General features: G+C 39.4%; 2 long non-coding RNA genes and 1 pseudogene across 4 annotated transcripts; 2 read left to right on the forward strand and 1 right to left on the reverse strand.

Annotated features, from left to right (window-relative positions):
• The first annotated feature begins 29,956 nt into the window (after window positions 1–29,956).
• On the forward strand, window positions 29,957–114,127 carry LOC148001091 (uncharacterized). Of its 2 annotated transcripts, XR_015638418.1 has the most exons (5): window positions 30,920–31,011; window positions 32,220–32,324; window positions 46,927–47,240; window positions 63,744–63,818; window positions 112,552–114,127. It is a non-coding gene; the product is annotated as an uncharacterized LOC148001091 (long non-coding RNA). The 2 variants fall into 2 exon arrangements; XR_015638417.1 differs by lacking the exons at window positions 32,220–32,324; window positions 63,744–63,818; window positions 112,552–114,127 and adding exons at window positions 29,957–30,326; window positions 53,840–54,079 and having other exon boundaries at window positions 30,824–31,011.
• LOC148001092 (uncharacterized) lies at window positions 44,929–80,233 on the reverse strand. 2 transcript variants are annotated; one of them, XR_015638419.1, is made up of 5 exons: window positions 80,094–80,233; window positions 51,023–51,134; window positions 49,871–50,050; window positions 49,179–49,239; window positions 44,929–46,383 (listed from the first exon to the last, which is right to left on the reverse strand). It is a non-coding gene; the product is annotated as an uncharacterized LOC148001092 (long non-coding RNA). The 2 variants fall into 2 exon arrangements; XR_015638420.1 differs by lacking the exon at window positions 49,179–49,239 and having other exon boundaries at window positions 80,094–80,206.
• Window positions 114,128–133,301: 19,174 nt separating the features above from the next.
• On the forward strand, window positions 133,302–134,689 carry Pes1-ps6 (pescadillo ribosomal biogenesis factor 1, pseudogene 6; annotated as a pseudogene).
• The last annotated feature ends 9,490 nt before the right edge of the window (window positions 134,690–144,179 follow it).

The raw sequence follows: 144,179 nt of genomic DNA on the forward strand, positions 1-144,179 counted from the left end.
TGTCGGGAATACAGATGTGCAGCCACACTCACGTTTGGATGTCTTTCATCCTTTGTCAAGGACAGACCCTTTCCTATCTTTCGCTTGTATTCTAAGTACAGTGTTTTTCTTTGGCTGGGTTTGTGGTTTTGTTTTGTTTTGTTTTTGTTTTTGTTTTCTTCTTTACCACTGAGTTGGAGAGAATTCTAAACATTAGCTGTTCGTCATGCCTGTGATTTTCTCTTTTCTCAGCTTTGTTAACTTGTCTTTTATGCTTCTCATGAGATTGTTCCTGGAGCAGATATTTTAAAATTTGAACATTTAAGTTTTAAATTTAAACTTGAAATTCTAAATTCAAAATATTGAATTTTGGTGATGACAACTGAACCAAGCTTTTCCAATTTGATTATTGTTATGATGTTAACTATAAGTTATGTTTTATATTCTTAGACTCTTCACATTTTTATCCTGGTTTTTCTTTTCCTTAAAGGTTTATTAGTACATTATACTTGAAGCTTGGTCTATTTTGAGTTGACATTATGCAAGCAACGAGACTGTGATTAAAGTTTTTGTACTGTTTTTGTTTGTGGATATTCAATCACTCCTGCACCATTCACTAAAAATTGTATTGTTTTGCACTTTCCTAAAAACCTGACTTGAGTGTTTTTAGGACGATTTTTGTATGTTTGACTCTGTCTCACTGTGTCTAGTCTTTAACCATGCATATTCACTCTCTCTCCCTCCCTTCCCCCATCCCTGTGTGTGTGTCTGTGTCTGTGTCTCAGTGTGTGTGTGTGTGTGTGTGTGTGTGTGTGTGTGTGTGTGTGTGTGTGTGTGTGTGTGTGTCTGGGTGTGTTTATATGTATATGGATACATCAACCTGCTTGGTCACAATCTACATCATAAGCATACAGTTCCCTGCGTAGAGGAATTTCTTTGTTTGTTTAGTGGTACGTGGGTTCTGGGGATGATAGAGCCTCAGGATGAAAGTCAGCCAGCCCCTATGCTTACAAGAATTACCAGGCTGCACTCCATCGTCCTCTGCCTTGTAGTTGTGAATACTGATCTTCGTAATTATTCTTAAAATTAGGCTAAGAAATTTCTCTTAGCTTACTTCTTGTATTTTTATAATTGCTTTAGAGATTTTAGTTCGGCTTTCTTTTCAAATTCTATATTAGTCTTTTGAATACCTCTGAAAAATTCCTACTGAGCCTATAAAAGAGCTACATTAAGCTTGTATATATAATTGGGAAAGATTTGAAAACTTCACCACGTTGAGGTTGATCCTGGGAAAACAACGCCTCCAGGTTTTCTTTAATTCCATTCGTGAGAACTGTGTGTTTGTCAATGTATAGGGCTCGTTATCGTTTTACTGAAACATATTGAAGTGTTTGGATTGGTAGTAAATAGCATTCTATTTTCGTGTTTAATGCCTATGTGTTTTTGTCAGTGAGTAGAAATACAATAGGCTTTTCTATTGTCATCATGGGAACTATTGACTGCATTTATTAGTTGTAGATTTGGAGAGAGGCTCTAGGAATTTTCATATGCCATATACAAACAAAAACTATTTTCTTTCTATATTTATTTGCATGCCCCTGTATTTTCATGTCCCCTCTGTTCTTTATTGCTATCCTAGATTATATAACAGCACACCGTATAACTGTGTGGTCATAGATATTCTTGCCATGTTCTGATACTTTCCTTCAACCATCAAACATAATTGATTCAAGAAAAGAAAGTATATTGTGTTTTCCATCTTTTGCTTAGTATATTATGTATATTTTTATATTATATACATATGGATATATTTATGTATTAGTGAATATATAAATCTGTCCTTCCTAACACGTCATGTCTCTTTACTCAATTGTCTTTTGTTTAGAGTATCTCCTTCTGTCATTCTGTTGACAAATTCCTTTATCTTCATTCGTTAAGAAGGTCTTGATTTTTTTTCTTCATCCCAAAGGATAGTTTTATTTGACAGTAGGTCTTGGGAACAACACTTCTTCAATGTTTAGGAAAAAAAGCCAAAAAAAAATGTTCTCCTTTCCTGTGATCCTTTAGGTTCAGCTGAGAAATCAGTAGCCATCGCAGGCCTTTTCCCCATTAGTTAAGGTGATCCCTTTCCTTGGCACTTTCAAGACATTTTTTTTCTTTATCATTTCCAAAATTGACAGCTAAGATGTTAAATTTCTTTAAGTTTATCCTGTTTGGGCTTCACTCAGATTCCTAAATCCATACACTTATGTCATTTGACAGACTTGGAAGAATTTTTAGGCATCATTTCCTGCTGAACTTTCATTCTTGTATTTCCCTCTAGGGAAGAGTAAAGATAGAAATATGAGTTGTCTCTTCACCCCACAGTCTGTGTGACTCACTGAGCTTAGTTTGTTATTGTTGTTTTCTGACTGGTTTTGTGTCATTTCTACTGTTCTATATTTCAGTTCACAGAGTCTCTCTCTTGTCTTTTTAGTGTTTACTTATTTTTATTTTAAGATATGGGTTTTTTTTCTGTTTTGTTTTTGGTTTGGTTTGGTTTTTTGTTTTGGCTTTATTTTTGGGGGGTTTTGTTGTTGTTTTGGGTTTTTTTGTTATGTTTTGTTTTGTTTGTGGGTTTTGTTTTGTTTTTCGGTATTTCAAGACAGGGTTTCCCTATGTTGCCCTGGCTGTCCTGGGACTTTTTCTGTAGACCAAGCTGGCCTCGAACTCACATCCACCTGCCTCTGCCTCCTGAGTGCTGGTATTAAAGAAGCATGACATCACTGCCTGGGGGAAATACGCTTCGAATTGAGATTAAACAGTCCCGCACCCGTGAGACCTATGAAGCATACCAATTACCAGCATGGTAAGACATGCAGAGAGGCCTATTGAGTGGGACTCACATGTCAACAGCAACCAACAGTTGTCTAATTGGACGTAAGGCCTATGCAACAGGAAAGAAACCATGCCTAGTACTGGAAACTTACTCAAGTATATAGGCCTAGATCTTACTATATAGAACAGCCTGGCCTTGAATTCTTAGAGATCTACCTTCTCAGCATTGAGCTCAAAGTTATATGCCACCACACCCAGCAAAGAAAAAATACAAACTTTTAAGTATTATCTTATGAGACCCTGTATTATATCCATACTTGTTTTCCATTGGCCGATCCTTTCTCTTTTCTGAAAGAAAAAGTTTGGAAGTTTCATTGTTTCTACCATTATGAAGACATAGAAATATAGGTTTATAACCAACACCCTAGTGAATACTCAAGGGCCCATTCTTTGAGAAAAAAGCGGTCCACAACACCTCTATACACACACACACACACACACACACACACACACACACACACACACACACACATGATCTTGACTGATATTTGTGGATATGACCTCATAAAATGGGTGATAATGGAAGTTTAGCTCTCCAGTAGTCCTCCTCCAACACCATCCAGTGAGGATACTCACCTAGAGTTTTAATTTCTTTTCCTATTAATGTGATAAAAACCACTCTTACAAAAGCAACCCAAGGGAGAAAGGGTTTATTTGGGCTTATTTAAAATTGAAGAATATAGTTCATTGGCGGAGAGGACAAGACAGTGGGCAGGGAAGGAATGACACTGAGAGAAGGAAGAATAGCTGGTCACATCATATATGTATTAAGGAAGGGGGGACTGAGAAGGAAGTGAGCTTAGAACATAACCCCTCAGACTAGGCCCTAATAGCTCATTCCCTAGCCAGGCTTGGTCTTCCAAATGTTCCACAACTTACCAGCACCTGGAGACCAAGTAATCAAACAGGTGAACCTATTAGGAATACTTTTCGTTTAAACTACAATACCTGGTTACCACCAAAGAAATTGATCTTTAGGACCTACATGTGGTTTCTACTCATTTCATGGTAGTTTTCTTATAAGTAGCTGTGGGTCAGGAAAATCCTGATGCTTCCATGGTTTTTGCTTCCTTTATCCCAGTGAAGGTATAGGGTACGTCATTGCTCCTTGCTCTGTGTGAGGGTCTAGGCTAGAATTACCACTTGAGTTTTGAGTTTTTCTGGGTTGAGTGAAAATTGACTACTTTTGTCTGTATTAGAAGTAATGATCTAAAAGTCTCCTTTCATGAGAACCTGTCACTCTCAGCATGCTTTAGTTGAAAAAGCAGATACTGTGTTTTCTTCTTACTTTCCTTTATGGATAACTACAAACACTTGGGGGATGGTGGCCCCAAACATGAGAAGGAAAATGAAACTCTAGATTACTACACTACGCCATAGTACAGGAGTTTCTGAGCTCCTTCGGATTTGCAGCCTTCTGCTGCATAGTGCAATCCCTTACAATGGTTATACACGTGGTTTGTAGGATTTTACTTCTGCTTGGCAGGAACAATAGAAAAAACACTAAGTTTCTTCATTTTAGGGGCAGAAGCTCAAGTTATTTCCTTTAATAGAACATTTCTGAAACTTTTAATTTTTCTATAATCTATATATCATTTAAAACTCTTTGTTATATTATATTTATTATATTATAGTGTGTGTGTGTGTGTGTGTGTGTATGTATTAATGTAGGTATGCATGCTACCGTGCCTGTGTAACAATCACAGGGCAACTCACAGGATTCGGTTCTCTCCTTCTACTGTGTGGGCATCAAGGACTGATTTTACTTTGACCATGTGGGTCCCAGGGAGTGACTCAGGTCGTCAGGCTTGGCAATGAGTGCCCTTGTCTTCTAAGCCATTTCACTGGCCCTACATATAATTTTATATAATTTTATATTTCTTGGGTTATTTATGCTTTACTGTGCTTCTGGTTATCATTCTTATATTTTTCTTAGGAAATACATACTTTTAAGGTGTTTCTATCAATATCGAACTCTATGCGTTATAAAAATACTAAGTAGAACAAAATTGAAGAAATTCCTAGAAGGATGGAAAAACGCAGGCCGTAGAGGCAGGTACGGAGATCGTAGAGGCAGGTACGGAGGTACAAAGACGGAGTCAGATGCGTGAGTTAACAGGCAAGGATGACTGGCACTCTCTTGGCTTAGCAGCAAGAAGTGGATGGCACAGTGCAGAGATCTGCTCATTAATTTAGGTTGTTTTAATATAATTTCTAGCTTCTTTAAGACACACAAAAGCACACTGATCAAATTTATGAGTACTGTTGGCTATAATCTCTATTTCAGGAACTCGAAGAAAAGCTTACAGAGTTCATGGGTCCACAGAGGACGGTGGGGAGGTACTTGTAAGTGGGAATGGGTGGAGAAACACAGCTCTCTGTTCTTGCTGTTATCTACATGGAAAAAAAAATCTACAACACTTCTAAGGATTTCGAGATGAGATTAGCAATGTCACCGACTGTAAGATCTTCAGATAAACGTCCATCACCGCATCACTAATGGACCATTAGAATTTGACATTTAAGAAAGCCCACAAAAATCTCACTTCAAAATGGTACCAAAAAAATGACCCTTTTACATAGAAATATAACAGAATATATGCAGGATTTATATGCTGAAATTGATAACTGTTAATGAAAGATATTTTTAAAATACAAATCAATGGGGAATTTTGTGAATTGGAAAGCTCAACGTTACATTGCCAGTTTTTCTCAATTTAAACTAGGGTTTTATAATTCCAATAAATGTCTCAGCAAGCTATTTAATGGAGATGCTTAAATATGGTAGCGTATATACATAAGAGTCACTTTAAAGTGTAAGTCTTAAATGATTTTTATTTTAGAAAACAAAAACAAAACAAAACCAATCAAAGCCTGTCAATACTTTTCTACTCTGTAGCGCCTTACACATGTTGGATTTTACTGTAGCTAAATAGATGTTTGCTCTATCTATGCAATAGATGTTTGCTCTATTCCTACTCTGCCACTTATACTTTATACATTAAAGTGACTTTGACTTCTGTTGCAAGAAGAAATGGAGAATACTAGCTTGTTGGGTATGCCATAAGATAGTTTCACAGCTGGGGACTTAAAGAAACTCATTTCCAACAGTTCTAGAAACCATGGGATCAAAATATCAGCAAGTTTGATTCCTTGTAAGGCCTCTCTCCTTGTCTTGCTGACAGTTGGCCTATGTCCATGTCCTTGCACGGTTCCCTCTCTGTGTCTGTGTTCCCCTGTATATACGTTGCCAGTAACATCTGGATTAGGGTTCACCTCCACAACAGATTTTAACTATTTACCTCTTTAAAGATGTTTTTACAAATGTAGCCAATCTTGGAGGTGGAGGCGAGAGGACACCAGTATGTAAGTTTGGGGAAAAAGAGTCTCACTTTAGTCAGACCCATATGTTTGTTATATTTAAAATGTCGATTAGGAAGAGAGGCTAGAATTTTTTTTTCCATTAAGTCTTCTTCACAGCCACTCCCAGCTGTGGATACCATCATGTGTATTTTTCCGGACCCCGGGAAAGGGTACATGCTCATGATGCCTGTACTGGCTGTCTTTGTGTGCCAACTTGAAGCAAGCTGGAGTTATCACAGAGAAATGAGCCTCAGTGGAGGAAATACTTCCACGAGACCCAGCTGTAAGGCATTTTCTCAATTAGTGATCAACAGGGGAGGGCCCAGCCCACTGTGGGTGGTGCCATCCCGGGCTGGTGGTCCTGGGTTCTATAAGAAAGCAAGCTGAGCAAGGCAGGGGCAGCAAACCAGTAAATAACATCCCTCCATGGCCTCAGCATCAGCTCCTGCTTCCTGACCTGCTTGAGTTCCAGTCCTGACTTCCTTTGGTGATGAACAGCGATGTGGAAGTGTGAGCTGAATAAACCCTTTTCCTCCTCCTGCCCCCCATTTAAATAAAAGGATAAACTCACTAGAATCTTTTTAAATAGAGGGGAAGCTGGTGGGTATCTGAAAACCTCCCCAATGGATTGAGCTATATTCTTATCCCTGAATCTTTATCATTAGGGTCCAATTGATGAATCAAACCGTGAAAGAAATAAAACATTTGGTTAGCACCAAATACTCATGGTTGATGTTCTATGAAAACAATAAGATCATAGTCCTTTTGAGGGAGAGATGCTGCAGGATGAGGGGGAAGGGTGGAATGAATGTGATGCTCTGAGTGTAGAGAAGCAGAAAGGGAGCAAATAACGACATGAATGGAGAAACTAATGGTCCAAGGATAACCAGGGAAGGATACCTCATGTAGAAGGAAGCACTGGACTCAAGCTGGCGTATTAGAGAGAGAATAAGAGGTCAGCATGGCTGGAATGCAAACAAGGAAGAAGTGGTGGTAATGGTATGAGAAAAGTGGGAAATGGGGAATGTAAAGAGGAATAGAACCAACTACGCCATGGCAGATAGGACCACGTGGATTTCAGGGCTTTGTTTTTTCTTTGTTTTTAGAATTTTTTCTTTTTTTTCTCCACGTTTATTAAATTGGGTATTTCTTATTTACATTTCAATTGTTATTCCCTTTCCCAGTTTCCCGGCCAACATCCCCCTAACCCCCCCTCCCCTTCTCTATAGGTGTTCCCCTCCCCATCCTCCCCCCCATTACCGCCCTCCCCTCAACAACTGGGGGTCCAGTCTTGGCAGGACCAAGGGCTTCCCCTTCCACTGGTGTTCTTACTAGGATATTCATTGCTACCTATGAGGTTGGAGCCCAGGGTCAGTCCATGTATAGTCTTTGGATAGTGGCTTAGTCCCTGGAAGCTCTGGTTGGTTGGCATTGTTGTACATATGGGGTCTCAAGCCCCTTCAAGCTCTTTCAGTCCTTTTTCTGATTCCTTCAACGGGGGTCCCTTTCTCAGTCCAGTGGTTTGCTGCTGGCATTCGACTATGTATTTGCCATATTCTGGCTGTGTCTCTCAGGAGAGATCTATATCCGGTTCCTGTCAGCCTACACTTCTTTACTTCATCCATCTTGTCTAATTGGGTGACTGTATATGTATGGGCCACATGTGGGGCAGGTTCTGAATGGGTGTTCCTTCAGACTCTGTTCTAAACTTTGCCTCCCTATTCCCTCCCAAGGGTATTCTTGTTCCCCTTTTAAAGAAGGAGTGAAGCATCCACATTTTGGTCATCCTTCTTGAGTTTCATGTGTTCTGTGCATCTAGGATAATTTGAGCATTTGGGCTAATAGCCACTTATCAATGAGTGCATACCATGTGTGTTTTTCTGTGATTGGGTTACCTCACTCAGGATGATATTTTCCAGTTCCATCCATTTGCCTATGAATTTCATAAAGTCATTGTTTTTGATAGCTGAGTAATATTCCATTGTGTAGATGTACCACATTTTCTGTATCCATTCCTCTGTTGAAGGGCATCTGGGTTCTTTCCAGCTTCTGACTATTATAAAGAAGGCTGCTATGAACATAGTGGAGCACGTGTCTTTTTTATATGTTGGGGCATCTTTTGGGTATATGCCCAAGAGAGGTATAGCTGGGTCCTCAGGTCCCAAAGTCCAATTTTCTAAGGAACCTCCAGACTGATTTCCAGAGTGGTTGTACCAGTCTGCAATCCCACCAACAATGGAGGAGTGTTCCTCTTTCTCCACATCCTCGCCAGCATCTGCTGTAGCTGGAGTTTTTGGTCTTAGCCATTCTGATTAGGTGAGTTGTCTTATGTTTTGACAAGTGCATTCTGTCGGCCATGTCAGGGTTATCCTGGAGGAAATTCATGGTACAAATACCAAGACATACGTAAAGAAAAGATGACGGCATACCTGTTTGTATGAGTTAGAAGCTGCAAGCAATTATAAGGGGGGAAAGACCCTTAAATACCATCCTAGTGATGTGCACTTGTAAGTTCAGCATTCCTGAGGAGTCAGGAGGGTTGAGAGTTCGACGGCTGCGTCCACTATGTAACATGTAGGTAGGCCCTGTTACCAAAGAAAGAAACCTTAAAGTAGCTGGCCAAGCATCCATACAAGCATCATTTCATGTTTACGAAGCTCTGCATTATGTCATCAGAGACATATGAGGGAGCTCCACAATCATCAGGGAATCAGACTTTATCCCACATTCTACTCTTGCATGATTGATCCATCTTACTTGCTAGTGCTTCAACCCTCAGATTGGAATTGCAAGGCATAGAGATCTCCCACATCTTTTCTAATAAGGAAGTCTCCTGACAGTCATCTAAGACATGTAATGGCCTTTCCCGGTCCTAGCTGGCAGCCTAGGTGATGCTTCAGCTGAACTATTTGCCTACAGTCTTCTTCCTCGGAAGAAGGAAAGACTTTTGTTATTTGGAGGTAACTAGCTGTTTCCACATGTTCTGCCCTCTAACCATGTTTACAGTATCTTTCAGAAATTGTACATTTACAGGGATTCAAGCTTGCAGTTCTGTTATGGATAAAATCCCACGATGATTCCACCAGAATTGCACCCAGAAACCCATAGAAAGTCTTTCACGCTTTCATAGAATAAAATTCTGTACCAGTTTCTAAATCTTCATTAAGGAAGTTGTCACTTCATCTCTGAGTAATGTGTGCCAGCTCTGTAGACTTTGAAGCTGTGTATATTTTACTTCTCCTCTCTGGGCATGCTGCTGTCATGAGACTGTGCTCTAGCTGCCCTGCTTGAAATAATAGAAATATAGAACAGAATCAAGGAAACTGGGATCAGTAAGCACAAGCCAGCCAGCTCACATAGATCCCCAAACAGGAGAGCATGGCTAGCCAAAATCAGGAGTTAGTGAACTCCTAGATGCCTGAACAATCTCACTTGCTTTTGTATATCATTGAGGGATGAGGGGTGCTGGCAAGCATTGTATTGACAATCGATAATTAGCACACATGTGATTAGAATTACTTCCTTATTATTTCAATGAATCAAATTTATCCCTGTAAAATACTTAAGTGGCCATATTGATTTGCAAAGTTCTGTTTAGGTTTTGATTTTACTGATATTGTAATACTGATATTGTAATACTGATATTGTAATAATTTTTCAATAAATTCTCACACTATGTCTGTCAACATATACATGTTGATTTATATATAATAACAAAGAAAAACATGATCGACTTATATAGTCAGATAGGCTCTGTCCTGTGCTTGGTGCAAGCAATCACAGGTTATCAGTTAAGTGTCTTATAATCTCTGTTAGGTTTCCCAAAAGGGAAACTTTCCCTTTTCTGTATCCGTAAAACTAAAGATTATCCTGATAAATCCCATTGCTAATAGAATAAGAAACGAATATATGACACATTTCACATTAAGAAAATGTAAATGTGATATAATTTAATGATATAAAGAAATAAAAGATTTTTAAAATCCAGTATAGTATAATCCCCACTTTTCAATCAAATTACTTATAATTAAAGGAACAATATATGTTCATGAAGATTTCTTTATTATTTTTTAAGCTGATGCATCCACTTGAGAAAAATATCCCTGTGGTATATACAACGCCAGGCAGCTCTCTTCCTTAGAGTTCTGAATTTTCTAATGCTCTTCCTTTTTGTTTTTGGGTTCAGCAGATTAAAAGGCACTTCGTCATTAAATGTCTTTGAAGATAGTTATCTGAAGATTTGACTTTGGGGTACAAATGTATGGGACCAATCTGTAACCGGGGAAGTGGTGGTATTGAGGAGTAATATTTGGACGAGAATTGCTGCAGGAGGAATTTCCTCCTTCAGACAAGCATCCATAGCAGATGGTGAGCCCTACTGGGAAATAAACACAAGTATTGGGAAAGGGAATACGGTGCTGTAGCAAATATAAGATCTGATGCAGCAGAAATCTCTCTCTGGAAACCGAAGTTAAAGTGCCCATTAATGTTTTATAAACACTTTTTCTATGGAAGAGCTAAAAATTAATAAAAAAGGAAGAAGAAGAGGAGTTGGATCACCTGATTTGTGCAGAAATACCTTAAAATTTGCTGGAGATTATTTCTCTATTATGCATAAAATCCTTACATTTACAAGACAAGTATTTATTTATGTTGTCTTTATATTTATTGTATTGTATTACACCTTATGTTAAGACACAGAATATGGCTATTAACGGTGTAATGAATTATATGTGGCTGGCCAGCATTATGTTCTAAGGACATAGGAGAAATTTGATCCAACAATGAAAAGGTAAAAAAAGTTAAATATTAAATATTTAAAGTATAATAGGGAAGATACATCCAATGTAAATAAAACATGAGCTTTGTGGCCAGCATCTTTTATATATAAAATGACTTTCAGTGAATCTATGACAAGATTAACATCAAGTTTACTGCAACAAGAGGTAGTCAGAATTGAGAGTAACAAAAAAGATCCTTCCCAAATAAAATCAATATCCACAATTAACACAAATATTTAGACACTGCTTGGGGTGAATTGCCCCACCTTCTCCCAACTCATATGTAGAAGTCATTACTTCAAGAACCACAGAATGGGACTATATTTGAAGATAAGGTTTTTAAAGAGGTAATTAATGTTAAGTGACCGTAATTTGAATGAGCTTTAATCTGATATGACTGGTGTTCTCATAAAGAGAGAGGGGACACAGGGAAGCAGGGAGAAGATGATCTTATTCATGCCTAAGAAAAGGGACTCAGAAGAAGTCTCTTGGAGCTGCTGGCACATAAATCTTTCCATTTTGCCTCCCCTCCCAAATTAAGTGGAAGTAAGTTTTAATTATTAAATCTCTGTAGGCTATGGTAATTGGTTATGGTGGCACTACCTATGTGATATAAATAACATCAAAATATGAAATTCTTTTAATGTATAAAAGCTAATTCTTGATACTATCATAATAAATACCTTAGAAAAAGCTATGCTGGGCTGAAGAGATAGCTCAGCTATTTAAATGACTGGAATACACACACACACACACACACACACACACACATATATATATATATATATATATATATATATATATATATATATATATATAGTGTGTGTATTCTTTTATATATGTTTTAAAAATAGTGTTACAATGTAGGTCATAGTCTGCAGTGCTTGGAAATTTCTCTACATGTTTCTGTGAAATATCCTTATATCCTCTTTTCTCAACTTAGCCCCACCATCTTCCTTCCATCAAAAAAAGCATGCAGATGTCATATGCCCCAAATCATATCTAGTCATAGTAAGTCTAAAACTGAAGCAAGTGTCTGAATTCGATGGACTTAAAATTCTTTTCATATTTCCTAAAACTCCCTTGGAGGGACTTTCTCCTTTCTTAATGAGCCAGTTGTTTTCATTAACCACTAATTACTTTCTCTAAGCATAGGGGTATATGTGACAAAGACAATGAAAGTGCATGGGAAAATACCACACTAAGAATTGGGAAATATTTCACCAAATAGCAAACATCCAGGAGATTATTGCCCCAAGTTCACAGAAAAAGGAAAGCATTTGTCTTGAAGTGTCATTATGCTACCATGAAGACTAAAGGCTTTCTCTAGTCCTATTCTTTTAGAAGCATGTCACTATGCCCTGTTCTATACCTTTCCTACAATCAAATTCATTCACCACTTAGTGTAAAAGCCTCACAAAAATATTTTTACCATATTACATTTGTTGAGTCAGAGTTTTGCTGTGTTAACGCCTTCAACAAGTATAGAGTGGACAGTTGGCCATCATCTCCCTGTCAAACACAATGCAGGTTGTGTGCTATGTACATGACAATAGTATATGATTAGTCCAACAACTTCCCAAAGCAAGCCATGCTTTAGTGAGACAAGAAACCTAGAAGCTACGATTTGGCTTCATTTCAATCTTTGAGAAAAGCTTCCCACCTACAAGGTTGTAAGAGTCGTAAACTTTCTGGCGGTGAGCATTTCAGAAGTTCAGAATGCTTAGGACAGTACTCTGAAACTGTTCACATAAACACAGAAGACATGTAAATTTAGACCATTTCAAAGAGTCAGCAGGGTGGTAAAGACTTAAATTAACTGGAAGGTAGATCCACCCTCACTAAGGGAATCTGATCGTTACCAGAGACTGTCATTGGTGATTCAGAACTAAAAGTTTCTGTCTAATCTTGCTTCCTCAGCAGAAAAGTTCACTAGGTAGACTAATAAAAGTGGGTCAGAAAAACAAGCTCCTTCGAGAACTTGGGGAACTCGGAAAATGCATGTCATGCTTCAAGTAGCCTGTGTCAGGTGTCAACTTAAAGACTTTCTTTTTTTAAATTATCTTTAATCATTTTTTACAGTCTAGTCCTTATCCCTCTCCTGGTCAATCCTCTGACAGTTCCTCATCCCATTCCTCCTTTCTTGTCTCCAAGAGGATGTCCCCACCTCTGCCAACCTGCCAGGCCTCCTCACTCCCTGGAGCCTCAAGTCTCTTGAGGGTTAGGTGCATCTTCTCTCTCTGAGGCCAGACAAGGCAATCATGAGTTTTGCAGGCAAAGGGATGGAACTAGAAAATATCATGCTGAGTGAGGTAACTTAGACCCAAAAGGACATGCATGGTATGTACTCACTGATAAGTGGATATTAGTCAAAAAAGTACAAAATACCCAGGATACAGTCCACAGAACTCAAGAAGGTTAACAAGCCAAAGGGACTAAGTGAGGAAGAAGAAGAATCCCACTTGGGAGGAAGAAGAAAGCAATTGTGTGTGATGTATGTGTGTGCGTGTGGGGGGTGATTTTAGAGGGAGGGAGGGAGGGATCTGGGCAGGAGAGGGGAGGGGAAGGGGAAAAGGGGTACATGATCAGGTATTTGTGGGGAGACAGGAGGGAAGCCCTGAGGGATGACAGAAAGACTGGAAACAGGCAACATCAGCAGGTATGAGGTGGGGGTACCCTCTAGAATGCACCAGAGACCTGGGAGGTGAGAGACACTAGGGGCTCAAAGGGATGGACCTTAGATAAAATGGCCAACAGTGGGGAGAGAGAACTTGTAGAGTTCACCTCCAATAGAAAGACAGCATCATGTGGAGGGAATCTGTTGGCATCCCACAGTCAAAAACTCTGACCCCACAATTGTTCCTGTCTAACAGAACTGCAGGGACAAAAATGGAGAAGAGACTGAGGGAAAGGAAGTCCAGTGACCATCCCAAACTTTGACATTTTATACTGGTTTTTAGAACTTCTACTATGGCAACAAGTTCTGAAGAGAATTATAGCACTAAGTAAATGAGTGTTCTTGATAATATTTGTAAAACTTAACACAAGAATAAAAGCTTAGAAAGAAAGTTGATAGACTGCTTGTCTACCAACACAGGAACTCTGGGTTCAGGTACCAGCACCATACGAAAACAAATGCAGTTCCACACCTAAAATCACAATAGCTGGGAGGTGAGAAACTCAAGGTCATCCTTGGGAAATTTCAAGTTTAAGGCCAGTCTGAATCACGTGAGACCCTATTCAGAGAAAGAGAGGGAGGGAGATCTCAGGAAAGGGGGAGGGAGGGAGGGAGGAAGGGAGGGAGGGAGGAAGGGAGGGAGGGAGGAAGGGAGGGAGGGAAGGAGGGAAGGAGAAAGAGAGAGAGAGAGAGGAGATATTCATGTATAATATTCAATGTTATAAGATATGGCAGACTGTTCAGTTAGAAATACTGTCTGTCTAGGAACAAAATAAGTACATTAGTTGTTTGACTTATTAAAACCTGACTTTACCGCTAGGTCAATGTTCTGATTTTGACTGTCTGTTACAATGAACACAAGGGGCACCAGTTCATTAAGAGTATATGGGCTCCCACACAGGCTATGCTGAACAGTCCCAGCAGTTTCTGACTATTTAGCATAAGACCCAGTTGTCTCATGTGATAACAAGAAAATTAGGGATCATTACTCTGACTCACTGGAGAAGCAGATGATCAATTCAGGTAATATGCTTCCTAGAGTCTGTTACAAGCGAAGACTGAATTAAGAATAGCCATTAGGATTTACCAACCAATATGTAATCCACACCTAACATAAATAAAAGCAAAATCCTCACATGTAAGAAAATAAAAGATGTTTAGGCTAACCATGTATGTATTTGACCTACAAAATGGCTTAATCAAAATTAACCTATCCAGGTATGAACGAACTCGTAGCGATAAAATATCTGAGCTAGGCCTACCATGGAAGTCAAAAAAGATTTCAAAATGGCTAAAATATCTTCCTGATTGCTGCCCTCAGAAAGACTTTATTTCCCAAAGCAAGCATTTCCCAGAGTAAGGTCCCATTGTTATCATCTTGCTGACCAAGTGTCTTCTAGCTGCGGTGCTGCCCGAATCCTTCCTCTGAGTTAGCTGTTTCTCTGCTTACACACATCAGTCTACACCTCATAATTGGTGCTTTCTCTAGCTTTCAACTTTCCCTCCACTGGGCCTGTCCCATTACTATAGACACTGTCTAATGAGTCTACAACCACTTCCAAAAATCAATTAGCAATAACAATAAAATAAAAGGAATCATGATGGTTTTTCTAACATTTTTCTTTCTTGTTTTCTGTTTGTTTGTTTTTTGCTTTCCAGTCTTTTTTATTTATTTTTACATTCCAGATTTTATTCTCCTCCTGTTCCAGCCCCCAACTGTTCCCATATATACCTCCCACCCCCCCACCCCCAGTCTCCACCCCACCAGACCTCTAAACTTTCTGGGGCCTCCAGTCTCTTGAGGGTTAGGTGCATCTTCTCTGACTGAACCCAGCAGTCCTCTGCTGTATATGTGTTGGGGGCCTCATATCAGCTGGTGTATGCTGCCTGGTTGGTGATCCAGTGTCTGAGAGATCTCAGGGGTCCCGGTTTATTGAGACTGCTGGTCCTCCTACAGGGCCACCCTCCTCCTCAGCTTCTTCCAGCTAACATTCTTCTAATTAGCATACCAACACAAAACACCTAATAGTCACAATATACCCACAGTGCCATGGGATGGGGGAGAGAAGGAGGACACAGGGAGGGAAAGAAAGTCACTTCCTCTTTAAGAATTAAGGACAGATGTGGAGGTTGGATCCCACAGGAATGAGGTAAGCCTACAGGTGCTGTCTTTGGCTGGCGGTTTAGTAAAATAATATTGGTTTTAAAATAAATAAATAGATAGATGAATAAACACGGCTGATCTAATTACCAAGGAGGCGAGTTTTAGAAAAGTCGTGCCAAGCCACATATGGGTACCCGTGTCACCTGGCTTTTAATTCCATGACTGCTGCTTGTCAGTCTGATGATTCCCTGTAACAACAAGGGGACCAGGAGAACAGTAAAGTGCTGGTGCTTTGTTCATTGTTTCTTTCCCAGGTTGTCTTCTCAGAATTCTGCGTGGAAAACAAATTTTAAGTGATTTCTTTAGAAATGTTAACTGCAGTCGTTTTCCACCTTAATTGCTTTTGTATTCCTCAAAACACCCCCAGATTAAAATAGAAGAACCAATATATGCCTAGAACCCAGTTCTGTCTGTGAAAAATCACCACAAACTTTGGCCACAGCATGAAATTAAAAAAAGGGAAAAACATTACATTAAAACTACAGGGAAACTGAGGTAGCTGAATCAAAAGCTCAGGTGCACACGGTTATATTGACTGTGTAGGGCAGCTATGCTAGGTTTTTGTGACTTTAGTCACAGCTCTAAAAGTTTTCTGTTTACCAAAGGGCGCTACTAGGAATCAAGTCACGAGAGAAAGGAATGCTAAGTGTGAAGACAAGTGTTGAGCTGAAAAACTGCAAATACAAACTGGAAATAATGGATCATTTTCCTCCAGAAACAAGCTGCAGCCTAATGGGAGCTATCCCATAGCCAGGCAGAGCAGTTGCCCGGAGACCCGTTAGGGAGAAGAGGTTGTTAAGCCTTCAAGGAACTGGTGATGAAGAAGCCTGGCAGGGAGGCGGATGACCACCAAGACTGTAATACACAAGTGGAGCAGGAGGACCCGGGGAATCGGAAGAAGGGCTGTCTTAAAACTTTGTACCCCAGAAATTATCGTACATTATGATGAAGTAGACATCGTGGCCTTGTGTGAAGACCAATTTTGTTTGATGATTTTACTGGATTGAGAAACAAAGGGAAAATGAGTAGGGAACACATCTGGGTGTGTCTTTGGGGGCTTTTATGGAACAGATTGAATAAGAGGAGAAGAGGACCCTCCCCTTAATGTGAGTCAGTCCATGCCTTTGCTCTGGGACCCGAGGAAACAAAGATAGGGAGAGAAGAAAGGCCCTTGGGAGCAGCACACTCCTTTTTGTGTGCTTTCTGGCTGCTGTGATGTGAGCTGCTTTATTCCTGCCCTCTCAACAGTGCTGAAAGCTCACGGACCAGGAGCCCAAATAACTGACTCTCTTCTTATTTTCTTACATATTCACCGCATTGACAAAAGTATGACCAACACACTCTGTCAGGCAGCTGGCAACATAGATATCAGTGTAGTTAAAGTTAAAAGACAGAGATAACGAAATTCAGTGTTTACTAATGCTAATCCTGACGTTGGGTTTAAGGACTTAAGTGTTGAGAATAACCTATTTCAAGCCCAGGGAAAAATTAAAACACCGTGTATTCAGCCTGGCTCCTTTTATTTAATCACAATGGGAACAAGGGAACAACAGTGCAAAGAATCCTGTTACCTTACAAGAGGAAAAATATGTGCTAAAGAAATCATGGTCAAGAACTAGTCATGATCTGTTAGCTCTACAGCCTCCGTCTGTCTGTCTGTCTGTCGTTCTGCCTGCCTATCTGTCTGTCTGTCTGTGTGTGCATGCATGTGTGTCTCTCTGTTTCCCTCCCTTCCTCTCTGATCAACTGTTCGGTCTTGGCATCACATTTTTGTCATCTAATTATGCCAAATAGGGCTAAATATTTGGAAAATTGTGTTTTGGTTGTTTCCTGTCCTAATGGTAGCTGTCACACGAATTCACTTCCAAGGGGCATAATTCTGGAAGTCAAGCCTAACATGATAATACACTGAGATATGACTTCCTATCACAGGCTTATTGAAAACTAAATACATGAGTGTACCTTGGATAATATGTATAAAGCATAGAGAATATGTTAAAACATGTTAACTGCTTTTTAATTTATAAAGACCTCATATTTGTAAGTAAAATTGTTCAAGCATATTAAATGTAACTACCATGAATGTCATTAAACTATTGGATTACATTTCAATTTGACATCTCCTCATCTAATTTTAAAGGTAGTGTTTTTATTCTTTTATTATTTTATGGAGAGGTGTACTCATATGCATTGTTCTGAGGAAATTATTAAATTATTCTTATCATGTAGCTCTTCCTTCAGAAGCCAGAATTCAGTATTTATTAAAATATAATATCCAATCAGCTTTTCATATATCTTTAAGGCTTATTGAATAAAGTCCCTAATCAAATCTGTGTTTGCATCTTTTATGTTAAATATCGTACATAATCGAAGTTGTAGAATACAATACTGACCCCTTACTATGTGCAGCTCCGTCAAGCGCATCACCCTTATCTTCTTGGGCTGCTGTGAAGCCATGGAGGAGTGGATTGGTGAGGAGTCGGCCTAGAGCAAAAGCACGGTTGAAGTGTGCAAAACCCAGGAAGTCTTGCCCTGAGAAGACAGGCAAGGAAGAACAATCTTAGTCTCTCCATCCCACTTTTCAAAGCCAGTGAAGCCCAGTGTCCAGTTAACTGGCCCAAGATCTCAAGTTGGCAAATTGTTTCAGATGCACTCAAGCCAATTTTAATCCAACCGGTTCCTGACCTATTTGTTTGTCTACAAAGATCAATACTATAAAGATTGAACCAAGTTTAAAACACAGATAGGAGACGAAGTATATGGGAATAGAAGTTATTTGTAAAGCATATCCTTTTTGTAGATAAGCAGGAGGTTAAAAGAAATTTTGAGAACATAATTTATTTCTAGTACCTGTAGAAATGGCATTAAAGGGAATTAATAGTTAACCTTTCTAGAGGTTATCTAGTGTTTTAAAAAGGCTTCTTTTCAGATACTGAATAAGATATGAAAAATGACAATTCTATTCTTATCATTTTACTAAGATAAACCTGGATCTAGGAGAAGATCAAGATATTCACAGTCAAAGGACCTACACTTTCTCTTGTTCTCTCTCCCCTTTACAGTGCTTCATCCCAACCAAACAGGGAGACCACGTCTCAATCCCAGCGTCTCGCCTTCGGTCGTGTTTAAAATGGCTGCCTCTGCTCTCAGCTCATGCAAATTAAATTGTCTTCATTGAAATCGTGACTACTACGGAGACAGTATTGAGCAATGCTTTCGGGGTGAAAATGCTTACTGGGAAAAGCCTAACTCCCCTATTCCTGTTCATACTGAGCAATATTTTCTGGAGCTCACCTTTGTGTTGTGCAATATTGGATTTCATCCCAACAGCTAGAAGATATTGTTTTTAAAAACAAGGCCAAGCAAGCAGAAAAGTTTGTACGATGATACAGATTTGATTAGCTCTTAGGCAAAACAAGTTCAGCCAGGTCGGTCTGGGCGGTTACTCTACACTGCACGCTGTAACTTTTGTCGACTTCTCTCCTTCTGAGAAAGAGCGAGCTTCTTCTAGGCTCTAAAGCCAGTTTTAAAAGAAAAAGGCAACATAATCCCCTGGGTCAGAGTCTGGCAGCCTGCATTCAGAAGAACGGTAGAGAAACTGGGAAGGAAGCCAAGTTGCTTAGACTCAAAGTAACTCGTGAGAGATGAAAAGAGTTGTACTGACGAACCAGCATTTCTGTTTCTTAGAAAGAATGGGGTCCTGTTTCCTCATCGAGGAAGCTCTCTACTATGTAAAGAACACTGTATCTCCCTTTGGAAAGGCTTGCTTGGAACTGCATTCCTTCTAGCATCTCCTGGCAGGACAAAAACCATGGAAGAACCATTCTAGGCCAGCCTGAGAATTAATCCATATTGATTGTCCTCGGCGAGCATCTTGATTTAGCTGAGCCAGGCATCCATGGAGCCTACAAGTGGCTCATGTAAAACCTGGTCCTCTTTACTCAGGAAAGAAGTTACAGAAAATCCCCTAGTCTTCTGCCTTCCGAATTTTGATGCACATAGGAATCCTTGGTTTTAAAAACACAGATTCCAAGGCAGGGATCTGTGTCTTAGACCCATGATTCGAAGTTGTTATCAGTACCAGTGTGATAGAAGTACCTTGCTTGCTGGACTCAGTCGTGCATTAGTTTCCTTTTTGTTCTTTAAAGGCAAGAGCCTGGAACTTTGCTATATTGATTCTAATTAACAATACTCCCTGATAACTAAATTATTAATCTTTTTCATAAAAGCATTCATTTGTGTGTGTGTGTGTGTGTGTGTGTGTGTGTGTGTGTGTGTGTGTGGTGTTCATGTGCGATGGTGTGCTTATGAAAACTACAGGGCAGGGTTTGGCTCTCTCCCTCATCATGATGGTTCCAGGGATCAAAAAGGATTTACTAGGCTTGGTAGTAAACACTCAGACATTTCACCAGAACTAAATTTATTTTCATGTTTCAGTTGTGTTTTCCACAGAATAGTTTCTGATCTCTGTACCAAGCTTTGAATGATGATATTTTATTCTTTTACATAACCTGTCTTTGTCTTCCTCATCCTCTCAGTCCTTTTAGTTTGAAGCTTCCTTTGAGTTTTGAAAACAAAGATCAAGTGATTAAAAATAGGAGAAACACCCCTCATGTGAGCTCTTCTCTTTACTGTCGAGGGATGAGTTGGAAATATTGTATAAAGGAGGACTGACTTCTACAATCTAAAATAGAGTTTTCAGCACACATGCAAAAGTTAAAAATAATTTGGGTAATAATTCTTCAAGGCGGAGGTTCTTGACCTAAAGGGAAGAAATAAGTTAGAATTACATTAGGAGAGTTATCACAAACACACACACACACACACACACACACACACACACACACACACCACCTCATCTTCCCCAATTCTCAGTTTTCATCTGCCCTTAATATAATTCCACTCTACACACACCAATGAGACCAGTATGTCCACCTAGAATGTCAAATTTTGGGAAAGATATATTTGAAGATATAATTATGAATATCAACATGAGGTCTGGGTAGAAACTAAATCCAATGACAACTGTCCTTAAAAGAATGAAAAGAAAGACTCCATCATAAAGAAAATTCCATAGAGAGGTGGAGTCAAACTGGGAGAGTGTCCATCCAGCCTATCAGTGGCCATCTGAAGGTAGACAGATTAAAAAAAAGGGGAGGGGGGAATCTGACACTTCTGAAACCTTAACTTTGAAACTATAGCCCTACATCTGTAACTTTATATAGCTTTAAGTCACCTAATTTGTGGTTAAATGGTACTGTGGGTGTGTCTACTCTAGCTAGCAATAGTTTTAATTTTATTTTACTTTGGCCAAAGAAGAGTAATATATGAATCAGCTTAAACAGACTGAAAGTCACAATCAAGTAGAATTTCCTTGTCACTATATGAAATCAGACACTTATTGGCTGTTATCTATTAATCTCAGGAATTCCTAAAGATAGTAACCTTTTAGAAGTCTTGGCACACTCTTAAAAAGCCAAAGAGAAAAGACATCTGATATCAGGGTCAAACAGATACCCCAGAAAACCTGCCATTCAGGCTCACTTTGTTCACTTCTAGAGAAGTGAATGAAACATTACAGCAGAGGAAATGACATGGTTAATTGTCCCTTGGTGACAGGAAACCTGCTGGAGAGTAAGAAGTCTCCCAGGAGGGACATAAGTAAAGAAAGCCAGGGTTTGGCTGAGGTCAGAGGTGAAGTATAGTGAATATTAAGAAATTACAGGAGTCTCTGCCTGCTTATTTGTTTGCTTTAGGTATCTCACTATGTGAGGTTGCTTTGCTACATCTGGGCTCAATCAACTCTCCTGCCTCAGCACTCACAGCAGCAAGACAAGTAATACAGATGAAGATCCCTACTCCTGTTCTTTACAAAGAGCAGCAGAAAGATGTTGCCAGGATTGTTTGAGTCAAAGTGTATGGAGAGTGGGAAAGGAGAGAACATGACCTTCATGGGATCAGATTTGTAGAAAGGGTTTGAAGAAATGCTCAGACGGGAATAAAAATGACAGACTATTGGAAAGTTATGTTCATAGAAGTGAGTAAAAGCCAGCCGGAGATGATAAAGACAGAGAAGAAGGAAAAGTCAGGAATGCTTTGGGTGGTGTCTTAGTTAGGGTTTTACTGCTGTCAGCAGACTCCATGACCAAGGCAAATCTTATACAGGACATTTAGTTGTGTCTGACTTACAGGTTCAGTAGTTCAGCCCACTATCAGCAAGATGGGAGTGTGGCAGCATCTAGGCAGCCATGGTGCAGGCAGAGCTGAGAGTTCTACACCTTCATCTGAAGGTGCTGCTATTAGAAGTCTAGGCAGCTAGGGTGAGGGTCTTAAACCCACACCCACATAGATACACCTACTCTAACAAGGCCCTACCTCCCGGGGCCAAGGATGTACAAACAATCACAGGTAGAAACAAACCAGAACTAATGATGGACAAAAGACAGATGATGAATGATAGATTATTGAAAGTTACCTCCTCTTGGAAGATGCAGAAGCAAGAAATATAAGCAGTCACGTGAGCAGTGTACTGAGCTCTTTGGGGGATATAATAAGATAAAGAACAAAGAATTTATAATAATACCTTGTAAGAAATCCAGAAATTGAACTACCCTTTGATATCTATCAGCAATATCAAACACATATTCAGATGAGAGAACTCAGTATATAAATGTTAAGTTCATTGGTGAATAATGGTGATGGGAAAAATGAGACGGACTATAAAGAATAAAAAAATGAGGAAAAAGAGAAAAATGGGACTTGCTTATGTTACAGCATTTAACATATAAGTAGGGAATAATAGTAAATTTTTAATAACAACAGAGAGAAAATACCAGAGAAAAATTGGAGAAAAAACTTCTTCTGGAAGCAAATAGAGTGTTTCAGGAAGAATCTGATGGGGAAGAGTATCTGATGTGTTGGAATGATCAACATAGAAGAACGCAGCATGCTGGTTCTGGATAGGCATAGTAGAGAGAACACACCACTAATGTAATGTTTCTCTAAGAAAGCTTCTTGTGAGAGGCTTTATGGAATGCGGGGTACTTTTCAGAATAAGAGCAAGCTGAAACGATGAAGAGAACACAGGGTAAAGGCTGGCCTCTGCAGACTGCAATGGGCCAGAAAACTCCTGAAGAGAAGTCTCCAGAAAGGCAGCACCAATAATGCCCCATACATCTAAGCAGAGAAGAATGTAGCAATGAGTAAGGGATATGCTAGAAATTATGATGTATACGTAAGATGCAAGGTGCTAAGACAAAAATCAGTTGTTTGCACTGGAGAAAACATGTGGCAGAGTATTTACCTAATCTAAATTGTACTCTTACTGTTTTAAAGGATGAAACAGTTGTAAAGTAACCCACATGAGACAGGTATAAAGTAGCCTACGTGGAAAGGGTAACAAGCTGTGAATGTAACTGAGAAAGAAGCACTGAGGGAGGAAGATTCCAAGTGATGCTGTGGTAGTGTAGAATAACTGACTAACGGCTCAAATCACTTGTCTTTGTGGGATGGGGTGGAAAAAAGTTTGGAAAACATTTCTCTCTGTGTCTCTCTGTCTCTCTCTCTGTCTCTGTCTCTCTCTCTCTCTTTCCCTCCCTCCCCATCTCTCTCTCTCTCTCTCTCTCTCTCTCTCTCTCTCTCTCTCTCTCACACACACACACACACACACACACACACACAGACACACACACACATACACACACACCACTGAAACAAGTTTTAAACTCCTTTAGAAGTATCTAAGACATGGGAAAGAAGGAAAAAATATTTTAAAATGGATCAAAGGGAGGTACATACAACGAACCTTTAACTATGAGAAAATGTTGGATATAAACATCAGATTGCATGTGCGGCCCAGAGGAGCAGGTCCTGTGATCACAGAATGGTCTTGGGAATTGCTTTCTAGTGAAAGGCAGACTGTTGAGCCTCCACCTATGGTCTCTGGGCACCAGGGGGAGAGTTTTTCTTGATGTTTGTTCCCTGGACTCCCATCCTTATGTTTTAGGAATTTCATGATTCCTAAACCAATGCATTCCGACATATTTCCTGTACAATTATTTTTCCAACTTAAATTTGAGAAACATGGTGCTCCTGTAGAGTCTACAGAATATTTTAGAGATGCACTGCCACTCCTGGCCATGCAGAACAATCAGGTTCAGTAGGTCAGCCAGGACTGGTTTCCAATCCGAAAATATTTCTTCACACAGGTTCACCAGATGCTTGGAACACTGGCTGCAGATAAACTCAGCAGCTGAGAACTGCCCTGGCTGTCAGCTTCTGTCCCTTTACCATGTCCTTCTTGGATATGAGGCAGTTTGTACGAGAGCTGTGTGCATGCCTGTGCAAGTCTGAGGCAGACCATTTTTTCCTGTCCAGTAAGAGCGTAACCAGCCTTGTGGTCTCTGAACCCTTGCTTGTGGGACAGCATAAGCAAGTTCACATGCTGTTTCATTGAGTAATTATCATTTTATTAATACCAACAGACACCATCTAAGTCAGAATCCTAAATCCTAAAGTGTTAAAACTATGAAAGTAATTCACACACCAAATAATAATAAAATTCCCAATCAACAACTCCTCTCCTACTGTGAACATATAGAATATTGCTACAGTAAAAATCAATAGCTTTTAGTTTTGGCAAAAAACTGCTGGCTAAATAAAATAACTGATTAAAATATTCTTTTGCCTTTTAAGAAATGTAAATGCATTTGGGCTTCTGGAACGAGCCACTTATTATGAGAATGTTATGTTTGTTCCAATAAAGATATTATCAATGGTAGTCAAATATCTCAAATTATTTTTACCAAAACCCTAACTTATGCTGCAAGCCTTAAGAAACTGGAATTTTCAAATTGCTAATATAAGAGCTCCTCACCTGTATGACCAGTGCTTCCAATGTGATGTAATAGGTTTCACAAAAATACTCAAAGGTCAATGTGTTCATGAGTGACTAAGGTACTCTTTTGAGGCTGAAGACTCAGCTATTAAGAGCCCGGACTTCTCCTGCAGAGCACCCAGATTCATGTGGTGACTCACAACATCCTGTGACTCTAGTTCCAAGGTGTCTAATGGTTTCTGACCTCTGGGGTCCCCACATCCACCTGGTGTGTATTGACTCCTGCAGCCTGACATGGATACGCTTAAAAACATAGCAACAAAAATGCATGTGTTTTAATAGATACTCTATTAATCTAGAATGGCTATTTTAGTAGAAAAGGCTGAGAAGTTGGAGAAATCCCTGTTCTTCAAGGCTTTAAGTCTGTGGAGCACCAAATGGACCCTTCTTTATCCAATTTGCCAGGATCGTAGCTAGTGTCCTGAGTGGAAAAAAAAAGAGAAAGTCCATTAGGTGAGACTACCTTACACTATTGAAAATTTAATATTGATACTAAATTCACATACTTTTGAGAAATAAGCTTTTCTTTTTACGTGAAATTATTTTAAAATAAACATCATTTGTTTACATTTCAAATGAGATCCCCCTTCTCAGTTACCCCTCCACAAACCCCTCATCCCATCTCCCTTCTCCCTCTTTCCCTTTGCCTCAGTGAGGGTGCTTCTCTACCCATTCACCCATTCCCACCTCACCATCCCAACGTTCCCCTATGCTGGGTCATCAAGTCTTCACAGAACCAAGGGCCTCCCCTCCCATTGATGCCCTATAAGGCCATCCTCTGCTACATAAGCAGCTGGAGCCATGGGTCCCTCCCTGTGTACTCAGGTTGGTGGTTTAGTCTCTGGAAGCTTTGAGGGGTCCGGTTAGTAGATATTGTTCTTCCTATGGGGATGCAATCCCCTTCAGCTTCTTCACTCCTTCCCCTAACTCCTCCATTTGGGTTCCTGTGCTCAGTCTGTTGGTTGGCTGTGAGTATCTACATCTGTATTGGTCAGATTCTGGTAGAGCCTCTCAGGGAACAGCCTTATAGGCTCCTGCCAGCAAGTGCTCTTGGCCTCAGCAATAGTGTGGGGGTTTGGTGTCTGCAGATGGGATGGGTCCCTAGGTGGGGCGGTCTCTAGAAATAAGCTTTTCATAAGTTGAATGGACCTGCACAGTTTTTGCATTAAATACGGCCTGATAAATGGTTTTACATGAGAAACTAAAAACCACCAATTAATAAAGACCATGAAAGAAGACATTTCTATATTCTCAACTATAAATGCCTGAAGGGAATTATCATATGTGGACATTTTAGTTTAAGTATAACACTTGAATTCCTAAGCCCAAACAGTTCATATTTGGTTTCAATAAGGAAAATGGCGGTATCTGTACACGTTATTTGTCATGCAGCTAAAGAGTATTCAAAATGGTGGACTATTTATATTATCTTCCTTTCTGGCCACCAAAGTCAGACTCATGCACAGTAACTATGAATCAGCTGGGAACTCGGTTTCTTGGGCCTCCTCACAACTGGGTGTTGATGGTGCCACAAAAGGATTCGTTACAGAAAGTCAAGTGCTTCTGTCCCCTTGGAAGAGCTCTGCCTTTATGTTACCAGACATCACTGTCTCTCTTTTCTGCCAGGCCACGTGGTTTGTGCTCTTGCTTTCTTCTCTGTCATCTGAACACCAGGACAATGCAGATGAGGGAAGGAACTGTGTGTCCTCTTTGTATGACTGTCACACTAGGTCATTTAAGGATCTGCACAGCATCCACACTGTGTTTCGCGTAGTGATAGGAAAATATCTCCCTGCTTGTCTCTTTTCCTAAGCTACCAAGTCTTCCAAGCTTTGGTCGTCAGACCTCCCTTCAGGTCACTAGGACTCCTGCAGACGCCTCCGGGATCTCGTCTGCTGCTTAGCTAGGAAGAAGAGCATAAATCTTGGGCTGCAGGTAGAATTCTTCAGAGAGCTCTGACTGGTCCGTATGAGGCCCTGTATTTGTAAGAACTGAAAAAGAGAAAATAAAAGAAAAACATCTTGTATGCTAACTGTTCTAAAATGACCCCAGGAAGAACAACCTATTAGATTGCTCAGTGTAGAACAAGTGTGCTATCTAGATTCATCTTGGGACAAAGGATATTTATAGTTTAATATATCACACAGACCTGTATATTAATAATAGAATACTTTATTACTTCCTTTTCAAATATCCATGCATACAAGCATCTTCCCTGAAATATATGATATATAAATTGAATGATGAGCAGATATGTATTGTCAATATTCTCAAACCTTAGTGATACATAGTTATAATGCTAAGTATAAAGAACTGTATACAAGATGTAGTCAAACTCATCTTGAAGAAGTAGAAAGTCTGGAGAGGATGCACAAAAGATGCCACTTACGTTAAGACTTGAATGATAACTAGGAGAATGAAGAACTGAGGGTGTATGCGTGGGGGCTGGGGGGGGGAGTTGTTGTGACCTCAGCAAGAAATGCAAGAACATGCAACAAGAAATAGGTAAATTGGCATGCTAAGATACTAAAATATTTCTGCCATTGGTTTTCCCAGAAACCGTTAAGGGTTTGCCTATTGCTAGATTGTTTTGCAACAGATCACTTGAACAGTAATGGAAGATAAGCATAATCTTGGGAAGGAATAACACCAACCCAAGAAGCTTTGCCCCCCCCCCCTAGTTCCCGCTGTGGACAGCTAGGGCTCTGGTCATGTGGGAGTCCATGAATGAGCATGCTGGCTATAGGTCCCATTTGTCCTCAGGATTGGAACAAGGGGAATCTGGCTGCTGTTTGCCAGGGTCGCAGGTTTCCTTGATGGGTTAACTCATTTGGATTTTAGTTTTCAGTGGGTATAAAATAGCTGAGCAGAGGCACAGTTGTGAACCCAGTGATGCCGGGGGATGATCTAGATGGTATTTTGTTCATTTTTGCACTAGTGTGATGAAACACCTGATATAACTAACATATAAAAGGGTTGTATTGGCTCCTGGTTTTGGAGGTTCCAAACAATAATCAAGCGAGTTCATTGCCTTGAACTGGTAATGAGGAAACACTTTGTGAGGGAAGCTCGTAATGGAGCAGAACCACTTCCCTCAGGAGTCAGAAAACAAAAAGAATGAAGAGACCGTTTTACCATAATTCTTGTTGAAGGTATACACCTTCCGTGACCTAGGGGCCTCCTACTAGGTCCTACCTTTTAAACATTCCAGCATCACCTGGTAGTAAGATCCCGATGACCAAGCATTTAATACACGATCCTTTCAGTGACGTCCTATTACTTTTTCTTGTGGCTATTAAGAAAAGGCCATGAAGTGTAGTACAGAAGAAAGTTCATTTGGCAGTTCCAGCGGGAAGTCCCTAATGGTACCGGAGGCAGGGCCGCAGAAGCTCAGAGAGTAAAACTAACAAATAACATGCTCAAATCACAGACAGGAAGCAAAGAGAGCAAGCCGGAAGTGGGGCAAGACCATAAACTCTCAAAGCCTGCCTCCAGTGTCCTACCGAAGCAAAACTCCACCTTCTAAAGGTTCCACAGCGCCCCCCTCCCCCAATCATGTCAATGAAACAAGTGTGCAAGTATAGGAGTCCGTGCGGGGCATTCCCTATCAAAACCACCATCAACAGTCACTCAAATCATCGTAGGTGAGAAATTACGGACATGTGTAGTATGCCCTGGATATGCAGGGTACGCCTCAGCACAATATTTTGCTGCAATGAATGCTGGAGTAAAACATTAAATCAAAATGATATGAGATTAAGTAGAATTGGTGTCGACATATAAGGCAAGAATAAGTTGATGTGACTGAAATGTATTATAATAATTAGTGAAAATTTGAGAAGAAAATACAGAGGAAGAAACCTAAAAATTAGGTCATGGCAAATGGAGGAAAAAAAAACCTCATTGTAAAGATAGTAAACTACTAACCAAAGAGTCCGCGTGGAGGAATCCATGACTCTGTCCATATATGTAGCAGAGGATGGCATTGTCTGGCCACCATAGGAGGAGAAGCCCTTGGTCCTGTGAAGACTCCATGCCCCTATGTAGGGGAATGCCAGGATGTTGAGGTGGGAGTGGGTGGGTGGGAGTGGGAGCACTTCCTAGAAGCAGGGGCAGAAGGGGAGGGAGAATGGGAGAGGATGGAAAGGGGATAACATTTGAAAAGTAAGTACATAAAATATCCAATAAAATAAGATGAAAAAAGAAAAAAATGAAATACCAAAAATATAGTATATGCAATTCTGGAGTCAATGAATAAACACAAAATTTAAAATTAGCGATAAATAATATTATTAAATAATAAACTCTGATGAATTATAATTAAAATATATGAAATAAATGAGTCACCCAATTATATTTGTGGTTTAATGAGAGAATGCTAAAGTTCATATCTCAAGCAAACTACAAAAAGCATGATTAAAACATGATGATGCTGGGACTGGAGAGAGGGCTCAGCTGTTAAGAGCACTGGCTGCTCTTCCAGAGGTCCTGAGTTCAAATCCCAGCAACCACAGGGATGGGATTCGATGTCCTCCTCCAGTGTGTCTAAAAACAACAACCGCGTACTCACGTACATAAAATAAATAATTCTTTAAAAAAATAATGTGTCTTGATGGACTTACAACCTATCAAGAAAGGTAACTATAAAAGGGAAACTTTAGGTTAACTTTTGGTATAAGGGTACCTATGCCCCAAAAATCACAAGGATTAATCTGGGAACTTCAGAGAAGACATTTGAATTGTGCTGCAAATATAGCTCAGATGCACTTGTCTTGCAAACACGAGGATGTCACTTGACTTACCAGACCCCATCTTAAAACAAACAAAAACAGGAATGGTGGCTCACACTTGTAATCCTAGGACAGGAGACATAGAGACAGGCAGATGATCCCTTTTGCCGGATGGCCAGTCAGGGTAGCATGTTTCATGCCAGTGAAAGACTATGTCTCAATAAATCCACCATGGTTTCTGTGTGTCATATCTGAATTCACATGTACATATACATATGTTCACATGAATTCACATGTACATATATGTATGTTCACATGCACTCTCTTACCAACACACACACACACACACACACACACACACACACACACACACACACACACACACTTGGCACTAAACTTTGGGAAAGTGGAAGAAGACTGGCCCAACCAGCAGGACCACTAAGCTAGAAGGAACAGGCAGATTGAGGCGGATTTTATTGACAGAGCGGCGGGGCTGGCAGGAGTCAACTGTGAGTGAGAAGTGTTGAGAGAAACTGGAGAGCCAGGGAGCTCACTCATGCAGAAGGTTCAGATTACAACAGATAGTCAGGAATTATTTAACCAGGTGAACAGAAGCACCATGCATCCCTGGGCTCCTCAGGCCAAAATTGAGCCTCGGCTTGTACCAGGTCTACGCTTCCTGAATCGGACTGCACTGTGTGTATGAACCGAGGGCTTTGCGTATGCGAGATAAACTACTGCTGAGCTATGTCCTGGCTGCTGCTAAATGCCTCTTGTCAGACAGATAGGGTTAACTTTTTAGTTACCCCTTAGTACCTTAGTACCCCATGATTGACACTTATTGATCCATATATCCTAGGTAATACGGGGTCCACCCTAAAATGCAGTCTTATTGAATATAATGGGGTGTGCTAACAGACATGCAAAATTGTTACTGGTACCTTTATAATAGCAGTGATAAGGAAAAATCATATCAGCCCTTCATTTTTGTTCTCTCCTCCTTTTGTTCTGTGTAATAGAACAGGCTTCTCTGGTTTGATTCCTTTTTATTACCTTTGCTATTATTCTATGAGTACACTAAATATGCTCCCTTCTTTGTAACTCTGGGTCTTTTTTTTTCCTAGTCTGATTTTGTTAGGGAAAAGGTAAGTATGATACACAGTTCTGAGAGAGGCAAAGCTGGCTCTATTTTTTTTTTAAGTTAGAGATGAGCAAAGAGTTGTGTGGAGTAGCAAGCTGTTTGCTTTACATCACCTGTAGTACACAAGAGCAAACACGAAGCTCCAGGAATGTGGGCAGTGTGTGTTATGCCGAATTGGAGGTCATCTTCTCACTTGTCCGAACTTGACTTCCTAGTCCTGAGTTCCAAAACTTCAGAGGCCTGTGAAATTCTTGGAGAGATTCCAAAGACGAGCAATGAAAGTGATAAAAGATTTGAAGGCTAGCACCTTTGAGAGAAGACTAAAAGAACAAGAATTATTTCTCCTCTAAATGAGAAGTCAGAGATAATTTAACGGTCTTCAAGTATGTGGAAGCTTTTATGGGTAAGTAAGGCAATGGTGTCCAGATCCAGGGGAGTTTGAGAAGCAAGTCCTGGGCAAAGAAAAAAAATCTAGTGGGGGAGGGAATGGGTGTTGATTTGTCAGTATATATTTCCACATAAAAGCCTCTTATTCTGAAAAAAAATTATATTATCTAGCAGGAGGTGTCATGTTCTTACTACATGAACAGTGGGGTAAGATAAATGACTTCTAAGAATCTCTAAAGTCAGTAGGGTTTTTTTTTTTATTTTTTAAAAGGTCTTGCATTTGAGAGGACTCTGAGGGCAAATAAATTCTTGGCTGAGATTTTGTTCTTACACTTTTCTGAAAGAGTAGCATACCGTGATTATTACTAGTAATACCTGCAGCCAGAATGCCATAGACTTCTACTGTATTCGCTGGCTTAGAAATCCTCCCATGCATACGAGTTCCAAAAACCATTTCCGCTGTTATATCCCTTAGGTCATCACTACAGCACTTATCTCCTATACTCTGATAAGATGCTGCACTGAGCCCTCTCAGCTTTTTCTTCACAAAACTGAGGATGATAAATATATAGAATCATATGATAGTTCTGTTAAAACATTCTTCCCTTTCAGGAGAAAAAAAAAATCTATGCATAGAAACACCTGCGTATCTTTGGAAGTGCGCTGAGTTATAATTTTATGACTGACAACAGCATAGCACTCCATTTACAATCTCTTTAGAAAGGTGGATGATAACCGAAGCTAGGACAATACAATAAAATACGGTGTCTGCAATAAAACATCAGACTTCACTCTCCTGAAATGGGTTCATGCAGATCACTATATCTCTGTTTACGGGGAATTTTAAGATAGTCACAAAACAAAACTGCCAGGCATGAAAGAATAATTCCTTTAACAGCTGTTCAGTAAGGTCAAAAACACAGAAACAATTGAAGGTTACAAAAGTATAGTTAGAACTCTTGGCAGTTTGCTCGAATTGTGTCAGAGACTACATAAACATCTGGCTTTACCCTGCCCTGGTGTTAGAATGTGTATTATTTTGGTGTAAGATTTTTTTAGAAGTTTGAGATCAATTCTGTCATCTGACTTTCCATCTCATGCCACCATGACTGGGGAGACTGATTGAATATATAAAAGCATAGACATCTCTAATGCTTAGTTCAAAACAGAAACAAGCATGATCAATAGGGACAATCTGACAGCAAATTCCCAATTTCTGTACAGACATCTGCAATAGGAAGGCTGCTCAGCTCAGTTCTAAAAACATGCTTTCTACGTGCACTATTGATTAAAAAAAGCTGCATATAAGAAGAAGTCAAATGAAGCTGAGTAAGTAACTGATTCCGACAGCTAGAGATCAAAACTATACTTGATGGAAAAATAGCCAAAAGGTAGGAGAAAAAAAGGCATAGATCAAAAGGTTATCAAGAGGAACATGGCTATTTTTGTGGCTCACAGCTCTGAACTGAACATAAACACAGTGCAATGCAAGAACTGTTTCTCTTCTACTCTTTAATATCGACAGGTTTCTTCTTACATCTGTACAAACTGAGCTTTGTCTGTCTTACGTCTTCTCATCACCTTTTAATAGACTCAAAGTCTTTTCAGTAAAGAGCAGATTTTCTAAAGTAGTGAAAATAGGGCAGTGTTTCCACATGGAGGTCGCCCCATGGCATTCCTGATGTAAATGTTCCTTTTTGGCTTTTTGTAGTCCTATTTAAAACATATAGGGATTCAGATAGAATACAGTGCAAATCAGAACAATGTGACCACAAACCATGTCTTTCAAGATGGCTCCTCTTGTTTCTTAATTATCAAGCTCAGAATAGCTTCCATTTCATATTCTGGGTTCCTTCTATGTCTAACAGAGTCACATCATTCTAATAGCCTAGTTGGACTAGCTTTGCTATTAACAAAGACTAAAGATGTGCTCGGATTATGGAAACACCTGTTCATATATGCAAACAGGGCAAAGCGCTCAGCTTATAGGCGGCCCCTCCCACTGACACTGGTCACTATTGTTTATTTTGATGTGGAGACGTTGGTAAAGCAAGACAAGGAATGGCTGGAGGCCAGTTCATAAAACTTGGACCTACGACTCTTCTCTAAATTCATCAAGTGAAACACATAGAAACTATTTGACTATACACTATATAATAAAAATCATCTCCGTAAATTGTAGGATAAGTGATTTTGTATCTGGCGTATCTTTCCATTTTAAGAAACTCATAGTTTATTTACCATGCCCAATGGAAGGAGAGGAAAGTTAAGATTCTAAAAACAATGCATTTTTACAGAAAGAGATGGCAATAGTAGGGGGAAAAAATCTAAGTCTTCTTAGAATGTAATATGAATAAAAATATTTTTTTAGAAAAAATATCATGGATTTCTATTTCTAGTCATATATATCATGATATTTCTGAATGGTTTCACACTTTATCGATCTTGAGACACACAGATGTATGTCCATTAGTTAAAAGGATCAAATTCTAACCAAGCTCACTTAGCTTTGGTTGGGAATGTGTTAAGAGGAAGTGAGGAGTTCTGGGTTTCCTGGGTTTCCTTCAGATGACCCATCCTGATAAGCTTTCCATTACTCTCTTTGTTTTCCTTTATATATAACTTTTCATAAAAGAGAACTATATCCAACTGAATTTGAATATGAGATTCCCCTCAGGTTCATATTCTGAGTTCTGGATCCCCGTCTTTTTTTTTTTTTTTTTTTTTTTTGAGGCTGTGGAGATTTAAGAAGCCGGAGTCTGCATAAAGAGAGCAGATGGCTAGGGTGGAACTCTGAGGATTATATCATCCCTGATTCTGGCTGTATCATTTGCTTCCTGGGTGGCCGTGGCCCTGCTTTCATAGACCAAGTCATTCTCTCTGCTACTTATATTTTTTTTATGTAATTTAAAGTATTTTGAGGTTATATTATAATCATTTCATTTCCTCTTTCCCTTTTGTCAGTTCAAACCCTCCCAATAACCTGTCACCATTCACCACTGTTCTTCAAATGCATGGCCTCTTCATTCTATCTCTACTTCTAATACATACATACATACATTCATATATATACACATATACATATACACATATACACATACACACACACACATATATATATATATAATATATATATATATACAGATGTGTATTTAGGGATCTCTCCATACATAACACAACGTGATCAGTCTATATAATATTCCTGGCATGGATGTTTTCAGGGCCTTCCATTTCATATTGGATGACCAGTCACTATATTCTTCCCTGGCGAAAACTATTTCCGCTCTACTCTCAACATTCCTCAGTTGGTTGTAGTTCTTCCTGTAGGGCTGAGGCCTGCTGGGCTTCATCCATGTTACTCTCATGCTACCCTCATCCATGTTAACATGTCTGTAAGAGTCGTGTTTAGGTGTAAAACTGATAAAAAATCATGGCTGTAGCTTGTGACATGACGAATGTCTTACCTTTACCACGACGGACCAAAACCTCTTGGACAAAATAAGCTCCACTAACCTTTTCTCCCTCTGGTTGTTTCTGTCAGACAGAAGGTTGACAAGCAATAAAAAAAAAAATTAATCAGTAAGTACACCAATTTCCCAACAATACCTCATAACTTTTTCTTTATTGTAATTTGCAAAGCACACGTTTGTCTGGAGTTAAAATGTATGGACAAGTATTCTCTAGCCCTCCAGCCTTGTAAGTGTTGTTATTTAGAGTCCAAGTAAACTGCCAAGTGGAACAGGAGCCCGGGGTCATCCTGCTATGTCTGCATATCGCTTGCTGTCCCCATGTTTCCTCATTTCTCCCATTTTATACTCTGAGGAATACTCTGGGGCCTTCCTAGTAGAAGGACCTCTCATTACCAGTGTTGACAGTGCCTGTTTGCCTGTCTTCCGCAAAGGTACACAGCCGTTTGTGGCATTTACTAACTGAATGGACATAACCAGCCTCGGCGACAGCCTATTCAACAACACTGATGTTAAAGTCTCACAGTGATCTCTCTTTGAATTGGTTTTTTATTTTGTTTGTTTTGGGTTTTGTTTTGTTTTGTTTTTGTTTTTTTGTTTTTTGTTTGTTTGGTTTTGTTTTTTCTTATGCTAGCTACGGTCTACGAATTAGATGGAAGATAAGTCTTGCTGTTCTGAAATCAGGAACTGAGTTATTTTGAGGGCTGTGCTCACGGAAACCATTTCTTTGTCTCTTGCTCTGATAGTTGGTCCTGGGAACCAATCCCTGGTCTCCCTTAGTTTGCAGACTTGTCACCCTAATCTCTGTCTCTTGTCACAAGGTATTCTCCCTGTGTGAGTCCATTTTCACATGGAGTTTATGTGCTTAAATTTCTCTCTTATTTGAAGTGTGTTAGTCATGTTTGATCACAAATACAACCTTATCCAACATGGCTTTACCTTAACTTACCTAAGCATGTTTGCAGTAATCTTATTGATATAGGACATATTCCCTAGTACCATGAGCTCAAGCACATAAATAAGATAAATTTCATCCCATAAATTGCCACAGAGATTTCTTCCCTCTATCATGACTTTGGTGCAGCCATGCCATTTCTGAAGTTGATTCCTACCCTCTCATAATCTAAGGGTTCTTGAGACTTGGTGTTGGCCACCTCTTCTCAGCCTGATCAGATTGGGTTATTTCATTCCCAGAGCCAATCACGGTCACGTGTTTTGTTATTCCCGTTGTTTGAAAGACTTTCTTTTAAAATATCATTTAATATTTGATTCTATTTAATGCTTTTTTATAATTTTAATGAGAAGGATACCATTTTACAGGGTCAACATTGTTTTAAGTCCTATATAGAATAAACCAATCTGGCACCTCAGGTGTTAATCACTGATTATCAATTATAGGCAATGATGGCTGAAAAAATTAATTCCCTTTATCTCTTGTTACTTCGCTATACTGTCAGTTTTTGGGTTATCTAGAGTCTACAATTTTTAAAATTTCATTTACTTCACATTTGCGGGTGGGAGAGGGCACGTGCACTGCCAAGCATATGTGCAGAGGTGGGGACAGCTTTCATAAGTTTTTTCCTTCTATCACGTGGATCTCTGGGATCAAATTTAGTCCATTAGGTTTGGTTGCAATGGCTTTTGCATATGAGTAATCCTGATGGCTCCTTTTCCTGTTCTTTATAACCTTATACATACTTAGGCCTGCTTTGTTTTATTAACCTTAGCGGAGTTGTCAGAGTGCAGGTTGCGAGAGAAGACGCACTCCGTATATGCACAGCACGCCTCTGCTCTCTCTCCTCCCTCCAAACTCTCCTCAACTGTTTAGTCACCAGTTGGGCTTACAACTTTAGCAATCGATCTCGAGATCATAATTTCTGTATTTTAGATTTAATGTTCATTTGAAATGCCTTGTCATGTAATTATCAGTGGACAGCAGTGCCTTCATTTTTAGCACGTATGTATTGTCATAATTTCTAATATTGTATCGAATTACTGCTACTTTCTGTAATGATCTCTCTGTTCTCTGTGCGCCCGTCCTGAGGGGCACTAATTATGCATATGTTGTACCTCTTACCCAGGGTTTCTGTCTTTCATTTCCGTAGTCACTTTTAACTTCAGTTCATTCACATTTCATCAAATCTTGAAGTCCGTGCCACACGCTGTGGCTTCAGCAGTGAACATTCTCCTCCGGTCCATGCCGACGTGAGCTTGCCGACGTGAGCTTCCTCTCTGATTGTTTCATTTCTCCTCTATTTTTCCCTTACTTCCGTCAGCTCATGTTTTATATACTTTCACTGCCTTTGTCTGTTTCTCCATGTTTTCTGATTTGAGATCCAAACTCCTGGAGTTTGGGATTAGCATTAGGGATTTTAAAATATTGATGTCACATAACTTAATCATATGTCCCATGGCAAGTCCTTCTGAAGACAGTTCTTCCCCGACTCCCCGCTCCTTTTCATCTTTTTACCCTGATAGTGTCTTTGTATAAACTTTGTGTTAAGCTTTTACATAAGATTTGGTTAGAGTCAGGCGAGTTCTTCCAGGCTGATGTTTGTGATAGGAACTGTCCAGGGTCAGGGCTACATTCCAGGCATTAGGGGGACTTCTCTTAATGGTGTGTGTGTGTGTGTGTGTGTGTGTGTGTGTGTGTGTGTGTGTGTGTAAGTTGCTTCTCTTCTTTCTTTCCCGTTAATCACAGTAGTCATCTACAGGGTAGTGCCAAGACTCTTCTCTGTAACCTTCTTCACCAACAGCTGCCCTAAAACAAGATTATACTGCTCTTCTAACACATCCACCTCCCCACTTTTCCCTGCTACCTCCTGGTGTCTTGAGAAGCAATGCCAAACTCAATGCCTCCTTTTGATACCAATACCATATTACTTTCTCACCTCTAAGCAGGTTCTTTCGGAAAGAATTATGCCCACTTTGGCATTAGAAGATCATCACATGAGGTCTGATTTCTGAGTGTGTGCCCACACAACCTTCTGACCTCTGCTTACCTAGCAGTCTTTCCATACATAATGTGCCTCAGGTTACAGAGCTCTTCCATGTCTTCTTCTAATTGCATCAGAGACCAAGAATTTTGTTGCTGTCATTGTTGTTGTTGTTGTTGTTTTTGTTTTTCGCGTTTTTCTCTTCTCTTTGGTTTTGTTTTCTTTCTGTGTCATGTTATACTTACTGCCTGGGAGTTATGAATGCCAGGAAAAGGAACCCACAGAGCGGCATTATTTCTATGGCACTGATCAAAAATTCAGCAGGAAGTTTATTCGTCTATCATTTTGTGCCCCAATGTTTCTGTAACATTTACCAGTAAGCAAAAGCCACTGATGATAATCCTGTGAAATCACATTCCACGACTGTGGTGGTTTGAATATGTTTGGCCTAAGGACTAGTGCTATTTGGAGGTGTGGCCTGGCTGGAGTAGGTGTGTAACTGTGGGTGTAGGCTTTAAGACCCCTGTCCTAGCTACCAGGGAGCCAGTCTTCTCCTAGTGGTCTTCAAATAAATATGTAGATCTCTCAGTTCCTCCATTGCCATGCCTGCCTGGGTGCTGCCATGCTTCCACCATGATGATAATGAACTGAACCTCTGAACTTGCAAGCCAGCCTTAATTAAATGTTGTCTTTATCAGAGTTGCCTTGGTCAAGGTGTCTGTTCACAGTAGTAAGACCTGAACTATGACAATAACATGATCTATAATTGTGATGTCACTTACAGAGGAGAGAGGATAAACTTGTTCTTAAATTCAAAGAGCTTGATGCCCATATCATGTGTATTCATAATCTTAAGGTGGATTTGACCTCCCCCACCAAAGAAATCGCAAACTATATCTGGACTTTCATGGTACAAAGAACTTCACATTTACCTTCATGGTTAAACATGCAGTTTGTAGGAGATTCTGAAAGTTTGGAATAACAGGTATTTTATTAATGATTCCCTAATAAATACTCTAGTCATAGTCAGAAGCAGATGGTGACTAGGGTTTCCAGGTAAAAGGAAACTAATATGGTAAATATTTAAACTCTTACTAAATTCGTATGAATCTATAATACATTTGTTGAAGAAAATTTTGCCTTTATGTCATGTTTCTAGTACTAACTACAGGAATCCAAGGTCTCAAAACTATGAAACTAGAAGACTTCCTGACCTCCCTCTCATATGCCTACCTTTCATCTCTACTCTTTTTTTTTTGAATACATGGAAGGACATAGGTGATATCCACATTTAGTTAGCCTTAAATACGGAACAACCTCTAACACTAACTAGAAAAATCTGGAAATGCCTTCCCTTAAAATTAGTTGGAACTAAAGGAACCAATTAAAGTGCCTAAAAAAGATTTTATATAATGATTTGTACTTCTGTATATAGTCTACTGAAGGGTGAATACTGATACACTAACACACTCAGTAAAATTTGGACCTCTGGATAGAAGTCTTCTGTATTGCCTCTCAAATGTGTCATCACTAAACCCAGCACTACTGAAGTTGTATGGCAAGCTTGAAGTCAGAAAAACATTCCCACCTGAGAGTTAGAGGAAGAGTTCTAGTATCACACTGCTTTTTTGAACATGTCTTGACTCTTCCAGAACAGTTACCTACACTGCCGGTTGTGGGTGGGCAAGCATTAGTGAGCTTCTGAAAACCCCTTTGTTTGAGAGTAGGGACTAGTACCTTGGCCTATGACAATTGTTTTGTTAACTGGCATGAAGTCTTAATTACTCTCATGCATTAGATACAGCAGATAACACAGTAGTCACATTGTTCTACTGCTAGGGTCCCTTTTCGCTACTTCATTCTGCTCTGGTTGCCTCACAAGGAATTTTCTCTCTTCTTGAGTTTTTTTTCTCCCCTTTGAAACATTTTCTATGTAAAAGTTTTTTTGAAAATATTTATTTTATTTTTTGTATGAGTATCTTCTCTGCTTGTATACTTGTGCATCACGTGGGTGTATAGTGCTGTGAATCTGGAGTTAGGGAGGGTTGTTGATTAGTGTGGGTGTTAGGGATCATACTCAGATCTTCTGTAAGAGTAGCAAATGATCTTAGCTGCCAAGTCACCTCTCCAACCACAAACTATTCTTAAATTAGGATACAAGGTATTAGATCTTTTTTTCTCCATAAAGTCTGACCATGAACTCAGTATTAGAGGCAAATTGGGTAAGTAGAGGCACAGAGGAGAGAGTTTAACAGTGAAAGAATGATTAGCATTATTTTTAGGAAGGGAAGTTGACAACAGTCATGAGTTGGACACGATGGCTCATTTGGGTGAACTGTAGGAATTAAATTTGGCAAGAAACACACGACCAATCAGATTGGAGAAAAAGACCTCAAAGAATTATGTGTTCTAATGCAGAACTCTGGCTCAAAATGTTAATTTTGAATTTAAGACATGCTTTCCTTGTGATTTTATTGCCTTATGCTTTAAAAGTTCTCCAGTTTCTATTGAGACCTATTTTCTCCTGCAGTAAAAGAGAACTCACTGGACTTCTTCATATTAGACAAATGGATTAACACAGTGACAAAAAGGTCAATAGATACAAAAGAAGTACGTTTCTTATTCAGAGCTGGCTTTGCACAGGCTGGCCCTGCTTGCATCATATACAGAGACCCAGGACAACTAGGGCAAGCTTACTGTTCAGCTCTACTCTCTGCAACATTCCATTTTCTGGACATCAAGTTTTCAGTCGGTCACATAGCCTTGGATCCAGCAAAGAACTACGTAAAAGCATAGGGGAGCCCATAGAATGCATAGTTTATTGTACTTTGTCAGTTATATTCTTTGATGGGTACACGAACGAAGATGTCTACACAATTCCCTGTATCTTCCATTGCTTAAGCTGCCTCTTTTACTTATAACTTCAGTTAGCAGGTACATTCTCTGAACCATCTATACATAATTTCCATGTTATCCATGAATGGAAGCTAAAATTTAGATTACCCTTCTATGTATTTGACATTTCATTAGCTCTTTATTAACAAAGGCTCTCTCCACAGTTCTCTGCTCGCTTACTTTACTCTCTTATGACAATTACCCCACAATGCTTTTGCCTTTGTGGCCTGTCTTTTTTTCCCCTCACTTTTACCTATCGAAAACATGTCTTCTCTTCAGGGTTTGAAGTCAACTCCTTTTCAGCGTCTCAAAATTAAACTTTTCAAACCACTGACGACGACCCCCCCATCTCCCCTGTCAGTTGCAGATTTCAATTCATTTTCATGGCCATACAGCCTTCCCTGCTGTCCCTCCCCATACCTGATCCTAACACACACCCCCAATTTTCCTCCTCACCCCCAGTTCCCTCCCTCCATCTGCCTCAAACAAGGTATTTCAAGGTAAAGCAAAATTCAAACAATATCTATCCACAAATCCAGCCCTACAGAAAATAGTAGAAGGAAAACTCCAACCCAAGGAGGATAATTACATCCAAGAAAACACAGAAAATAAGTAATTCCATACCAGTAAAATAAGCAAAGCACACACACACACACACACACACACACACACACACACACACACACACATATGCTTACACAAATTAATGCCAGTAACATCAAAATAACAGGAAATAACTATCACTGGTTGATATCTCTCAGCATCAATGGATTCAGTTTCCTAATTAAAAGACACGGGGTAACAAAATGGATACAATAACAGCATCCATCATTCTACTGCATCCAAGAAACATGTCTCAACAATAAAGATAGACATTGCCATGCAGTAAAGGGTTAGAGAAAGGTTTTCCAAGCAAGTAAACCAAGAAGGAAGCTGGAGTAGCCATCTAATAAAATAGACTTTCAACCAAAATTAATCAAAAGAGACAAGAAAGGACATGAACCCATCAAAGGAAAAATGTTATCCCAATGATATCTCAATTCTGAAATCTATACTCCAAACACAAGGGTACCCTCATTTGTAAAAGAAACATTGCTAAAGGTTAAATTGTACATTGAACCCCATACATTAATAGTGAAAGTCTTCAACACCCCACTCTCACCAATTGATAGGACATCCAGAAATAATGAAACTAACAGACATGATGAATCAAATACACCAAACAGACATCTATAGAATATTTCACCCAAAAACAAAAGAATATACCTTCTTCTCAGGACCACATGGATCCTTCTTCAAAATTGAACGTGCAGTGGGTCACAAAGCCAACCTCAACAGACACAAGAGAATTGAAATAACACTTTGTATCTTATCATACCACCATGAACTAAAATTGGCCTTTAACAAAAACTGAAAGACAGGAAAGCCTACACACTCATGGGAATTGAATAGCTCTTTACTTAATGATCTCTGAGTCAGGGAAGAAATAAAGAAAGAAATTAAAGTCTTTTTAGAATTCAATGAAAATGAAGGTAAAACACACACAAATTTATTGGACACAATGAAAGCATTCTAAGAGGAAAGTTCATAGCTAAAATGTCTTTTAATGTGCACAATGACACCACCAAAACAACTCCAAATGTGAATAGCACCAAGGCTGAGAAACACTATGAATGTCAGAGAACCATTTTCTTATGCTTTCTGTCTTCCAAACATCAATGATAATGTGTTCTATAGTTAGTAATGTATTCACACTCAGAGGTGCTCAAAAGAATTGCCATGCAGTCTTATTGGAAAGGAAAAAAAATTTACTAGTATCCACAAGTGGTTCTTCCTTTGTAGGCCAATAACACAATTATACTGTCTCATCATAAGTCTAACCATTATATTACTTATGATTATGTGAAATGTAGATGTTACCTATGATTCTTATAGAGTAGAATACTAAATTGATGGTGTCGAGATCCAGTGTTTTAGATTTCAACAGTGTCTAGAGTCTAGGAACTTCTCAATGTTAAAATCTGAAGTTGATTTCTGCTGCTAGATCTAAAACTATCTCCTCTTAGACACGAGATAGTGTAGCGAGATCAAGAGCTCATTTCAAGACTGATATGTTCATCCATGCAGGTCCTCAGTCCCCAGTGCTGCATGCAGTTCCTCAGTGACACATTTGGGTAACTATTTATTATCAGTTCATGTCCCTGACTAAACTGCTAACTTAGCTTGGCCTGTTTTTGTTATTTTGGTTTCTTGTTTTGTTTTTTTTTTTTTACTTCAATACTATCATTGCAGCCTGTATATTCCTCCTTTATACTGACCAGCTCCATCCCATCTGTCCCTGCCCCCTCCACTTGTGTTCCCGATGAACCAACTTTTTAAAAACCAACAGTTTTGAAAGTTATTTTAACTAGTCAAAATTCTGCATTTGAATTTTGGTTTATTACCATCTTAGACGACTCTTTAATGTTATTAATTTCCTCTTTTCTGGTCACATGGAGTTTATATACAGGAAATATTGTTACCTTCGCTAATCTATTTATTTCAGTTTGAAACTGAAAGTCCAATTTTATTTGCTTCTGTTGGCTTACAAAATATATCCTGTTGACTTGTGTCTCAGTTAGGATTTCCATTGTTGTGAAGATAGCATGGCCATGGCAGCTCTTAGAAGGACAGCCTTTAATTGGGGCTGGCTTACAGGTTCATAGACTCAGTCCATTATCATCAAAGCAGGAAGCATGGCAGCCTCCAAGCAACCATGGTGCTGGAGGAGCTGAGCTCAACATCTTGTTCCGAAGGCAAACAGGAAAATACTGGCTGCCAGGCGGTTAGGAGGAAGGTCTCTGAAAGCCAACCCCCACAGTGACACACTTCCTTCCATAAGGCCACACCTCCTCATAGTGCCACTCCCTGAGCCAAACATATTCAAACCACCACACAGGGCAGCATAGTGGGAAAGACAGCAACAAATTAAGTGAATGAATGAGTCAGTGCATTGAGCTTTGGCTCCAAAAATAAAAACTCAGTGTCCCAATGTAACTCTGCTATTTATGGCTTAAGACAGATATAATTTATGTATGCAATTTGTAAACCTTTATGCGCTATGCAAAGGGGAGTTATTACTAGTGTGCAGATGTGTTTCTTGTTTTGGTTTGTTGCCTTTGAACTCTATACGCATGCATAAGTAAGCTGAATTCTTGGTTTTCAGTACCTCTATTCATATACTAGAGAGGCCAAAAGGCTGTTTTCGTTTCTTTGTCCAGGCTCTGAAAGACCAGTGCTTTATCTGTAAGCTTTAGGTATGTTACACCATTTTTGCCTCTTGAATAAAATGGTGATTATGTTGTTTATTCTAACTACTCAAGTTTAAGGGAGATAAGCAATTTCTTATTCCTCATTTGCACCAATGATAAGAAACACAGCACTTGATCCATTGTGTTTCTCAAAAATGCTGAGATGAATGACTATAACAGTCTTAACATTATCAAAAGTGACTTATTTGTAACCTGGTTGTAATGGTGCTAGAAGCAACAGTAGTTTCCAGTTGGCAGTATTTTGTAGGTACTGAATTCATTATTGTATTTAATTCTACAGCAATGGTGCAAGGTTGATAAAAATCCTGATAAGGTAAGAAGTGAACGTAATATTTTAGGTTGGAACAAACGACCTCTTTAATCATTTTAAATTCCCCACAGAGTTTGGGATCACTCTATGGAATCTGTACAAACTATAATCTGAAAGAAATTGCTGGTATTTTTACAGTACGTGAACACAACCACCTGATTTATAGTTCAATCTGTTAATGCACTCTGTTTTTAGCCCACCTGGCAGTTTTATGCATTGTGAATTTAAAGAGGAGCTCAACACAACAGAAGCTTTACAAGCCGGGGAAATATTATTGAAATGAAACATGAATGAAGACCATTTAAACAATAAAATAATGTGGATAGACTATATATTTTTTTTAATTTTAGCTAATACATGCCTTAGGTATAAATTCTAACATAAGTTGAGGGTCTTATGAGACTATAAAGAAGAAATTCAAAATAAACCCATTATTACACTACTGTTAATCATGCGGCCTTCGTGTACTTATAGAGAAGAAACATGACCGCAAATTATCTGCAAAGAATTAAGACTGCATGTCAACTATACTTTCTTTTTATACTCACAGAAGTGTACTTGGGGAAAAATTGTCAGAAAAAAAGACGAGAGTTGGGAGATGAAATAACAAAACACTCTAACTTATTGACCATCTCTTCTTTTATGACTCCCAGTTTTATTATCATTTAAGGAATTTGATCCACTTCTGTTGTAACACAAAATAGTGCCTGCTACAAAGGTAATCCTGGAAAAATATGTCACTGAGATTAAGTGATGGAACCAGTGAAAGAGATTCAGTCCTGAGGAAAGTAGCTTTAATATGAGGTTATCTGTTCTGGATTGTTCTGAAGACATGTGCCTCCTGTCGTCTATAGAGTGAAATTAGCCACACTTTTCAGTGAGCCATGGAATTTGGTCTCCTTCTACTTAATTACCTAATTTTCTATTAGTTTTTCTCTGAATTAAATTCATGAATTTCAAACTGTAAAATAGGTGTTATTTGCACTCAGACATCGAAGTACAACATACTGTATTAGGCTTTCAAAAAATCGCATTTATTATTCATATTTACATACTTTTAAACAAGCTTGTTTATGTATAGAAAAGCTCATATATATATATATATATGCACATAGCTTAAAGGACACTGTATTTTGTTCATACAATATAAACATTTGCTCCTACTTTTAACACTAGAAATGTGAGAGATTCATAGAAATGATATGAGCTTTATCTATTGAATTATAGTAAATTTTTCCAAGAATGAGGCCAGCAATGTGTTCTCAAATAGATAGATGTTTTGCCTCTAAAACATACAACGGAAGTAACCAAACTGCTTCTGATTGACAAAGTATTTAGAATATTTAACCAGAAGGTGGGTAGAGAAGAAATAGACCTCCTTATACATCAGGAAAGAATAGTACATATTTGAATACATCTAGTGACTCATGTAATGTGCTTTTAGTCTTAACATTTAATGATTGGAAAACTGAGTTCCACGCCTTCATACTGAAACTTCCAATTTAAAAAAAAAAATTGAGGATATGACCCTCCTAACTTATGAAACAAAGAAAACTCCGAGGAATGAAACTACAGGATCGATTAGGTTAAATTACAACCCAAATTAATCGCAGCCCACCGTTCAGTTTAATATTTTAGAGATGTGATTTGGACTCATCCTGCCGTTTACTGGGGTCACAGTGTATGTTTTTCCCTCTCATGCTCACTGAAGAGTTTGGTTCAGAAACTTGAAGAGGTCACGGGATATGACAAAATTCATTTTGCTGGAGTGTCCTGGTTATGAAAATTGCTTGTTCCGGTGGTCGATTTCACTACTTCATTTACAGCACAAGTGTTCATCGTGTTCCCACTGGCTGGGATCTGACCCCTGTAGTTCTCATTTTGCTTCTGAAATGTGGGTCAGCAGTGTCGTCAGATTCTCTCTCTCCTGTAAAGCACTGTAGTTTTAAATATTTGACACTGCAGCCTTCTGAAAGAACAGGTGGGGGTGGGGGGAAGGAGCGAGTCTCGCCGGATGGCATTTATGACCAGGAGAAGTATCATTGACGTTGACCTCACAACTCTTTTTAAATAGTCACGAGAAGGGCAACACAATTGTCAATTAGGCGTCCGGGGAACAGCGTTCAGCTAGGCTCAGCCCATGCGCGGCAACATAATCACACGGACCTTGTTTCTTTATGAGAAGCTGTTCAAGCCTATCGTAACCAGGGCTCAACCAATGTGAACTTCCCTTCGCCACAGCAGATTTAGGAACTGTTGATGTCTTCAGCGTGTATTAAAAGGATTTGTGGCATTGAAATGGAGCATTTAAGTGTTACCTCAGACACTCAAACTAATTCTCTGACTCACCAGCCAGAGGTCAGGTTTCTTAAAACCTTGAAGACCATTTCCAGTACGTGTAGCATATAAATTCATAAACTATGCCTCAAATCCATGGCTTTGTCAAACCGTAGAAATGCGTTCTACATTCTGACGTTTGAGAAAGAGTAGTTAGCAGGAGATATTTGCCGATATCCAATGAGCATTGGTCCATCCAACCACGTTTTAGAATTTGGTTTTCGGCACATCGGTCAATAATAAAAACAAGAAAAAAATTAACAAAATCTAAACTGTTCACAATATTTTCACAACCACTCCTCTTACTATTATGCAAATACCAATTGCTCTTAAAAACAAAATGGAATGCCAGATGTGAAGCCGAGAAAATATAATGAATCATACAACATTAGAAAGAAAGGACCACAATGTGTGTGCTTCTATTAGCTCAGTCACCATCTTAAAACCACATGGCCATGCTTCCACTATCAGACTGCTAGCCATTTAAAAAGTTTCCCTTATGGGGAAATTATATCTGCTCTTGCCCAATGAGAGCCAGACCCATGTGCTTCATTTATAAGTGAACTTTTACCAGGCCTAGACCTGTTTCTCAAATTCACAGGCAGAAAAAGGAAGATGGGACCAAAGCCAATTATACTTGCTTGGTGTATGAGACAATTATTATTTCTCCTTCAGGAAAAGGAAGCCAGCTATAATAATCGTATGTTAAGACAAACAATAGAGGTTCACTGTAAGAACTGCCAGAAACTGAATTAGGAAATCAGAAGAACAACATCTGGGCTGGGTCCTGTGTTGGTCACCTATCACTCTATGGAGTTTCCAGTCAGGACGAGATCTCAGCTCCTTCATGTGAGGTGCGCACAAAAATCCCAACACACTTTCACAGAGAATCTAAATTCTTCAGCCAATTACTGTGATGATTTTATCACAGCATTTCTTGGAAACTGGATTGCAGTGCTTATTACCCAGGATGCTTTCTGCTCCCGGAGGTGAGTTACTGGGGTTGAACAAACAATGAAGAACACCTGAGAGAAAACTCTTGCTAGGAGATAACAATAATGTTGATGTTTTAACAAATAGAGCACTAGGGCCAGATTATCCACACATGTTCCTGTTACCCGAAGGCTAATCTTTAAGTAAATTCTCAAGAAGGCCCTGTATTAACAAAAAGAAGGGAAAAGGCTTGGCTATCTGTTAAAAAATATCTTCAAGAAATTCTTCAAAAATATGAACCACTGCCTTTAGTTTTATGTATAATAAAAATGTACTGTGAAGGTAGGTCTGCATATTTTTGAATACTTAATTTTTCCTTCATGAAAAATGTTGTTACTTTATAACCTCTAAGTGACTTCAAAATTGTTCCACTTTCTACGTGTATACTATGTTCAGACATGCACATTCTTACCCTAATTCATTGGTTTTTGTTGTTGTTTTTAATCACACTTTACTCTTGACCACTGTAAACAAAGGACAGGAAAGCCTGAACTTAAATAGGTCTCCCGTTGGAAAATACTTTAAAATTAATTTTATAAGAATTCTCACTGCTACAAACTTGCTATTTGTTTTCTAGTGGGATTGGTTTGGTTTGGTTTGGTTTGGTTTGGTTTGGTTTGGTTTGGTTTGGTTTGGTTTTTCTTGCAATCCATAGGGTATGTGACTCAGCACCAATCACATAGACTCTGATGGGCCATAGATCACAGATTCATTGGCTTTCAATAATTGTTTGTGTGCATCCTTCTTTAGGGTCATTCCTTTACCAAGAAGCTTCCTTTAAGGTTTAGGGGTTCTCTTAGAAGAATCTTCGCATTTGAAGTAGGAATGTTGTCATGATTGTTCTGTTACCATGCAGTTTTTATCTTGTGAGTCTTTTAACCGAATCATTTGCCTTGGGAAACAGTAAAGGAAAGAGAAGCAGAAAGCAGGATAATAAGAATGGAACTTCTGGTTGGGGATTTAGCTCAGGTTGGGGATTTAGCTCAGTGGTAGAGCGCTTGCCTAGCAAGCCCAAGGCCCTGGGTTCGGTCCCCAGCTCAAAAAAAAAAAAAAAAAAAAAAGAATGGAACTTCTAATATACAGTTGGAAAAATCCTATTATTTACAGAAAATTTGCTGAAACTACCCCTCACTCTTGTGATCTGTAATATCATATATGTATAAATGTGGTTCTGAAAATGTTCTAACATATGGGTTTTGATGAGTGTATTTGGTACCCTAAGGAAATATGTAAGTTGCAGCCTTTATGAATCTGAGTGAGTAAAGGAGAAATATTTGTGTGCAGTTGTGATTTTCAATGTCACTGGGTGATAAATATGACCAAAAGATATCATTCTGGTTCTTCCTTATCTCTCTCACTGACCCATAGGAACGGTAATCATGTGCCAAAGTCTCAAGAGAGGAAATATTGTTACTTAACATGGATTTCCTTGGCCTAATCAGTAGTGACCTTACCTGGAGAATGTTAATGTCAAATCTACAACACTTTAAAGTACTTTGTTTAAAAATAGAAAATATACAAAAGAGAGGGAAAATTCACTTCTGGTGAAGGCATTAAGAACAAAGTGTATACATGAGGGACCCATGGCTCTAGCCACATATGTAGCAGAGGATGGCATTATCTGGCATCAATAGGAGAAGAATCCCTTGGTCCTGTGAAGCCTCGCTTCTCCAGTGTAGGGGAATACCAGGGTGTTGAGTTGGGAGTAGGTAGGTGGGTGTGTGGGAGTGAGAGCATCATCATAGAAGCGGGGGAGGGGGGAGAGGAGAGAAAGAGGACAACATTTGAAGTGTAAATGCTTAAAATATCCTAGAAAATAAATTAATTCATTTTAAAATAAGAAAAAAAGAAATGGTTACTCTTGAGTGTTTACAATGGGATTTGCATTCCTGCAATTGGAGAAATTTATAAACAAGCAATATTATTGGACAAACCTTCTTTGTAAGGTTCAAGATACAGTATTCGACATATGTTAGACTTCCTCAATGAATGATTCTAGGAAAACACACAAGAAGAGGTTAATCAATATTGGGTGGTTTCTAAGGATAAGCCTGTCTGTCCCTCTTGGAACAGACGGATATATAGGTAAGCTGTGGAATATCCTTCCTCCTGCTGTTACATGTCTGTAAACACTTGACCTGGAAAACTTTGATTTAGACCTCTAAGTCACGGGTGGTTTATCTATCTTTATATAAAAACATAGTTATTCAATCCAACTCTATTTCTTCAGAATATACTTCTCCACAGTGTGTTTGCTATTGCCTAGAGAAAGAAAGGCCATCTTCATCCATCAGACAGACTGGTGTTAATTACCTTCAAGAATGGTGAAGTGTCATCAGCTACAGTTGGCTGTCTAGTTGTCTGTCCTCAACTATACCTGACTGTCTAGGTAGGTGTGGGCACCACAGGAAGATACAAAGAAATAGAAATATAGAGCAGTTGCCAAGGGTTGTAAATAACATTGTTAGAACTTGCAAGACGGAGTTACGAGATGTGTCAGCACAATTGCAAACTAGAAATGAGCTGACAGAAGAGCTGAAGAACTTCCGGTTCCTGCCTCAGAACAAAGGGGACTGGATAGGGATGTAGTGCATGTGGAAATGGAGATGATGCTTCCTCGACTCACCTTAAGAGGATCAGTGCAAGCTGACTGGAAGATTTATCCCTTCAAAGAGCAGAAGGACCTCTGCAGGGTCCACAAGAGATGTTAGAGTGCAGTGCTGCCTGAATTAGGATATTTGGTTGCTGGCTGTGTTACCACATAGGGCAGCAGGTCCTCGGAAGTCTCAGATACCACATGACAGACCTGAAATAAAAGAAAGCAGCTTGTGCTGATAGTTGAAGGCTAAGAAGACTCTGTGGGACAGAGGTGACAGCAACTTAAAGGATTGCCCTATTATTACCCATAGGAGCTTCCACTTAAAATCTGTGGGAGAGTAAAGACTACTTTCTGATTATCTTAATTCTCAAACAACAGAATATTCTAAAATGAACTCCAGGCCAAATAAAAAAAAAAAGATGATTGTCCTTCACTTAAATCCAACCTGGAAGGCCGGATCAAGAGTGAAATGATGTCTCTAACCATACCAACTGGAGATATATTTGAATGAAATTTTTTTAAAAAAAGTTTTCTTCAGATCCCAACTCTAAATTACCTTTTAAAAATTGTTATATCAGCTGATACATAAAATAGAATTACTCTGTCATAATTTCCTAGCCAATTGATTCTTGAATTGTGGTCTCAACATTATATAAAATATAGGTTTATCATGAATTATGGTGTTAATCATAATAAGCAATTCATTAAATCTTTTTTTCACATTGAAATGGAAAAGTAAATTGAGAAAAATCAACCAAGGTAGTGTCTAAATAATAGCAATATGTAATATCTCTCCCTCCTCCCTCTCTCCCTCCCACCTTCCCTCCCTCCTCCCTCTCTCTCCTCTCACTCCCTCCCTGTATCCCTTCCTCCCTTCCATCATCTATCTTAACCTTTTCTTTGAATTCTTTGTTCTCCTCAGCTTCCTATGGAAGAAAAAATGAATATAAATTCAGGGAAATTTTTAAAATATGCAAAAATTTCTCCTTAATAGTCATGTGTGGGGGAAAAGTATACCTTTATAAAACTTAAATTCATCATGCTCAGAAGCCATCAATCCGCACTTGGATATGCATAACTGTTTAATAGGACCACTGCTGTTCTGGCTGCTTTCACATCCCCAGAATTTGGAATTTGGAGTCAGAAGAGTTGGAGAGATGAGGGAAGGGAAGGATTTACCTGACTGGACTGACAGAGCAAAGCAGAGTGGCTGAAAGTGAAAGGCTGGGACCAAGTGGATTCTTCATTTGTTCTCGGTTCTTCCTGGCAGCACTGGAGAGTGGAGTGCCTGCTAATTGTTGACGAAGAAGACCACAATGAAGACCAAAGAGTCCAATCTGTGTCTGGGACAACACTCATTTGGATGTGTGTTTTCATTTCGATAAGAAAAGTAAGAAGTAGGTCAGTTAATGAAGTTTAGCCTTTAAAGAGTATACTGAGGAGGTCCTTATCCTGTGTGGTTTGGGATACTTTAAACATTATCCTTCCAAAGCCACTCTAACCACATTTTTCCTATGGCCAAGAAAAAGAGAATCATGTACCCACGATAATCTCAACGCTAACTCAAATCTCTACAAAAAAGATAAGAACAAATAATATGTTATACAGTTCAAATTACTTGGATTTACATTTACTTTAAAATTGTCTACCATTAATGTGTAAGTGTGTGTGTGTGTGTGTGTGTGTGTGTGTGCGTGCGCGCGTGCACATGGGTTTGTATAATATTCCTATCTTCCTCCATAAGCTAGAAATATCTTGCCTTTCCTTCTTTTAACATAATTTTGATCAGGTAACATCTCATTTGGTTCTATAAATATTCAGTATTCTTCTGCCATTTGCTTACATGTGTCAAGTACCGAACTCTTTATCAGATTAGTCCTATGATCAAATCAGGGAAATATTCTAATATTGTTAGGATTTGTCTAGCAAGCCTAAGCAATTATTCCTTGAACATTCCAAGCTGGTCTGATATCTGCAATTTGGGTGAGCTTGACAATTAAAACTGTTCACCTCCTCCCTCCACCAAAAGTATCTTTAGAAAAGTTGATGAGAATATTACATATATCCAAGAATTGTTTCAACAATTTCCAATTATAAATTACCATTTCTTTATACACTTGCTCATGGATGTTAGGCAAGAATAGTTGCCTTAGTGATTTGTTTTCAGGAAGCCCCTTACACATCTCATCATAGTAATTCCTCTAAAAATAAAAGTAACCTCTAAAATCACAATAGGAGCTGGTGAGATGGCTTTACTAGTAAAGGTGCCTGCCACCAAGGCTGGTGACCTGAGTATGGTAGAAGAGGAGAAATGACTTCCTTAACTTGTTGTCTGTGGACCCTACAGGCTAGGTGACAGGCACAACACTATTCCACACATCAAATAAAAAACTGTAATAATGTATATTAAAAGTAAGAAGTATGAGTATGAGTCCATTATGAAATTTTTAGACAATATAAACAGAAAGAAAAGGATATTCCTTAAACATCACACACACACACACACACACACACACACACATATATATATATATATATATATATATATATATATATATATCCCCTGCTATATGTTTTTTATGTATTTTCAGGACATAAGTAGACTCACTTAGAGCCATTCTTCTCTCCCATAAAGGAAACTGAGATCAGTTCATTCATGGTTCTATCATGTGTTTGCTCCATTCCATTTGGATATTTATGATGCGTGAGAATTTTTTTTTCTGGGGCTGAAAGGACACTCAGTGCAAGGGGACCTGCATTTGGTTTCCGTCACCCACAGGGCTGCTAGCAACCTCCTATCATTCCAGTTCCATCTTCTGGCTTCCAAAGCCACTTTGTATATATATGTACATACATGGCACACATCAACATACATGTGAACACATATACATGTCAGGTAAACATCAATCATTCTTTAAAAGGGGGCATTTACATACCAACTCCACCTCTCACCAGTCGACAGAGGATACTTTCAGAATAACACCACTTAACACTCTCAAGTTCAAATGCCTCGAGCACGGGCACTGTACTGCATTGTTTAATAGCGATAATCTTCTTTTTTAAAAAAACAAAACTGAAATTTGAGATATTTTCCTAGTGTTTTGATGTACGTATTATGGGCACGCACTGCAGATGTCTATGTTTAAGTCTGTTGTATATAACTACTACATTCTATGATGTGCTGTCCTAGAAAGGCTGAATTTCTTATGAATCAATTCACAGTTATGTCTCAAGAGGCAAGCCCAGGGTGGGTAAGGAAATGCTTGATGAGACCATAGGAGGGATGAACGAACTGAGAGCTCCTCTCTGTGCTCTCAATTTTATTTAAATGGTGGGTTTTGCATTGTTATTGAAACAAAAACCATTTTTTCAATTACCCCTACCCCCTTAGGATGGGTAATCTTAAGTCCCTAAGACCATCCAGCAGATTTTGGAGACTCGGTCTGTGTATTGTACAAGGACTTACAGCAGAGTTTAATGTCACTTTGTGAAGATGACAACAGTAGAGAGCCGAACCCATAGAAGAACCCAGCAGCACATAGCTAAAAGCAGCCATGGATCCCTACAGCATGCGTTCCCGTTCAGATCATTTTAGTAGCTAAATATTTAACAAGCAATAAAGTAGATATTTATATTTATTTACCTAGCAGTCAATTTATGTTCCGCAAAAGCTAAATCCCCGTCCCCAACAATGCTTTATTCTCGCTGACATTAGTTTACAACAAATGGCACAATTGTGCAGGGAGAATGAAAGAAAAACCCCATAATAAAAACCATTCACTATGCCAGATCTGTCATTACATTTTCCCGTTCAGCTGCCAGATGTATTGCATTATACTATCAAATTGATAGATCTGGTGTTATTTCTACATTTACCATTTTAGAACAACAAATAGAAATATAAGAAAGCTCCGGAAACAAATCTTGCTTAATATGTATGTGAAGGAGACAGTTTGTCTAAGAGAAAAATATAACTGATGACAGATTTCATTTCAGGCTGCTCGTGCTTATTAAGATGTCTACAAACAAAGAGCCCAATCGGGGTACATCCCTTTCTGCAAACAAAGGGAAGTTTTAATTGCTTTAATCAGCATTTGCATTGTCTTCATGGCGACACAGAGAAACAATTCAAGTCCAATCAAGCAACATCTTCCAGAAGGGAAATCTTCAGTTTAGACTTGAAGCGAACCTAACAGCATATTGCCTATAATTCTACAATAAAGTTTAACAATGTAATACTGCGCTGACTTCTGTTTAAATTATTCCTAAGCCATTAATAGAAAGGCTGGTGCTGGGTTTTTGCTATGTCCTTATTAGGAATATCATTTTCAGATATAAAAAGTGATTCCATAAAATGAGAAAGCAGACTGAACAATCAAACCCAAATGTCAGCACTACAAGCTCTCTTCACCAACAGTGTTTCAGACAGAAAGAGGGCCTTGCTTTCTGGGTCTTACTTTCAACTTTTCCCCTTAAATATGTATTCTAACCTTATTAAATGCAAGATTCAGATACAAATTAAATTAGCCAATACATTAAAAAAACGAGAGAACCTAAGAATATCGTAGTAACTGTGTAGCCTTACATTTTTACAGCAAGTAGTTTCAAAACTCTTGGTGCTTATCACAAGGAAGGGTGTTAAAAATAGAAAAGCGCCATTTGCTGGATAACGTCACCGCAAAGCTTCAATAAGGCTAATGACTTCTCCATTCTTGTTCTCTGGTCACACATATATATCGGTTGCATCAAAATGTGGCAATGATTCTACTCAGAAATCGTTAATGGTGGGAAATTTAAAATGAATTATGGATGAAAATTAAGCCTCAAAAAGGAAATAACAGGGTAGAGAAGCAGGCTCAGCACCATCTTCGAATTCTGTAATCTTGAGTAAGATTTCCCCCCTTTCCTGGGCCTGGATTTGCTCATGTATAAAATGGTGGTTCATTCTGTTTTGTGTGAGAAAGAAAATCAGAAAAGCCACAGTGCTTGTTGGTCCTGAGAATGTGAGGACCTTTCCTCCTTAGGTCTCCCCCTAGAGCACTTATGTAGGTAGTTCAAACTGCTGTATCAGGCGTGTTTTGGCTGTAGTTTCAGAGTGACATGAGATACTTATATTTCTTGGAACACTTATGACTTCAGAAAGTACAGTATATATATTAGAATTGTGTCAGAAATTCAATTATGTCAATTTAAAAAAAAACATGTAACCAAAGATGTTGTCTGCAGGTATGTGTGTACATTGAACTGGATCTAGGTGTCCATTTATGTCCATGTTTTTTGCCTTAATGAACTCAGTGTCAGAAGGTGTTATACATTGGCTCTATCTTTCTTCAGAAGACTGGGTAATTTTGAGCAAATTATTCAATCTCCATGACGCAGCCTGCTCAGTTCTAGCACAGCACTTAGTTCATGAGATGGTTATTTAGATCACGTAGACTAAAGCATCCGATTCTCAGAACAGAGCTTGGCTTCTACCATGGGCTGCTGCTCTCCATCAGTGGTCATAGTTTGTTTCACAGAATCCCCAAAGCACATGCCAAAGGATCTTTAAGCATCCACATCACATAGTCTAACCAACAGGATGAAAATGCTGGATAACAGGTGCCTTGGGGGATTTGGGGAAGTCATGCTCTCCCGTGGGACTCTTCCTTCCTCCTCTGTGGCTTCAGCTTGGAAGCTAATCTTTCCTGTGAAGGAACTTAGGTGATTCCAGTCACGAGGAAAAGAGCTGTAGCAGATTTGTCCTTCTCTCCTTAAGTCACCCTATGTCTTCCTGCCTAGAAACTCTACAAATATTAGGCACAAAGATAATTAAGAAATGGAAAGCAGTCACACCTCAGTTGGTGAAGAAAACTTAAGTACAACAATAAAAGCACACATCTCACATATTAGCAGTTATAACATAATCTACATGATCATCGGCTCCATGAATGTAAAAACCAAGGCATATTTATCTGTATGTCAAACAGAGCCTGGTAATAATGTTCAAAAATGTTTGCTGGATGGAACTGAATACATTAACAAGTACGAACAAATACAGTTTGAGTAATTGCCAAAAGAATGTCACATCCAGAAGTAATCCCCATCGTGAGCCTGGAAGATGAGAGAAGACCCAGCTTTGAGTTTTGAGTTCCAGGTGAGCCACTTATCTTGGGAACGTGAGGAGGTAAGCAGGGAAAATGGTACATCTTAGGTATATGGAGGCAATCCAGGATCCACCCGATTTCCAAGAAATCGAGTATTGAGGTAATTCTCCTGTCTAACAAAATACCATAATAAGAAATGTTTGAATGCTTTCTGTGAATAATTTTGTAACTTGATTTATAAAATAATATTAAGTATAGCTAAATCTACAGCTTAAAATGGTCTATCCAAATTAGATATTTATCTAAAAATGAATATGAGCATGTCCGTCCATTTAGTATGTTGGCTAGGGACAATGACACCTATCATCCTGGACCTGAGATTTTTCCCTAGTGACCAAAGACAAATAACAATGATTGCCATGGACTAGGTAACTCAGGAAAATTTCTTGTATGTCCTTTTGTTCCATACCTCATACCTGTTATTTTTTTTTGTCTCTAAGGAACAAACAGCCTATGCTATACTCTAAACAGAATGTGAAACCTCATTGCTCCATTCTTAGATTAAAAACATGAATATATCGAAGATGAGGGTTCTATAGCACAAAGAAAAAGTCTTGGTGGAATCCTTGCAAGTACCTTATGAAGTCACTTCTCTTCCATTGTTCTCACTTTATTAGTGTCTTTTGGATGTGTGACGTTTATACCAACAGTGCCAACATCCCAGCTGTATCAGCATCCCAGATTCCCTGGCTTCACCAGAATCACAGCTACACCACGATCTCGGTTGCACCAATATCCCACCATACTATAATCCCATCAGAAACTGGTAGAAATGCAGTGCTTCAAGCCTTACCATAGACACTGCTCTGCACTTTAACAAGTGCCCGCAAAATTCGCATGCATATTTCAGTTGAAGAAGCACTGCCTTTAAGGCTCATCTGTGTAAAGCACCAAGGGAAACACAGGGTGACAGTAGAAGGTCAGGAGTTATTTCTATGGCATCTGATGGCATTGTTCCCTAGAGGAGCCAATGAGAACATTTGGGGCTTGGTTACAAATAGGACGTTCTACCAAATGAATTTTCTAAATGATTTCTAGATGAAACTCTCATATTGGTGAAATAAAAAAGCAAACCAGAGTCTTTTAGATTTAATCTTAAAGTTGTTACAGGCCATTGTAGGCAAGCAGAAGGTAGGAATAACTGACATACTTTTCTCTTGGGTGGGCACCATCTAAGATATAAAGGACCTAGCATCTACCTAAAGACAAAAAAGGAGGTTTAGACTCTGTAAATATCTGACAAGTTGGGACTAAAAAAAAAAAAGTCTGAAGGAAGCATGAAGGATATTATCATCCATGAGGAGCACACAATGGATGTGTTTTGTGATGTTTTCAAGTTAATCTATTGTGTCATAATACAATTCCATGTGCCCTAAGCCATAGGAAAAAATACATAAAAATATTTGTATCTCATTTGCTCTTAAGTAAGCTCCATTCTTTCCTGTGGTACTTGTCTATTCCACACCCATTGCCTATTACCAGTCACAGAGTATTGGCGCGGAGCTATTCTGTCAAGTGTGAGTCTGGGAACTTTACACCTGCCGGTTCAGACTGATTTTCAATATTGTGTGAAAATGCCAAGGAATGACCTGCCACTCTATGTCTGTGACATGAGTCCTGTTCATGTTGCTCGATGGTTTGCGGAGTCTATCTCCGAGAGGTTATTTTTCTATGATTAAGTTCTCATTACTTCTCGCCATCCCAGGCAGTAATGACCCTGTACGCCAGACACTGAATAAAGGTAGAGGCTCTACGCAGAAAGAGTCTCTTCAGATGGTAATTATTTGTGAATATGTAAACACAAATAATTACTTACCATTTTTGGTGTGTATACGTATGTATGTGTGTGTGTTTGTGCGTCTGTATATGTATATGTATGTGTGTGTACATGTGTGTGTGTGTGTGTAAGCATGTGTGTGTGTGTGTGTGTTTCTGTATGGGTGTGTGTGGGTTACAGATTAACTTCAGGTGTCATTCTTCAGGATGCTATTAACCAAACAGTGTCGCCGTAACTTGCAGTCAGGCACTTAAGTGACTGAACTCTTTAACTTTGTGGTTTAGTTTTGTCTAGGATATTTAAGGTCTGATTATAACTAATGAGAGGCTCTCATCAGAAATAAGTTCAATGTTTGTAGAAATGAAGGTACACTTAATTTGTTCCCTGGTACTATAACTAAACGTTAATGATAGCACAACCTCCTATTATTGATGACCAATATAAAATCGCATCAGCATGTAAAAGAGATCTTCCACGGAAGTAGCCAAAGTTAATTCTCAACCCTGTGGAGTTCTCTTCAAATTTAAATAAACTTTGAGTTGTGGGAAATTGCTTAATCTTTCATTGGATACATTCTTCAGGCTTTGAACAAGAGTCAACAGTAGCAGGACTGGGAGGCAATAACAATCTCTTTGATGAAGACCTTTGCTGGTTAAGCTAAGATGAGTTCAGCCTGTGGCTGGCCTCAAGTTTCATTCTTCATTTTCCTCATTCAATTAGAAACATCCAGATCTCAAAAGATACTCCAACATACAACAGACACATGCTCCACTATGTTCATAGCAGCCTTATTTATAATAGCCAGAAGCTGGAAAGAACCCAGATGCCCTTCAACAGAGGAATGGATACAGAAAATGTGGTACATCTACACAATGGAATATTACTCAGCTATAAAAAAATGACTTATGAAATTCTTGGCAAATGGATGGAACTGGAAATATCATCCTAAGTGAGGTAACCCACAGAAAAACACACATGGTATGCACTCATTGATAAGTGGCTATTAGCCCAAATGCTCGAATTATCCAAGATGCACAGAACACATGAAACTCAAGAAGAATGACCAAAATTTGAATGCTTCACTCCTTTTTTAAAAGGGGAACAAGAATACCCTTGGGAGGGAATAGGGAGGCAAAGTTTAGAACAGAGACTGAAGGAACACCCATTCAGAGCCTTCCCCACATGTGGTCCATACATATACAGCCACCAAACTAGATAAGATGGATGAAGCAAAGAAGTGCAGGCTGACAGGGACCGGATGTATATGTCTCCTGAGAGACACAGCCAGAATATGGCAAATACATAGGCGAATGCCAGCAACAAACCACTGAACTGAGAATGGGATCCCCATTGAAGGAATCACAGAAAGGACTGAAAGAGCTTGAAGGGGCTTGAGACCCCATATGAACAACAACACCAACCAACCAGAGCTTCCAGGGACTAAGCCACTACCCAAAGACTATACATGGACTGACCCTGGGCTCCAACCTCATAGGTAGCAATGAATAGCCTAGTAAGGGCACCAGTGGAAGAATGACCCCTTGGTCCTGCCAAGACTGGACCCCCAGTGATTGTTGGGGGAGGGCAGTAATGGAGGAGGGTGGGAAGGGGAACACCCATGTAGAAGGGGAGGGGGAGGGGTTAGGGGGATGTTGGCCTGGAAACCGTAAAAGGGAATAACAATCAAAAAGTAAATAAGAAATAGCCAATTTAATAAAGATGGAGAAAGAAAGAAAGAAAGAAAGAAACATCCAGATCTGGTTCCAGGCAGTAGAAACAGGAGCTAGTCCATTGAGAACCAGCACTGTCCTTACTAGTGCCTGCCTTCTACCTACAATCATGTCTTAGCCATTGTTCTCAGACCTCTATTCATAGTTACTCACTCCATCACTGTGATAACTGACATATAAAACGCATCCTTGTCAGGTTCATGCTTTCAATGCTGGAGCCCAGCTGATGTTGTGATGTTGAGTAAAGCAAGTCTCACCTGGTCTCTCTTTCTCTTTGTGCCCGGGTACTAAAACTCTTAGGTTTCCAGCCAAACATGCCCAACACCTTGTTGCACCAACTTCTAACGGGTCTAGCATCGTGGGCCAAGAAGTGGACTAAATTCTCAGAAACATAAGTAGAAATTAGTCTGTCCTTTTTCAAGACACTTTTCTCAATTATTAGATTATAACAATACAAAAATCTAACACAATTCCTATCAAACACATACAGATGAGAAGATTCAGGTACTGGGGCCTGAAAGTAAGTGTGTAAGTGTGGCCAATGTCAAACAACCAGTAATGACAACCAGAAGAGAACCCCAGTTCAGGCAACTAGACTGAGTATGTGCAATAGTCAGTGCTTAGGGATCTGAGGTCCTAGTCATATTATATGTAATTGTCAGTGAGTTTTTCCCAACACTCTACTGTGTACAATTTAAACCTCACAGCCACCAAATGAAAGAAAGTATATTATGATCATACTCTGCTATCTATTGGTCATGTGTCACAGCACTCACCAGCACTCAGATTCCAAGTGTGGTGGTTTGAATAGGATTGGCACCCTTAGGGTCAGATATTTGAATGTTGGGTCATTTCGGAGTGGCAGTATTAGGAGGTGTGTGCTTGTTGACATAGGTGTAGCCTTGCTAGAGGAAATGTATCACTCAGAGTGGTCTTTGGGGTTTCAAATGCTCAATCTGGGTACGGTAGCTCTCTTTTCCTGCTGCCTGCCAATATTAACGTAGAGCTTTCAACTTCTTGTCTAGCACCAGGTCTGCCCACAAACAAGGACATTAACAACAAAGGGCACGCCAATGTGGACAGAGGAAAGACCCCAGGGCCTCAGTCCTACACAGAGAACCATAGCCACACCAGTTGATTTTTCCAGTGCCAAATGGTCACTCTGAAAACATATACAGCTAACATTATACAGACCGGGCTTATAATATTTAGGAATAAATACGTATATAATGCATGTAATAACAATTGGTGGGGAAAAAAAGAGGCCAAGAAGGGACATGTGAGAGAATTTAGAGGCGAGAACAGGAAAACGTGATTATTATTATCCGACAAATTATGGATAGGGACAAAAATGGAGAAAAGACTGGGGAAAAGGATATATAGTGACAGGCCCAAATTGCGATTCAGCTCAAGGGGAGGCTCCAAGTCCTGACACTATTACTCATACTATGGTGTACTTACAGACAGGAACCTAGCATGGCTGCCCTCCGAGAGGCCCAACAAGCAGCTGACTGAGACAGACACAGATACTTACACCCAACCAATGGACTGAAGTTAGGGACTCCTGTGGTTGAGTTAGGGAGAGCTGGGAACAAGTTGAGGAAGAAGGTGACCCCCATAGGAAGACAAGCACTCTCAGATAACCGGGACCCCCAGATCTCTTAAACACTGAGCCACCAACCAGGCAGCATACACTAGCTGGCCCAAGGCCCCCGACACATATACAGCAGAGAACTGCCTGGTTTGGCCTCAGTGAAAGAAGACGCACCTAAAGCCTTGAGAGACTTGAGGCCCCTGGGAGTGGGGAGGTCTGGTAAGGTATGGATGGGAGAGGTGGGAACATCCTCTTGGAAACAGGGGAGGAGGAACGGCATGAGAAACAGTCAGAGGGTGGACTGGGAGAGGAATAACGACTGAACTGTAAAAGAAGATTACAGAATATGAAAAAAATTACAGAAAAAAAAAACCACCAGCAGGGATAACATTACCCTTTGGGTGACTGTTTCACGTGTCATATATGCTTCTTAGTCAACTGCCAGACAGGTTTCTCACAACTCATCTCATGTACCATGTAGACTTTCTGTGTCTCTGACTTCTTCCTTAATCATTGTCCTTCCCATGAACTCTATCAAGATTCATCTCATCAGTGGCTTCCGCCAGGGTTTCTATCATGACATTCTTCAGAGAAGAACATACCTGGCCCTGGCTTTTCTACGTTATCTTGGTATTTTTTCTTCATTTGTGTTTGTTGTGTATCTATTTCCCTAATTATAGCACATTTTGCCCCAGGACAAGGACTTATTTTCCTTTCACTGCTCCTCCAGGACTTTTCATCATGCTTCAGACATGGTAGGATCCCAATGAGTGGTCATTATGTGAGTGGATTAACAAGAGACTTCTGCTCTCAGGGGAAGGTACTGTGAGACTCCACCAAGTACCAGAAGCATCTTGCTTTTGGACTTTTGCAAGACATTGAAAGCATGGGTAAGGGTCAGAAGTCCAAATCATAAAAATGTAGGAAGAATAAGATATGATAGATATATTTCATGTGGCCTTGAGGGGAAATTAAGTTGGACAAAAAAGGCAAGGTTGACTTGGGTTTACCTATGCCATAACCTAAATTAATGAACAACCCTTTGTCTCTGAACTCATGAAGATACTTTTATTTTGGTTTTACTTTGAATGTTTTTACTTTGGGATAATATTTGGTGTGCATAATGGTTGCAAAGGAATTTCAGAGCATTCTTAGGAACACATATCCAGTTTACACTGATGTTCACATTTTTCACAAGGTAGGATTTTGAAAATTATGACTCCAAAATCGATGCAGAACTGTTAGCTCAACTCCAGATTTAGCACCATCTCACCAGTCCTCCACCCTCCTTATTTCTGTTCTAAGATCCCATCCAGTAAGCCAGGCCACAATTAGTCTCCATGTGTCTTAGCTTCCTCTTTACTGTGCCATTCTCTCAGACTTTCCTTGCTTTTAATAACCTTGAAGCTGTATTATAACCCTCTAGTTTAGCTCAATGTTTGACAAGGTTCCAGCAGAAGGGAAATATAAGATTATAATCTTTGTTATACTTTTCTGAAATATCATGAGTCTTGACAGATTCATTCCTGCTCCACTCCCAGGCTTTCTAAACCAAACAACTCTGTCTTACAATAAATGACCTTTAACTCCAAGTCCTCAGAAATAGTAGGGTCATATGTTGCATATGACTTCGGCGTCTGTCAGTAGCATTTCATCTACCAGTACACAAAAGGATATAATTCCGAGTCAATGCAAATGGTTTAAAAATAATTAAGGAATATAAGCTACGTGTCTTAAAGATCGCTTAAATTCTGTATGTGTCAAACTTTAAAAGATTAATTTACTGCAATGCATACTGAAACGGGAACACTGGCTTTGGAGTTGAGACGTTCTTAGTACATTTTCAAACTGGGCCACTTATAAAATGATCTCAATACCCGTTTTAACCTCCGTAGTCCCCTGTGCATCCGTCATAATTGTAAGTGTATAATGTGCTGACATGGCTTAAGCAGGTTATGATCTTTAGAGTCTGAAAGGTAAGTTCCTGTGGTCAGATGGTAAAAACAGTGAAAGACTAAAAAGGATTCTTGACTGTTAGAATTTCCTATTCCGAATGTCCTTTCTTTCATGTATCTGAGTTTTAGAAGAGCTAGAAGAACTGTGTGAAGTCTTAACAAGAGTTGTTAAGCTGACTGCTGCCGCGGAGTGTTTACAGTTTACAACACTTATTTAATCCTCACTGAACCCTACCACATAGGATTCTCTGTGGAAGGTAAAGGAAAAACTGAGGTGCAGAGAGGATGCTGTAAATTATAAAGAGTGCACGACAAGTACAGGAAGCAGAGTGTGCATTATTATTGGCTCAAGCATGGCATCTCTTAACAGTGACTCTAGATTGACATTTCAGAAACTTCTTTGAAGTTTTCTCCACACCCAGCGAGGGTGCTTTTACTCACACGTTAATGACTGCAAGCTGAGGACGCCGGTTCTGCCTCCTTTGTACTGCTCATTAAATGTAAAATTATGACTTCTCATCCTTTCAATACATTCCCTACATGATTGTTAATCTTGATGTATCTTACATGTATAAACTATAACAAATCAAAGGAAATAAATGGTAGAAACAATTATTTTTAGGGTACGAGGAAAGGATACACTTGGTCATGCATTTCATTCATGAACACTGACTTAGAAATATTTTATCTTTCCCAAGATCCTGCGTGACCAAGTACCTAATATCTGACTCCAGGCTGAGCAATTCCCCACCATGGAACCCACTGGATGTATGGTGTGAGTGAACCCATCCACTCTTCCAACTCTTGCTGTCAAATAGCCTCTTTAAGGACATAGACTGCTTCTCACTGTAAGAAGTACTGGCTGTTCCGTTAAAGTGGTGGTTTAAGTAACAAGCTACTGTGCTCGATTCATAATGGAAACAATATTTCTACTCTAGGCTCCTTCTTTGATTTTACTTCTTTCCTGTCATAATGGTTTCTCAATGTTGCCTTCCAAAACAAACTCAAAGTGGTAACAGAATAAACTACAAATATGCTTAGCCGTGTGGTGTACCCATTAAAGGACATGCACAACCAACAAAAGCCTTTTATAGCAGGATTTATTAGCTTACTTAAATATGAGAAATTCAACGTGTTCCTTAGAATACCATTTTATGACAGGATAGAGTCCTCCTTCCACATTCTTTCTTTACCGTATCAGTTCCTTAGGACCCAACAACCCTTACTAAACGAAAAATGACCAGCTTAGGAAGTTACTTGAGGTAGCAAAGATTCTAGAATAAGGAAGCATACCAGAATGGGATATATATATATATATATATATATATATATATATATATATATATATAGAGAGAGAGAGAGAGAGAGAGAGAGAGAGAGAGAGAGAGAATAAAGGAGTGACAGGAAAAATCTGACTGACTGCTGTCACTTGTCTCATAGGCACATACTCTACCACTGCTCTGATTGTCTTGCTTATTTAGTTGTAAGAACATTCTCTTGGGTTAAGTTACAATTAGATTTCACACCAATCTAGATCTAGTTCACTGTGTAAAAAGGTGCTTTGACCTAAACTTGTCAGTCAATTATAGTGGCTGGTTTGGACCAAATCTATCTTAGTTCAAACATCTTAAAAGTCTTTGATGATATTTCTAAGTTCCTTGGGGAGGCAGAATTACATGGCCTTTGCTCTCTAATCCCTCTGCTTCTCCAATACCAACAGTAAGCAATATTAACTATTTTCTATTCCTTATAATGAGTGGCATCTGACTTTTTCAACTGATGACCCCTCAAGACATCACCACATTGTTAAATATGGCCACGCTGTCAGTTATATCTGGGTCTAGATGGCTTAGGTCTCTTAGACTAGCAATGCTCTTCGCATGGCTGCCGCAGATTTCCACTGATGTTTCCCGAGTGGGAAGTTACCGAATTTCTTCAGATGTTTGATCTTATGCTAGAGATGGACCTTGGCAGGCCTTATTTGTCAAGCACTCAACCAGAGTTCCAACATCAGAGCCTACTGCCCTATTCTTTCTTAACTTGGTGCATTCCCGTGAGCCCTTCATTGACATGAACTGGCAGGCTCTACTCCAGCCATTTAGATCTGTGCCAGATTTACTTGAATCATAAGGTGAATACCATTTATGATCCAGTTTTCTGTATCACTCTCTAAAGAGGCCAACTTTCCACAACACTGCTAATGTAATAGTCGTAATGAAAATGCATTTCCTTATTACATAAGAGCTGCTTATGAAATCCCAGAACATTTCTCACAGCCAGATTAAACATTTTATTGCCTTTATTTTTCATCAAGTATGCAAATTCTTTTTAGCAGGTTTCATTCTTGATTTAAAACCATTTTTCATGGAAAACTAAATCATTTACGGCCATATGGTCTCATGACAAAGCATAGTTCAGAAAAAAAAAAAAACCTCTGAGTTTTATACAAAAAATGCTTCTTTGATGTTCTTTCAAGTGAAAGAAACATACTTCATAGTTGCAGAGAGAAGTGCTATGAGATAGAACTCTAATATGTCGATAACCATGTAATGTGAGGACTTGCCAAAGATAAAAGACCATCCGTTTCCCTTTGCAGAAATAGGCAATATGGTTTGGTTCTCTGCAGTAAGAGTTAAAACGATGCCCTTCTAAGTTTTCTATATAGAAGAAAGTGATGCTTTTTCAGAGAGGGAGAAACGTGAATTCAGAAGTGACAGCAGGACCATGCTGAGCTGCTGCTATTCTGCATTGGTATGTCTTCACGGCGTTTCTCTCTCAAGTGCCAGGAATCCACGCAAACCTGTGGAACTGCACTAATAAAAACAAGGACCATCCAGTGACAACACATTCCACAGTAGGCAGTGTAATACAGACAACCCATTAGGAGCAGTCTCACAACACTGGTGGAAAGACGTCCTAATATTTGAACATGTAAACTAGGGAACTATGGTTCAGAAAGAAAAAGTATGTCTTCAATGCCTCGAGCTAAGGCGTGGCCATTCCTGGATCAGATCAAGGAGAGGTCTGACTTCACCTCTTCTAGCAATCTTATTATGCTTTTGTGTAAACAAACAGATAATCGGAATTAAGAATCCCTTTTTTTATTTGACCCATTCTCACCTGAGATATTCAACAAATCAGAAAAGCAATTATCAGTAGCAATATGGTACCAGCACAAGGAACTTCTGCATTAGAAGTCCTGAGTAAAAGAGTTTCAGCCTCGGGACACCACTGTTTAACTAATTCTGTTATCTTGGCAAGATATTTAATCTGCGTAAGAATTTATTTTCCCTTCTGAAAATAAGCATGATAACCTTCTTTTTAAACAAACCTCTTTAAGAACAAATAAGATGATATTAACTACTGGAGTCTAACTACAAGACCTTTCTTGGAGTTTCTTCAAACGCGTCACTTCTTCCAGGAGCCCACCACAGTCTCACAGCATAGCTGGTCAAGGTTTCTTCATCATTTTTTTCTCTTTGAGAAAACACTGCTCCCATACGTCCTGCTTCCTGAGCATGTAGTTTCTCTTATTTGGTAAACTACTTGATGGCTTATAATAGAGTCAAAGGGCAATTAGTTTTCATCCTAGTTTTGGGTGATATTTTAAAATGAAAGTCTCTAAGGTAAAAAAAAATTGTGTTGTGTCCCAAACAAAATTTTGTTCATGCACATGACCATTTCCTTTATTCTACACTATTTCTTCTTTGGCTCATAAAACAAGGTTTTTTGATAGCAGAGAAGATATGCCTTATATATTCTCCTTTTCTTTTTGTCGTCTTTTGTCCCATTTCTAGCACCCTGCCTTTAGCCAAAACACAAAAATCCCATTGCCCACTTTCATCCTCTATGGATGAAGGGTAGCTAGAAGAATGAGCAGTTTGTGTCTTTTGCAAATGTGGGCTCTGAATTTGCCACTGAATCACACTTTGGCTCAACAAGTCTGCAGAGAAAGTCTGTAAATATCAACAACCCCCCTTTCTCTGCTCTGTGAGGCACTTTATATACCTAACAGTAAAGCAGCATGTTCTCTATAAGGTACGACAGCTGAAGACAGTGTTAGGAACATGACCCAAATGACAGCAATCATTGTTAAGTTCTCTCCTCTTAAACATACGAATTCCAAAATCTAGCCATGAGAAAATACCCACCAAATTCAAAGGTAAGCTAGATATGAAAGTTTTTCTTTAATAGATTAAGACGTTTTCCCCATTCCTTTTTGTTAGGAAAGATACTTACAGAGAGATATGGATTTCAGAATATGATTTAACGAACATTTTAGATTGTAGAAGGGCGTAAGAACCAAGTGAAATCTAAGACTTTCAAGAATGACCAACTATATGTAAGAACAGACATAAAAGCCTGCTGAAGTGAAGGATTAAGGGAAAACAAATGTGCCTATGTTTTATACTTATGGTGCCAATGTCCCAATAGCAGTGTGATTTTCCTAAAGGATGAAGAATCTGATGAAAAGGAAGATATCTGCAGGCCACAACAAAGAGAAAACAGGGCCATAGAATTTGAAAGACAGCAAGGGGCGGGGTATATAGGAGGTTCTGGAGAGGGGAAGGGGAAGGGAGGTTATATAATTATATTATCATGTCAAAAATAAAAGAAAATGTTTTAAAATCTATTCATACTAGAGAGAGCAGTGTTATATATTGAGATGGGATGTGGGTATACAAAAATGACCAAATCCTATTAACCTACAGAAACAGGAAAGTTTCTTTCTCAAAACACCAGCCTGACGAAGCCAATGGTCATTTAATATGCTCTGTCTCTCACTCTTCTTTCCTTAATCTGATCTTTAAATCCCTACTTGTTCACTGTATACCATCTGTAAGGCAGTTCTTATGCCCTGGTTGTGTGACTCCCTTACATCACATCCATTGTTCTATGTCTTTCCCCAGCTCTTGGCTCCTGGGGTCTTAGTGTTAACTTGCTGGACAATGTCCAGAAAGCCACTTCCAGTCTCTGAGCCACCATGACTTCATCTTGATAGTGGGAACTGGGCGAGGGCATCTGTAACTTCCTTGTTTGATCAAATGTTCCACGAGTCTATGAATATTCAGAAGAATGTCATTAGCATAATACTGGGCTCAGAGAAAAGGGAAAGTAATTGACATTTATTAAGAGGCTACTGTGATGCTTTGTTTTGACCTGGCAAGAGAAAAAGCGTGTTTCACCTGTAGTAGTTTTCAAATTGCAGGAATGGTAAGGAAGAAAAAATAATCGTAGTAGGTAAAAATATGTTATAAAAAATGTTACCTTTATAAACCCTTACTGCAGAACGTAAAATAAAAAAAAAAAAACAACAACCTCAAACTCATGGGACACTTCTTTCCTTCTGGCTGGTTTTAATTGTGGCAGTAGGTACTATATAGGTCCCATGGGGAGAAAAGACATCCATGGTATTATCCATCCAGACTGGGCATGCTCAGTACCAACCTATCTGATAAGATAAGTCCATGGGTACAATACAGGCATACTGTTATAAGAGTGACCAAGAATTTTTTTTTATTGGAGTCAATATCTTTTCCACAGAAAGGATATCACTCCTGGTACTGTAAACCTGATCCAAAAAAAAACCAAAAAAACAAAAAAACAAAAAAACAAAAAACAAAAAAAAAAAAAAAAACTCTTGGCTGGGGAAGTCATAGGCTCTGGAGATAGGGTAAGATTTATTTTGTTATTTGCCTAAATGGTCATGTAGTCAAACTGCCTTCTGTATGTATAGATGTCTGCTGCTTTCAACAGTGTCCAGAAAAGCTTTGGTTTGATTTGGGCAATGGTTAATATAAAGAATCATAACTGGCCAAAATGGTAAAAATAAGCAACTCTGAGTACCCAGTTATGAGACATCTGTAAAATATGCTCACTCCAATCTTCAGAGAATATCATGAAGGAGCAGAGAAAAGAATAAAGAGAGCAGAGCAGACAGAGAGAGAAGGGGAAGTGGGGAAGGGAGAGAGAGAGAAGGAGAAGAGGGAAGAGGGGGAGGGAGGGAGGGAGGGAGGGAGAGAGCAGGACATGGTTGTTGTACTTAAGAGCTCAAAAGGGCTGGGTTTCTTGCCTAAGATCAGAACATGATCAAGTCTATCAAAAATCGATAATGGTGAGTGAGGGATCCCTGAGGTCTCACACTAGTTGAGGAGCTATTGGTAGTTGGTGGCTGACGGGGAAAGCAGACTCACTTTTCTTGTAACAGGTTGTCCATGTTTTTAATATATCTCTCTATGCCCATGCATATAAGAAGAGCACTAGTTGACTCAGTAGGATGTTTAAAAGGAAAAAAGGGCATGAAGTTGCAGGAGACATGTTCAGGATGCTGGTCTGGGTGAAGTTGAAATAGGGAAATGAGGAGGTATATATTGTAAAAATATATTACACACACACACACACACACACACACACACACACACATATATATATAACAATCTAAAAATAAATACTGTGTAAGAGAAAAGATATCAAAGTAAATTGGAAAAATAAAAATGAAATAAAATATCTTTCAACTATTTGGTTATAAAATGTATGCCCTTCGATAGGAAAATCACTTAGTTATAAGTGTTAGTTACCCTTACGTGGTCATCCTTGTCTGGATCCCCATGTGTTCACTCCGCCATTCCTTCTGAAAATGGCTGGCATAGCATTCTATTTCCTCTAGAGGAGAAAAACTGTAACTATTTGAAGTGACTTTTACATCTCTCCTTCACATCTATATCTCATTAATTCTTGGGGATGGAACATAGTCCATGACCCTGAGGGAAGAAGGGTCAGGGGAACAGGGATGAGACAGAAGAGAGGAAGGAGACAGGCTCAGGACAATGGGCTCTGACATCACAACGTTGGGGTTCACAAAAGAAATGGAAACATTGTGTAGCCAGCCTGCTGATAAGATAGATGGGAGGATTTCATTGTCTGGGAGGACTCGACGAGGGGCCAGTCTAGGAGTCGGCTGCAGCTCAGAATCAATGTACAATGTCAGAGGGAAAACCAGGATTTCTCACTTCAGTCAACGAAAAAGTGTGGCAGAAGCCAAGTGGTGGGGCAAAGGGACAAATACAGGTTCCTAAGATCTAAGTACATATAAATATATATTTAATATATAAATCTAGGTCCCTCCATACGAGCTGAAACTACCAATTGTCTTTCATTATTTGTCCACATTTCTATCAATCTTCCTTTTCTGATTCTGACATAAATGAAAAAAATAGTAAACTAAAGATACAAATCATATTATGAATGTAAAACAATTATATAATTTTTTATTATGCACCAAATGTCTTCTTAAAAAATGAATTATTTCACTGATAAGTGGGATCATTCAATCAGCTGTAATGTGGAAAAGTTAGTTTTTCCATTAATATTGTTCATTTAGGATTTTAGCATTATTTCCAATATTCCAAGTAATTATATATATACATACACACACATATGTGTGTGTGTGTGTGTGTATATACATACATATATATATATATATATAGAGAGAGAGAGAGAGAGAGAGATTCTGTACAAAGTCACATTTCTTTCTTTTTTTTTAATTTTTTTTTTATTATTAACTTGAGTATTTCTTATTTACATTTCGAGTGTTATTCCCTTTCCTGGTTTCCGGGCAAACATCCCCCTAATCCCTCCCCCTCCCCTTCTTTATGGGTGTTCCCCTCACCACCCTCCCCCCATTGCCGCCCTCCCCCCAACAATCACATTCACTGGGGGTTCAGTCTTAGCAGGACCAAGGGCTTCCCCTTCCACTGGTGCTCTTACTAGGATATTCATTGCTACCTATGAGGTCTGAGTCCAGGGTCAGTCCATGTATAGTCTTTAGGTAGTGGCTTAGTCCCTGGAAGCTCTAGTTGCTTGGCATTGTTGTACATATGGGGTCTCGAGCCCCTTCAAGCTCTTCCAGTTCTTTCTCTGATTCCTTCAACGGGGGTCCTATTCTCAGTTCAGTGGTTTTGGTGCTGGCATTTGCCTATGTATTTGCTGTATTCTGGCTGTGTCTCTCAGGAGAGATCTACATCCGGCTCCTGTCGGCCTGCACTTCTTTGCTTCATCCACCTTGTCTAATTGGGTGGCTGTATATGTATGGGCCACATGTGGGGCAGGCTCTGAATGGGTGTTCCTTCTGTCTCTGTTTTAATCTTTGCTTCTCTATTCCCTGCCAAGGGTATTCTTGTTCCCCCTTTTAAAGAAGGAGTGAAGCATTCACATTTTGATCATCCGTCTTGAGTTTCATTTGTTCTATGCATCTAGGGTAATTCAAGCATTTGGGCTAATAGTCACTTATCAATGAGTGCATACCATGTGTGTTTTTCTGTGATTGGGTTACCTCACTCAGGATGATATTTTCCAGTTCCATCCATTTGCCTATGAATTTCATAAAGGCATTGTTTTTGATAGCTGAGTAATATTTCATTGTGTAGATGTACCACATTTTCTGTATCCATTCCTCAGTTGAAGGGCATCTGGGTTCTTTCCAGCTTCTGGCTATTATAAATAAGGCTGCGATGAACATAGTGGAGCACGTGTCTTATTTATATGTTGGGGCACCTTGTGGGTATATGCCCAAGAGAGGTATAGCTGGATCCTCAGGTAGTTCAATGTCCAATTTTCTGAGGAACCTCCAGACTGATTTCCAGAATGGTTGTACCAGTCTGCAATCCCACCAACAATGGAGGAGTGTTCCTCTTTCTCCACATCCTCGCCAGCATTTGTTGTCACCTGAGTTTTTGATCTTAGCCATTCTCACTGGTGTGAGGTGAAATCTCAGGGTTGTTTTGATTTGCATTTCCCTTATGACTAAAGATGTTGAACATTTCTTTAGGTGTTTCTCAGCCATTCGGCATTCCACAGCTGTGAATTCTTTGTTTAGTTCTGAACCCCATTTTTAATAGGGTTATTTGACTCCCTGCGGTCTAACTTCTTGAGTTCTTTGTATATTTTGGATATAAGCCCTCTATCTGTTGTAGGATCGGTAAAGATCTTTTCCCAATCTGTTGGTTGCCATTTTGTCCTAACCACAGTGTCCTTTGCCTTACAGAAGCTTTGCAGTTTTATGAGATCCCATTTGTCCATTCTTGATCTTAGAGCATAAGCCATTGGTGTTTTTTTCAGAAAATTTTTCCAGGAAATATCCACACAGCCTATGTGTTCGAGATGCTGCCCTAATTTTTCTTCTATTAGTTTGAGTGTATCTGGTTTGATGTGGAGGTCCTTGACCCACTTGGACTTAAGCTTTGTACAGGGTGATAAGCATGGATCGATTTGCATTCTTCTACATGTTGACCTCCAGTTGAACCAGCACCATTTGCTGAAAATGCTATCTTTTTTCCATTGAATGGTTTTGGCTCCAAAGTCACATTTCTGATAAGGTTGGAAAGCCATACTGATCTGTGGGTAGAGAGTAGAGCAGAGTGGTTTGAATAGGAATGCCCCTCATAGGCTCATATGGGTGAATGCTTGGTCACCAGGGAGTGGCACTATTTGAAAAGGATTAGGCTTTGTTGGGTAGGTGTGGCTTTGATGGAGAAAGTAGGTCACTGGGGTGTGCTTTAAGGCTTCACATGCACAAACTAGTCCCAGTGTCTCTTTCTCTTTCCACTGTGTGTAGATCCAGACAGTAGAACTCTCAGCTACTTCTGCACCATGTCTATCTGTGTCAACCTCTGAAACTAGGGGAAACAATTTGATACTATCTCCATGTAGCAAAATAATTGTTGTAGGTTCAGCCCTAGAGCCTATAAGATCTTCCCTGCCCACCATAGATTTTTGTCTTTACCATACTCCTTCCTAAGGCTCAGAGACCACTGTGATAGAGGGGAAAGAAAATCTGTGAAAGCCAGAGATCAGGGTGAACTAGTATGATACAATACCTTTTGATATGACAGGTGTGTGGTACTCAGGAATTTACAGAAGCTTCAGTTGCCTGCATAAGATCAAGGCCATCAACATTACAGCATGGAGGGAGGAGAGACTGATGAATCCCTAGCCCAAAGCCTGATAATCTGCAGATGATGGCTTCTAAGGATCAAAAAATCAATTTTCTGTAAAAGTTTGGCCCCTGATAGATTGAGTATCAGGTCAATTAGTCCATTTGATGGTTCTATATCCGTGAGTACATGTGTACCACAAACTAGACTGGATAGGATATTTTAAAAACTAAGAAAAGAATAAAAAGTTGGACAATGTCTGAATTTAGGGGTACTATTGCTGTCATAAAACACTGTAACCAGAAACAAGTTAAAGAGAAAATTATACCTCCACATCATAGGACATTCATAAAGGAAGTTAGGAACTCAAACAGGGAAGGATCCTGGGGGGCATAACCTGATACAGAGGCCATGAAGGGTGCAACTTACTGTCTTGTTTTCATGGCCTTCTTGACCCTCTTTCTCGTAGAACCCAAGACCACCAGTTCAGGAATGACTTCACCCACAAATGGGCTATGCACTCCACCACCATCAATCACTAATTAAGAAAATGCCCTACAGGCTTGCCTATGGAGACACTTTTCAACTGAGGTTTCCATCTGTCCAATAACTCTAGCTTTGTCAAGCTGACATTACACAAGTCAGCACAGAAGGGTATAGGAAGGTGATGGTGGAAATGAGTTAAGTGGAGGAGAACCAGGTGAATATGGTCAAAAGTCTTTGTATTCATGTATGAAATTCTCAATTAATCAATAAAAATATATTCTAGTTAACCAAGAGCAATGGTGTGTACACAAAAGTTAAAAGAGTGCATTTCTTTATTTTTTTCCTTCTATTTTCTTCTCTTTCTTTGTCCAGGGTTTGTCTATTGAGTCATTTGACACTGATTAGGGCAGAAAGTCTTTGAAACCACTGATCTAAAGGATGTTAACTTCATACTCCTTCAAAGTTCTCAAATGCTTTTACTGACCTAGGTGAGGACAAGTGAAAGTAATATACCTGGACTATATTATCTTATTTTCTGGAAAAATGCCTTCACTGAATTATGATTTAATTTTATGCCCTCAGCTTTTATAAAAGGTCATTTTTGAAGAATAGTCATTCATCCATTTGGAGAGCTATTTCGTATCTTTTGCAAAAGCCTGCTGGAAGACTTTGAATATTATATAATCTGAAGGGTCTCAGGTGAGCGTTCACATGACAGAGTTCTCCTATAATTTAGTAACAAGGAAACACTTTTTTTCTCTCCAGCTTAAGTTGTATTGTACTTGGAAGAAGGGGGAGAAATTTAAAACTATACAATATAGTGCTTTCATTATTATTTGGATGTTACGAATTGCAAAATCAGTTGTATTCCATTTAGTTATAAGTTTCCCCAAAATAATTCTCTGATGTGAAGATAACCTATCATTTGGCCTTTCCTACGCAATTGTCATTTCTCATCTAAAAGCAGCGGAATCTTCTCCATGACTCCCTTTGTACAGAGAGAGAGAAAGAGAGAGAAAGAGAGAGAGAGAGAGAGAGAGAGAGAGAGAGAGAGAGAGAAGAGAAGAGAAGGAGGAGGAGGAAGAAGAGGAGGAAGAGGAAGAGGAAGAGGAAGAGGAGGAAGAAGAGGAGGAGGAGGAGGAAGAGGAATAATTTTATGGTCAATCCCCTGAAAAGTATTAAGGGTTCAATTTGTTTAATAATCCACAATATCTGCGTTCATATCTGTGATGAATAGTTTTATTGTCTACTTGCTGCAAGTTGGAGTCACCTGAGTCAGAAGCCTCATTTGAGCCATGTCTAAATTGCCCTAATTGATATGCCTACCCCCAAATATGGGTTCGACCTTCTGGTAGCAACCCAGACACAAGGGTGTGGTAGAAAGGAGATGTGGTCTTCCCTCTTGTTGCTGACTTGGTAGACACTAATGTTGTTGCTGACACTGGTATCAGAACCAGGGCTTCCAGACAGTCATTGCTGAGTAAAGATGGGAGGCTCTCTCCAGGAACCTCTCTCCTCTCCCTGCTTGGGTTATCAGATGGAGGCTGTTGAGGTCCTCAGCCTCATGGATTCAGCAATGGGCTGTTTGTAGACTCCTCAGTGTGAAGCAGCCAATATGGAGCTCTTCCTGATACTGGCGTAGGTACCCACCCTAGGATCCAGTAGCTCCTAAGCTTTCAGCACCTCTCAGGTTGTCAATACTTGTTACTATCTCAGTCTAAGCTCCTTTAGTATTTTAAAATTCACATGCTATACATATGTATATATATATATATATATATATATATATATATATATACATAAAATTTGCTCACTTCTTTTTCTCTACATTAACTTGACTATGGCATGTTCCCTTTCATTTCCTTTTTATTTCTTCTTTTTAAGTTTAATACAGAGCATTTAACCGTACTATTAATTTCTATATCAATAGTATTCAACTTCTTTTATAAATGAAGAAAAATAAACTAATTAATGAATACTTAAATTATGCTTTTTCAAGGTTTTAGCACATGGATCGTCTTAAAATTTTCTGAAATTTCTATTTTTATTTATTTTCCCATTTAAATCAAATGGTTTCTTTCTGCACCACAATGTGATTTTTTAAACCACGATGCTAAAATAATAATAATACCAGCAATTATATTAAAATGTGTAAGGAGAAAGACAGGCAGGGTTTGGTCTTGTGAAGAGACAGAGGAATGATAAGCATCTGCCTCAGCTAGAGAGAAATTGTGACAAAATGTGGAAGACACCTGAAGCATGACTAATTTTTATTGATGAGACGTCTTCCAATTCCCCCTTTCTCCTGATTTGCTCTTTGTCTTGGTTTCTCTTTCCTGAAATACAATTCCTTTGTTCAATTTCCACATTCACAGCTCTGTGTGTTCTTTCTTAAGTACTCTACTATTAAAAACAATTTCAAATGGGAATGCACTCAAATCTAAATCAAGAGCACACATAACACAAACAGAACTTCATGGGACCTACAAAACACAATTTTGAATATTCACTGGAACATTTATCCAGGCCAGGATTGTTTTAATGTTAAGGGTGCTTAGGAGATAGCTGCCTGGCAAGCGTAAAGCCCAAACCTCAAATACTCAGAATCCATGCAGAAGCCTAGCAGGATTGTCAAAACTGGTAATCCCAGCACTGGGCAGGTACGGAAGGGATCTCCAAGGCACGATGACTAGGGAGACTAGCTGCATGGGCAAGGTCCATGTTCATTGAGAGACTGTCTCCATAAATAAAGTAGTGAGCGATCCAGGACCAAACCTGCTACCAATCTTGTGCCTACACACACACAAGCATGTACACTACACACATACACACACACACACACACATACACACACACACAATGCACACACATAAGCATGCACACTACACATGCACATATGCACATACATGCATACACATACTATACACACACTCATGCACACCACATACCACACACACACACACACACACACACACACACACGCACGCACGCACACGCACACAGAAATCACATGTGGAGAAGGGAATGTGAACATGAAACTAGAGCTCCACCAGTGCAATGAGGACATATTACAGCACAAACCTGAGAAAATAGCTAAGTGGCTGGGAATCTCTAGAGAGATATAGCCATGTAGTTTGTGAGCATTGACCAATGAGAGGACTTGAGAAGGCTAAATATTACTTAGATTGTCTCAATAATTTATGACTTTCTTTAAAAACTATAGGATTTTTTCCCTGAATGTCTCTCTCTCTCTCTCTCTCTCTCTCTCTCTCTCTCTCTCTCTCTCTCTCTCTCTCTCTCTCTGTGTGTGTGTGTGTGTAAACTCAGTAGCCTTCAACGCAGGAAAGAGTAGTGATCTTGCTTACCTGGGGATGCTTATCAATGTCTCTAGGTTCTACTTTATTCTTCAAATGGGGTTTAGGGTGGGACCACTGATGCTACTAAAGTCCTAGAGTGAACAGGACAGCCACACACAAAGTGTCCCAAGGACCTACATGTCCATAGCCCTGGGGTTGAGAAGCCTGGTGTCACCGTCTGCTTCCGCACTGCTCTTCACACTTTACTGTAAAGCAGCCTGTGAAAACCCTGATGCAAGGGAGGGGCAGCCAGGTGTGTAAAGTACCTGAGACCCACTCAAAGGGATCATACTAGAGACTGGCAAGAGACATAATGGAAAAAATAATAAGGCTCATTAAATTGATTTTTTTTGAAGTATTGCAAAATACAGAAAAATAAGAGAATTCCCTCATTCCTCACTTGGAAAAAAATGAGGGAGACCTTCAGTTTTTGAAAATGATATCAGTGTGAGACTGTGGATGATAGAAATATGGCTGTCCTATACACGGACAGCACAATCACAGACCACAATCTGACAATACTTCATTTCTGGTACACAGGGTTGCTTCCAATACCCACCTCTATTCATTTACATCACAATATGAAGATAATGCATCCATACCGAATTCCTTTCCCTGTCGTTTATGTTTTAAGCCTAAGGAATCACCATGCCAATGTTCTGTTATCTCCTCTGTACCACCATGGTACTCATTACTGCTCCGTGGCCAAGGGAACCATTACTGACTTTCTCTAAAAGTGCAGCACCCAGGAAATGCATTGCTCCTTGTACATCAGCAGTTGAAGTCCAATAGAGAGGACAAGTGTTCACCAAGGGGGCTGGCTTATCCACAAATTTCCTAACGTGCCATCTTCACGAGAATGGAAAGAATGTGACTGGATCTTTATTTGGGGGAGCTCTGTAGACACGGGGTGGTACCCTGAGTACGAAAGCAGGATCGGGAAGTGAGCTTCCTAGCGTGTTCGCCACATTCAAAACGCCCAAAGGCAGCAAATATACTTTGGATCCAGTGAGACTCACATGGGGTAAGGAGCCATGGGTCATTCACACCAAGAAGTACCCAAGAGGAAGCAGTAAATTAAAATTTTGTAGAGAAGGGAATCAAGAAATCGGTATACGTTGGAAGCCCTTTAATTATTCTAGACTCCAAGCCATCTTTCTAAAAGTATATATTTGAATAATCTCTACAAAGAAACAATAAAGCACACCTCTCTTTTTTTTTTTTTTAATGAAGGCTGAAGTAGCCAAGATCTTCTCCTCTAATCATGCCGTTTATGTATTTTATAAATAGGGACAGGCATTATGAGCCGTAACTCAAGTATACATTTGTGAAAAAGAAAAGGTTAAACTGTACATATTTAATAACGTCGTCTAAGATCGCATGTGTTCCTTGTTTTATGAACCACATTGTTCAATATCTTACAAGCTGCACTTTAATCCCAATAAAAAAAAAGTTTAAGTGGAAATGACATTAGGACTTTAAGTGAAACAGCAGACCCAGCGCCCCCATGCTGCCCCGTCAGCTCTTTCCAGCTCACAGATACAGATCTGCATTGAGTGTCGCAACTCAGGTCAGAACCAACGTTCGGTGTGCCACCTCAGAAAAGTAATAACTCTTACAACTGCCTGGCTAGATAGATATCTGATTAGAGAGAAGTCGAAATGATTCTGAAGGTGGCTTGTTCACACGGCAATGTAAAACTGTTATTACCTTTGGCTACCAGCAAGGCTTGCAGGAGGCTAGGGGAGATGAATGTGGGCCACAGAGAAAGGCAGGAGGCAGGAGGCAGGAGGAACCAGCCCAAGTCTCCAGCCACCTAACTTTTCAGTCGTGTGTTCGTTACATGTTAACTATGGCTCAGAAGATTAAAGTCTTCATTTTAGGCAAAGAAAAGGAATAATGTTTCCTGTCCCATTTGCCAAGCTAAGAGAACAACTGTTCCCGGGCAATTAGAATTGTTAATTGATTTGAAAACATAGGGCTTTGAAGGTAGAAAACTGCTGACATTATTTCAGTGGGGAAATGCACTCCTGAGAGAGAGTACTGCAGTACAATTTCTCTCCTTGTTTTGTTGAATATACATCTATAAAAACACTGTGAATCATGCAGTAAAAACTGCTGTGCTGATATCATAAATCTCTGATAATAAAAATTTCATTGTTGAAACAATAAAATAGACTTTTATTATAACACAGAGTATCCACCTAAACACTGTCCTTTTAGCTTCTGCGAGTTAAATGTATGCACAGTTTTACAGTCTATAAACAGATCTGGAATAAAAGTTAATAAATGTCAAAATTTGCATTTCAAAAAATTCTTGCTGCATTTTAGGGAAGATCAATCTATGAACCTTTCAACATTATGTCAAATGAAATGCTAATTGTACCTTTAGGAATTTCAGAGAGAGTGACAAGAAACTAAATGCTCAATTCCTTTGCATCAGCAAGTCGAGGATAATTGTATATCTACTCTTGTGAACTTCTAAGAAAAAAAGGAAGGGAAAAAAAACGAAGAAAAAAGGGTTTTCTATTCTTTAGCTCTGGAGGGTAAACTCCTTCAGCCACCTTCCATCAATCTACCTTCAAATAAAGAGTGTTAACATGTTGACAGTGGACAAATCACACGGTGCTGCATTTATTCATTTTATAATAGGTTTGTCAAATGAGCTTCAGTTAAAGAGATTTAAGAGTAAGAAAAATTTTCAGCCAGAAATAACCGACTTATTCCATTCAAATTGATGTAAGGTTTAAAGGTACACTTTTTTAAAAGCCCGATCTTTATTAAAACGCACAATGTTTGAAGGCTGTCACAAAAATAAATACCAGTAACCCAAAAAGGGCTTTTATTTTCCTTACCCTTAAGATAAAGCACTAATACATTCCTACCCTTCTCTGTAATAAATCCTAGCTCTGTATCTCTAAGAGATACAAATTATCCTCTATACTGCCTTGCCAGTGCGAGTATAGATTGAACCAATGAGCAATGTTATCTGGGAAATAGCACTTAGTGTAAGGTTTGTACCATTTTTTTGAGCATTACCCTATTTGTGGCGCTGCCTTCATTTCAGAGTCAGGCTGCTGAGGTAGTTGGGGTATGGCCCCCGCTCAGGAGTGAAAAACGAAGGTCCCCGCAACTGAGAGGCAGCTGATCGTGTTAGCAGGCAGTGTTTGGTCACCTATCACCGCTTTAAACACAAAATAGGCGTTTTCACCTTCTTCAAATACCATTATGGATCGTGTCAAGTCAAAAGCAAAGATAGCTCCCTTCCACATACCTGGATCTCTGCATTGTCTGTTGATACGCATTAGGGATATGAAGCAAAACCACTCCAGGCATTTGGAAGACTTCATTTACTAAGTGTATTGCACGGGGCCATTTGCAGCCAGCCGGTTTGTAAAGCCTGCCTCCCAGAAGGAAGAAAAACACCCCGCACTTACACAAACAACCACAGCTGAATAAAAAAATCGACTTTAGGAAATCCAAGGGGGAAATAATATGTACTCCCTGCCCTATTTTACACAAATGCCAAGTTGCCAAAACATCGCACATTTTAGTCTTATTTGGTTCTGCCTATTTTTTCATCTAATTGAACAATATATTTCATTTTTAATTGTTAATTGTGTATAAAGATTTGGATTTTCTTCAAGTGGGTAAAAATAATTGTGAGTAAAATACTTAATTATGAGTGACATGAATAAACACTATTACGGGACCAAGTGTCAATGGGTTCTACTCATGAGCAACACTGTGTCACACATTCGAAGAGCACACTTTTTCCTACATGACCTGCATGACAGCTATAGATCCTATTTTATTTTTGGACCGAAATAATCTGCTTTAAGGGCACTGGCACAAAGAGAAATAGAATATCAAATGACAACTTTAAAAACATTTAATGAGCAAGAGCGTTTCGGATGTATGTCTTATGAGCAATTTATTTGACATAAGAGAACAGGAAGATAATATTTTAACAGGACATAACATTTTACAGAGAATTTCCAACACTCTCTGATACATGCAGTTCCCAAAACAAATGCAGGACTGTCCGCTGTTCTGAGAATCTTTAAAGGGGCTTTTTCCAGACCAGCTCTGTTATCAATCAACCCAATCTCGTTCCTGTTGTGTTGCATTGGGGGAAAAAAGAGTTGTCCAGGGGACAAGCATGCTCTAAACAGAATGCTTATCCTTCTCTTAAGAGTCAAAACGGAAGGCTAATAAAGAGCATTTAAAATAAAAGGGCCCATTACTCCTCAGTTTTATATGAGCTTACATGCTTTCATTGTGCAGAGTGTGTTATTAATTTAACATGCCAGATTCATAGGTTTCTGCAATATCAGGTTTGATGTATTCATTATCGGCACTCAGTACATTAATTCACGCTGAAGTCCGGTAAATCAAAATTATACCATCTGGCTTCCTGTTCTTAATGATGAATTTGATGTAGGGGTGATTAAGATTGTTAGGCTTTTGAATTTTAATGTAAAAATTAGGGGATTAAAAAGGCATTTAGAAATGACCAATAGTTAGAATAAACTTACTGACAGGTTCTAATTTGTGTACTTGCTGTAAAGCTCCATTTTAATTAGCAGCCACAGTCTTTCAGCACAAGCTCAAAGAGACAGAAGTTTAGTGATTAAGAAGATGAAGCTGTTAAATTGATAAATTGACCTTGAAATACTTGTAACTGTGGGGGACGGCCCAGTAACTCAAATTGTTAGTGTGTTGCAAACACGCCGGGAACTGAGACCAAGAGTGACCCGGGACACAGAAGTTCGCTTTTTCCTATCTCTGACTCTCTCCCTCCCTTCCCCGGCCTGCCACCCACCCCCCTCTCTCTCTGGTGTGGTCTGTCTCTCTTACTGGACCACCCTTATCGTTCCCAGTAAGAGCTGGGCAGCGCAGATAAACAAATGGAAAGCCTTGAGAGCCACCCCTTGGCACTCTGATAGTAAGATGCTGAAGGTTCTATCGGTGTTTCAGGCCCCGTGACAGGTGACATTGAAAGGTTTGTCTAAACTTGAAAGGATTGTATTGGTCGTCTCAGTTTCCTGCTACACAGATCCTGTACACACACAGGAAGTCGTCTGGGAAAAAAAAAAAGACACTTCAGCAGTGAATTAACAGCGAAAACCTAGGGCACAGCCACCAATCATCTCCCTGTTGCAACACATCTTTCAGGGGAGGAAGTCCTGAATGGAAGGATGATTCTAAATACCCCCCAGCATCAAGCCTGTGTATAACACACAACCATTGCGCTCAAGCTTGACATAAGACTTTTTAATTGAAAGACCAATCTGACATGGATGTTCCTTTGACAGTTAAAATTACCTCTGGTTTGAACAAAAGCACTTGAAATGTTACACCCGAACTCATTACACCTTTTCTGCATAAAGAAGTTAATAGTTAAAACAAGTTAAGACAGAATAGAATCTTAATGTACAATATTATTAGAATAATATAAAGAAACATTCCCATTTTCTTCCGAGACTAAAAGTCTCGGAGAGAGAGAGAGAGAGAGAGAGAGAGAGAGAGAGAGAGAGAGAGAGAGAGAGAGAGAGAAAATACCCACTACCTTGTGCAGTATCACAAAATAAGAGGCTTTAGTTCCTGTGAAATTAATAGATCTAGTCACTAATGCACTGGAATAAAATACAGTCAGAATGACTTACATCAGAAAAACAAGTGCATCTGTATACATCAACAACGTGAAGCACCCTAATTCCTGGCAAGTCAAGGAATATTTTAAATCTTATATTTCAGAGGAAATCGAATCTTGACTAACCACTGCAATTTATGTCATTTTAAATAAGATATATTTGAATAAGTATATTTTTCATGCCCTAAAAAGACTGATGTCTTCCTTTGTAAGCTCATCCTGTGACACACTTGAGTAGGTAGGTATATTGATTTTTTTTTCTTTTTCTGATGGCAATGAAGTGTAAATGGAAAATATCAGACTTGGCAATCACTTAAACCATGTGAAAATTTCAGAGTGAAGGCTATTAGAGTCACTTTGTGATCTCCCCAGATGACCAGAGAGGGGAGGAGGGGGGGAAAACATTTCTACATTTCTTCAGATCCTTTTTGTGACAGCTAAGGAGAATAACATTCTTTCTAATACGCCAGTTTTCTTCTCTAGTTGAGAATAACCCCAGTGCTTTCTTATGTCACTGGCTGAGAGAAGATGAAAGACCCAGCCTTGTGTAAATGGCTTTGTCTAACCATCAGTCTTTAGCTCTGCGTGGCAGCTGTACTATTGACATTAGCTTGTGCACTGGGTGAAATTGCAGTCAGTTAAATGTGACCTTGGCTTAGTTGTTGAAGTAGAAATGAACTCTACTGGGAGTGGAAAAAAAAATAAGACCAGTTTCTCTAACTTCATTTTTCCTTTAATGAGTTTAACAGCACTCTTAGGACTTGGTACATTTTATAAAACGCTTTATTTCCCTTTCTATTTTATACCGAGTAATCAGCATGTACTTAGGTTAGCCTGCCCTTTTGTTAGGAAATCCTTGTTTCGGGGATTCAAATGCTGTCTTTTTCAAAACCAAGAGAGACAGTTATTTCTCCTACTTTCTGTCTGACGCATCAATGCCCCCTAAATATGGCCCGAAAGTTTTCATGCATGTTTGTCCATTGATTTCGGTCATCTGCACTGGACCGAGGGAGCATCTTAAATGTTCAGTGTTCTTGATAATATTGCATTGTTTCTGTTGGCATTCACTAAACAATCTACTAGCAACCCTTGTGCACTAGGAATGCATAAATATGTATGGACAGGCAACAGGGTGGACTGGAACACTTCTGGTATCCTGCTATCTTTGTTTCTCAAATATAAAATCACACTGTTAATATCAAAAGGGTACAGGGCTGGTGTTATTTTTTTTTGATGGAAATAATTCTGAAAATCCTTAAATTGTTTGACCAAACTTAATTCATGTATGTGTACAGAGGCAACTACAGTAGATGTATATTTCATATTTGCATATGTGCTCTGTATGTAGATGAATGTGGCATTTGTAAGTGCATGTTATTTTATCTTATAATAATGTCTGAACAATAACATAGACCTTTTAAGCTCAGTGTCTGTCATCAAAATTTTCGAGGCAGCCCAGAGAGGAAGCTGAAATGGGCAGTATCAAATCTGATCAGAGTCTGATCCCCTTACCACATCTGCTCTGCTGAGTTTATCGGGAATGGCTTCCACCCCGTGCTATACTCACCACCATGGACTGCCCTAGAGCCTGACCCTTGGGGCTCTTATTAAAATTATCCTTACAGCAGTTTCATGTTGTAAGCTTTTATTCTCACTAATATATCAGACAGGCTAGCCCCTCCCTAGTGATATTCAAATCCTAATCCATAGAATCTATATCCATCCTGTCTTACCCCAAAAAGAGAGTACAATAGGGCTATGGACATGGGGAAACTATCTTGGGCTGTCCATGTGGATCTGATATTGATGATCAGGTTTCATAAGACAAATATTGGGTCAAAGGATGAAAGAAAGGATGTAACAAGAGAAGCAGAGGTTCAAATAATGTGGGACAATAAAACAGGAGTGCATGAAAATATCAATGACCAGAAAAGAAAAAGGAAGAAACCAGTCCTTCCCTAGACATGCAGGATGAGCACAGTAGGATCCACCTAATTTTGGTATTTTTTTTCCTCCAGAATTGTTAAGGTAATGGATGTGAGTCCTTAACCTTTTAAGTCACTTTACCGCAACAACGTAAGAAAAGGAATACCCTAGAACATGAATATTACAATTGTTAATAGTCTATTATATTTTCATGTAGCCATTTAAGTAACTTGTTTATAATTGTTTTCTCTTGCTATTTCCACACTTGTGTGCAAGCCATTACAAAACTCATAGTCAGTAGGCTTAGGAAGGGTTCATGAATAAATCTGAAAATAAAAATGTGCAGCGTGAGTCACCACAGGGCTTAGAAATGCATAACAACCAGAAGGTCTGTACATACCTATGAATGGTTCCAACTATGCAAAGACACGTGAACAGCACAGCGAGGAAAGGTTCCCTACAAAGGAAACTTTGTAGAAAAAGCTACCAAGGAAGCCATTCTTCTAGAGAGCAACATTAAGATAGTTACATGATGCCTTTAAAGCAAATGAAAGGAATGATGAGTCCGGGAAGTTTGTCACTGCCTGAACCAGAATCCACTGACTCATCTCGGGAGTATCCTAGGGACAAGAAAGAAGAAAAAGAACTTTAAAGCTAGACAGTGTCTTCAGGATATGGTCAGTATACTTTCGTTTACAGGGTTTATTTCATCAGTTTGGAGATAAAATACTTGGGTGGAGTAAAGCACCTCCCTGACAAGATATGATCTCTCAGTGACTTTGAGAAGACCTTAATTACACTGTTGTGATTTAAATAAGAAATGTCCATCATCATCTAATTTTAACTCTTGCTTTCCAGTTGGTGCCATTGTTTGGGTGCGGGGGTGGGGGCTTAGAAGTTGTAGCCTTGCTGGAGAAAGTGTGTTACTAGGGGCAGGCTTTGAGAGTTTAAGGCAATTCCCTACTACCAGATTGTTGTCTCTCCTCTTGTTTGTCATTCAGGCTATAAACTCTCACTTTGATGGACATAAATTCTGCTAGAACCATAACCAGAAATAAACTCTTGCTTCTGTAAGTATATATGCTCATAGTGTTTTGTCATAGCAGTAGAAAAGTGAGTAGCACACAGGTTAAACGGGATATGCTATTTCCTCTCAATCCCTACTGAGAAATCCCAGCCTGAGACACTGGGCTTAGCCAGGATGATCAAGTGGACACAATTTACTGGAGTTCAAACACTACATGTTGGGAGGTGAGATGCTGCAGTGACAAAGTCACCCCACTCTTCTGAGCTCCACTGTGTGTTTTCAAGGTGCACTATGTCCACATGATACTAAGGTTATGGGATTTTCTTACAAAATATGAGAAAAGACGTTAATGATAGCCGATTTGTCAATGGTGCTCAGCAAATAGGAGTTCTTCCCATTTCTCCGGGTCCCAGTCAATGAAGAGAGACTGAAATCAATTCAGATTAACAGCGTAGTCTGACATTTGCTATTCTTTCATCCAAACTACACTCTGTGTTCCTACTGGATTTTATAAATCATTATCTAGCTGCTTCCTCTCATCACCTTCATTGGGAACAATCCAGAATTATGAAGGTCTACTAAGAAGAATTTCATTTTCTAGTTAATTTCTTAGATGATTAGAAAAGACTCTTATAATATCTGTAATTTCTCTCACTCAATTCTATTTGCAGAGTAGAATGGAAAATATGCCTTAAAATTTAAGGAACATTGAACCAGTGTGTGTGTGTGTGTGTGTGTGTGTGTGTGTGTGTGTGTGTGTGTGTGTGTGGATGGTGTGGGAAGTGGGTACGTGTGTATGTATACATTTTTAATTGGATATTTTATTTATTTCCATTTAAATGTTATCCCCTTTCCTGGTTTCCCATGTGGAAGCCACCTATCCCATTGTTCCTCCCCCCTGCTTCTATGAGGGTGCTCCCTCACCCACCAACTCATTCCTGCCTCACTGCCCTGGCATTCCCCTAAACTGTGGCATCAAGTCTTCACATGACCAAGGGCTTCCACCGCTCCATTGATACCCAACAAGGCCATCTTCTGCTACATATGCAGCCGGAGCCATGGGTCCCTCCATGTGTACTCTTTGGTTGGTGCTTTAGACATGGGAGCTCTTGGGGGATCTGGTTGGTTCATATTATAGTTCTTCCTATGAGTTACAAACCCCTTCAGCACCTTCAGTCCTTTCTCTCACTCCTCCAATGGTGACCCTGTTCTTAGTTCAATTGTTTGCTGCAAGCATCCACCTCTGTATTTGTCAGACAAATACAGCTATATCAGATTCCTGTCAGCAAGCACTTCTTGGCATCCACAATAAAGTCTTGATGTCTGTATATGAGATGAATCCCCAGGTGGGGCAGTCTCTAGATGGTCTTTCCTTCAGACTCTGCTCCATACTTTGCCTCCGTATGTCCTCTGTGAGAATTTGTTCACCCTTCTAAGAAGGACTGAAGCATCCACACTCTGGTCTTCCTTCTTCTTGAGCTTCATATGGTCTGTGAATTGTATCATGGATATTCCCTTTTGGGCTAATATCCACTTATCAGTGAGTGCATACCATGTGTGTTCTTTTGTGATTGGGTTACCTTACTCAAGATGATACTTTCTAATTCCATCCATTTGCCTAAGAGCTTCATGAAGTAATTATTTTTAATAGCTGAGTAGTACTCCATTATATAAATGTACCACATTTTGTGTATCCATTTCTCTCTTAAAGGACATCTAGTTTCTTTTCAGATTTATAGTATCTTTCTGGATATTATAAATAAGGCTGCTATGAACATAGTGGAAAATGTGACCTTGTTATATTTTGGAGCATATTTTGTGTATTTGCCCAGGAGTGGTATAGCTGGGTCCTCTGGTATACTGTGCCCAATTTTTTGAGGAACTGCCAGACTGATTTCCAGGGTAGTTGTACCAGCTTACAATCCTACCAACAGTGGAGGAGTGTTCATCTTTCTCCACATTCTCACCAGCATCTGTTACCACTTGAGTTTTTTATCTTAAACATTCTGACTGGTATGAGGTGGAATCTCAGGGTTGTTTGGATTTGCATTTCCCTGATGACTAAGGATGTGGAACATTTCTTTAGGTGCTTCTTGGCCATTAGATATTCCTCAGTTGAGAATTCTTTGTTTAGCTCTGTACCTCATTTTTAATAGGGTTATTTGATTTTCTGGCGTCTTGCTTCTTGAGTTCTTTGTATATATTGGATATTAGCCCTCCATCAGATGTAGGATTGGTAAAAATCTTTCCCCAATCTGTTGACTGGCATTTTGTCTTATTGACAGTGTCCTTTGCCTCTACAGAAGCTTTGCAATTTTATGAGGTCCCATTTGTCAATTGATCTTATAATTGATCTTAGAGCATAAGCTATTGGTGTTCTGTTCAGGAAATTTTCCTCAGTACCCATGTGATCGAAATTCTTCCCTACTTTTTCTTCTATTAGTTTCAGTGTATATGGTTTTTTGTGGAGGTCTTTGATCCACCTGGACTTGAGTTTTATATAAGAAGATAAGAACGGATCGATTTGCATTCTTCTACATGCTGACCTCCAGATGAACCAGCACCATTTGTTGAAAATACTGTGTGTTTTTCCATTGGATGGTTTTATCTCCTTTGTCAAAGATCAAGTGACCAGAGTTTTGTGGGTTCATTTCTGGGTCTTTAATTCTATTCCATTGATCTACCTGCCTGTCTCTGTACCAGTGCCATGTAGTTTTTATCATGATTGCTGTGTAAACAGCTTGAGGTCAGAGATGGTGATTCCCCCAGAAGTTCTTTTATTGTTGAGAAAACTTTTCATTATCTTGGGATTTTTTTTGTTATTCCAAATATATTTACAAATTGCACTTTCTAACTCTATGAAGAATTGAGTTGGAATTTTGGCAGGGATTTCACTGAATCTGTAGATTGCTTTCGGCAAGATGGCTATTTTTACTATAATAATGCTGCCAATCCATGAGCATGGAAGATCTTTCCATCTTCTGAAATCTTTGATTTCTTTCTTCAGAGACTTGAAGTTCTTGTCAGACAGATCTTTCACTTGCTTTGTTAGAGTCACACCAAGGTGAAATACAGGAGAACACAGGTTAACTGTTAGAAGCCCTTAAAGAGGAAACCCAAAAGTCCCTTAAAGAATTACAGGAGATATATATCCTAATATATTCTAATTCAGCCATGAATATTTTGCTTTGGGTGATGGATAAATGAATAAGAATGTATCTGTTAGTGAAAGTACAAAATCCAATGAAAAGATCAGCAGCTTAAGAATGGCTTTTTAAAACCTGTATTGAATGGCTTATGCTCTAAGATCAAGAATCGACAAATGGGATCTCATAAAACTGCAAAGCTTCTGTAAGGCAAAGGACACTGTGGTTAGGACAAAACGGCAACCAACAGATTGGGAAAAGATCTTTACCAATCCTACAACAGATAGAGGCCTTATATCCAAAATATACAAAGAACTCAAGAAGTTAGACCGCAGGGAAACAAATAACCCTATTAAAAAATGGGGTTCAGAGCTAAACAAAGAATTCACAGCTGAGGAATGCCAAATGGCTGAGAAACACCTAAAGAAATGTTCAACATCTTTAGTCATAAGGGAAATGCAAATCAAAACAACCCTGAGATTTCACCTCACACCAGTGCGGTTGGCTAAGATCAAAAACTCAGGTGACAGCAGATGCTGGCGAGGATGTGGAGAAAGAGGAACACTCCTCCATTGTTGGTGGGATTGCAGACTGGTAAAACCATTCTGGAAATCAGTCTGGAGGTTCCTCAGAAAATTGGACATTGAACTGCCTGAGGATCCAGCTATACCTCTCTTGGGCATATACCCAAAAGATGCCTCAACATATAAAAGAGACACGTGCTCCACTATGTTCATCGCAGCCTTATTTATAATAGCCAGAAACTGGAAAGAACCCAGATGCCCTTCAACAGAGGAATGGATACAGAAAATGTGGTACATCTACACAATGGAATATTACTCAGCTATCAAAAACAACGAGTTTATGAAATTCGTAGGCAAATGGTTGGAACTGGAAAATATCATCCTGAGTGAGCTAACCCAATCACAGAAAGACATACATGGTATACACTCATTGATAAGTGGCTATTAGCCCAAATGCTTGAATTACCCTAGATCCCTAGAACAAACGAAACTCAAGACGGATGATCAAAATGTGAATGCTTCACTCCTTCTTTAAATGAGGAAAAAGAATACCCTTGGCAGGGAAGGGAGAGGCAAAGATTAAAACAGAGACTGAAGGAACACCCATTCAGAGCCTGCCCCACATGTGGCCCATACATATACAGCCACCCAATTAGACAAGATGGATGAAGCAAAGAAGTGCAGACTGACAGGAGCCGGATGTAGATCTCTCCTGAGAGACACAGCCAGAATACAGCAAATACAGAGGCGAATGCCAGCAGCAAACCACTGAACTGAGAATAGGTCCCCCGTTGAAGGAATCAGAGAAAGAACTGGAAGAGCTTGAAGGGGCTCGAGACCCCAAAAGTACAACAATGTCAAGCAACCAGAGCTTCCAGGGACTAAGCCACTACCTAAAGACTATACATGGACTGACCCTGGACTCTGACCCCATAGGTAGCAATGAATATCCTAGTAAGAGCACCAGTGGAAGGGGAAGCCCTGGGTCCTGCTAAGACTGAACCCCCAGTGAACTAGTCTATGGGGGGAGGGCGGCAATGGGGGGAGGGTTGGGAGGGGAACACCCATAAGGAAGGGGAGGGGGGAGGGGGATGTTTGCCTGGAAACCGGGAAAGGGAATAACACTCGAAATGTATATAAGAAATACTCAAGTTAATAAAAAAAATAAAAAAAAAACCTGTATTGAAGTTCAATGAAATGCACAGAATTTAGATTCAGTTAATCTGAGTGTGTGATATTTATTTTCTTTGCATTTATTATAATAAAGACTATAACATAAAAAACAGTGAGTAAATATGATTTTTTCTACTATTTGGCAAGACCATAAATATGTTTATATACTCATATTTGTTACCTTATTAACGGAAGTGTGTGTGTGTGTGTTTGTGCATGTGCACTCATATGTAAGATCTACTGGGGAATTAATTAGAATAAGATAACTATAAAATGTTTTTTAAAGGAAATAAGTTACTAGAATGCCAAGAAATGGACAACATGATGGTGCAAGAGGACATATAAAACTCATGCAATCATTTCTGTATAATTCTGATCTACCTTGATGTTAACTTATCATGCAACTAAGGGGAATAATATTGTTTTCAAATGTTGTTCCCAACACATGTACTATATGAGATATCACCAAAATGCATTTCAGCTAGCTAGAATAACTCTTACCCATACGTTGATGCATGCCATGGATGAGTGGTACCAGAACAGCTCAGGGCATTGAAAATTGCACACTATTTCATTCAGATCTCATAGATGCTCCAACCCCCAAAATAGTGGTTCTCCCTTAGTTACATTTCCAAGGACCGCTTTTGTTCTTAAGCACCCCAGATTCTCTAAAATTTCACGTAAACCAGTACACGTTGGGAGAGAAAACTTTTTCTTAAATAAAAAGAGCAATGTGTAACATGATTATACCAAAGATACATCTCTTACAAATGCATAAATAAAACATTTAATCACCTAGTCCAAGATCAGGAAAAAACATCACACCCTGAAAACAATGAAACCAAAGAGATTGAAATTTTATAATATTCATGGACCACAATATTCATGTGGACTCTCTAAAATCTGTATACTAATCTTACTCTGTACAAACAAGCTACCTCTCACTCCTTTTTTTCTTTTTTTATTGGATTTTTTATTTACATTTCAAATGTTATTCCCTTTCTCGGTTTTCCATCCATAAGCCCCCTATCCCATCCTCCCACCCCCTTCTTCTACGAGGGTGCTCCTTCTCCCCAACCATCCCCCTTCCCGCCCTGACATTCTCCTACACTGGGGCATCAAGTCTTGACAGGACCAAGGGCTTCTCTTCCCATTGATAGCCAACAAGGCCATCCTCTGCTACATATGCAGCTGGAGCCATGGGTCTGTCCATGTGTAGTCTTTGGATGGTGGCTTAGTCCATGGGAGCTCTAGTTGGTTGCTATTGTTGTTCTTATGGGGTTGCAAGCCCCTTCAACTCCTTCACTCCTTTTTAAGAAGTAGACAGTTTGCCTAGTACCTACAGCTACATGCTGGCAAAGAGCAGATCAGCGTTCTGAGAGCTGCTCCCTTACTTGTCTTTCAGCAGCTTCATTCTGAGTTTCACATAGAAACTATTTGTAGACAGATTACTGGGGAACAAGACCCAAGGTAGGGGTCCCATTATCAAACAGAGCACTTTTCCAAAGACCAGAAGAATGTTCTAGGTCCTTGTGAAAACCTGGCAAGAGAAGAGTGAAGCAGGGCATGTGCAGAGTAGATAGAAATTGTGCTGAAATGAGCACAGTGTGAAAAGCCAGGAAGGAGAGTTGAAGGCATCAGGAAGAAGGCAACCCGGAGAGACCGCAGCCCTGACCAATTCCCACTCGAGAGTCTATATACACTTTGTGAGCAAACTACAACCATGAAGGGTTCATGACATACAACTGGGAACTAAAGGGACAGTCACCACTGAGTACAGACATTACTGCTATTAGGTCAGAGGAGAAGAGACCCATCTGCCTACCAGGAAAAAAGAATGATTGTCAAATGATGATGGGACAAATGATGCCTAATCTTGGTAGTCAATTTGATACACCCAGGAAGAGGAAACCTCAATCTCAAATTAGAAGATTTCTCATGCTCACCCGTGGACATATCTGTGGGAAAATTTTCTTGTTAATTAATATAGAAGATGTAATCCCCCACTGGTGCTAGGGAACTCCCAGGCAGGTGGACCTAGGCCATATAAAAATATACATATAAATTTATACATACAGTAGCAGTCAGTGATAAAGAATCCATGAATTAGAAAGAAAGTGGGGAGGAAGGGTGTAAGGAGGAGGAGATCTTAAGAAATGTTTAATTATATTATAATCTTCAAAATTGAGTGTGTGAGAGAGAGAGAAAGAGAGAGAGGGGGAGGGAGAGAGAGAGAGAAAGAGAGAAAGAGAGAGAGAGAGAGAATGCTGTTTAAAAGGCTCTGTAAAAAAGTTTCAGCTTCAAACGTTTTGCTGACGTCAAATGGTTCAGCAGACCATTCAGCCTCTCTGGGCTTTGGTTTCCCCCTCTTGAGAAGCACTGCAGAAATGCACTAAACTTATAATTTCAAAATTGATAAGTGGATGAGGTAGCCGTGATGTTTAATTTAAAAAATAATGCCAAGTTTCTAGGGCATCTGAAATACTAAGAATATTTTCAGTCTGCATGCTCTGCTCTGGGAGATAAAGGCGGTGAAGATCACCCCTTTTAGTTAGACTTAGCCTAACAATAGGGTGACTGGTAGCTGTCGGTGTTGGATGGCAAAGGAAAAGTGAACAGGTTTATGGTATTCTTTTTCACTGACATATATTCATTTTACAGCGCAGGCTCTGTTTGCTTGCTTCATTCAACGATAGGGAACAGGGGTTTCTGATTTGCATCAGACCTGAGAAGTACTGTGAAGCATAAGCCCCCAAACCACTGGTTTCAAGCTATTGGAAAAGCCGTTCCACACTTCCTGATTTATTAGTAAATACTTTTAAATTGAGGCCTCAACACATCTCACAAGCATTTAAAAAATTTAGCAATGAACCTGGCTGGGCAGAGATTCTGTGCTATAAAATAAGAAATCATAAGGTGTCCAGAAAGCCCAAGGTAAGGTTGAGAGAAATGATGCATGGGTATTAATTAGCTCTACAGAAACTGCAGAGTCCAGTGAAAGGGGTTATTGCTTCTATTCTTGAACACCAAGAGCTGGTTATTATGCAACAAAAATTATGCTTACTATAAAATAAAACTTAATAGCATACATCTCATGAATCTATACAAGGTTTGAACAGAAGGAACTGTGTTTTTTAAAGGCACATGATAACACATACTGAAGGATTAAATCCCTGGGTACTCCAGCTTGAATTCCCATTTAACTCCAGTAATCAAACAGACGAAAACTAGAACACCGTAATTTAAGTCACTGCAGGCAAAGGACACATGCAAATGGTGATTGGGACTTTGGACGGTATTACCTGGAAGTCTATTTCATCTCTACATTTTTGAGAGTTGACAATTTTAAAGCTCTAGAACAATTAAGACCTTTACAATAGGGTCTTTTGAAGGGGAACTACTTTAGGAAGCATAAAACAGCTCACTGCTGGTGCCATTTGAGTCCTAGGTAATGATTTTTGTGATTAAAAGCAAATCAAGGAAGTTTCTATCATTTTGCTACTCTTCTTTTTAAAATAGTGGTGTTGTTATTTACTTGTGCTAATATGTCCTGTTAATGGGTAATCTTGGAGGTAAAGTACATTTCTAAATGTTTCAACAGAACTCTGTGAGAAGACTACCGTAAAATAAAGTACAGTGAGAAGCCTATAACTCTTCCCGTGATCTCCTCTTATTTCATTTCCTAATCCATCAGCTGGGAAATGGTGGGGAGGCTACTCCAGAGCAAAGTCCCACCAGCATTTTTCATCATTCCTTGCATGTTTCATGATGCTCAATCTCCAAGGATGTCTTCAAGACCAATGTGAGAAAGAATGAAATTAATTGTAGCATATTCTGGACTAACTCACAGTTGCCATTGTTTTCAAATGTGTCTACTGCTGAACCAAAAAAAAATGGATGAAATTATGCAGAATAACAAAACCAAATGTCAATAATAATGAACTAGAGTAGGATAGTTTTCTTTTTACTAAATTAATAAATTTCCATCTGCTAGTCATGATATATCCTAGTAGGCCATACCTAGCTAGGCCTCATCAGGTATTTATGACCACAAGGATAATGCATTCATGGAAGACATTATCTTCGACATCATGATGAATTGCCCAATAATACATTTAAGCTGTCTTTCCAGATTGGTTATGGAATTTTATATGGTCTACGTCTCCATTTCTCCTGTGGTTAGTTCAGTATCCTGTATCCATAGAAGACAATTCTAATATTAATACATTTTCTAAACAACTTTCATTGTTATTGTTGGATGCTGGCATCCTAAGGCAAGGGAGAAAACAATAAGAAGTCTTACAGATAAGATCCAGGTCTCCAACTCAGTTACACTGCCATCACCCCTGATTTACCAGTCTTCCATTTTGTCACTCTGCTTTTCTCATGGAGCGACCTGTAGCTGCTCAAATCCAGAGCATCCGCCATATAGTTTGCACTTTTCAGAGTAAACTGCAGATGTGATTTCTTTCACGGTTAGGCAAGTTTAGAATTCATCAATAAAAGTATACAACTTGCTTGAAACACTTTCTAAAACAAGGCTCCAAAACACTAAAAATTTGTACACGCACAGATGGGGACATAAACAGGATAGGCGACCCAGTACGTGTGAGGTGAGCAGCTCTGCACAGGAAGAGACTCCCCTCAGTCTCTGGGGCCTGCACCCTAGTTCAGGAAGCTGCTGTGTATTGTCCCGGTTGAGCAACTCTCCATGATTCATATGAAGAAATTGGAGTTTTTCTAAAACTCTGATATAGTATGGATTGGATCATAGTTTGTAATTCTATAAATTTCTCACAATTCTATAAATTTCTCTAATTCTATAAATTTCTCACAATTTCTCCGAAATTCTACTCAAAGTTTGTTTCATATTTTTCCAGCTTTCATACATGAGTACTACTTGTATTATTTTCACCTCATTATCTCCCACTTTTTCCTAAATGTTTTATTCTTCTCTAGCTATTATTGTTGTGTGCTTACACACACAAACACACAAGTATATGTGAATATACCCCGCTGAGTCCAAGACAAGTTTTGCTTGTGTTTATATGTGCTTGAGGATAACGCCAGTAGTCTTGTTCCTGGAGGATGATTTGTCTCTCTTTGTATCTGTCTCCTGTACCTCTTTATACAGCGTTCAAGCCTCATGAAGTTTTACTGCAATCTCAACACTTATTCTTTTTTTTTTTGAGTCTTTTTTTTTTATTAACTTGAGTGTTTCTTATTTACATTTCGAGTGTTATTCCCTTTCCCGGTTTCCAGGCAAACATCCCCCTAATCCCTCACCCTCCCCTTCTTTATGGGTGTTCCCCTCCCCACCCTCCCCCCATTGCTGCCCTCCCCCCAACAATCACGTTCACTGGGGGTTCAGTCTTAGCAGGACCCAGGGCTTCCCCTTCCACTGGTGCTCTTACTAGGATATTCATTGCTACCTATGAGGTCAGAGTCCAGGGTCAGTCCATGTATAGTCTTTAGGTAGTGGCTTAGTTCCTGGAAGCTCTGGTTGCTTGGCATTGTTGAACTTTTGGGGTCTCGAGCCCCTTCAAGCTTTTCCAGTTCTTTCTCTGATTCCTTCAACGGGGGTCCTATTCTCAGTTCAGTGGTTTGCTGCTGGCATTCGCCTCTGTATTTGCTGTATTCTGGCTGTGTCTCTCAGGAGCTATCTACATCCGGCTCCTGTCGGTCTGCACTTCTTTGCTTCATCCATCTTGTCTAATTGGGTGGCTGTATATGTATGGGCCACATGTGGGGCAGGCTCTGAATAGGTGTTCCTTCAGTCTCTGTTTAATCTTTGCCTCTCCCTTCCCTGCCAAGGGTATTCTTGTTCCCCTTTTAGAGAAGGAGTGAAGCATTCACATTTTGATCATCCGTCTTGAGTTTCATTTGTTCTAGGCATCTAGGGTAATTCAAGCATTTGGGCTAATAGCCACTTATCAGTGAGTGCATACCATGTATGTCTTTCTGTCAACACTTATTCTAATACCCACAGAGAACTGTAATTCTCACCCTTCATCAAAGGAGCTTCTTTTTCGCAGCAGATTATTACAGAAATCCAGAACTGAGAACAAATGACCGTAAGTGTTCAACCACAAGAGATGTATCTAGAACACAACCCTACAATGATATCAAAGTTATCAGGGAACAGAGACGAGGAGGAGGAAGACGGACTTGAAGGATAGTCAAAACCAGAGAACCAAGACGTCTGCTCTGCAGTGTTTTGTTCAACATCAAATCTGGTCTTTGGAGCTTGAGTCTGATTACACAAATGTCATCAAATTACACAAGTCAATGACAAGAAGAAATCGGATCCGTTTGCATGGCAGTTGCTATAACAAGTTAGCACCAAGCAAAATTTGTAGAAACGATGAGTCTACTTGAATTTCAGAGACATTATTAGAGGGATTACCACTGTACAGATTATAGATGTAGTCATAGAAACTTGAGTTAATTAGTATTTAATCACCAAATATATTTTTTATGCCCAGCTTCAGAAATAATGTGAACTATAAGCCATTTACATTGGACTCCTAAAACCTAACAATGTTACTGGGTGTTGCCTCCTACATAGTGTGCATTCTGTTCACAGTGAATATCTTCACATCTGGAAATTTCTAAAATGTTTAAGTTTTAACTTTTATCATGTGTATTGTTTCACTTTTATCATGTGAATTGTGAAATAACTATGTGGATGCCACTCACCATTCTTGAAAACCTATGTCTGTGACACATTTTAAAATCCTTTTCCCCTTTAATCCTTTTTTGTCATTTCCCTCCATTAAGGAAGTGATTTTATCTTTTCCACAGGCTAGAAACTTAATCATATCTCCCTTCTCTCTCTCTCTCTCTCTCTCTCTCTCTCTAAATATATATATATATAGTATATTCTATACTATATAATATATACTATATTCTATATGCTATACTTAGATGATAGACGAATATATTCATATACATATGCTTTTTCACTTGGGGAATATATATATATATTCACATGTGTACACACACACACACACACACACACACACCTTTTTCATTTGGGGTGAATGTTTTGAAATTATATCCTGCATTTTTCAACTGATTCTTCCAACAGGTCACAATCTCCAGGACACAAAAAACCATTCTCCACATAGGAAGGAAAGTGCAATATTTACTCTAGAACACTCAGAGTGTGGAGATATCCATTCATCTCAGGTACACATGAAACTGTCTCCAGAGAAGTCATTTGTTGAAACTCAAAACAGGCACCCATTACGATAAGAAAAACCTGATACTGAATGAGGCACCTTCTCCATCAATAATGGAATGGAGCTAGAAAACAGGGACAGAAAGGTTACACGTATGTGAACATTAAAATATTTTTCATAATAAATATATGAAAACAAAAAAAGTAAGTAAAATCATAAACTGAAATCACAACATTTCAAAGACTACATAATAATCTTCCCTCAAGATTAGAAAACCAGGAGCCAAGGGTGATAACATGTACATGTAGAGTCCTAAGGTAAGAGTCAGAGGCAGGAGAGGACACTGAGTTCAGGGTCAATCTGAGCCAGAGAGAGAGGGGAGTAAGTGATGGGAGGCCAGGAAGAGAGAGGGGGGAAGAAAAGAGGGGGGAGAGAAGGAGGGGAAGGAAGGAAGGAAGGAAGGAAGGAAGGAAGGAAGGAAGGAAGGAAGGAGACAGGGAAAAGGAGAGAGAGAAAAGAGGGGGGAGAGAGAACAGAGAGAGAAGAGAGGGAAGGGAGGGAAGAAAGGAGGGAAGCAGACAGGGAAAAGGAGAGAGAGAAAGAGAGAGGGGCAAAGAAGGGAGAGGGAGTGAGAAATATTAAGGAGGTAAGGTAAGGAAGGATTAGTATTGAAAAGAAAGACTCTTGGTAGTCATTAATTAGTTGTTCACACTTGGTTTGGTTTCTTTTCACTCGTGGTTCTATTGCCATGTTTAGCACATTTTTCTATGGAGATATTTATAAATATAATTCATTTACAGTCACTTCAACACCATGAAAAGAAAAATCAATTAATTTATCAGTTATACTATTGGTCAGCTTTATTGGTAGTTTCCAATTATTCACTATTATATGCAATGCTGCTTTGAATGTCCCTCTACATATATCCAGTACAAATGATATTTGAAGTACTTAATCAAACTGCTGAATCATAAAGTATGCACATAACTAAATTTAGTAGATAATAAAAAATTGGTTTTCAATTTTTGTTAAAGTAATTTGCATTCTTATTAGCAATGCATTTTGAAGTTAACATTGCCGTGATTTATGCCAATCAAGAGGATATGAAATGGTGTCACATTGTGGTTTGATTTTAATCCTCTTATTTTCCTAAAAAGATTTAGTATCTTTAAAAATATTTCCAGCCCATTCATGTTTTGTGGTCTGTGTGTCGATTAATAATATTTTTTAAGAGTTACATTATTTACATGAAGTGGATTTCATCAAAATAAATTTTGTACAAATAAAAAGTAAAAATATATTAGAAATAAGTAATTGGCACAAGAAAGAAGATTAATATAAATAGAGAAGACAAAAGAGATTGCCAAGAGATTAAGTTTTATCTAAATACGTTGAAAACGTATACAAAATGTCTCATGAAAGCCAATATGTATAACTGATACATACTGATTATAACTATCTACATGCACACACACTCACATGTGAACACACACATGTATGCACACACATATGTATGCACAAGTACACATACACACACTTGCATAGACACACGCATGTGCATGCACACACACATGCATGCACACAAATACATGCATGCATATGCATGCACAGACCTATACTTGCCTGTGTACATACATACATGCTTGAATGCAAGTGCACAAGCACACACATGCACACACACATATACATACACACACTCACACACATGCACTCACACATGGGTGCACACACACACACTCACACACATGCACCAGCACACACTAGTACACACACACCACTTTAAAAAAAAAGAATCTTTAAACTAATATTTGCTTCCTGGTCTTTCTTTTTACACATGTGTAGTTAGTTATTTTTCTGTGTTCACTGTGCGAATATGCTACCTACATTTCTCCTGTTTTCTTTCAACATTGGCTTGTTTCTTTGCTAGCCTTCAGATGTCCTTAAATTTACAAATTTTTAAATTTTAATGAACTCAACTATCTCTATTTGGTTTGTGCTATTTCTTTGTCTGCCTGCTATAAGAAATAATTTATTAAGATCTCTTCTTGAGACAGTTGCAAACTTTTGCACTTCACACTGAATCCCAGTCCACCTGGAGCTTCTGGCTGTGATATAAAGGGGCCATTGGTTTCATATGTCCACTGGAATGTTCTATTGCTATATAACTACTAAAGTCTTCTTTTTCTGCGACCAATGAGCATTTCTAAAATGGGGACTAATTAGAAATTAGGGTCAGTGAGCACAGATTTGGGTTTGAGTCTACAAGATATACTATGTATCCTTCACAATCCTTATTCCTACACTTTGAAATGTGTTCTACCTTCAAAATTCAGTGTGTGTGCGTGCCTGCATGCATGAATGTGTGCATGCGTGCGTGTGTGTGTGTGTGTGTGTGTGTGTGTGTGTCTGTGTCTGTGTACGTGGGCATGTGTACATAGGTCATAATGCCATAGAGCACACATAGAGGTCAGAAGGCATCCTTAGATGTCAGTTCTCACCTCTCTCCTACATTGTTATTAGTTGAATATACCTGACTAGATAGCTGGCCATGAGCTTCTGAGAATTCTCTTGTCTCTGATGTTGCCATACCTTAGTTTCCAATATATATATATATATTTCCTAATTCCACTTCAAACTGATCTTCTTTAGGAGATAACATTGGTGTTGTTTTAACTTCCTAAATAAATTCTATGTTAACTACCAACATCTTCCCTGGAACTTGGACCAGGCTTGTTTTGGACTTCTACATCAATAATGGAAACTCTCACCACCACCCATTTTCAGTCATGAGTAAGGGTGATCTGCCCACTGAGGTTCTCTTCTATGTCTTCCAGTATTTTTAATGCTTTTCTCCAAACCAGGAAAAAAAGTATTTCTAGATGCCTTAGATGTTGTATTTCTAGATGTTGCTGATAAGGGTGATCATTTAGAGTTTACTCTGTTGCTTCCTTTGTAACTGATATAAGGAAATGTGGCTAGTATTTTATAACGTTTGAAAAAGGTTACCATCCTCTAGTGTTTTCTACTTATTTTACAATTAGACTGTGGCTTTTCTAATAGTGAGAATAGATGTGATCAGTGGATGAGAATTGCTTCTTTCTTCTTTTTGACCCTTTTCTGGTCCTTTTTCCCCCTTCTCCCATGCATTTTATTTGTGTTCAGAGTTGTCACAAGTATAGTAGCTTAAAACAGCATAAACATATTCTCCCATGGAAGGCTAGGACAGAGCTGGGGTTGGAAAATCTCCATTCCGTGGGATGGCTCTACTAGAGACTCTGTCCTGGCCTCACGTAGTTCTGCAGGTACCAGGCGGTTACTTGCTGGCTTGTGGCTCCTTCATTCTAATCTGTGCCTTGTCTTCATAGGACGCTGTCCCTTGTCTTTGTCCAAATAACCTTATCCTTTCTCTACAAAGACAGCATTAATCAGGTTAAGGTTCACTACAGTCACAATGACTTCACCTTGAGAGCCTTCATTAATGACAACCACAAAGACTGTTTCCAGATAAGGTCACATTCTAAAAATCCAGATGAACATGAATTTGGGGGAAATCACTGTTCAACTCACTATCTGCATTGTCAGAAGACAACACAATACTGATTAGACATCCTTACCAGGTACTTACAACTAATCTTAAAATTTGGCCAATTGGACATTTTTTCTTTCACCATAACTATTGTAGTCCTGAAAAGATTATTCAGTTTTCAAGAAAAATAAATGATTAAAATCTCAATATTGGTTTCAAACTGGTGACTGTTATGGAATTAGGAGTACAGTGTCACCTAGTCTGCCTTAGAGTAAGGCCCCTGAGAAAGTACAGATGAGAACTTTAATCTATAGCTTCTAGTGCTCCTTTATCTGAGGATGATAATCTTATTGTATTTATGCTAACAACTGGATCAAATAGAAAACTGAGTTTTAAGAAAGTAGAGACACTACAAACCTCCTTTCGGACATAAGTTGGCTTAGGAAGAGAAGATGACCAACATTGACAAGCTATTGTGTCAGCTTCGTAGCTGAGACTTTTGTCTATGGTGCCTTCTGTTTAATAGATTTTACCAAAAGCTCTAAGATCGGTGCTCACTGTACCCATTCATGTTCATTCCTACTCCAATATCTTTCTTAGATTCCCTTGTCCTCAATTTTCTAGAGTTAGTTTTTTTTCCAAATATTAGCTAAATCCTCCAATCCATTTACCACTACCTTGAGTCCATGTCTCCTGCAGCCAAGTCTTTAAATTCCACAGGAATAAATTGTAATAAGCAGTTCTTTCCACTGCAATAATTAGTGTTCATCCTAAGCTTCAGGCGGCATGAAATAATAATGATATAAGAGGGCCACAGTGTGCTCACAGCCCTTCTAGTTCTGAACCAAGGCTCTCTAGTATTGGTTTTAAGAATATCCTTCTTGTTTATATAAAGACATCAGTTTAAGATGAAAGGGAGACAGTGATAGCTTGAAGCAGATGATACCAGGCCACCACTTAGTACAATTTAATTATTCTCTTCTGAGCTTCTTGGTTTTAGTGCTGAAAATATAAGACATTTCTGCTGTATTATGTACAGTTACTGTACCCAGATGACATAAAGACTTAATGGTTCTAGTATGACCTAATTCATCACAGATGGTTTTGGTAAAAAAGAAAGAAAGAAAGGAAGGAAGGAAGGAAGGAAGAAAGAAAGAAAGAAAGAAATCAGTTGGTTTGCAATGACCTGTACATTAAAACACAGCCAGTTGCACACCAGATACTACTTTTAACTGGGAAGAATTCTTTGTCATACAAAGATTATTTTATTGCAAATCCTAGAGCCCAATGCTATATCTGCTATTGAATATGCAGAAAAAAACACAGCTACCCTAGGCATAATCAAGAGCACTATTTTAGTAGACCAAGATGTCCTCAAACTCCGTATAAAGTCCAGGTGAACCTTAAATTGATCTTCCTCTTATTCAGCTTCCAAAGTGCAAAGATGATAAGGGGGCCCCACAATGCCTTACCCTTGCACTATTTCATTAGTTCCATTTATGTGACATAATTAGCAAGAGATCTTAAAGCCCAACCTAGTCCTGTTGCATAATTTTCTCTTGCTTTTTGCCCCATTCAAATCATGTTTTTCAATACACCTCAAACCAAATCAGTAAAACATTCACAAATACAGTGTTCCTAAAGTTGAAACAGGATTTTATGTATCTTCTCTCTAATCCAAACAGCTTCACCAAGGATGGCATGGGGAAAAGCTTCCACAGGCTATACTCTACTAAGTAGCATAACCAACATTACACTTCAAGTAGAGTCTACTAGAAAAGAATGTCTTGGTTTGCTTCACTTAAACTCCTAAAACGGCCACTACTGGCCACAAAATCACTGGTTTGTGGATCAGTAGATCATTCAGAGTACATGTCCCTTCCCATTCTCCAGATATAACTAGAATAGTGATCATAATGTGGTAAATATATACATGCATACAAAATGTGGTAAATAAATATACTGCATTACCCTGCAATGTGATAGAAAGGGGGTAGCACAATTCTGAAGACAGTAAATATGTATTTCTAAAAACAATGTGCCTTCGAGCCCCACTAATAAAATTACTGAAAAGAAACACATATTCTATATCTGACCAATAGACCCAGTGCCAGAAAATGAATGATAATTATGATATAGCCCTTAAGATATTGTTTCAAATACATTGCAGGTCAGTGCAGGTTGTAATTTCAGGGTACTCACTTGGCCCTCCTTAGCATAATGGCTCTTAATGCAACGGAAGGGGAACAAATGTCAATTGCTTCAAAGTTCTAAGTGTATCCTTTGTGAGTATGTAGTGGGGTCCTGAAAAACACCCACCAGGTAGCTTCTCTTCTCACGGAGATCAATGTAAAGCCAACTCCCATCAATGCCCACTTAGTACTTGGCCTGTATGGGTCTTCACCCTGGACAGGATGGTGGTCCGAGTCTCCTAGTAAAAATGTTAGCTAAGAATCTCTTTGTGGAGTATTCAGTTAAGCAGCTACATGGCTTCAGGTCTGTTTAAGGAAAGAACTAAAAAACTGTCATTATATACTTGTGGTAGCATATAATCTTTCGTAACCCAGTCCCCTTTCAGTCAATTCTATGCTCTGTAATAGCACAGAGCCAAAGTCTCAGAGAAGGGCTATGATCTTCCCTTGTAGTAGTTAACATCACCTTTCATCATTTGCATGTTCAGTTTATCTCTGCTTATGTAAATCATGGGACACTTAACTTGGCCGCCCATCCTTGCGACCCTCGAGAATAATATAGGCTGTCACCTGGGACCCCTACTGGTAAAGTCATGATCATTCTGATCTTACTTTTATGAAGAATGATTATATCCCCTTTGTTGTGTTTGTGATTTCTCCCAATCTAGAATTTCAATTTTTTACCTTTATTCCTACTGTTACTGAAGAATATATCATGATATCACATGTAGTTCTCAATCTAGCCTAAGGAGAACAGGCGTAAACCAAACTTAAAAGAAGCAAATGAAGAGACACACTGTCAGTAGTCATCTCAAGCACTTGCAGCTTGACTTTGGAATACAAAATTAGAAAAAAAATGTATAAAGTTCTTTAGAATCCCCTTCCCTTCCACAGCAGATGGGAGAACTGAGGGTGTATTTCTTAGCTCTCATCCTTAGTGGAGCAAAGCATACCAAGTAGCTGATTTTAGTTATCAGATATGCCTGAGGGAAAAAAAGGAAATAGGTCCACAGTTCAGCTAAGGTGAAACATATACAAATTATAGCAATCAAAAGCTTGTTACCACAGCGATGACTGTAGGGAAAGGTAAGGAGAGCCGGTGTTAGGCAAGATATAATTCAGGGCTGGTAGATCCGTTTAAAGTTTTAAAAATACTCATTTCATACTTTGCATCTGACAATTCCAGGAATCAGTTCTTGACTGTCAAATTCAACATCTGATATTTTCTTCCTCTAGCTTTCCTAAATGGAAAATTATTACATCATGTGCTGAATAAAGTTATATTGGTAGATATTGTTTCTTAACATCACCTAAGAAATGAAGTTGCAATTGAGTTTTATCGTCACGAAATGTACATCCAGGGTAGCTATCAATTCCCCTCTGTCGCGTTGCTTCGTGTTATGGGAATCAAAATTTTTGTTTGTTTATTGTTTGAGATGGCACCTTAATATGTTATGCTAAATGGTGTAGAATTTGTTATGTAGATAAGTCTGACTTCCAACAATGATGACCCTCCTGGATCTGCATTTCTGAGTGTGGAATCATATGTATACTCCACACTGTCTAGTACACAAACTAAGGTTTTTACCTGAGTGTTTTTGACCCAGAAAGCATGTGGCTTTGGATGCCAATGCAAATGGCTTCATTAAAGTCTCTAAAGACACTTGCTTCTTTTCTTTCTGTGAAGACAAGTTAAAGTTGGGAAATCATTGTTGTGGTCTGCTATTGAGGGGAATCTGTCCAGTCAAGGTGTCAATCTTCAGGAGTATCAATCCTTGAAGAAAACAGATTTTTATCTTCCTCCCCCCTCAAGTCATATTTGTCTCCTAACAGTATGTCAAGATGACTCATTAACTCAGTTTATAAAGAAGACTGAAAATAGAGAAAATAGAATATCTTGTTTTCTAGAGAAGTTACTCCTTTAAGTTTAATTCAGTTTCTTTTAAAGTCACATTAAAATTTAAAGAAACATTTAATACTTGGGGTTTTCTTTAGCACGGTAGTTTTTCCTGAAAAGTTGGAAAGACTTATTGCCATATGGAGTATCTAGAGCATGAAGTTTTCACTGCAGTAACATCTGCCTGCGGTGTACTAGTGTCACAAGCCTGTTTGTCCTCTTGTAGTTTTTACCCATCAGTAGTGCCACCTTTGACCATGAGACAGTCTTTTCACATGCTATCCCACTTACATTTCTGTACTTGCCTTGTTTGGGCTTTCCTAGCCTTTGCTTTCTACCATTCCACCACAGCCTGGGTTCAAGCTTCTTAACATCTCTCTCCTGGACCATTGAGATAACTTAATAAGTGAATAGCATATTTTCATATCTCCTCTAACCTGTTCTTCACGTTGTGGTCATAGCAATATCGTGATGTCCACATCATAGTCTTCACCACTCTTCTTCATAGAACACTAGCCATGCAACTTAAGCATGAACATCACTCTTCACCTAGCTCATGAACTCTACTATTCCCCATTCTCCCCATTCTTCCTAGAAGGTTCTTGTCAAACCCCTTAGTTCCCCAGGTACTCTTAAGAACTCTTTAAATCCAGCTTCTATGATCACCATCTGGGTCCCTTGCAGTCAATCGTACATTTCACCACACTCCACTATGTGATAAAAGAGAGTCATTTGATGGTCTCACCAATGGTCTAGATTTCAGATGTCTTTATATTTAATCCTCATAGAGTACCAGAAACTAAAGATTATGGCATATTTGTTTCATGTTTGTAAAATGATTATAAATGATTGGATGAGTAAACTCTGTATTTCCACTGAGATATAAAGCTAACCAAGATTAGGGATGATTACCATTGAGAATAGACAGATACACAATGCAAGTTGGTGTAAAATACATGATAAACAGAGGATACTAAAAATACATCTTTACCCATTTAATTTTTATTCAAACTTGCTTGCCATGTTTTCAGTCTTTTTAAAGTTTAATTTCATTAAATTTTTACTGTAAAAAGACACTATCAGATGATAGCTCTTATTTTCAGGGAATTATTACCTAGTATTTCTGCAGAAATTATGACTTATATTACCTAATAGAAACATACTTTGAGTAGAGTGCTTTCACATTAATGTTGAATTTAAATTGTTTCACACAACAGTGGCAAGCAATAATACTGTAGTGTTTCTTTAATGTATTATGGCTTTCTAGTCTTACTCTGATTTCACAAGGCAACCGACAAATATGTAAACAAAAGGAATATTTAGAATGATTTTGCATTAAAGTGTCACAACATTTATACTTTGTAATAAGGACAATGAGATTAAGCAATAATAAAAATATATGAGGTATTAAAACTAGGATATAGGTTCAGAGGAATAAAAAAGATAAAGGGATGCGGAATCCACACACTAGAGTACAGAGCATTACTATAAAAATAAATAGGAGATAAAAATACCTATGGATGTAAAATCAATGATATTAAATAACTTACCATGTGACCTTCAAGGATGTAATTAACTCTCACAGAAAGATTACTGTTTCCTTTATGAATTGTATTACATGTATATGTAACTTACAATACAATGCACACACACAGATACACACATATATATTCAACATGCCAGTTGAGCCCATGTTAAGAAACATTTTTAATATATACGTTACATCAATGAAGTTTCACTAATCAGCATGTGTAGGCTAAGCTCTCCCATCCCTACACACTCCTTAAGTAGTTTTTAAGGCATCTGAGTTTTCCAAAACACCTTTGCCTTCCAATATACCTTACCATTTATTCAGGGATTTTCAACTTATTCATTTACAATTTATTCATGGATGGTCAACTGACAAAGGTTGAATAATGGTATGAAATTATTTTCATTTATATTTTAGTCTGTTGTTTGACTGTGTGACCACATTATTCTTTCAGCTTATTTTTGCCTACCATTCTTTAAATGACAGAAAGTAAAGAAAATCACACACACACACACACACACACACACACACACACACACACACACATACATCAACGGTATAATATACTGTGTATATACACACATAAAAATTATATATATCTTACAAATTAAATTATATATTAAGGTCTAATTGCTTCAAATTACCTAAATACGATAGAAAAAGGCATTCTTTCTATTTTGAAAGGAAATGCATTAACTATAGTGGAAGCAGTTACGTGAACAGGTATCTGAAATGCCCTAATGAGCTCACTCCTTCCTTCTTATGTACATAATTGTAACTGTCAGATGTAAAGGACAGCACGAAAGGCTTCGCAGCACTCTCATCTGAGAACCTTATTGAAATTGATATCCATTTACTTGCAGGAATTACATTAACTATATTATAAAAGGGATCACAGAATTATGTTCAGAATTATTTCCAACTGCTTACTCTTAATTGGTTCTACATTAGAAATGGAAAATAAAGAGGACAGAAACACCATCCAACATTTTACCAATTAGGCTACATACTACCAAGGAAAATTAAAACCACTCATTTCTTTTATGTTTTTTTAATCCATTATAAGTACTACAACCATTCAGACATTCAAAACCAACAACCAGTCCAACAATTCTTTTTTGAAAAAAATTTATTCTTTCATACAATACATCCTCACCACAGTTTCTCCCCTCTTTGCTCCTACAAGCTGTCCCCGACTCCCTTCTCCCATGGATCTACTCCCCCTAAGTTTCCCTTTAGAAAACAGCAGGCCTCTAAGAACCAACCAAAAGGACTGTGGTGGTTTGAGAAGTTTTGCCACCCCATAGATTCATGGATTTGAATGCTTGGCCTATAGGGAGTGGCACTATTAGAAAATGTGAGCTTGTTGGAATAGTTATGGCATTGTTGGAGGAAGTGTGTCACTTCAGAGGCAGGCTTTGAAGACTCATATATAATCTCAAGCTACACCCAGTGTGGAATTGCAGTCTCCCCCTTGCTGCCTTTGGATCAAGTTGGAGAACTCTTCTTGGCTCCTCCAGCACCATGTCTGCCTGCATGCTGCCGTGCCTCCCGCCATATTGGACTAAACCTCTAAAACTGTAAGCCAGTACCAATTAAATGCTTGGCACTGAAAGGGTTGCTTTGGTCATGGTATCTCTTCGAAGCAATAAAACCCTAACTAAGACAAGGACAAGCCAAAACACAGTAAGAGGAGGTGAAAGGTTGGCCAGGGAAATCTAATAGGAGAAAAAGGCTCTCAAGAACAGCCAACAGAGTCAGAGACCCACACACTCACTCCCTGCAGGAGTCAACAATCCGTTATATTTAAAAGGAAAAAACAATGCCATGTGAAGCTCATTCGGCACCTCAAAAATACTAAGTAAATCCTTGCTATAAAAATATAAATGCTTAAATGTTTGGGAAAATATTCTGTTACTTTCCTAACATTTTTAGTATCTCGTGGGAAATGTCTGTTAAGACTTCATCTTTGAAATGAAGTATTTAAGCACATAATTTAGAAAATGCTGAAATGAGCCTTTCAAATGAATTTCTGAATTTATCACAACCTACCCCAAATTTTCGTGCCCTAGTTGACAGACTATGACCCATCACACACAGAAATCAGTACCGTTCCATCCTGAGGTGCACATAGGTCTGAGAAGTGTAGCATCAGCGTAAACACTATCAAGATCACTGGTGGTGGCAGCTTTATGCTCTTGCTTTGTTATAACTCTAGCTCAAACCTATAAGAACTTTTATGACGATAAATATTAAAGTATACTGTTTGTACATTGGGCCGTTCTTCATTTCAACTGAGGAGAAAACTGAAATAAAAGAATTTGAGCCTTGTAAAAGAAATTTTAAATGGTTGCAATGAAAGTCATTCTCTGAAATTGCTAGCAGCAGTGCTCATAGAGCAGATTTTTAAATAGGGCTTTAAAGTAGTTGGTGAAAACAGTATCAACTCCTGGCCATTTCTTAGAGGGACAAGAAATTTTTTCTACTCAGGGAAGATAATGACAGAGGAGACCATTTTTTAGAAGGTTCACAATAAGAAACAATGAGGACCAACAATAATTTTTATAATTTTAATAAAAGTGTCTATCTATATGTCAGAAAGTCCTATTTGTAGATGCTAGGAATTAAACCAAAAAAAAAAAAAACATGATGGTCAGGCATTTTATTACTGAGATGTATTCACAGCCTAAAAGCCAAATTTTAAGAAAGTGTAGTAATAAATAGGAAGGACGTAGAGTTGCAACAGCTTAAAGCTATCTGGAGCGCATACTAAGATACTATCTTAAAAAGTATTGCCTCCTAAAAAGACTAATCAATTAAAAGTTGTGTCTGGACACACGCACACACACACACACACACACACACACACACACACACATTTATGAATATATCATGGTTTTTCATTTGTTTGTTTGTTTTAGACGTTTCAGAGATTAAGGGAATGGCCAACCAATGATGAACCCAACTTGAGACCCATCCCATGTAAGAGAGAAAATCCCTGAATCTATTAATAATACTCTGTTATGCTTGCAGTCAGAGGCCTAGCATAGCTGTCTTCTGAGAGGCTTCATACAGCAGTGTATGGAAACAGAAGCAGAGATCCACAGCCAAATATGAGGAGGAGTTCTGGGAGTCTTGTGGAAGAGTGGGAGATTGAATTGAACAAACTGGAGATATCAAGGAATGACCACAAAAACGACCTACTGGGTCACCTAATCTGGGTTCACGGGGCCTCACAGAGACTGAACCACCAACCAAGGAACATGCAGGGGCTAGACTTAGGCATCCTACACATTTGTAGCAGATGTGCAACTTGGTCTTTATGTGGGTCTCCTAACAATTGAAGCAAGAGCTGTCTTTAACTCTGTTGCCTGCCATTGGATCCCTTTCCAACTGCACTGCCTTCTTGGGCTGCAGTGGAAGAGGATGTGCTTAGTCTTATATGACTGGGTGTCCCAGGGTGAGGGACATCTCTGAGGAGGAGAGGTAGGGGTAATGAAGGGAAGAAATTTGTAGGGGTAAGACTGGGAGGAGAGGAGGTTGCAGAGGGAGCAATCAAATCAGAATGTAAAGTGAATAAATACATAAATCAAAAAGACTGAAAAAAGTTTCACATTAGAGAACAATGGAAAATAATAATTTTTATAATTTTAATAAACATTATGCATAAAATCTATTTGTAGGTGCTAGACATGCTAGTCAGGCTTTTTATCACTGAGATGTATCCCCAGTCCGAAAGCCAAATTTTAAGAAATTTACAAGCTGCATTTATTCGGCTGTATCATTGCTGCTATTCTTTCTCCTCAGTCTACAAAATGCTGTGCCCTCTGGGTTTTCCTCTTGCCTTACTTCCTGCTCTCTTCCAGTTGTCCATGTTTGTTGCACTTCATCTCCCTACTATCTTTTATGATAGGCTCAATTCCTTTATTATCAATCTAGGAAATACAATCCAATCTTGTGATTTCATTTTATCAATATGCACATTGACTTTATATCTTTGTGTAATTCACAAACCTGCAACTCCATTCCTTATTACTCAAAAATTAATATGTTTTACTGACTTACAACATATTGACTTGGACATCTAGTAGTTAATGAAACCCTAACTGAATCTGTTACTTCAGTGACCAAAGGGCAAAGAACTTGTAATTTGCTTTGCTTGTAATTTCTATCTCTGTGTAATAAACCCACCATCTTCCCTGGAAGTCATTTCTGGACTAGACAACACTGGTCTCCCTTGACTTAAAACTCTATTTCTAATTCATCAGCAAGTATACTTCCCAAGATACATCCTGATCACCTCCTTTCAATTTCAATTCTAGCCACCAAAATGTATCCCTTGAATAGTAGGAACAGCTGTGTAAATTCTGCGCTAGTCACTTCTCAGGTTTATGTAGCTTCCAATGTTCAGTTTCTAACAATTATATTAAATCTCGACTCTCCCCCATGAATTACCATCTAACGAGTTTCTACTACATTTTGGATGAAGTAGGGAACCCGTTGGAGCTACTTTAGTTCCTGGGTAACCCTCTCTACTCTCTTACCACACCCTTTAAATGTATCTACTTGGTCTCTTTCTCAACACTTTGTGGTTACTCTTCTTTATGTCTGATCAACTCCCCTCCCTCAAATATTTACATGAATATCCTTTTTTCACCAGTCAAATTATAGCTTTCATGTGTTGTTCTCTGAATCAAAGCCCTCAATGGCTACATCATATTAAAATATCCTACCTGAAATTTTTTACCTCATAGTTAACCTCTTTTACCACATAACATAAACTCTTGGGGTAGTTTTCTTTTTTATTTCAGACTCTTTTAAATAAATATATTTAAAATTTAATCCCCTTTCCTTTTCTTCCCTTCAAACTCTTCCATGCCTCCTCCCTTCAGTGAGTACCATTCTTTCCCTCACTCCAACTCAAATTGATGACCTTCTTTTTTTATTGATTATTAGTTACATAGATAGGCAGACAGACAGACAGACAGACAGACAGATAGATAGAAAGAAGATACACAAATATATAAATACAGCCTGCTATTGTCTGTGTGTATATCATCTCAGGGAGGACTACTTTGTATTAGATAACCAATTAGGAATCTCATCCCCTAAAGAGGCTAATTCTCTCTCAGCAATCATCAGTTGCCTTTAGTTCTTTGAGGGTTGGACCTGTTGTATTAATATCACTACTCAAATCACCCCAGCAGAAGAGTGGGTTCTTTGCCACCCACCCAATGTTCTAGATTCCCAACACACATACACACACACACACACACACACACACACACACACAAACACACACACACAACCTTCTATTTGAATATGCCTTAAACACCACAATGGGCAGGCCACTCCTAAACTTCTATATTGCTTCTGACTCCCCTCTGATACTCCTGAACTATTACTTACTAAAATGTATATTCCACCTTTGCTACCCCAGACACAGTTAAGCAGGGGTCCCTTGGGGCCACTCTTCCTAGATTCTTAGATGATTGCTACTCATGTCTTCTGCAACTCTCCTGCCTCATCCTCCTGCTTCCCCAGCATGGCAGTACTTCCTCAGTACTGTGGTTCCCTTGCCCAGGAAGTCGAGAAAGTCCTGCCTCTGCCTCTGCCCAGCCTTTGGCCGCTAGAAACTGTATTTACCAATTAGAGCCAACTGGGTGCGGGACCCACAGGGTCTTACATGCAGATCTGCAAATTCCCATGTGATTTGGGAACCCAATTAACATAATATAAGCAATTAACCAAATCCACAGCATGGACCCATCAAGGTCTCCCCCACCCCTTTTCATGTTAGTAGGTCTGTCCGGTATTGTCACTGTTCAAATATTCCTTAGGCAACCATAACTAGGAGACACTGTCTCACAGAAGACTTGTTCCACTGACTTACAATCTTTCCACCCTGTATTTCATGATCTAACCTAAAGGCTTCTTTTCTGCCATCTAGCTTCCATAGTACAGAAAGTGCTATGCAAGTTCCCAAGGCGAAGAAGCAATCAGCAGTCCTGTGCAGCTGCCACACCTATGAACCAGAACGATGAGCAGATGTTTCCAAGGGTGCAATATTGGCACTGCTGTTGGGAGTAACCAACAGCTGTCTAATTGGAATAAGTAAGGTCTCCTCAAGAGGAAGGAAATCATAGATGATACTAAAATCCTAGACAACTACCTGAGACTCAGAGAGCATGGATCTCAGAAGGGATGTTTCTGCTGTCATTCGACTAGATCAGCGTAATTCCTAACTACACTCTAAAATGCATTTTTATACCACAGATAACTGTAGCATTCATGCTTTGTCAAAGAAGTTTCCCTTTAAAGCAACAGTAGACCATTACAGAAAGCCATCAATTGACACAATACAGAGATCAACAGGTCATTGGATGTCTAGTCCCAAAGGACACATCTACAATGCAACCCTTACACCTGAAGCTCAGGAAGAATTTTTTAAACCTCATTTTTCCAGTATAGTTCCGTTGTTTAGATTGGTGACACAATATACTACACCAACATTTGTTGGCTGACTATAAACGAACCTGTAAGCCATCAGGAAAGCAGCTTTGAGGATATCTGCTGCCCTTATAGATCTTAGGAAATTCCTCAGCTTTAAAGAAAAAGATGCTCTTGGACTGTGGTGTATGTTGTTGTGGGAAACCAAACACGTGTTGGTCTTCAGCATTCTTCATCTTCTGACATTCAGACCTTTTGATAGACACCTTCCACAATGCCTCGTAGACAGAATGTATGGACAGAATATGGCAAAAAGCGATATCATATGACTTGCAAGGAATCGCAAGAGATTCCAGTCACGTTGTAATACTCCCTTAGTGGAAAGCCACTCACCATGTCAAAAAGCATCTTATCCGGGGAGTTGCAACTGTTCAGGACTAGAAGCCACCGGCTAGCACTAGCAGCAATCTGCTAGGTGTGAGATGAACCATGTTAGAAGCAGGTTTGCAGCCAACACCAAACTTTTGCTGGGGAGCATACCTAGCCACAGGCTCACGGGCAAGAGGCTGCCACAGTTCTATCCCCAGACACTGTGATAGACTTGAGGATTACTGTGGCATAACAACAGTAAATTGGGTAGTCACTGTGCTGATTTTCCAAGTTTCCAAATGTCTTCCAAAGTGAGAAACGATATGTCACTTCGGCGTCTTCTTTTCTCTGGCATTCGGCTCACTGCACCATCAAATATCATCCGGAGTCTGCAAATCTTGTTTTAATGAGCCTAGGCTATTGTAGTAAAGAAACAAAAGACTACAGTTTCTTTGGGATCTGATAACTTTGCTTCCTGCTCTTCGACACAAAGAATACCCCCAGAAAGTGCAAATTTGACTAGCTTCTAGGTATGCAAGAGAGAAAAATCAAGCATGAAAAAAAATTTTAATATATGAATATGGAAACAAGAATTATACTTATTTCTGGGCATTATGGAGGAAAGGTTATGGGCATCCATATAAAGCCCTTAGCATTATGGTTGATCCATGGGTATTGCTAAATAAATATTGCTTGCTTATTATTGACTTTCTTCGACTTGTCTCCTTTTTCTGTGTGGCCAAGCTTTTAAGTTACTAAAATAGATTAGTGGAAACATCATAATATAAACTCCCAACACTGTACAATAGCTGGTGATTTATAGGAGAGAAGTGTTTTCTAAAACCTGTTATCATAAATTGAGGATGGACTTTTTAATACATCCATATTCAGGAAAAATTGGGTTGAAAATTAACCAAAGGCTTGGTTATCTAAATTATACTGGGAGATTGTCATCTTAACATTCTGAAAACTAGAGAAGGATGAGTCAGAGACTTAAAAAAATGTATAAGAAAGTAAAAGCAGCCAGAGATTGACTTGAATGTCATTATCTTATTGCCTCTTGGAACTAAAAATGTATTGTTTCTCATATAAAGCAAAGCACTGAAAACTATTTGGCAGCAAGGTTATTATTTCACATATAATTACATCTCATACAGAGGTGCATTGGCAGACATGTGGTGGCTAAATTGTCCATTTTCAACTGGAAAAAGAAATACATTTCTTTTTTCACTTACATCAGTCAAGAAGATAGCCGCCCACAGGAAGAGGTAAAGACTTATTTGACACTAGATCTATAACCAATGATTTTAGTTATCACTTGAAATTAGTGAGAATCTTGAAAGAGGCTTAAGACTTTCTGAAGAGCAATTTGGTACCACAGTGAAACAGCAATTGAAATGGAAAGGTTAAAAAAAAGAAGAGAGAGAGAGAAAAGAAAAAGAAAAAAATGCTATTTTTATTCCGAGACTGTGTTTGGATTAAGGGATTTCTAAAATAGGATTTCTCGTAGACAGATAACTTCTAAAAGCATGCATGCATTAATCTACCATTTTTGACAATAAGTTAAGCATTTGATTAAATCATCTTCTCTATAAAACAATTAGGCAAATCCCGAGTCAATGACTATATGAACCGTCATCCCGGATACACAGGTGAGAGCATTGTTTATAAAATCCAAACATTAGCTTCCAGCCCGAAAAGCTGCCATTCTGAATGTTTATTAAGTCATCAGAAGCATTATTATTTTAGATAAATATGGTCTGCAGGTATCTACAATATCAAATATCTATAACCATGAAACAGGGAAAATGTCAAAATCTCAGTTCCTTTTATTTAAAAAAAAACTCATATTTATAAGAAAGAGCTAACTTGAGTCAACAAAGGCATGCAGGTCAATGTTCCTAGAGAATGTTCAATTACTATAGATGTGCCTGTCTGAGGGGGTATGTGACTGAAGGTCACATTCACAGCCTCCTACTCCTGGCTGCTTAAGAAATACCTTCACTTCTGCAGAAGTCCCAGCATATGAATAGTCAGGGAACGTGATTATTTGGTAAAGTTGTCCAGCCTACAAATACCAAATTCTCAAAAAAGTTGTAATGCTCTTGTTAGTAGGAAGGAGGGTTATGGCTAGCATACAAACACAGATTATATTTCCCCCCCACAGAACCACTCCCATTCTTTTTTTCCACAAAGATGACAGATTTTAAAATATATTTGAATTAAATATAATTATATCACTTCCCCCTTCTCTTTTTGCCTTCCCATGCAACCCCCCACTCCCTCTCAAATTAATGATCCATTTTTCATCACCAGTTATGAGCAAATTTGTCAAAGGAAACTCAGGGAAAATGGAAACCAAGGCAAAGACGAGGGGAAGGTGAAAACAGTAACAAGGGAGAAAATGTCTTCCTTGATGACAAAGTCAAGAAAGTGCGGTCATTATCTTTCCACAGTTTACAATGTAATCTTCCTCAATGCACCTTGTCTGGAAGAGCATTAGCACCTCTAGGTTAACAGTTATTACACAAAGGCAGTGGTTGGGATTAGAAACACATTGTAATATTGCAAAGGTATTTTGTGCTTGTTTTTGTAATCAGTTTAGATACAAATTTATAAAAATTACTAGTGTTTTTTTTTTTGATAGAGTGAGAATTTCCCTTTAGGACCAAACCATAATAAATGCCTTTCCACTGAGTGCCAAGCATCCCTGCTCCCCAAACACATTTTTATCACCCTTATCCTAAGGAGTTCAGAGCATCTTCAATGTCCATCTTCCTACCCTCTGCTCTTCCTACTTTCAAGATACTTCCTTCCCCATTTCTTATGTGAAGAATGTCAGGAATGTTTTGCTTAAGCTCTCTCTTTATGATCCCTTTTGTGTTGATTACTCTTCCTATTGCTGTGGTAAAATGCCCCAATGAAAGCAATTAAATAGGAAACGGGCTTATTTCGGCTCAGCGTTTTAGTTTATAGTCTGCAGCGGGGAAAGTCACAGCAGGAAGAATTTTTTTAATAATTTATTTATTTTTATTCACTTTACATCCTGATCCCCCATCACTTCTTTCCTTCCAATACAACCCTTACAAATCCTTCCCTGTTATCTCCTCCTTGGAGAAGGGGGAGTCTCTCACTTGGGAACCACCCTACCTGAGACACCCAGACTAGGCACATCTCTCCCACTGAGGTCCAACCAGTCCATGGGTGCAGACAGGAACCTAGCATAACGGGCTTCTGAAAGGCTTTATCCAGCAGTGAATGGAGGCAGATGCAGAGACCCACAACCAAGCATCAGGAGGAGTCTTATGGAAAAGTGGAGGATAGAATTGAGCAATTCAGAGGGGTTAAGGACATCACAAGAATACCTACAGACTTGACAGCAGCAAGAATTCCCAGGCAAGTCATCACATTGCATCCACAGTCACAAAGAATGCTTCTTTTCGCCTCAATTTCTCCTCCTTATTAGCCCTGGGAAAGATGTTGCCCACAGTGGGCAGGCCATCTTACCTCAACGTAATCAACCAGAGATGTGGCCAGTTAATGACTGACTTTGACTCTAGAAACCTGTCTCTCGGGAAAGACTGTCTAGGCTTGGTCATGGTCACGGTCACAGTCACGGTCACAGTCATGTAGGAGCGGACTGTAAACTGTGAGCCCTTAGCACCTTCTCTTTCTTCCTCAGCTAACTTTTCTCCCAAGCAGTGCCCATGGCCTGCACTTCCAGGGTACTCCTCTGTACATGCAGGGTTTCAGACACAAGCATTTATAGAAAACACTTGCTAAGTTTAACAGATTTGAGGATCAAATTCAAATAGAAGGACAAATGTTTTAGAGTTATATTTATTTCTAACACAGAAAGGTTAGAAGGATATGGTAAGGATAACCGTTTGATTCCTCATCTGAGCATAAATTAAGGTGGCAATAAACTACACGTCTCTTAGGACAATACTAAGCACCTTAGCAGAAATACATATATGAACATGTTTTGAAAACTACAAGTTTGTCCATGTCCACAGGATCTAGCTTGCATACTGTGAAAAAAGTTGGAATTAGAATAAATGAGCATTTTGTGAGAAGTTCTGTTTTATAGACACAGGGAAAGGGAGAGAGAGAAGGAAATTTTAAAATTCTATGTATTTGTGTGTGTGTGTGTGTATATACATATATACAAAATAAATATATATAACATATATCATGTAAACATACAAAAATATATAAGATTGTATATATGTATCTAAACTTTATTAAAAGGGTTTTTCTATGCTTTGAAGATCATGGATAGCAATAAGAAGCAAGACAACTGAATAGACATGGCTATCTATAATAAAGACCTAAAAATCTATTCATAAAGAGTGGAGCAAAAACTGAAGGAACCGCCATCCAGAGACTGCCCCACCTTAGGATCCATCCCATATACAGTTACCAAACTCAGACACTACTGGGGATGCCAAGAAGTGCATGCTGACAGGAGCCTGATATAGCTTTGTCCTGAGAGGCTCTGACAGAGCCTGACAAATACTGAAGCAGATGGCTCGCAGCCAATCATTGGACTGAGAACAGGGTCCCCACTGGAGGAGTTAGAGAAAGGATTGAAGGAGCTGAAAGGGTTTGGAACCCCATAGGAAGAACAATATCAACCAACCAGACACCCCAAAACTTCCATGGACTAAACCACCAACCAAAGAGTACACATGGGGCGACCAATAGCTCCAGCCGAATACGTAGCGGAGGATAGCCTTGTTGGGCCTTAATAGGAGGAGAGGCCTTTGGTTCTGTGAAAGCTCAATGCTCAGTGTAGGCGCAATGCCAGGGCAGGGAGGAGGGAGGGAGTGGGTGGGTGGGAGAACACCCTCACAGAAGAAGGGGGAGGAGGATGGGATAGGGAATTTCCAGAGGGGAACCTGGGAAAGGGAATAACATTTGGAATGCAAATAAAGAAAATATCCAATAAAAGAAAAGGGGGGGGGGAGTGACTATGGTTACAATCGTAATAGAAAATAGTGTTCGCTGCAAGACTGTCATAAAAAAAAAAGAAAGAAAGAAAGAAAAGACTTAGCTCTGTAAATTAGGTTAACCGTCCTCGAAGAATAAGTCCTAACCACTGCTGTACCCTCAAACTCCGGATTTATTTCTCGGTTACTGAAAAAGCAAACAAAGAGGCATTTTTAAAACGCAAGCCATTGCGGAGACGTGTGAGCTATGACAAGCACATTAGGACGGCTCTCTATTTCTCATCCTGCAAAAGCACCTTCAGTAGCAGAGGCGTGTTACCTCCCAGGTGACATTCATCAGCCTCTCATTCCCTTTCTTTTAATTCTCTCCTCCTATGTCATGCTGGGTACCTGAGAAGGACGAAGCTGGAACAGTAAATGCCCCATCATCTGGGTCTCTGGGATCAAAGGAAAGTTAGGGGTGGTGCCCATCCACAATTAATCACTGATAGTGATGTCTTTATTGGCCACTGACCTTGCAGTGAGTTATATGAGTAATAAGAAGGTTCTCCGTTACCCCAATCCCTGAATTCTTGGAGGAAGACATAAATCACTCCAGCCTCATGAATTTCTCATATCTACAACGCAGACTTCCAAATTTCCCACAGAGGATGCAGGAGAACCACTTATTTTTAACCAGTTGTTCAAAAATAATTTTTCAGCTTGTTCAGGTGTCACACAAGGAGGCCGGTGATTGAGGTGATCTGACTGAGAGTGACCCGGGGATCCAAGGTGGATGTCGGTAAGAAGCCCGGGAGCAGCGGATAGCTTCCATCATCCAGTTTCGAGCTTGTTGGCTCTCTCGCTTCCCTAACCTTACGCTCGAAGCAACAATCATGGCAGATTGCCTCATTCTGTTCCATTAAGAACTGAAGCGTACAGTAAATCAAATTCCATACTGACACATCTTGCTTTGGTGGTATGACAAGTTGCTTCTTGGCTGAAATTCAGATGAAGAATATCTGGGTTTTGGAAATATACTTCTCTGTATTCTCTCTTGACTGAGACTTAAAATGTAAGTATTGTACAGTACCAGAAAAAAAAAAATAAGGACATAGAAATGACAAAGGGATGGCCTCTTTTAGTAATACCAGAAGCATCTTCCTGTCATTTCTTTTTTTTTTAAGATTTATTTATTTATTATATATAAGTACACACTGTAGCTGTCTTCAGACACACCAGAAGAGGGCATCGGATCTCTGTACAGATGGTTGTGAGCCACCATGTGGTTGCTGGGAATTGAACTCATAACCTCTGGAAGAGCAGTCAGTGCTCTTAACCGCTGAGCCATCTCTCCAGCCCCTTCCTGTCATTTCTTAATAACTATATTTTTGAGAAAGAAAAGTAGTAATATATTTTCAACTTCTTTCTTTTAAAACATTACTTTATTAACTTTGGAGGAATGTTATAAATGCAATGATTTTTTTATCGTATTCATTCATGCACTATTTTTCTTTTCTTTTCTTTTTTTTTTTTTTTTTTTTTTTTTTTTTTTTTTTTTTTTTTTTTTTTTTGGAGCTGGGGACCGAACCTAGGGCCTTGCATTTACTAGGCAAGCGCTCTACCACTGAGCTAAATCTCCAACGCCTCTTGCACTATTTCTTTAACTCCTCCCAGATCCTGACTTCATAAACTCTTTTTTGTTGTTGTTGATTTTTATAACCCACTGAGTTCTATTTGTCCTGACAGGTATTCAAACAGATAGGACCATCCATTGGGGCATGATTGACCTACAGCGCTAAAGAAAACTGTCTCTCTCTCTCTTCCCTAGCAGCTATCAACAGTCTAATAAGGCCTTAAGGAGGTGTGCGGGCTTGTGAGAATTCTTCTGTGTACACTAGAATGTGGACTGTAAGACTTTCTTTAAAATAACAATGAGTTTCTAATGTAAACATCTAATACTAGGATACAATTACATAATATACAAAAATATGCTGTGGTATACAGGGACCAACCAACCACATTGGTTTTTCTTAAAAGTAATGTTCATTTTAGTCAATTAAGGTCAGAAAAGAAATCTATTCTTATAAAGACAGTCTGTGACCAAAACATTTTTTCAAATGTTAATTTTCAAGTTAACAATGAGGGAGTCTGATCACAACATGAGATGGATACCTGAGATATATGGTATTAAAATAGTTAGTGGTAAAGGGGCTTTTTTTTCAATATTTAGTCTGCTTAGTTGCTATTTTGATGCAGAGAAGAGACTAATAATCCTAGAATGTCATTTTCGCCCCTAAAAGTTCAGTGAACAAAATAAAATATACCTTTACATACAACTAGGTACAAGAATACCTAAGAGAAGTTTGTGAAAATTGGATTAAACCATGGTTTAGTAATTTGGAACATAAATATTTGTTTTAACAATAATTATTTGATTTTCAATACTTCAGCACTTAGAGGCAGAAACAGGGGGCTCAGAAATTAAAGGTCACCCTCATCTACAATAAATCTGATAGCAACTTAATCTGCCTTTCCACTCATCAAAAAGTCTAACTACAACAATAATTCAACTTTCATTAAAAAAAAAAATCTGGTCTTGACCTTATAGAGGGTGAGAATTTGATACGCAAGAAAGCAGAAGGTAGGTGGAGTCATGATGACCCCAGAAATAAAGTCACAAAATACGTCAGAAGTAATACCGATATCTGACGTGTGATGTCCACCTGAGGACTAAAACCACTCTACATATCTGTATGGTTTAGCTAACCACATTCACCCTAAATCCTAGAGTGAAAGACTATCAGTGTTAAACCCATTCAGAAGCCAAGACTTAAATCACTTAGAATAACCTGCTTAAGTGAGTGTTGAGTTCGGTATTCATGCAGAGTCTTGTCCATGCCTGCAACACTTTCTGTGGTTCTTTGTAGACCAATTTGGTTTTGAGGGGACCAAAAGAACTAAACAATACATACCCTGTGAATGGTGTTAGAGTACAAGAAGCTAGTGATTTTCTTTTTCTGAGCTAAGAAAATGGTACTAATGTGATACTTTAGAAAATCATCTGATATCCACAAGCACATTCAGCAGATGGGAGTGGATACCATTTAAATTGAGAAAAGAGTGCTGGATACATTAACCTCTTTCTCCAAATCTGCCCTTTCCCATCCCTACCTCTGAGTTCATAGCTCGCCCCTTTGAGTGTGGTGCTTATTTTCCAAGTAAATTCAAAGTAAACTACAAACCTGTGGAGATTATGACTTAATTTCATAAAGTTAATGATGGTGCAGCTGTGCTTGTCTAGTGGCCTCAAGAAATTAACACCCTTTTGAAGAATTAACTAATGTGGATGCAAAATAGCAGAACTTGTTAGCATAAACTTTCTGGACAAATATTTCTTTCAATATTTTGAAGGCCTGCCTTCAAAAAACTTTACATTGATGATTCCTTATCATAATCGATCAAAACCAGGAAATATATTTTAAACATAATACATATTATATTTTTTTCTTCATGTTTAAGATTAAATTCTAATCGGATTTTTTAAATCCATATATAAGCACTACATGTCATGTCACCAAATGAAGTTTTGAGTACCAGGAAACGGTTACATCTAATTGAGTTTTTGGTCAAGGAATTAGCAAGTAACCCAGGCTATTCCCAAAGCTATTGATAGCTATCCTCAAACTAATGGTAAGGCTTGGTTTCTGAAGACGATGCCTATACAACCCACTGAACATGGAGAAGTCAAGGAAATACTGACATAGAACCTTCAACTCTAGAGACTACTATTTGTGGTACTGGTAGGTACTTTGCATGCTACCAAAGGAGAAACAAAAGCACAAACTTATCTACAAACCCTTAGAACTATAAGAGAGATCTACCTGCAAGGTATGTTGGTGCAGTAGTGGCTTATTGATAGCCAATCAATATCTGATTTGAGTTAAAGCTTACTCTTTGAGATAGAACTTAGACCTAAAGCAATGTAAGTGCCCAAGAGCCTGTGAGCAGATAGTCTGGGGACCTAGGGGGACAAAATTCTACTGTCTGATAAAGGCATGCACCATTACAATGACTCCTAGTGGCATTCTTCTACATCCATAGATGTATGCCTTGTTCAAATATTATCAGAGAAGCTTCCTCCTGCAGTGGATGGAAAGAAACACATAGACTCCAGGCAAATAATATGCAGAGAGACCTTGCAAAAAGAATGTCTTCATCAAACCCCTTCTCTTAGGGCCCAGGAACACTTTAGTGGAGGAGGTGAAGAGCATAAGAATCAAAGGGGAAGGAAGACACCAAGGAAACAAATCTTTCTAGATACATCAGGGCTGGTCTCATATAAACTCACAAAGAATAAGGCAGCATGGCCTACACAGGTCAGCACCAGATGGAGTTCTAGAGCTCAGAAGAGAAGTATACACTTGTTCCTGATCTTCAACTAGAAACTATCGTCAATCAGCAGTCACTTGCAAATCAAAAATTAGTTTTTCCTTATGGGACTCTCACTGAAGAATCAAACCTCTCTTAAGGTTAGGCCCTGTGTCCAGAAGGAAATGGCAACACAAAACATCCTCAACGACGTCTTTAAAGCTTGTCTGTCTAAGAATGTTAAGTGAGGGCCTGTTGCAGTTTGTTGCAGTTTCCTCTCCAACCCCATCGGCCAGTACAAAGAAAACACAACACAATTAATATGAAAACAATCTAGCGTCTAGATTGGACAGATCCACCCTACACTGTCCTATTCCTAACTCCCAAATCCCTCATCCCTTGCACCTTTTATTTGCCAGGTCTCCAGCTTCTCCTTCTCCCAGGACAACTCTCTCCCTGCTTCTTTCCTTTCTCCTCCCCAGACTCCTCCCCCTCCTGACTCCTCCCTCTCCTGACTCCTCCCCTCTCCTGACTCCTCCCCTCTAGCTCCCGACTCCTCCCTCTGCCCAAATCTTGAGCTCTTGCCTTTATTTTACAAATTCAGAGAGAACTCCAAGGCAAACCACAACAAGGGCCTTTGGTTTGGTTCGATTTGTGGGTTTTGGTTTTACCTTACCAGACCTTTGTGCACATATTACGGTTCCCAATTATAAGTTTTTAATGTGATTCTTGAGTATTCGAAGATGTGCGTCTTTGCATCTAAATGTATTTCTTGAGCTTTTCCTTTGGCTATTTTTCTCATTTGATCATTTTGTCACATTCAGATTTGCTTGCTTTTTTCTATATATATAAATTTTATTTTTATTTCTAATCCTTAAATGCCTGTTTTCTAAGAAGCAACAGAAGGAGTGTGGATTCTGATGGGAGGGATGGAAAACACTGGGAGAAGTGGAGGGAGGGGGAACCACAATTTACAATTTACAATTGCAATATAGTGTATGAAAAAAATCAATATCAATTAAAGGAAAAAAGTAAAATATCCCCCAACTTAAAAGTTTGTACAAAAGTTATCGCTTAATTCCCTGCATGTACTTTGAACAAAAAGATGCAGATATTATTGGTTGGTACCATTTAATTCTTTTCGTGCACTCTGAACAAAAAGATGCAGACACCATTGGTTTGTACTCGGTGCCATCTGTGTTACTAGCAAAGAAAAGCATTTCTTTAAAACAATGCAAGAGAAAACTATGCAAATTTCAGCTAGCTGTCACAATGAAACTGCTAAATTTCACAAAGATCAAATTCCAGTACACCAAAAATGTTTCTTGGGCCTGCCTAGAATTTCTCACCTCATTAGGTGTGAAAAACATAAATTGAGCACTGATTTTTTTTTTCTTCTTCAAAATTTTGTCCATGATAAGAACAGTTGGGGAAAGGAGGCTCTCTGTAGCCTTTGGGTCTGGTATTTACAGGAGTGAGACCATGATTGAAGGCTGAACCCTTTATAGATTCTGGGCACTTGTTCAGTGATGGGTTTTTGAATCTCCAAGTCATTTGCTAAATAATGAATTCATTCTCACATTTCCACTTGTTTCTAGAACACAGAATTAGCACCCTTATAAAAGAACATGAGAGGTTGTCAAGACTCAAGATACCTGGTCCAAGGCAACATCACAAAACCCCTCACACCACTGCACATGATTTCTAGGTTAAGCAGTCTAATTCTAGATGCTGCATTATTTTTTTAATTATTCCTTTTATTTTTCAAACATATAATATAGCCACATCTCACACATTGCTTCTTTCTCCTCCCTCCAGCCACTTCTGATTCAGGACCTCTCTCCCCACTGTTGTTGCTTGTCGTTGAGTGTAGGTCTTAATCGTTTCCATCTGTAAGCTTCAGTAACACCTGTCTGCTAGCCAGACACCTAGGTGGGATTTAGTTCTGCGTGCATATTAAAACATTCAATTTATAAAGGTTGAAACCTCTGACTCACTGCCTATCACGTTAAAGCAGTAATTCAAGAGTTTTAAGTACTTAATCCATTCCACGTAATGAGATTTATATTACAAGATGGGAAATGAAGAGAACTTAGGAGAGCATCCAAAATAAGACTAGCCGGCCTAAGTGTAGTTGTGCTTCCAAACTACTGCTTTATCACACTTTCTCCCCCCAACATCTCTAAGAGGAATCACTGACAACTCTGTATCACACAGCCCACTGTCCAGAAAGAAATATCCAATTCTTTATCATGCACCTGAAGCTGGCTATTGTTCAAAATAATGTTGAAGAACATTCAGTATTTTCTCTAATTTAATTCAAATGTCTCTCCTTTCTTATAAGAACAGTGAAGACCACTGAATGTACGCCCACACTGGGCACACAACCGTCATGCATTTCCATGACAACTTACACGTATTTGCTGCAAAAAAGTGAAACATGGTTCAAAAGTGAGTAATCCAAAAGGTCATTTCATCTTCCAATGCTCAAAATATTTCTGCACCATACTCCCACTCACACCCACCCTCAAAAGCAAAGGACTTTGAAGATTGAAATAATAAAGGGTAATTATAATAGAGTTTAATGAAGCTGGAAAATAAGGTATTTTATATTAGTGAGTGTGTTATAATTAACTCTGGTAAATGATACCAAAATGAGTACTTTAGCTTCCACTATTCTAGGCAAGAATCCGAAGGGGAAAATCAGCGTAATCATGTTTTTTTTTTCCATAAAGTAAAACAGAGTTCACCTCTGTTCTTTCCTCTAATGTACAGTGGTTTCTATATTCTGTTAGAGGAAGGAAAGTCTGACAGGGGGACTCTGTGAACAATGATCTTACACAGAAGTTCAACTTACAGCCAGTAAGCCTCAGATTAATAGGGGAGAAACCCTGGCTATTTCAGAAGGCATTGTATTAATCCATTATCAGATTACTTAACCAGAAGACGAGTCTGGCTTTATTGGGAGGATTTTACCAGAGCAAATAGGATATGGAATACATATTACCACAAGGAAACAGATAAGAACAGAAAATATATTAAATCATTAGCAATAGTTTAGAATACATGAAGTAACACAAAAGAAACTCTTAAGCACGCTGAGTTTGTACTCTTACTTAAGTAAACTTAAATCCCAAACTAACATGGTACATCTCATTGCCCCGGCCTGCAGGGTTCAGAGGAGACCTGGGAGGGGGCGAAAGAATGGGGACGGGAGGCACAAAGAAGGAGAGCAAGTCTGTGTTCTGATCAAGCTCTCAAACTTTAATTTTAAAAACAAAAACAAAAACAAAAACAAAAAAACAGCGTCTTATGAAGACCAGCAGGCAGGAAGTTCACCCAGGACCAATTTCGCTCCCACCACCACCCTCCCTATAGCCCTAAACCATAAGTTGCAGGTATAGACTGATAAGACCAGACGGCTGGAGACTTAAGCTGTAAAAGTGATAAGAACAGACAATTGGCTAGGTGTCCCGGAGGGTGTAAGTGGGCTTGACATTCCTGAAACATTCCTTAGACAGAGGGTTTGTAAGTGGGCTTGGTTCCTGGCAGCTCATCAACGTGAGGGGGAGTCTCTCCACCATGACAGTTAAGTGCCCCTAAATTAGGATTCTTGAATGAAGGTGTGTATACCAAACCCTTCTGCACAGGCCAGTTCAGAGCTGTAGACAGGAGAGATGCAATGAGCAAGAAACCCAAATAGCAACAAAATGAGTGAGTGAATGTGTGTGTGTGTGCACATGCGCGTGCGTGCGTGTGTCCGTCTGTCTGTCTGTCCATCTGTCTTCAGAATTATTCATATGTATCTTGATGTCTGTATGGATCTAAATCATCATAAAGGGTGGGAAAATCTAGAAAACAAGTCATTTAAACAAAGTCTCAAGCTTTCAAAGTCTCAAGTGCACTGTGCTCAGCTAAGAACTACAATTTGGAGACTATTTTTTTTCCCTGAGAAGTTTGTTTGTTATTCTTTATTTAATGTGTTTTATACAAGGGAAATTGTCATTAAATGTGGCAGTTGAAATAAGAATGACCCCTCATAGGCTCATATATTGGAGTGTTTAGTCACCAGGGAGTGGAACTATTTGAAAAGATTATAAGGATTAGGAGGGGTGGAGTTCTTGGAGTGGATGTGGCCTAATTAGAGGAAATATGTCACTATGAGTGAGTTTTGAGGTTTCAAAATGCCATGCCAGGCCAAGCGCTCTCTCTCTCTCTCTCTCTCTCTCTCTCTCTCTCTCTCTCTCTCTCTCTCTCTCTCTCCTTCCCTCCCTCTCTCTCTCTCTCTCTCTCTCTCTCTCTCTCTCTCCCTCTGCCTCCTCTCTTTCTCTCCCCCCCTCTCTTCCTCTTTCCCTCCCTCCCTCCTTCCCTTTACTCTTTGTGATGCCTGAAGACTAGGATGTAGAACTCTCAAGAACTCTCAGCACTTTCTCAGCACCATGTCTGCCTTGCATGACGTCATGTTCCCTACCAGATAACAAGCAACCAAACCTCTGAAGCTGTAAGCAAGCCTCACGTTAACCGCTTTCTCTTTTGGAAGAGTTGCCTTGGTCACAGTGTTTTTTCACAGCAGTTTAACAGTGGCAGTAAGAGATAGGCAGAGATCCATCTTAGGAGATAGAGTTCAAGTATGCATGTTCACAGTGTGTCTCAGAAACGTAGACAGGCTGTGCCAATACAAATAAGCGCCTAGTGCCTCCGTCTTTTTGTCTGGACCTGGATATCCATCCTGTTCAAATGTGTTTGATTCTTCTATTTATCATTTAGTCATAGTTGCCTGGGTCTCGGTGCTCAGTTCCATCTACAGACTTAATATCACCCACATATGCTCAGAGCAAATGAAGAAAAATAAACTCAATTTCGTAGTAATAAGCACAGGGTTCCTTCCTGGGATTTGTATGATCTTGAGGTTGGACCCTCATCAAGCTACCAGCATAGCAGTGATATAATTCAAACACTACATTCCCATCTTGAAGACCATGATTTTATTGCAGCTTAGCAAATATATTTTATAGCATGTATATGCCATGCCCCAGAGAAGCATCAAGAAATGGGATTAGGGTAAATTTTAATCCACACAGACTGGTACTGGAGATTTTTCCACCATACACACACATACACACACACACACACACACACACACACAAAATATATATATATATGTGTATATATGTATATATACACACATACATACATACACACACAAAATATATATATGTATATATATGTATATATACACACATACATACACACACACACACACACACACACACACACACACAATGAAGTGAATTTTAATGGACCAACCTCAGATCTCAGATGCCATGACAGGGAAGAGAAATGACGATAGTGAAGCCTCATTAGTATCATACATACAACTTGGAGCTGCCTAGGATGTGAAAACGTTTTACCACGGGGACTTAATCACAAACAAGGCTCCTTCTGGGATCATTGCTCATACCAGTACCTCGACTAAGAAAACATAATCTGAACATAATCTTGTATTGATCGCCTTCTCCTCGAGATCTTTTATTAGGATTTTGCTTCCTGGGGGAGTATATTTTTGTTTCCTATATGAGCCCACTATATCAAATCAGGTTCTCAGTATTGAGTACTTAACAGGTTAGTTTGAGATGTGAATTTATTGAGTCATTATGACAATCCTGAGAGGTAATGGTCACAACTAGCTCTCTGTTACGTTAATCTTCTAAACACACACACACACACACACACACACACACACACACACACACACACACACATCACACTTTGAATAAGGACATACAGTTCCAGAGCTAAGTCTGTCCCACAGCTCTAGGATACAAAACCTGCCTGCAGAGAGCTGGTCTGCCAGGAGCGCTCGCCTTCTTCTTCTTTTTTTTTTTTTTTTTCTTATTAACTTGAGTATTTCTTATATACATTTCGAGTGTTATTCCCTTTCTCCATTTCCGAGCAAACATCCCCCAATCCCCCTCCCCTTCTTTATGGGTGTTCCCCTCCCCACCCTCCCCCCCATTGCCACCCTCCCCCCGACAATCTAGTTCACTGGGGGTTCAGTCTTAGCAGGACCCAGGGCTTCCCCTTCCACTGGTGCTCTTACTAGGATATTCATTGCTACCTATGAGGTCAGAGTCCAGGGTCAGTCCATGTATAGTCCTTAGGTAGTGGCTTAGTCCCTGGAAGCTCTGGTTGCTTGACATTGTTGTACATATGGGGTCTCGAGCCCCTTCAAGCTCTTCCAGTTCTTTCTCTGATTCCTTCAACGGGGGTCCTATTCTCAGTTCAGTGGTTTGCTGCTGGCATTCGCCTGTGTGTTTGCTGTATTCTGGCTGTGTCTCTCAGGAGAGATCTACATCCGGCTCCTGTCGGTCTGCACTTCTTTGTTTCATCCATCTTGTCTAATTGGATGGCTGTATATGTATGGGCCACATGTGGGGCAGGCTCTGAATGGGTGTTCCTTCTGTGTCTGTTTTAATCTTTGCCTCTCTCTTCCCTGCCAAGGGTATTCTTGTTCCCCTTTTAAAGAAGGAGTGAAGCATTCACATTTTGATCATCCGTCTTGAGTTTCATTTGTTCTAGGCATCTAGGGTAATTCAAGCATTTGGGCTAATAGTCACTTATCAATGAGTGCATACCATGTATGTCTTTCTGTGACTAGGTTAGCTCACTCAGGATGATATTTTCCAGTTCCAACCATTTGCCTACGAATTTCATAAAGTCATTGTTTTTGATAGCTGAGTAATATTCCATTGTCTTAAGCCCACGTGGGACCCCATGTTCTCTCTACTGACTATCCCAAGAGAGACCCGCCAGGAGCACACAGGGCATGGGAGCCTCACTGTGACCTAGACTGGATCCTTCTGCCTTCCATCTGCACCCAGAGCTAGACCTGTCCCACAGTCCTTTGGACCCAAAACCTGCCCACAGAGAGCTGGTCTTCCAGGAGCGCTTTCACTCCTAAGACTACAGGCTCACAGGCCCACAGGAGGAACAAGCTCCAGTCAGAGACAGCAAGACCACCTAACATTAGTGGTAACCAGATGACGAGAGGCAAGCACAAGAACCTAAGCAACAGAAACCAAGACTACTTGACATCATCAGAACCCAGTCAAAACACAGCAAATACCGGATATCCCAACACACCAAAAAAAGCAAGATTTGAATTTAAAATCGCATCTTATGATGATGATAAAGGACTTTAAGAAGGACATAAATAGCTTCCTTAAAGAAATACAGGAGAACACAGGTAAACAAGTAGAAGTCCTTAAAGAGGAAACACAAAAATCCCTTAAAGAGTTAAAGGCCGGACTGGAGAGATGGCTCAGCGGCTAAGAGCACTGACTGCTCTTCCAGAGGTCCTGAGTTCAAATCCCAGCAACCACATGGTGGCTCACAACCATCTGTAATGGGATCTGATGCCCTCTTCTGGTGTGTCTGAAGACAGTGACAGTGTGCTCATATAAATAAAAATAAATAGATCTTTAAAAAAAAAAAAGAGTTAAAGGCCATCCAGAGACTGCCACACCTGAGGGATCTATCCCATATACAGACACCAAACCCAGACACTATTGCCAGTGCCAAGAAGTGCTTGCTGACAGGAGCCTGATATAGCTGATTCCTGAGAGGCTCTGCCAGAGCCTGACAAATACAGATGCTCACAATGGATGCTTACAGTCAACCATCGGACTGAGCATGGAGACCCCACTAGAAGAGTTAGGGGAAGGACTAAAGGAGCTGAAGGAGATTGCAACCCCATAGGAAGAACAACAATATCAACTAACTGGACCCCCTCAGAGATCCTAGGGTCGAAACCACCAATCAAAGAGTCAATAGTGACTGGGTTTGGTGTCTGCAGATGGGATGGATCCCTAGGTGGAGCAGTCCTAGTATACACCTTTACTCCCAAACAATGTAGGTAAGGTAAGGTGAAGGAAGCAGACACATTTGAAAGTAATGTCTAATTAAGTGACAAACACAGAAACATTTGACAGAATGAGTCAGAGATGGGATACACTGAAAAACAGTAGTTGGGAGTCAGTGCATTGAGAAGCAGTACAGTGCAGTGGGGTTTATTGAAATTGAGTTTATGGAGTTCAGAGGAAGTTTTCACAGGAAGAGTTCTACAGTTTTATGGGTTGCAAAAAGAACAAGCTAGACACGGGTGAAAACAGAATGAGCCAGAGAATGGAAAGGAGCCAAATGTTTAGAACAGATTGCTAGAGTGAGTTTGAAGCCAAGAAGAACAATTCGGTAAGAAGCTGAGAGAGCTCCAACTGAAACAGTCAGCTTGGAGAGGAGTTTGGGCCAGAACAGGTGAATTGAACCAGTCATCCAGAGTTCAGGCAGAACTGGAAAGGGTGAGCTTACTCTTCGGTATGCCCCTGAGGTGACAACTACCTCAGGTGAATGAAAGCAAACTCACAAGAAAGGAAATATATTCCTGGGCAGATAGACGACACAGACCAAGCAGGAAGAAAAGAAAAAGTCTTGCAGAGTCATAGAAGAAGCTTGTTGTGACTAGACAGTATAAAGTGGTGTGGGTGCTACTGTCAAACATGACTGTAGGGTTGGGGGTAGACGTAGGGTGGCTAAGACCCAAGCTGTAGGGAGGTAAGATGCTGGTGTATCACAAACAAACTTTTATATTGTGCCCTGGGCCTAATCTGAGGATGTGGAGAGGGAAGGTAGCTTTGGATAGAACCTGTGTGGCTTGGGATAGAACCCCTTAGAATTCCTGACAGCAAATTGTGCTTCCAGGAAAAGGACCCCATGTAAGAATGAATTCAGTAGGACTTGAAGCCCAGGGTGAAAAGGAAAGATTACCTGTGAGACTATACAAGGATAAAGCTGAAAGTGAACAGGGAAAACACTGAACTGGACAGACTGTCTAGCTCACTTTTGTCAAGTTTAAGAAGTGGAATGGTTAGTTTTTGTCGTAATATAATTAAAGATGATAAGACAACAGGGTTCTTAGGCAGCCAAGGCAAGGAACTATATTTACTTTTTTTTTAAATTTGCAAAATCACTTTATTAAGCTCATCCAAATACATATCTGTACAATGCTTTACAAACCCTTTTCCATATGCAATATTAATTCATCTTGCAGCTTAACCCAGGGATCTTTCATAAGCCCAAATTCTATCTCTTAGACCTTGCACCCTAATTTACTGAGACTGACAATGCCAGGGGGTCAAATCAGTATGTTCCAATAGTCCCAGGAAGGATCAGTTCTTCCTACGGGGTTGTAAACCCCTTCAGCTCTTTCAGTCCTTTCTCTAGCTCCTCCACTGGGGTTCCCATGCTCAGTCTGATGATTAGATGCAAGCATCCTCATCTGTATCAGTAAGGCTCTGGCAGAACCTCCCAGGAGACACCCATATCAGGCTCCTTCTTGGCATCAACAATAGTGACTGGGTTTGGTGGCTGCATATAGGATGGATCCCCAGGTGGGGCAGTCTCTGGATGGCCTTTCCATTTTGTCTCCCTATTTCCTCCCTTGAGTATTTTGTTTCCCCATTCTAAGAAGGACTGAAGCATCCACATTTTAGTCTTCCTTCTTCTTGACCTTCATGTGGTCTGTGAATCATTTCTTGGGTATTCTCAGCTTTGAGGCTAATATCCACTTATCGGTGAGTGCATGTCATGTGTGTTCTTTTGTGACTGGGTTACCTCACTCAGGATGATATTTTCCAGTTCCATCCAATGTTTCTTATAGGTGTGTACTTTGGACTGAACCTCTGGTAATGGATCAGTAAGAGCCATGCTCTTCTGTGGGGAAGATTAGTTTTCCACTCAGCATTCTTTAGATATCTGTTGTTCTTTGGATGGCATTGAGGTTTTGTGGGCTTTCCTCTGTCAATGTTAGCAGGTCTATTTTTCAACTTTATTTAGGCAGTCATGTTGTCAAGACTTTACTACAATTTTATTTCTACTTACTGCTGTGTTATTTGGCATGTGGTTGGTGTTGCATAAATAATATTAAAAATTTACTATTTTGCAAGCAAGACAACAATACACATCAAGTGTCCGCAGTTGGGCGTTACCCAGAGTGATTTGGTCTTCTCCCTCCAAACTCTTTCTCTCTATATACTTCCTACTCCAGAGACACAGACTTAAACGCTTCTACTCACCTTGCACATAGTACTCTTTTCCATATTCTTTGGGGATTGAAAAATACTCATTCCTGCCTTTCTGCTCCGCTCTCAGGACTTTCTCAACATGGAGCTATGGGAGGCCTCAAAAGAAGAAGCATGAATGAGGCTCTACCACCTATTACATCACCTGAAACAAAACCCAGAAGAAGGTGAGCCTGCCTGATTTCAGGAACTGATTTCATGATTTTATCCTCATGAACCCAAGCACACACACACACACAAAAAAGCTAACAAGCGTTCCACAGCAGCCCAAACATTTTACCTTATCAAAGATATTAAACTCCTCCTCCATGAACCCATTGTCAACAAGTTCCGAGAGTACAAGGACTTTGTCCAGAAGCTCCACAAAGCCTATGGGAAGAGTGAGTGGAATGCTATAGAGCGCCTGAAGGATGATAAACCCAGATACAAACTGGACCCCATTGCCAAGGAGCGGTACCCCACATTTACTGATGCGTTGCAGGACCTCGATGATGCCCTGTCAATGTGTTTCCTCTTCTCCACCTTCCCTCGGATGGGCAAGTGTCATGTGTAGACCACTCAGCTACGCTGCCAGCTCACTGTGGAGTTCCTGCACTACGGAACTGCTGCCTATGCCCTGCACAAGGTCTTCCTGTCCATTAAAGGCATTTACTATCAGGCTGAGGTGCTGGGTCAGCCCATCGTATGGTTTACACCCTATGCTTTCTCCCATGATCATCCAACAGATGTGGACTACAGAGTCACGGCCACCTTCACTGAGTTCTATACCACTCTCCTGGACTTCGTCAAATTCCGCCTCTACCAATCAACCTTCACTACCCACCCAAGATTGAAGGTCAAACCCAAGCAGGGACAAAGGTCAGCGAGGACGCGTATGCATTGGACTCCGAGAGCTCTACGGAGAGACTGGCCGCCCTCAGTGCCAACCTGGCCCGAGTGGTGATGCCTGCTATAGAGGAGGCCGAGGCTGAGGAGTTTCCTACTGACGAGGAGGTGACAGCACAGGAAGAAGATTGAAGGAAAGAGCTAGAGGCACAGGAAAAGCACAAGAAACTCTTTGAAGGCCTGAAGTTCTTCCTTAACCGAGAGGTGCACCGTGAAGCATTTGCCTTCACCATCAGGAGTTTTGGTGGGGATGTATCCTGGGACAAGTCTTTGTGCATCGGAGCCACCTATGGAATCACAGACTCTTACATCACCCACCAGATTGTTGTCCGGCCGGGGCAGCAAACCCCCATCATTGGCCGGAACTACATACAGCCCCAGTGAGTGTTTGACTGTGTGAATACCCGGCTCCTCCTCCCAGGAAACTTGAAAGAGGAAGAGGAAGACGAGGATGAGGAAAAGGATGGCAACGAAGGTGATGGTGATGTTGCATTGGAAAACGAGGAAGATGTGGAAGCCGAACTGGAGAAGGAGGAGGAGGCACACATGTTGGACCGGAGCAGCAAAGGCTGGAAGGAGACAAGCCCCAGGTTATGGCCCGCCCTGTGAAGCTGGAAGACAAGCAGCGGCTGGCCCAGGAGGAAGAAAGTGAGGCCAAGCGCCTGACCATCATGATGATGAAGACGCGAGAGAAGTACCTTTAACAAAAGATCGTGTTTGGCAAGCAGCGCAAAATCCGAGAGGCCAATAAGCTCGCAGAGAAGAGGAAAGCCCATGATGACGCTGTGCGTTCTGAGAAAAAGGCCAAGAGGACAAGGCCTGTTGTGAGCTCCAGTCGTCCCTCACTGAGATTTGGACTTGGCAGAAGCAGCTAGTGAAACACAGACATATCAGCCAGCACTCTCGTGCTTTTGGTGGTGTGTGGCCAGCCCCAGCCTCCTGTGTGGTTCATGCCAGTGTCTGGGCAAAGAGGACTGTACCCAATCCAGTCCTAATCCAGGAGTCTACCTGACATCCTGATTTTCCTTGGCTTTCCACAGCCTCCTACATAGCTGTGCCCATCCTGTGCTCAGGATGCTGTCGTGGAGTAAGGGTGGGGAGCTTTTGTCATTAAATGGTTGAATCTTTGCAGCCAAAAAAAAGAAAAGAAAAGAAAAAGAAAGAAAGAAAAATACTCATTCTTCAAAGTGCTTTTGAAGTTTTTTTCCCTCCATTCTGACTATGTAATTATTTCACTGTACTCTAACACAGGAACCATTGTAGCCATGTCTTAAAGGGCCACGTACATTTCAGATCCTAGAACACTGAAAAACACCATGAAATATTACTGCACGATGCACTTTACTAAAACAGCACTCTTGCCATGTCTCTCCACTAAATCAGACACAATATCGTCTTCACTAGGACTTCAGGAAGGTCTCCATGCTAACCTCAACCTTCTCTCCATTTGTACTCCACTGTAGATGTGGCCTTCTAAAGGTTTTCCCCAACCGATATTTGCAGTGGCTGTGAAAATTCTAAAAATTCCAGCTATACAAGAGTACAAAATAAATATACAAATCAAACATTCCCTGATTACAGATCATTAAATGTATTTTGAAGCAATTATTTGACATGCATATAATTGAACCACTTATTAAAATGAAAGCCAATGAAAATTTCACCAAGCTCAACATTCTGAGCTCAAGTCCGAGAATCCATAAGGTGGAAACAGAGAACTAACTCCCACATGACCTCCACACGTACACCGTGGCACCCATGCCCTTCCCCACAAAAAAAGTAATACATTTAAAAGTATTTTTAGGGGCTGGGGATTTAGCTCAGTGGTAGAGCACTTACCTAGGAAGCACAAAGCCCTGGGTTCGGTCCCCAGCTCAAAAAAAAAAAAGTATTTTTTTTGGGGGGGAGAAAAGGATCTATTTGGCTTCCACTCCTACATCACTATTGATCATCAAAGGAAGTCAAACAAGGCAGGAGCATGGAAGCAGAGCTAGTGCAGAGGCCATGAAGGCGCTGCTGGCTCCCTTTCCATGCTCAGCCTGCTTTCTTTTTTTTTTTTAATTTATTTAATACTTAATAATAATTCTTTGGTTTCCAGGCAAACATCCCCCAATCCCCCCTCCCCCTCCTTATGGGTGTTCCCCTCCCAACCCTCCCCCCATTGCCGCCCTCCCCCCCACAGTCTAGTTCACTGGGGGTTCAGTCTTAGCAGGACCCAGGGCTTCCCCTTCCACTGATGCTCTTACTAGGATATTCATTGCTACCTATGAGGTCAGAGTCCAGGGTCAGTCCATGTATAGTCTTTAGGTAGTGGCTTAGTCCCTGGAAGCTCTGGTTGGTTGGCATTGCTGTACATATGGGGTCTCGAGCCCCTTCTAGCTCTTCCAGTTCTTTCTCTGATTCCTTCAACGGGGGTCCTATTCTCAGTTCAGTGGTTTGCTGCTGGCATTCGCCTCTGTATTTGCTGTATTCTGGCTGTGTCTCTCAGGAGCGATCTACATCCGGCTCCTGTCAGTCTGCACTTCTTTGCTTCATCCATCTTGTCTAATTGGGTGGCTGTACATGTATGGGCCACATGTGGGGCAGGCTCTGAATGGGTGTTCCTTCTGTGTCTGTTTTAATCTTTGCCTCTCTCTTCCCTGCCAAGGGTATTCTTCTTCCCCTTTTAAAGAAGGAGTGAAGCATTCACATTTTGATCATCCGTCTTGAGTTTCGTTTGTTCTAGGCATCTAGGGTAATTCAAGCATTTGGGCTAATAGCCACTTATCAGTGAGTGCATACCATGTATGTCTTTCTGTGATTGGGTTAGCTCACTCAGGATGATATTTTCCAGTTCCAACCATTTGCCTACGAATTTCATAAAGCCGTTGTTTTTGATAGCTGAGTAATATTCCATTGTGTAGATGTACCACATTTTCTGTATCCATTCCTCTGTTGAAGGGCATCTGGGTTCTTTCCAGCTTCTGGCTATTATAAATAAGGCTGTGATGAACATAGTGGAGCACGTGTCTTTTTTATATGTTGGGGCATCTTTTGGGTATATGCCCAAGAGAGGTATAGCTGGATCCTCAGGCAGTTCAATGTCCAATTTTCTGACGAACCTCCAGACTGATTTCCAGAATGGTTGTACCAGTTTGCAATCCCACCAACAATGGAGGAGTGTTCCTCTTTCTCCGCATCCTCGCCAGCATCTGCTATCACCTGAGTTTTTGATCTTAGCCATTCTCACTGGTGTGAGGTGAAATCTCAGGGTTGTTTTGATTTGCATTTCCCTTATGACTAAAGATGTTGAACATTTCTTTAGGTGTTTCTCAGCCATTCGGCATTCCTCAGCTGTGAATTCTTTGTTTAGCTCTGAACCCCATTTTTTAATAGGGTTATTTGTCTCCCTGTGGTCTAACTTCTTGAGTTCTTTGTATATTTTGGATATAAGGCCTCTATCTGTTGTAGGATTGGTAAAGATCTTTTCCCAATCTGTTGGTTGCCGATTTGTCCTAACCACAGTGTCCTTTGCCTTACAGAAGCTTTGCAGTTTTATGAGATCCCATTTGTCGATTCTTGATCTTACAGCATAAGCCATTGGTGTTTTGTTCAGGAAATTTTTTCCAGTGCCCATATGTTCCAGATGCTTCCCTAGTTTTTCTTCTATTAGTTTGAGTGTGTCTGGTTTGATGTGGAAGTCCTTGATCCACTTGGACTTAAGCTTTGTACAGGGTGATAAGCATGGATCGATCTGCATTCTTCTACATGTTGACCTCCAGTTGAACCAGCACCATTTGCTGAAAATGCTATCTTTTTTTCCATTTCATGGTTTTGGCTCCTTTGTCAAAAAGCAAGTGACCATAGGTGTGTGGGTTCATTTCTGGGTCTTCAATTCTATTCCATTGGTCTATCTGTCTGTCTCTGTACCAATACCATGCAGTTTTTATCACTATTGCTCTGTAATACTGCTTGAGTTCAGGGATAGTGATTCCCCCTGAAGTCCTTTTATTGTTGAGGATAGCTTTAGCTATCCTGGGTTTTTTGTTATTCCAGATGAATTTGCAAATTGTTCTGTCTACCTCTTTGAAGAATTGGATTGGTATTTTGATGGGGATTGCATTGAATCTGTAGATCGCTAAAAAAAAAAAGTATTTTTAAAATCAAAGTACTGTGAATACATTTAATACCATTTTTGCATAAAGAATTAAAATTTGGCTGAATGCTTAATAACTGAAGAATACAGAACATTTTCAAGATTCTTTTTCAGAGTTTATTGTTATTTTTGTTTCGTTTAGCTGGGAATGCTGCTTCATATAAACACATAGTGCAAAATGTCAAAAGTATATTTAAGACCCTTTGAGAAATTACTAGAAATTCTGTTTTTGTCTCCAGCCAAAATTTTTTTTAATTGTTTTTTGCATTCACTTAGTTTTGTGTGTGTCGCTTCCCTGTAGCTTCCTCCTGTATTTGGAGGTCAAAGGACAATTTGCAGCAGCCATTTCTCTCCTTTCACCATGTAGATTTGAAGAATCAAATTCAAATCATCACGTAGGGCCTTTACTTATTGAGTCAGCCTTATGAAACGGGAGTGAACAACCCAAACCATATTTTAAAGGTAAAACATTCTAATAAAATTCAGTCTAAAGATATACAAATTTATCCTTACATGCTGAGGATGACAGGAAGAAAGTCTTAAAAAGTCTTTGCTTGGGGCTGGGGATTTAGCTCAGTGGTAGAGCGCTTACCTAGGAAGCGCAAGGCCCTGGGTTCGGTCCCCAGCTCCGGAAAAAAAAAGAACCAAAAAAAAAAAAAAAAGTCTTTGCTTACTATAATGAAAACATTATATTTCGTTTTTTTTTTTGTTTTTTGTTTTTTTTAAATATGATTGGGCAAGTCTACATTCTCACAGGTCACAAATCACCAAGTCACTAGAATACTTTTGCAGAAAATAAATGTTCATAGATTCTTGGGGAAGGACAGCATTCCTCTATTCAGTAACTTTTAAATATTTTTAAAATTATTCTCTATACGTGGGTGTTTTGCCTACACGTGTGTCTGTCTACCATGTGAATGTCTACTTCCCAGACGAGCTATAGGAAGGCACCTGATCCTCTGGAACTGGAGTTGCAGATGATTGTGACATGGGTTCTGGGCTTTGGAAGAACTTCTAGTGTTATTAACCACTGAGCCATTTTTCAAGTCCCCTCAGTACCTCAAGTAACCACTGCATGCCGAGGGCTAAGTATACAACAGATGAGAGACAGCTTTGTTTCAATTGTGAGTATGGGCAACATCTAAGGCAACAAGTAAAAGCCATCGTTCCAGATGGCTTCATATAGTCTGCACGATACCATTTAAATTAAGCGACACTGTGTACAGGAGAAGACCCTTGGATTCACGGTTATTACTTCTAAGTTTTTAACCTACTAATCTGTATCCCCCAATCGGCCTTGGCGCTGACTGCAGTTCAGGCATGGCTAGCCACTTATGGGTGCAAATGGCTGCTGGTGGGACTTCATTTCTTCAAACCAAAGTGGAAGTAAAATATATTATTTTAAGAATTAATTATAATTGAACATATGCCAAAAGTACATAAAGGAAAAAAAAACCTTTGGCATGCTCCTCTGCCAGAATAGAAATAGATTTTGGACGCAATTCAGTTTCTAGTAAATTAATGTCCAAGGCACACACGAGCAAATGTGCACTTTTGTCATCTCAGCAAAGAGGCCAGGGTCCAGATGAAGCTAGAAGGGTAATCTCACCCACGGTCCGTCTTCCATGCTCACTAGCTACGGTGTGTGTGATGCTTCCTGAAGCCCCGCTACAAACGCCTGGATCAGGCGTGGCATTTTCTTATTCCCCGGGAGAGATACACCTATTCCTTCTGGAAGGTGAAAGTGAAGCACGAGGTGCCCAGCTGACTTGTTTCCACGCGGACCTGCCACGTGACATTCGCTGCACTGTTCGTGTGTGTGGCCGAAGAACCATAGCGTGTGTCAACGCATTGCAGCTCATCCAGTTAGGACTCTGCACCATTCCGTGTGCCGAGCTGAGAGGATGTGAAAGGAAATCGAGGTGTCTGACAGAGAAGGGTTCATAGTCCGGTGCAGATGCCTAAGCTCACGGAGGGTTTTAATGCGTTGGACTCCGATCCAAGTGAAAAAAGCAGATCTATGTGCAGTGTTTGTTCCTCAAGGTCAAGGAGAGCCAGGTCTCTGAACAGAAGCCCAGCCGCACTGTACTGCCTCTCACTCAAGCTCAGTCTTGCTGCCTAAGACTATAGAGTTTACATAATCAACAAACTAGTTTAAAGATGTAAAATAATCTTTACATTTGATTCAAATACTATTACAAATTATTGTCGGTTATTACCTCACAAGCATCAATGATAAATATTATTATCAGTGACAACATGGCACCTGTCAGAGTATTCACGGTTGCTCTGTAATTTCCTGTTTTGTCTCATCCGTCGGGTTATGCAATGTATAAAACTAACATCAGGGTTTAGTTCGTTCTGAACCTTTAGAATTTCTTGGAAGGAAAGGAAGACAATAAGGCTACCTTTGCGTGAAACATATTACTGTTCATTGGTTTAACAACGACACAAAACATATCCCCTGGGGTATGCTTTCACCCAAATATGCAAGATTCTGATGGCAGACACTGATGTTCTCAATCTATTTTTCCACACGTAAGGAATATACTCGGTTCTCCTTATTACAAGCACCCCTGTTATTGAAACACTGCCTGCATAGCAGTCATTTTAATTTTCAAAAAAGCCTGAGCTCATTGTACTGATTTTCAGGGAACAGCTTGACAAGTTCGAGCCAAGACTAGGTTGGGCAATTTTTATAGTATTATAAATGACGCAAAATTTACCAAGGTGATTCGCAAATGCATCCTTTTGGAAAACGTAGGTGCTTTCTAAACTCTTTATGCTTACCTTTAGGAAAAGCTTGGGTTTCAGCCGCTTGCCCATTTTTTAAATATAAATAAAAGTTCAAAGAATAACACAAAATCTTAACATGGATGCTAATTCCATGTCAGAAAAAAATAAAATAAAAACACTGTAAAGAAGGGGAAAATACTGCTTATCAGAAAATAAAAGTTTGTCTAAATCAATCATGGGTTATTTTATTATTTGTGAAAATCCATTTTAAAAATAATACTGCACCTTCAAGAAACCATAAACCACAGAAATTGGTTTAACGTTCTATTAATTTAATTCAAGCATTTTCCCCTTCCTCTGGAATATCCAGATAATTGGAGTAATTTCAGGAAACCCTTTTAATTACCTAGGCAATTGGCTCAATCTTCCACCTCAATCTTCTGCCTCACTTTGTGGATTAAATAGATTTAACAAAAGAAAACCAGTTCCTTCCTTTTCTTCTTTTGGATTATAGGGAGTCCCCCATGGAGTTGTAAGATTAAAGTGTCTACGATGAGCAAGAGGGCCCAACTTTGAAATAAATGTAATTTCCAAATAATGCCCTGTTTTAATCACACAATTACCGTTACCGTATCAAAACTTTTTCCCCCCCTGGAGCTGAGGACCGAACCCATGGCCTTGCACTTGCTAGGCAAGCGCTCTACCACTGAGCTAAATCCCCAAGCCCCGTATCAAAACTTCTTAAAGTCCTACAGTTCATCCTTACATTGTTTCCATAAAGTTCGCTTACGTACGTTCATCTCTGATACCGGTAAGCCATATTTTCTCTCTTAACAGTTATGTCTGAGAGTCTACTCCTTTCTGAAATCTGTAAAGCTTCTGCTGCCCATATTGGCTTTCTGCTTCTTGAGACAGAACTACCATCTTTTTTTTTAAGTCACAGGCATATCTCTTAACTCTACTGGCCTTATTCACAAAGTAATATTTGAAGAGTAACAAAAAAAAAATCATAGTTTATCTGACCTGCATATAAAACCATTCAAGTATACCACATTTATCATATTAAAAATGCATCATTAAAATTTAAAAGCAGGTACGGTTGCTCAATAAGCTAATTCTATAGTCTGAAGACTCCACTCAAGATTGCATTGTTAAATTCCCAGTTGAATAAAAGAGGGAGAAGAGCAGAGGGAGGGCCTCCGAATGACCTTGCTCCAAGGTGGTAGGGCACGGGGAGCTGCTGTCTGCTGTGGTTGAGCTCCACAGTGAGGCTCTTCCCTGAACTGCATCCACACAGCAGGGGATGAAAGTGTCCTACCCAGAGCAGCTGGATCCTGCCGCACCCCAGTGCAGAAAGCTCCGTGAGGCTCCACACCGGTGTCCTTGTGAACACGTATCTGTTTATGGGGTGAATTTATGACTTATTGCCTGTGTGCACAGATGACTCAATGCTTGTCAGAAAGCATGTGGAAGGGATGCAGCGTAAAGAAATTTAATGATAAAAAGCCTAGTCGGGGTGGGGGAAAAGAAATGTAACCTTCATAAGAGGAATGTCTGCCTGTAAACTTACAGTCACCTTTATTACATGTCGGATTATTCACCTCACATCAGCATAGGAAGACCTGGACGAGATTGTGGAAATCCAATAATTAGATTGCTCTAGCAAATATTAACTAAGCAAAATCCCATTCTTCTGTAGAATACATCTGGAATTCTAAATTTAAATACCAAAATCTGCATGCCTTTTTCCTGAACACACGTGTCTAACTTGAACAATATTTTCCTTTTAAAAAAAATTTTTTTTAATTTTCATTGGTGAACTTTTCTGATCATTGGCTATACCTTTTAGGGAAGTTGTGTTCACCCTGGAATTACTGGAGTTAAGTGAGCTATTCACCAAGATAGCTACTCACGGCTAACAAGGACAAAATAAAATGAGACAAATACCTCTGACTTACAGTCTTTCCAGAGAGTATACCCTGAACAGCAGTGCACGTGGCACCCACGCTTACGCTTTCTCCTCCGTCACCGCAGTGCCTACCTCCACACCGCTCTCACACCCTCCTGTGTACCATCTCAGATGTCACAGAGATATTAGGCTTATTCCAATGAGATATTTTTATCACTCGTTGTGATTCGTTAGAAACCATCAAATTTTGGGGGGGTTCAATAATTGCTCCCAATTAAGCTAAAAAGATAGCTTTAAATAAAAAAGAAGCAGTCAGCAAATGCCTTCTCATTTCTAAGGACAGCCTTGTTTCTGGTTTTTGGTTTGGTTTGGGTTTGGGTTTTTTGAGACAGAATTTCTTTGTGTAGTCCTGAATGTCCTGGAACAGTCCGTAGACCAGGCTGACCCTAAACTCAGAGATTCTCATGCCCTTGATTATTGAGTGCTGAGATTAAAGGCTTATGTCCCTATGCCCAGCTAGAAATGTGCTTTTAAAAGTCGTGATCGTAATGTAAAATACCGGTACTGGGTTTGGGAAATAGCATCTTTCTGGACAAATATTTTAAATATCTTATTGGGAAAATACCTTTCACCTTGCTCTCTGATACAGACATTATGATGTAGAAATTCAATTGGCAACATAGAAATGAGGGATCTACTGGCATATTTTATTTTAATTTAGTACCCTTAACTCTTAACAATGATCTTCACTTATTAAAACTAAGGAAAACACATCAAAATGCCTATTGAATTAGTATATCATCCAAAACATTACTTCTCACTTTTAGATAATAAGCTGCCTATCTTTAAACTCTAGAACATTTAAATCTCTCAGGGTAAAAACACTAAAACCCTTAAACATTATCTAACATAAGCCTTCAAATTTTCCAGGTACCAGGCAGTGTTCCCTTGACATAAATCTTAGGTCTCAGTGATTTTTAGGAACTGTTTCATTTCTTTCTCCTCTATATTTTTCTTCCCACATCCCTGTCTTGCTCTCTGTAAGCAATTATTTACTTGTGTTTATAAGCTGATCTAATACCCCACTGTGAGATAATTTACAGTTCTTGCAAAATACCTATCCATGTGTATACATTTTAATGTAATAGATTTGAGATACACACAGCTTGAAGGATAACCTTCGGTGGGTGAATTTAATGCTAAAAATCAGCATCTTGTTGGTTTTTTTTTCCCATCACCAAACACCCACATCAGCAACAGCCATATTGCCTTCTCTCTCCTATGATCTTTGTAACAATCACACATAGCAAACTGCTCCTGCGTTTACTGTCAGGAAAACTTTTAATCCTAAATGTTTATAAAATCCACACAATTCTCTTAAAGAAGTCAATGTACTGCCCAGTGTGGAATTTAGACTAAATCATTCTAATAAAATCATTTTATTATAATTTTTAATTATTATAATTGAGATTTTATGATAATTTGTATAAAGAGCATTAAGTTCTTTCAGATCCAGTAATCAGTAACTCCTAATCTTACCCATTTGAAGGATTTACATAGGAAAAAGTCAAGGTTTCCAGTGGTGGACAGCTGACTGAACTTATTATTATTATTATTATTATTATTATTATTATTATTATTATTATTATTTTGATA

Source organism: Rattus norvegicus, chromosome 15 (genome assembly GCF_021556685.1).
Source record: "Rattus norvegicus strain SHRSP/BbbUtx chromosome 15, alternate assembly SHRSP_T2T, whole genome shotgun sequence".
Classification (NCBI taxonomy): Eukaryota; Metazoa; Chordata; class Mammalia; order Rodentia; family Muridae; genus Rattus; species Rattus norvegicus.